The 144,179-nt window shown below is 44.6% G+C and overlaps 1 protein-coding gene across 5 annotated transcripts; it reads right to left on the bottom strand.

The window, feature by feature from the left end:
* Positions 1-39,831: 39,831 nt before the first annotated feature.
* BRD1 (bromodomain containing 1) lies at positions 39,832-114,050 on the bottom strand. 5 transcript variants are annotated; one of them, XM_001363036.4, is made up of 13 exons: positions 113,626-114,046; positions 109,242-110,622; positions 94,015-94,171; positions 81,056-81,187; positions 80,628-80,756; positions 79,487-79,799; positions 74,100-74,360; positions 66,050-66,154; positions 53,787-53,922; positions 53,138-53,259; positions 42,736-42,845; positions 42,297-42,451; positions 39,832-41,640 (listed from the first exon to the last, which is right to left on the bottom strand). In XM_001363036.4, the coding sequence occupies exons 2-13, from the start codon at positions 110,606-110,608 to the stop codon at positions 41,457-41,459; spliced, it is 3,171 nt and encodes a 1,056-aa protein (XP_001363073.1). In that variant the 5' UTR covers positions 110,609-110,622; positions 113,626-114,046; the 3' UTR covers positions 39,832-41,456. The 5 variants fall into 5 exon arrangements, 3 of the variants coding, with proteins under 3 accessions (XP_001363073.1, XP_007502579.1, XP_007502582.1); XM_007502517.3 differs by having other exon boundaries at positions 66,050-66,541; positions 113,626-114,043; XR_472209.3 differs by lacking the exons at positions 39,832-41,640; positions 42,297-42,451; positions 42,736-42,845; positions 53,138-53,259 and adding exons at positions 61,280-61,537; positions 61,782-62,506 and having other exon boundaries at positions 66,050-66,541; positions 113,626-114,050.
* Between the last annotated feature and the right edge of the window lie 30,129 nt (positions 114,051-144,179).

Raw genomic sequence — 144,179 nt, 5'->3', positions numbered from 1 at the left:
AGAGTAGGGAGAGTTTTGAGGCAACAAGTCCATTTATGGGGGTATTGAAATGATACAAGCAAGATTTGATGAGGGTGGCTAGCTGAGAAAAGGAAAGGGAAGAGAGTAGATGGGTGCGATCTTGTAGAGGTGGAAAGAGTAGTATTTTGCAGTTGGTTGGTTGAGGGAGGATAATGCCCGGGTGAAAAACCTGAGAGATGGGAAAGATGTTGGTGCGATTGCCTGAAATGGGAAAGTGGGTTGGACTAAATGATTTCTAAGGTCCCTTCCAGCCCTGGGATATAGAGAATTGAATTGAGTTGGTCTGGAGGATGACTACAATCCCAATGGCCGAAGAAGGGTATGATGATAGCTTGGAACTTGAGATTCTGAGTTTTTACCCACAGAGGGAGGGGCTCTCCCTGGGGCCCAGAGGCAAATGAAATATGTGCTTCATTAGCATGCGTAAGAAGACTGTAATGAAGTAAAGTAATATGGCTACATTAAAGTAATATGAGAAAATTAAAAACAAAAAAATCAGACCCCGTGACTTGATGAAGCATCTCCCGTACCAAAAAAGCAGGAGATCTAAGGCAGCTCTTTGTGTGTGTCAGTTTGCTTATTAAATGGTTCACGTTCACATTTGTCAGCAGCCTCCGGCTCCCTCTGCAGCTAAACCCTGGGGTAGATGGCAATTGATGCATAGAGATTAAGTCTTCAGAGGAAGAACTGGGAGAATTTTGCCTAGAGGAGATCCAAGCAAGGAGGGACAGAGCGCCCTAGACACTTAGGATGGTAAAAAGAACTTGCAGGCATGTGTGGAGAAGCCCAGTAGAGAATCTTTGAGGAATCATGGAAGAAAAGATGCCAAACGACTGGAGAAGTGCCGATGTACTCCCAACTTCCAAAAAAAATGGAAGAAATCAAATTCTAGAAGTTACAGAGCAAATCTAAAGGTGGTGTCAATCCCTCGCAAAAATCCCCAATGGATTATTAAGTAGTACAATAAGTACTGTACAATAAGTAGATGGCATGGAAACCCTTAGAGGAGAAAGAGGTGATTACTGTGAATGAACAGTCATGTACTAAGAGCTTGCGACAGCAAATGGAACCCATTTCTTTGAATTCCAAGCTTGCTAAACCGAGAGATTGTGAAAATACAAGGCACAGCATATCCACTCACTTAGCAAACATATAGTAAAGTGTAGATGGTGTACAAGCGTTCCATCTCCTCCTCCACCACAGCCACTCAAGGTTCACAGTTAGGATTGTATGGCATTACTGGGAACTGGCAGAAGAATGAGAGGAACTAGTCCTTGCCCAGAGCAAGGATACTCTCTCACTTATGGTTTTACCTGAAGTGGCCCCAAAGATTACAGAAGGGGAGGTGAAGAACATTGCCACAGCTACCTCCTCCAAACTAGGGCTAACCACCAATCTACACAGACACACACACACACACACACACACACACACGCACACCGTGGTCAGGACTGATACCCCCAAAACAAAACCCCCTTTAAGAGTAGGAAGAGGTTAAGAGCAACTAAGCAGCACAGTGGATAGAGCACCAGGCCTGGGGTCAAGAAGACCAGAATTAAAACCTGACCTCTGACACATGTGACACTGGCCAAGTTGCTTCGTTGTTTGCCTCAGTTTCCTCATCTGTACAAAAAGCTGGAGAAGAAAATGGCAAACCACTTCAGTTTTTCAGACCTCAGGCAGGTGTGATGGGTTTTCTAACACAGAGATCATAGGCAAGGAGATGTCACTTAGACATAAGTTTCCAGGCATAAAAAGAAATCTAGACGGGAGGGGTCAGGAGGGTCCAAAGAAGAGGTGGGGCAAAAGGGAAGGGGGTTCTGAGGCAAGAGATACAGGTAGGTGGGGAATGTTGGACAAAGAAATAGTCGATGGAAACAAAGTTGAGGGTTTCCCCCAAACCACAATATTGTGAAAACTTAACTGAGTATTATTCATAGGTATACTTTTTTTTTAACTTGGAAAATTTCTGCCAAGAAACCATTGATCCAACAACATAAGTCACCAAAATATTAGTATTCCATTGCTTCCTTATCAACACTGGTCTTTCATTCAAGGCAAACAACAAAGCAGAGCTCACTGGCCCTTCCCTAAATAATTAGCCTCCTGAAAACAGAATTCCACTGGAATGTGTATAACCTGCATGACAGACAGACAAGCAAGCAAAAAGAAAGACAGGCAGACAGACAGACAGAAAGAAAGGCAGAGCAGACAGAGAGCTAGACAGGCAGAAAGACAGAAGAGAAGCAGAGAGCTTGACAGACAAGCAGGCAGGGTCACAGTATCTGCCTCCAAAGGCCCCTGGGACTTGGGGCCCCAGATAGGACATCTAGGATGAGGATGAGCAAAGCTCTCGGTGTCAGCATTTCTTCCCCCTCTCCAGGAGTTTCCATCCTTCATTAGCGATGAGTTCCATGGTCAATGGAAACAACATTCATTTTCCGTCTTCTTCCAGCCCCCTCCCACCTGTCTTTCCAAGTGTGCTTTGCCTGAAACAGCTCTGCCTCCACACAGGGGAACAGGCTGCCCTTTTGGGGTGGTTATTTGGTCATTCATTTTGTATGTCTTGTTGAGAAAAAAATAGAGCATGAGGGACTGCAATAAGGCGGGGTCTGCAGGTCTTGATACAGTCAGTGATGGGAGAGGAATCCTGCATAATCATTAATTGATGGAGTCAGGCTAGACAGTGGCTCTACACCAGAGGGTCTGCAGTTATTAATGACCCCTCAGGCTACAGTAGTCCACACTCTCTCCTATGCTGGGAAGTGGAGGAGCAGGCATGGCTAGAAAACTGAGTCCCAAGCCTCCGGAGAGGTGAGAGTGTGTTAAGAGCCCAGAGTTTTGCATGTCAGTCATGGAAGGGGAAAGGACTTGGTGAGGGGAGATGGGAGGTGCTGGGTAGGGTGGAGGCTGATTGAGGATGCTCAGACTGACCTTCATCCATTCAGCCAGACAGAGAAACTAAGTATATGTAGAGTATCTCTGAGAAGTCCAGGAAGGCTCCATGTCTGTGCAATTTGGAAGATGGGTCCTGACCCGCCTCCTGGAATTTCAACATGTTTCTGTCTCAATTGATTCTCATAAGTGGACTGCAGCCTCCTAAAGCAGACTAAGTGGGCTTTAGCCAAAGGACTTAGGAAAACAAACAAGAAGTCCAGGCTCACCAAAAGGCCATCTCTTCCCTATAAGGAGATGAGGTCAGGAGATCCAGCAGGAAGTGAGCTTAGAGCCTTATCTCAACACTTGTCACCAAGTTCCCCTCTCTGACTACCAAGTCAGTCTCCCCATATGTAAAGTGAGAGAGTTGAACCAGAAAGTTCCAAGGGCATTATGAAATTCTATGACTGTGATTCCTGGGTCCTGGGTCCACCTGAACTTTGTGCCTACGGAGTCAGGGACTCATCAGATCATTAGGATAAGCCAAATGACATTTCCAAGGTCTCTGATCCAACTCCTCTTTTTATAGAGGGGGAGGCTCAAAATGTCGATGGTTTGTCCAGTGGCCCACATTTAAACCCAGGATAACGGACTCCAGCAAATCCCGCTCTCGTGCCCTTTCAACTCGGTTCTGTATCTATGATTTCTAAGGCACCAACCAGGAGAGCCCCAAAAGTAGAAGTCTCATTTTGAGGTTTTCAAACAGAGGCTTATAGAGATGCTCTCAATGGATTCTTGGTCTAGAAAACCTCTGAGACTTCTGTGGTCCATGGAAAAGTGATCTTGACTCCAGGAATCCTTCACTCCACAAAGCCCCAACTCTTCAGAATTTTCAGCAGCCCCCAACATGCTCTGAGCAAATTAAGCTTTACCTAGCCAGGCAGATGGCTGAGCAGCTCCTTTCTGATTAGATTAAGTGACTGTTTTACCAAGTTTCCTTGGCCAGTCTACATACAGGGAAATTTGTATGCCCAAGTTAAATGCTGTCTATATGTGGGTGCTTTGGGGGAAAGGAGCGCTTTTAGGAAGGAATTAAGCCATATGTTGGAGAGAGCTCAGCCCAGCTGTTGGCAGCTTCCCCTCCAAAGCTCCCAGGGCTTCAGGCTATTGCCAGTTGATGAAGCCCCTGCCACACAGAGAGGAAAACATCAGAACTCACTTCTTCCTTTGCCCACCCCCAATAAGGAAGCCACCCCTTGCTCATCATCATGGAGAGTCCTTCCAGAAGCTCAAGGTAGCTCCCATACCTGGAGGAGATGGCCCAGATCTTTAAAAGAGCCTCCCTGACCTTGTGAGGGAGGTGCTGCAAAGACTAAGTTGCCCCCATTTTACAGGCAAGAAAGCTTCTTCAGAGAGAGAAAGGGACTTGTGCAAGGTTTCCACAGCTGGTACCTGCGGGAGTCAGGACCCAGTCCCAGGGCTCCTGCTTTCAAGACCAAGACTCTTCCTGGGCCCAAACTGTCATTCAATAGCTTGGTCTTAGCTCTAATGGATTGAAAGAGCTGTCCTGTAAAGCAGGGATTAGCCTTGTTGCATTTAGCCTTCAAGGGTAGGACCAGGAACAACAGGGAAAAGTCATAGAAAAGGGGGTTTATGCTTAATGACAGAAAAAACACCCTAACTATTAATTAGAATAGCAACAAAATGGAATAGTCTGCTTTGGGAAGTAGGGAGCTCCTCATCCCTGAAGAACTTCAACCACTAAATTAGGATGTTGTAAGGGGGTCCCCACTCAATTACCAGCCACAATATTAGCAACTCTTTCTATGGCACTTTTTTTAACCCTTACATTTCATCTTAGAAGCAATACTGTTTATTGGTTCCAAGGAAGAAGAGCAGTAAGGGCTAGGCAATTAGGGTTAAGTGACTTTCCCAGGGTCACACAGCTAGGAAGTGTTTGAAGTCAGGTGTGAACATAGGAACTCCCATCTCTAGGCCTGGCTCTCAATCTCCTGAGCCACAAAGCTCTTCTTCTATGGCACTTTCTAAATATTTACAAAATGCAGTCTCCAATATAGACCTCTAAATTGTGTAGGGCATATCCTATTATTGTTGCTGGTTTTATATTATTATTTCTTATTATTGACAAGTGAGGAAACTGAGGCTTAGAGAGAAAGGATGTGCCCAAGGTCCCCTAAATGGGATACCTTTGAGGGCCCAATTGACTTTGAGTGTCTGTGATTCAGTGACTCCAATTCAGTACAACTGAATATGGGAGTTCTCTGTCCTTATTCTTTAGACAAATCACACTGGAAAAAAAATTGTTGGGTGTTCAACTCAGTTCCCATTTCAAAGTCATCATTATCTCCACCCTCTAATTTATTCTTTATTAAAAGGAAATCTTCAAATATGCTGTTATTGCAATAATGATACTCTGATCAGTGCTAATTGCCTTAATTGAGCTGTTTATACCTCATCTTAGCCATTATTGGATGGCTCTTGGAAGTGCACTTCGATATCCTAATTGCTGGGTAATTACAAGTCTTTTATTTGGCTCTCCTATTGTTGAACTCAACTAACAATGTCAAATGGGCAACATTCCCTTGTATGCCTCTGTGCTGGGCTAGGTTGTGGCTCAGGCCAAAGATATCCCTCTTCCAATTGTCCACCTTGCTAGAACCCAACTCATCCCCAACTAGTACGAGATCCTTCATAAGGATTTGGACCTCAATGCAATGACCCCTCCTACAATGAACACTCATCCCTGTGTCAGGAACATAACCCTATTCCATCCCTCCTCCCTTCTGTGCCATTCTTTAAAGACCAACTCAAATGCCACCTCTTCCACAAAGCCTTCCTAGGTTCCTCCAGTCAGAAATGATATGGTTCTCCCCATATTTCCCACAGCACCTTAGAACTTCTTTGTTGCATGTATCCTATTCTGCTATGCATTTACATTATTTCAACATCACAGGAAATCAGAATCACAGAATCCTGCAGCTGAGCAGGAATTTCCTCTATTATATCTCCTCAGATATTCATGAACGCCTGGGAGCACACTCTCCCTTTGGACCACCTTCATCCCTGGGGAGAGTGGGCTCAAACTTAAGGCAGTTTCTACATAGCAGTCATCTCACTGAGCTCACTGCTGAACATGGCATAGCTAAGGGCATCTGTGTCCCTGCAATCTTCTGGCTGCCTCCAATCCATGCTCAGTACAACTCTTACTTAAGATCACCCATGCCCATCTGACTTCCAGAAACACACACACACACACACACACACACACACACACACACACACACACACACACACACACATACACATTCCAGCTACAGATCTTTTGACATCACTTTCTTGGCCTTTTGTCAATCCCCAGGTCATCTCCAATATCCCTTCACCTAGAGGTGTGAAAAGATGGCTACAACAGAGGTGGAACCAACAGCAAGGAGCCATGCTCACCCAGCCTGGGCAGGGAAGTAAAGGACTAAGTCCTCATCTCCCATTCAGAGACCTACAGTCTTCCTTGCCCTCCACAATCTAATACAGCCTGGCAAAGAAGAGAAAGAACAGGGTACCTTGTGAATGTACCCAATTCTGGGGAGCTCAGCAACCAATCAGCAAACAGAACCAGTTATAGAATCTCTGCTCATACTGCAAGTCAGGTAGCAGGACTCTTCCATTGCACATCATTTTTCCAGAAGCACAAGCCCCAGCCTCTTCCACATGGGGAAGCCTCCACTAAGTACACCATGCAGCTCACCAGCCCACCATTACATGGGGAACGGACAAGGGATGGCAGAACATCAGACTGTTCAATATGTTGTCTGTCTCTTGCAGAAATTTTTTCCCCATCTTTATTATTTATTTTAAAGGCTGGCTTTCAGAGAAAGGGATGGGGAGGAAGATGCATTGGGAAGTGTAGATGCTATTCAAACAAAAGATAGTGACCAAAATCCATTTTGTAAAAAGAGATGAGCCTACAAAGATATCATGGCAATAGACTGTATTGGGTCTTGAATGCCAAGCTAAGGAGTTTAAACCCTTCAGAAAATAAGAGAAAGTTTATTTTTTAGCCATGGTCTGGGAGATGCATCAGAGGGGAAAGCAAGTGAAAGACCTGTGAGGAGGCTAGTGCTGTAGGAGAGGCAAGCAACTCATTGAGTCTATTACTATGTTTACTCCTTGTTTCTTTTCCCATCCTTGGCATTGACCCCAATTCTATCTCCTGCCTGTAAAGGTTCCATCTCAAGATTTGGTTCCTGGTCTTTGTCAGAGATTTATCCTGTTTTCTGCACTGTGGTCCTTGAGCAGTTCAATTGGGAAGGAGGTAAAATGTACCCTATAGCCACTGCTGGAAAGAAGGAAGGGAGGGAGGGAGGAAGGAAGGAAGGAAGGAAGGAAGGAAGGAAGGAAGGAAGGAAGGAAGGAAGGAAGGAAGGAAGGAAGGAAGGAAGGAAGGAAGGAAGGGAGGGAGGGAGGGAGGGAGGGAGGAAGGAAGGAAGGAAGGAAGGAAGGAAGGAAGGAAGGAAGGAAGGAAGGAAGGAAGGAAGGAAGGAAGGAAGGAAGGAAGGAAGGAAGGAAGGAAGGAAGGAAGGAAGGAAGGAAGGAAGGAAGGAAGGAAGGAAGGAAGGAAGGAAGGAAAGAAGGAAGGAAGGAAGGAAGGAAGGAAGGAAGGAAGGAAGGAAGGAAGGAAGGAAGGAAGGAAGGAAGGAAGGAAGGAAGGAAGGAAGGAAGGAAGGAAGGAAGGAAGGAAGGAAGGGAGGGAGGAAGGGAGGGAGGGAGGGAGGGAGGGAGGAAGGGAGGGAACCTCTTCCTCGTGGACTTGAAGATCCGAGCCCAGAGAGGGGAAGGGACTGGACCAAGCCGTGAGTGACAGGCTGCACCGTAGGTCTACTGACTCTACCTCAAGGGCCTCACTCGGTTGGTCTGGGGACATCCTGGGTTATCTGCAAGCCTTTGGCCAGTTGTACCCTTTACCCTACAGTATGCCAGCCTCCTCCTACCCCGTAACTTCCCAAACCACGCCCCCCCCCCCACCCGCGAGGGCAGGTGAAGGCGCTGGGAGCGGAGAGAGCACCTCCCTTCTCTGAGGGAGGGGCATTTCTGACGCACAGGTATCACTCCCACACACCCACCTCACCCCTCGACCCCCACCCTGCCCCTCCCCATGTACTACCAACTTGGAACAAGGAGGGCCGCGGGGAAGGGGGAGCGGACAGCCGGCCTGTCCGGTAACCCTCCACTGGGTCCTAAAAATAAGCCTCCATTCCTGCCATCATCCCTAGCCGTGGAAACTGCCTGAATCTTGGCTCTCCAGGTGAGCAAACAGGCTGGGGCCGTGCCTGGTCCTGTCGCGCCCCCGTGTGGCCAAGATGGGCAGCGCCGTCGGCAGCGCTGCTCGATGGGTCTCTCCCCTTCACCGCAGGAGCAGTGTTTGTGGGTCTGTGGGTGTCTGGGAGGGGTGGCAGCGAGAGAAGCTGCCCAGCTCGAGGAGGCAGTCTGACCAGAAGGAGACCCAGTGGGCTTCGGGACAACGGAGCCTCCATCATCCTGCCATACATTCAGTCTTTCACTCATTCCTTCAAACATTCATTCAATTATATCTTAAATGCCAACTGCATGCAGAGCCTTGAATTGGCCTTGGGAGGGAGAAGAAGGAGGGGAGAAGAGTCAATGTAGAGACCATCTGGAGTCTCTGCTCTGCTGGAGCCCTCATCCCTAAGAGCTGAAAGGCCCAAGGAACTCTCTGATAGCTTGATAACTGTAGGAGAAGGGTATTCCATCAGGGAAGGCTCCCTGGAAGAAGTGGTGATGAGGTGGGGTTTTAAAGGAGGAGGAGGTTTTTGCCTAATGAATAAGTTGAGGGAAGACAGTATAGGCATGGATACCAATATGAGTAAAGGCATAAAGTCTAGGCAGAGACATTAGAAACTTATTCAGGAGGTACTAGGAAGCCACTGAAGATGTTTGAGGAAAGGAGTGGCAAAGCCAGAAAGCCTGTTATCCTGCAAGGACGGATTGAAGAGAGAAATTGGAGGTAATTATCTGAATCAGTAGTAATGAGGGTCCAGCCCAGAGTGATAATAAAGAGAAAAAAGGGACAGGTGTCAGGATGACCTGTCACCCAAAAAAGAAATTGTCGCCTACCTGTGAGCTGAGTAATAAAATAAAATCTTACCCTTTTAAAATTAAATTTTCATTTATTTTTGGATCATTATATTTTCCTTCTCACCTCTTCCTCCACCTCCCCAATTTGAAATTCCTTAATATGAACTGGGCAGACCCTTTCCTTACCAAGCAAGTGGTCAGCAATCATAAAGATTATAGTCGGGGCTGGACTCACTCTCCACATCCTGGAGCCAGATGGAAGCTCAAATGGAAGGAGTTGCTCTGAGTGGCCCCCTCCTCCTACTGAACTCCTCACATGCATACCCCATCACTCTCTCTCTGTTCCAGTCAAACTGACTTCCTTGCTAATACCTAAGCATCACATTCTATCTCCTACCTCTCAGTCTTTACTTAGGCTGCCCACCATGCCAGGAAAGCCCTCCCACAACTCCATTTCTCGGAATCCTTAGTTTCCTTCCAGTCTTAGATCAGGTACAACATCTTCCAGGAAGCCTTTCCTGATTCCTTGCCCCTAAGGGTTAACATTCCTTCCCTCCTGAGATGACTACTTAATTTACTTACTTGAGTTCATGTTGCATCTCCCCAGGAGAATAAGTTCATTGAAGGAACCATATAAACAATAAGCTCCAAAAATTAAGATGAGGGAAACATGAACAGACATCAGCTATTCTGGGGACTTTAGTGGACCACAAGCCACAGCACATTGGGGACAGATTAGAAACTTAATAAATGTTTCTTTTTGTTTTCCTAAAAACCACCAGTTGATTTTAAGCACCATGAGATTTTGCTCTGACCCACTTGGGGTGGGACTCTTCTTAGGTGTGTCCCAGCCCTTGCTCCACCCCACTTGCTCAAAGGAGGCACCTGAAGTTATTTTGTCATTCCTTCCTGACTCAGAGTGCTCATTGTAGGAATTTGTGGATCTGTCAACTGTCTGATCAGTCCTGGAGTAGACAGAGCTCTGGAGTTGGAGTCAGACAGCATAAGTTCAAATTCTAGCTCTACTACTTATCACCTGTTCTTGGGGCTTCTGTTTCCTCTCCTCAATTCCTAACTGAGGGAATTAGGTACCCTCAGTAGTCCCCATTCTTCAACCTGCTGCCACTAGAAGGCCTCAGAGTTATTGCAAGCAAATTCATAAACAAGGAAACACACCTTCTGTAGGTTGAATAAACACAGTGTAAACTGAATAATCATTGATGTATTGCTGTTTCTCAGCTTTATGCAGCTGCGGGTGTTAGGAATCAAACAGACTCATTGAAAAGCACAGTTGAATTCATAACAGCTTTTTGTTATCATGTTATTCTTTAATCAGAGGATGCTGACAGCAGAACTGCTTTCTTCTGAGATCTGGGGAATTTATTGATGTTAAAAAAAAGGGCCCTTCATCTTGGAAAGGTCAGGGACCAATGGATGGAATGATCTCCAAGGTGTTTCTGAATCTAATTTTCTGTGACTGAGATTCTACTAGGCTATGATCAAATGAGACCCTCAGGGGCTACTAGGGCTTGAGGGCTGGGTACCACTGCTTTCTCTGTCCTTGTGACTTTTTTTATAGTTTTCTGTCTCTTCCTTCAATTTAAGAGTGCCAACTATCACTCCTGGCAGAGGTTACTGTCTTTGCCTCCAGCAGGATGACTCTCCCCAACATAATTTGCTACTCCTCAGCTGCAGTTGTGGTAATCATCAAACCAAGACTTTGTGAACTCCTCTGGAAGAACAGAAGGGCAGGAACCTCAAGGCAAGTAAGAGGAGTGGCTGGGGGGGGGGGGGGAGGGAGAGAACTAAAGAGGAAGGAATTACCTCTCCTATTGTGCTTCATGGTACCACATCTCAAACTGTACTACACAGCTACAGTCATCAAAATGAGTTGATTTTAAAATCTAGAAATCCATCACTAGAACAGATTTGGGCCACAATGTACAAAAACAAATGTACTCAGTAGCCTAATATTTAATAAAGCCAGAGACCTTAGAGAGTAGGATAAGTATTCACAATTTGACGAAACTGTTGGGGAAATTGGATGGCAGGCTGGCAGCAATTGAGTTTAGACCAGCATCTCACACCATATGCCAAGATAAGCTCAAGATGACTTTAGTCTGAAAAATCACATCAGAAACAAATTAGAGGGAAAAGAAAAACTAATAACTGTTCTGCTCTAGCACTGCAGAATTTACAAGTTATTTTCCTCTTTGTAACTCTAGAGGCTGGTAGTTCTGGTTGAATAATCTCTATTTTTTTAAAAAGTACATTGAGATTTAGAGAAGGAAAATAACTTACTCATAGTCACACAAGTGCCAGAGCTGAGAGTTCACCTCAAATCTCTTATCTCCAAGACCAGGACTCTTTCCCCCATATTCCTACTTAGCCTCAGTCATATTCTAAATTAGTGGAGCTACTAAATGGCTGAGTTCTAGATAAATGAGATAATGCCGAAAATTCAATTCAATAAACATTTACTATCTACTATGCCAGGTACTGTGCTAAGAGTTGGGAGTACAAAAAGGGACAAACAACAGTCCCTGCTCTCACCCACTTTCCCCTAAGGGGGCAACAACATATAAAGAAATATATGCCAAGCAAGCTATATTCAGGATTAAAAGGAACTAATTAAAAGAAGGAAAGCACTGAAATTAAGAGAAGTTGGGGGAGACTTCCCGTAGAGGTCATTTATATTTCAACACTTCCAAAGATCTATGGCTACATTAATGTAATAATTCTCTCCATCAATGCCATTTCAAAGTGAAGTAAGCCCCTCCCCCATCTCTGGAAATGGATCATTTTATATGGAGGGGATTGCTTGCTTTAGTATAGTTGAACTAGATCAACATTTCCCAATCTCCATGCTTTCATAAACAAGCTTCAGGAGTTTTTGTGGCCCCAAAATCCCAAGCTCTATTGATTGTTACTTGGGTAATCTTGTCCCCTTCTCCAAACCACCATTTCTTCATCTGTACAATGAGGGTGATGGATTCACTGACTTACAGTGGCTTCCAAGGTCCCATCTAGCTCTAAGTCTCTGAACCTTTGATCTTCTGGAGGCTTCCTAGCTTGGTAGGACCTTCTAACACCCTCATTTGGATGTACTCATCAAGAACCCAGGAGTCACCTCCCAAATTAAAAAAAAAAGGCCCAACTAAAAAGAGGAAAGAGGGAGGTCAGTCACACTTTTGGCATGTTCCTTACCCCTCTGAAATGTAAATGAGAAGCTTCACAGCTTTTTCTGAGAAAAGGCTGCAGGCAGGAGCAAGAAAGAGTCCTCATGGTAGTCTGAGGTGCTAGACACAAATAGAGGAGGCCCAATCCCTACTCTAGCTGTTTTACCAGAGGCCAGTCATATACAAAGCCAAGCTTCCCTCCCAGGGTAGGACCTAGAGCCAGAGAGGTAAATGAAGCTGACTCTGAAAGTCTCCCCACCTCCTCCTTGCCCCTCCCATAGCAGAAGGGGTCCCTAGCTACCACTAATCACTAAAAAGGAGCCGTCAGACATGCTAAGCCCTTATTCTGCCGATCAATAGCCAGGAATGGAGAAGATTAAATGTGATCAATGAACTATTCATCAGAGTAAATCCAGAGTCAAGGTGTTCAAAAACTTTCCAGAAGACATTTCTGCTTTGCTCCTTCACAAAGTCTGTGTCCTACCCTGGTATTTGAGACACCAATGATCAGGACCCAGGACAGTGACCACAGCTAGGCCTCTACATGTTTGCAGGTTATTCTGGCTTTCCCATCCCCTAGCGTTCCCATCTCATTTTCTCAGACCTATCTAAATCCTTCCCATCCTTCAATCCCCAGCTTTAATCTCACTCTGCCTCTGAGAATTAGAAAAACATGAGACCTAATCCTATTTTAGACACTGTGTGACCCTGGGCAAGTCACTTAACCCATTTGCTTCAGTTTTCTCATCTGTAAAAGAAGAGAATCTAAAATGTTCTCTAAATCTATGATCTTGTAACCTCCAGGTCAGATTTGTCAGGACCCCAGGATAGTCTGGTTTTCATGAGGGAGGAAATGAAAGCTCAAGAAAATCAAATTTGTCCAAAGTTATGCAGTCAATTAAGGGCAAACCTGATCCTCCAACCTGTCTCCAGACTATAAATCCAAAATCTTTCCAATGCACTAGGAATGTTTAGCATTGAGTGTGGAAGGTCTGATTGCACACACACACCCCCATTTGGGAAGGCATCAATATTTTGATAGAATTCTGAATGAGGTCGAAGCAGCAAAGTGTGTAAAGACACATTCTGGTCAAGGCAGAAACTGACTGCAACTTTGGGGGCAGTGAAGGGGTGAATAGTTGGGAAAGAACAAGGCATACCTCCAATGAATTCAATTGTTTTGCTCCATTTTACTTATTCATTTCAAGAGAGGACTCTATGGAATAGAGAAAATCATTGGGAAGGAACAATAATGGTTTTGGGGGGATTGTTTTGTTTTTCATTTTTAAAGCATCAATAAAATATTTATTAAACATTTTTAAATAAAAGAAAACCCATCGACTACAACAATGATCTTGGATGCTAAGAAATGGGGAATCAAATTCTAAGTAATGGGGAAAAACAAGAGAGAGGAAAGGAAAGAAGAAGAGAAGAGAGGAGGGGAGGGGAGGGGAGGATAGAAGAAGGGAGGAGAAGAGAAGTGGCTTTTTTATGAAGAGACAGGGGTAGGTTCCTTAACCTCTCAGTGCCTGTGAAATGATTCTCTAAGACTCAAAGCTGCAAGTCAGTTATGGGTCTATATCAGAAAAGGGAGTTTCTTTATGCAAAATTCCCTACACTAAGGAATACAACAATCTGCTTCCAAAAGATGAGACCCAACTTCCCTTCCCTCCTCTGGTGACCTCAACACCAGAGGACTTTCTGATAGGAATTTGCATCACCTTGGGAGAAAGTTAAAATGAGATCTTGGGGTGTAGGAGAAAGGCATTTGGTCTGATGAGAAGTAGGAAGAAGGCAAGAAGAGAGTCCAGCTTCAGGGAGTTTGCACCTAACCTTGCTGTCCAGCTTTTTTTCTGATTTCTGGCAACAAGAGCAGCCATCCCTTTGCACTATGCCCACCAAACTTCCTTCTCTTTCTCTGTTGGTCTAAGGGTCAGCACCACTCTGGTAGCTTCCTAACCTGGTCTTCTCCCCTTCCAAAGGAGTCATCAAAGAGCTATTTATTCCCTACCTTTCTCCTCTCTCTTCCCTTCTCTTCTCTTCTCTCTGTCTGTTCTCCCTCCCTCCTCTGGCTCTGGCTCTCTCCCCACAAGAGATGGCAAGTTAGAATCATGCCTTGTGTTTTGATGATGGATTCCATTTTCATATATCAGTCACTTTTGATAGATTTAGTTGGGTATCATGGAGCTAATAGTAACTGTGATGCCACATGCCAGTTCCTGACACTTCAACTAATAATGTTTGCATGTTATTGGGGTTATTTCGCAAACTTCTTTATGACAGTCCCCACTAAGTTAACCTCTTTAGTGACACTTTACATTGTCTCTTCAAAACTGAGCACACAGATAACACTTAAATCAGAGTCATTATTTTGTGGGTACTTTTTGACCAAAGTATAAGTATCCCAGGAATCATGCCTCTGGTAGACCTGGAAGAAGGCTTAATAAAAAGCTAGGGATCACACACACACACACACACACACACACACACACACATGCACACCCCTCTGACAGGTCAGTGAACCTGTGACTGTAATTATGAATGTGGGCACCTTAAAGTAGTGGTTAGCCTGAGTCCTCATTGTGTGCAATTCAAACATTGTGTGCAGGTTTTCAAAGGATGATGGGAATTTTCCAGTACTTATGCTTGGCAGGTCAAAATCAAAGAAAAGGGATCAGGCTTGAGTGAAGAGGACAGTGTAGAGCTGGATTGGTTGGTTCACCAAAGTCAAGATAGGAAAGAGAAAAGAGTACAGTCAGATGCTGGCTAGAAAAGAACTGAAGACTGAAGGACCCACAACAGAGTTGGGTTGCATATCTGGTCTTCAGTCTTTAGTATCCATCTATAAATGAAAAAGTAAAGGAGAGAGGAGTAATCAGATAGTTCTGATCACTCCTCTCTCCTTTGGTGGATCTTCACCCAGATTAAACCCATTAACTGTGGGTGTTTCCAAGTCTCTCCTAGACCCTCTTCTCTTCTTCCTCCATACTACTTCCCTTGTTGATCTCATCAGCTCTCCTGGATTTAATTATCATCTCTATGCTATTGGTACTCAGTTCTATTTATCCATTCCTAAAGTTCCTGCTGACCTCCAGTCTGACATCTCCAGTTGCCTATTAGACATCTTGAACCAGACATTCTGAAAGCATCTTAAACTCAACACATCCAAAATAAAACTCATTCTGTCCCCCAAAATTCTCTTCTCTTCTGAATTTCCCTATTGCTGTCAAGGGAACTTCCATCTTCCCAGTCACCAATCTGCCCCACTCCTACCTTTCCTTTCTTCTTTCACTTTACATTCTCTGCCCTCCCCACCTTCCAGGTAACTCTGTGATCCAGTGGCTCCTTGCTGACCCTCCTGCATGACATACTTCCAACCCTTTTGAATTTTCACTAGTTGTCCTCCATGCCTGGGGTGTTCTCCCTCCTCATCACCATCTTTTGGCTTTCTGGTTTCCTTCAAAACATAATTTAAAATCCATATTCTGCAAGAAGCCTTTCTTGGTCTTTCTTAATTCTAGTGTCTTCCCTCTGTTGATTATACCCAATTTATTCTGTCTATAGTTTGTTTGTACATAGTTGTTTACATATGGTCATATAAAGGGAAAAAGAAAAAGCTCCGTGAGGACAGGGACTGTCTTTTGCCTTAATTTATATTATCAGCACTTAGCACAGTACCTGGTACATAATAGGAACTTAATTAATAATTACAGACTGACATACAAATCAAATTCTAGAATCTAAGAGCTGAGAAAGATCTTAAAGACTCTACAGTTCTAGAGAAGGGAAGGGAAGGGACTAGACAGTACTCACATAGTAATTTAGTGGCAGAATACAGATTAGAACCAATCTGTTGATTCCAGATTTCCTAACATTTCCACAGATGAACTAACAACATATCTCCAGGCTGTCATTCCCTTTGAGGACAAGTCTTCAGGAGAGAATCATACATGTCCTTGTTTTAACAAATATTTCTTGCTCCCCTTCCCCAACCCTTGCCCCCTCAAAAATCCATAAAGGTTGGAACTGATTGAAAATTTGGAATTAATATGGCATACTCCATCAGCTCCCAGTCATTCCCATTAACAAGGTAGAAGGCCTCTGGAAAGAAAAAAGAACAAATTGATTATTCAACCTCAGAACTATTAATGCCGAAAGCAATGAATGAAGAAATTGACTTTAAGCCATTCTACCAATAAATGATGTTGTTTTCAAGTAAAGAAAAAACAATTAGGTTCTATTAAAAGAGACATATGATTTCATTATTCTCAGAAAATAGTTTGTCAGAGTCAAAGAAGGAGGAAAGGAAGGAATGAGTGAGTAAGTGAATAAGTGAATGAAGGCTAGAGTCTGACACAGAGAATGGGAGGAGGTAGCACAAGATGTCATGGAGGCAAAATAAACAATCAAAGAAATGCTCTTTGATTTAGAAGTGGCAAAATCCACCCCCTCACCCATCATGGATCCTCTGGTGCCTGGACTGAGTGGAAGTGAGTGCTTAGTAAATGTTTGCTAGATATATTAGTGAAAGATGAATGGATGAATGGATGGATGGATGGATGGATGGATGGATGGATGGATGGGTGAATAGATAGATAGATGAACACATGAATGAATTAACAGATAAATGAGTGGGTAGAAAAATAGATGAGAGAAGAGATGGATGAGTGAGTGGGTGAATAAATGAGTGATTGAGTCAACCAATGAAAGTCAATGAACTAATTGATAAATGAATGTGAGCAAATTAATATATAAATAGGATTGGTAGATGAATTCATCAAAGAAGGTGGAGGGGAGAGAAGGAAAGAGGAGAGGCAGGGAAAGGAAAGAAAAGGAGACGTGGAAAAGAAAGGGAAGAGGAGAAGAGGAGAAGTAAAGAAGGAGAGAAGAGAAGAGAGGAAGGGAAGAAAGGAAAAGGAAAGGTAGGAGGAGAGTAGAAGGAAAAGGAAGAGAAGAGAGGAAAGAAAAGAATGGAAAAAAGAAGATGGGAGGAGAGGAAAAGGAAGGAGGGGGAGGGGAAGAGAAGGAAAGGGAAGGAAAAGGAAAGGGAGAGGAGGGAAGGGGAGGGAAGAAAAAGGGGAAAGGGAAAGAGGAAATGGAAGAGAAGGAAGGGGAGAAAGGGAAAGAGGAAATGGAAAGGAAAAGGATGGGAAAGAATGGAAAGGAGGGAAAAGGAGAGGCGGAAGGGAAGAGAATGGAGGGGAGATGGGGAGAGGTGAGGGAAAGGAAGGGGAAGGGAGGGGAGGGAAGATAGCAGAATAGTTTCTGAGGAGAGAATTTCAGCCATCCTAGTTGATGTTTTTCCAAGGAATATCAGCAAACCTGGTTAGGGAAACAGGTTTGTTTAAAGGGAGAATAATGTTTCTTCTTAGGAACCCCAAGTTTCAATGTAGTGAAATGTAAAGATATAAACCAAGGTGTTGCTCCTCCTTCCAGAGATTATTCCTCTCCTGATGATTATCCCCATGGTTGTGAGTCCACACACCTTCCCTAATACCTCAGTCAGTCCACACTCAATTACTCAGCTCCCCAAGGCCCTTTGCTCTGCCCTTTGGCATCTGGTTTGCTTAGTACACCCTCTGCTATATCTTGGAATAAGTCTAATTATAGGACTTTCTGAAGAGCATCTCCTGAATCTCCCAAAGGGCTCAAACTTTACCAAGGCTCAGCCAAGAGCCGTGACTGTGCATAATGGTCACACACCATAAAGAGTAAGACATATGGGTTGGGTAATCATAATAACTTGGGTCAGGCACTATCCAGCAACGCAGAAGTGGAGCAGAGCAAAGCCTGAGCAGGATTATGACTGCTAAAGGGTCTTGAGTCCTGGGAGGAAAGCTTTCTAACACCAGCCATGGGCATAAGTCATTCCCACTTTCAGAATCTCCATTTCCTCAGATGAAAAGTAATCATACTAATACTTACACTATCTGGACCACAGGGAAGAACGAGTTCTGTAAACCTTAAATTGTTCCACAAATTTAAGTTCTCAATTAATCAACAAGCCCAAGTTTCATGTGTGCCGGGGACTGTACCAGGCCTGAAGGACAGACATATAAAGAATGGAAGAACCCCTATAACAACTGAACAGTCGAGTTTTCTTCCCTCCAAGTACCTCTGTTTAGGAAGCTTCTCTCAACTTCCTCCCAGCTCTGGGCATCCTCTCAGGTGTCCCTCATGCCTGCAATATACTCCCATCTAATATCATCATCCTGACTTCCTTCAGATTCCATCTCAAATCCCACTTTTGACAGGAAGTCTTTCCTGCCTGCCCTCCTCCCCCCCCCCCTTAATTCTAATGCCTTCCTTTTTTTTTTAGTGAGCTCCCATTTGGCCTGTCTATATCTTGCTTGTCTATAGCTGTTTGCATGTTGTTTCTGGACTGGACCATGAGTTTCTTGACAGCACAGGCTGTCTTCTGCCTCCTCTGTATCGCTAGTGCCTAGCACAGTGTCTGGCATATAGTTGATACTTAACAAATGCTTGTTGTCTGACTGATTGACCATATAAGCAGATACTGTATTGGCTTAAGTAACAGGTTCCTAATGTTTGACCCCAAGAGAATGAGGCCTTCATTACAGTCTCAATCTGAGAGGAGGAAGGCACTGTGGAGAAGAGTCAGAGCTGTGCCGAGTTGTTCTTTAGGATATACACATAAGGCAGCCCATTCCATGCTGGACAGCTCCTTGTTATCTTTACACCAAGCCACAGCACACCTCCCACAATGCTCCTAGCTCTGGCCTCTCAGGCCAGCCAAAGTCTCCTCTACTCCATTCACTTCAACCAATCCTCACAGGACAGTCCCCTCACCATCCATTCTGCTCTGCTCTGTCACTGTCCTTTCTAAAACACAGCCCCAAAATGACTTGCCAAAGATAATACAATAATACAGGTAAGAGATTGAGGTGAGGCTTAAACCCAAATTATGACTCCAAACCTTGTGCTTTTCCCCACTGTACTCCCTGAAAATCCCTCTTTCCCTAAGGCTCCTTCTCTTCTTTGTGTAGTCATTAGAGTGCTGGACTTGGAGCAAAGGACGTCTGGGTTCAGGTCTCACCTCCAACACTTAGTAGCAATCTGATCAGAGGCATGTCATTAAACCTTTTGGGTCCCATTTGCTTATCTGTAAAATGGGACGATACCTACACTACCCATTTCCCAGGGTATTTGGCGGGCTTAAATAAAGATATATATGTAAGACGCTTTGCAAAATAAGATATGCCAATTCTTATTAGAAACTATAATCTCTTGCTCTACCTCTATACACTCCAGATGCACAAATAGGCCTTTTGGCCAAGTTAAAAAACAAAGTATCAAAAATAATAGTAACAACAAGACTTGATAATAGTATCAACAATATTCATTTGGTCAGTACTATAATGAGGAGCAAATGATATACTGAATGACTTTTTAAAATACTTAGTAACCATCACCACCGCCAAAAAACATTTAAGTAAACACATGCATAAAAATTATGTGCAAACCCACAAACTCTACATTAACATATGTTTACAATATGTTTAAAACTGGGAAATTGTATTTGTGTGCTAATATAAACATACTCCGCTACTGTGTTCCCTTTGAAAAAATAAAACATGGCCCCAGAACCCAACATGGTGCTTCAGATGAGGTTGGTCCAGGGTGGGACTCTCATTGGCCTCCAATGTCGTCCTGTACCTTCCGTAACACAACCTTAGATTACTTTAGAGGAGCTTTTTTCTCCCTATTTCCACATGATCTTCTTTCTTCCCCCAAGCCCTACTCTGAGACCTCTAGACGTAACCTCAAAGTTTACCAGATTACTCTATGGCAGTCTCCCCTATGGGAAAGGCACTTCTTGCCCTGGTCCAACACATGAGCCCTACTCTATTTTGGGTAGAGCCCGACCCATCTTAAATCGATAATTTTATCCCTATGATTAGTTCTACCCAGTATTATGTAGTTCAATGTGATTCCACAGGGATAGTGGTTAGTTAGTTACTATTAACAAAGAGTCATCAGAAGTCGTTAGTCATACTTCCAGTTACAGTTCATGGTTTGATAATTGTTAGAAACAAAAGCCTTTTTCCCAGGAATTCTATATTAGACTTTCATTTAATCAAAGTGACTTGAAAGGAATTGACATGAGTAGAAGGGGAGCCTTCACTCAGCTGTCACAAATCTCAGTGGAAGAAAAGTCCTTCGGCCCAGTATTGCTTCCCTTCTGACCCTCATGAAGCAAGCTGGGCCACCTAAACAAGAAACTAAAGTGGGTCTGTTGATAAAGCAGGCTTGATGATAAAGTGGGTAGCACAAAGGTGGGGTGGATGAGCTGACTGCTCTGTTTGGTAGCTACGCGACCAGGGGGCTTACCAAGAGTTGGGAGTCCCTCGTTGATGCCTGGACTGACCAGGCACGAAAGGATGGGCCTGGGCACTGAAGGGAATAAAAGCTGTACTCTGGAGAAGGAAAAGAATCAGGAGGAAGATCTGAGATCCTATTCTTTGGAGGAGGCCAGGCCCCTCTAGGAATGGTCATTGGCTCAGACTTGGTGTATTTGTATTTAGTTTGTTAAACATTTCCCAATTACATTTTAATCTGTTTGAGAAGTTTTATTGATGCTGACTGCAACTACAAATTGGCCCTCTCTGGGACATCAGACTCTTGTCACAGGGAGGGGCAGGTCAAAGAGTTCCAGGACTGGGTGGAACTGGGGGCATGGCTGGGACTGGGACTGTGGTCATCTGTTGTGAGGGCCATGTTGAAGGGCAAAGCCTCTGCCAACTCTGGGAGTCCTTTCTCTCTCCTGGATCTCATCTGCCCCCTCCCCCAGCCCTCCCCGATGGTGAGCTGATGTTGGATTATAAAACTAAACTAACACAGTGATCAAATTCTGCTCAAGGTTAGACTTCCTATTTAAATAAAATTTATTTTCCACTAAAATGTGTGGTCACATCCGAGTGTGATATAAAATCAAAACAGGCCTATGAATAATAGCCAGCACTGGCCTCTAACACTTCCTAAATCAGCTCTGGAGTTAACATGTCCCTTAGTGTCCGCTCCTGCCAGTCAGACCCCTGAAATATCCCCCATCTGTATTCCGCTGCGTGAAACATCCTTCCTCACGGCCCTACCTAGAAAGCCAAGCTTCCTATTACCACTGATCTCCTCTTGCCAGCTCTCCCAAGCTCAGATTTCATGCCCAGCTCGCACCCCTCTTGGGTCATCTTTACCTGTGTCTGCCTCAGCAGCAGCCACCAACCATTGGGAAATGGGCAGGCTCGGGACCCACCTTGGGACTCCTCCTTCATCCCCCCTCCATCCACATCCACTGAAAGAAGCAGAAACATGTCCACACACTATGGGAACCCTGGAGGAATTTAGAGTATTCAGTTCAGTGCCTTCTTCATCTGACAGGGAGGACCATCCTGGGATGGCTAATGGAAAGAAGCCTGGACTTGTGGTCAAAGGGCACCTGGGTAAGAATTCCACTCCCACTGTGCAACCTGGGGCAAGTCACCCAGCGTCATCCCCAAGCCCTCCACTTCCTCATATGGAAAACGAGCAATAGTGCCATGTTGTCAGCCCCAAGAGGCCATGGACAACAGTCTTGTTTGCTTGTGTTGACGTGCCCAGGACAGCAAAGGGAATATACATTTATTAAGCATCTACTATGTGCCTGGCACTGTGCAAATACTGCCTCATTTGATCCTCACAATAATCCTGGGAGGTAGGTGCTATTATTATCCCCATTTTACAGTTCAGAAAAACCAAGGCAGAAAGAGGTGAAGTCACTTGTCCAGGGTCACAGAGTTAGGATGTGTCTGAGGCTGAATTTGAACTCAGATCTTCCTGACTCCAGGCTCTGTGCTCTAGCCACTAGCCCTTTTAAATGTTTTATCTACTTACCTTGTGGGAATGATGTGAGACTCCTGTAAGATAATTATATTAAAAAGATCTTCATAAATGTTGACTAATAGTGAGGGATAAATCAAGGTACAAAAGAGGGGAAAGGACTTGCCTAAAGTCATATAGCAAGTGATTGTGGTAGGACTAAGATTAAAACCCAAGTTGCCTGACTTCCAGTCCTGTGATGCTTCCATCAGGCTACTTCTCCCCCTGCATCATGGAGTAAGGGGAAGACCTGAGTTCTCTCTCTTACTGTCTCTGTTTCTGTCACACACACACACACACACACACACACACACACACACACACACACACACACACACACACACCACTTAAAGATGACCCTAAAGAAAAATAAATAAAATGAATTTTTAAAAAGACCCTGAACAATTTTACCAAGGAGGAAAATTGAAATCTAGAGAGGCCTCTGAGTGGCTTAGTAATGTCGGTCAGAAATATCTGAGTGTTGGGGACAACTGGGTGGCTCAGTGGATTGAGAGCCAGGCCTAGAGACAGAAGGTCCTGGGTTCAAATCTGGCCTCAGCACTTCCCAACTGTGTGACCCTAGGCAAGTAACTTAACTCCTATTGCCTAGCCCTTATTGCTCTTTTGCCTTGGAACCAATGCCAAATATTGATTCCAAGACAGAAGATAAGGCTTTAAAAAAATACCCAAGTATTGCCTCTGTCACTGTTGTTCTGGCAGCTGATCTGGTTGCTGAGGCCCCCATTAAAGGAAAGGAGTCAATCCCATCCCAAACACAGGCTGAAAGTGGGTAAGATCAGGTCTTCTTAGGTTTATTTATAGGTTTATTACTGAATAAGGGGAAAAAATCTTACTCTATGCCTCAGTTTCCCTAGCTAAAATACAAATACACTTGGGCAAAATGCTTTTTTTTTTCATTCAACTTGAGCTGGTTGAATAGGAATTAACTATAATACTGATTCCAAGGTAATTCCATCATTTCTGTGGGCTTGAAAATAGGAGCTCAAAAGTGTAAGGATGATATCAGAAAATAAGTATTGTTTTATTAGTTTAGAAATAAAAAGTAGAGTGCTGGCTTGAGAAAAGAACTGGAGTTTGAAGCAGAGCTGAGAGTGTGTTAATTTCAAATGTTGACAGTTACAACAGTTTTTCTGTCAGTTACTCTCTCTGGCAGTTGATAGAGACACACTCAGAGACTTGCTCTTAGGGTTGGAGGAGGCAACATCTTTGTCTCTCGCTGTCTGAGGGAAAGAGCTGAAGGAGCTTAGTGTTTTTCTTTCCCAACCTGGGAAACACTAGCGACTATCTATTGTGGCTTTATAGGTTAATTTAACTGAGAAGACCAAAGAAAAACCTGGTCTTTGGTTGGGATTCTAAGTCTTAACAGACTCAGAGTCCTAATATGCTTCTTGTTGAGACTTAACCAGCTAGCCTTTGCTATTTTATAATTTGAGGGTGAAGTTAAGAATTATAAGGATAATAGCAGTAGTTTTTATTTAGATAGTATAAATTTGGGTTAGTCAGATCAGGGAGGAGTAGTGTACTCTGTGAAACACAGGAGAAGCAGTTCCTTGTGGAGCCAGGGAGTTTATTTGGATGGATTTAGAATCCCTTCAAATTAGGAATCCTGGGGGCAGCTGGGTGGCTGAGTGGATTGAGAGTCAGGCCTAGAGATGGGAGGTCCTGGGTTCAAATCTGGCCTCAGCCACTTCCTAGCTGTGTGACCCTGGGCAAATCACTTGACCCCCATTGCCTAGCCCTTACCACTCTTCTGCCTTGGAGCCAATACACAGTATTGACTCTAAGACAGAAGGTAAGGGTTTAAAAAAAATTAGAAATCCTTCTTTATCCTTATATATTATAATAAATATTTTTAATAAGAGTCTCTTTAGCATCCTTGTGCCTGGCCCTGAAGGGAAGTTCACATTTGAGCTTCACTTCATCACTTAGGATACTTTTGATTACATCTATCAAAAGTATCCAAACAGTTTTGAACCTATATTGAACAGTTTTTCCATCTAAATATTTTATTTTTGTAACTCGCAATTCACATTTATTTTTTACAAAAGTCTTTGACAGCTTTTTTTCAAATATATAGAGAAAATAAAATAACATATATAGTCCTGGTAAAAATACTAGGGGACAGAAATAACAGCCAATTTATAGGCAATATTATTGCAATATTTTCCTGCCCAAACATAGGGAATAAGTAGAGATGTAATTTTCTGTACCTGCTTATTTGTGAAATTGCCATCCTTGGGGAAATAGGATCTGATGTGACAGATAGGTTTGATTTGAGAAGCAATGAGGCATCATGGTAAGTGAGCCTTAATCAGGAAGACCTGAGATGGAGGCTCATTTCTGATGCATATGAGGTATGTGACCTTGGGTAAGTCTCTTCATGTCTGAATTTTTCAGGCAGGTCTAAGACTCCAAGGTCAGATAAGCTTTGCATTGACAGAGGGATTTTAAACATCAAGAGTTCCACATTGACAATGAAATCACAATTTGGAGATAAGGGGAGAGAGACAGACACAGAGACAGAGAGGGTGAGAGAGAAAGAGACAGCAGACAGAGAGGGAGGGAAAGAGGCAGAGACAGGGAAAGGGAGAGAGACAGAGAGAAGGAGGGAGACAGAGAAAGGGGGAGAGAAAGAGAGAGAGATGGATGAATAGAGATATTGTGTAAATATGTATATATGTGTGCATGTGTATTTATATATGTTAAGTGTGCCTGGGCATGTATCTATACACATGTGTTTATGTATGTAAATATGTGTTGTGTGCACATGTATTTTATATAATTGATGAGATTACTACAAGCTGTTCTTAAAGTCTTAGTCACTAAGTTGTTGGTTTAACATTAAATGTTGGTTTAGCATTAAAGGCAAGTATCACTTAAAATTGTTAAAATTTCTTGTTGATTTTGAAAGGTAGCATTGGTTGCTTTGCCTCTAGCAGAGAGTGTGCAGAGCAGACATCTAGATAACTGATCTCCATCACCAATTTACTATGCCTTTGTACTTAATTAGGTTTCCAGAAATGCTTATCTTGGGCAGACTACTTTTTGGTTGTTCCTTTTTTCTTTTTTTCTGAGCAAGAGTTAGCAGAAATCTTAACCTCAGACTACACCAAGCAGGATTATCCCCAAACCTTTACTAATGGAAGCAAAACAAATAGGTATCAAACGGAACAGATCTGCCAACATCTCTGGAATGACCTCTCTTCTTCCTCAAGGGTAGTGGTTCTACCACATTTTAACTTGAACATCACAGGATCAAAAGCAGTATAAGAGGAAGAAGAAATATCACTTAGGAAGAGGAAGTTAGTAAGCACACAGTGGGCAGTGAGGGGAACTTGATCAACTATTTCCAAAAGAAAAACTCTTAGAGACAAAACAATATAAAAGATGCTCAGAGACAGGTTTCTCAAGCCAATACATAGTAGAGATTCCCCAGAGAATGGCAAAGAACATGGAAGCTTTGTCACAAATAGAGGGAAATCTTGAAGAAACCAGCAACGACAGCTCCATGTAGTCATAAAAAAAACTTTATGATGACCTGCATATCAAAACAAATGAGTTCATGAACCTTTCCCACCCCAGCCCTCCCCTCTATTATCACAATCTTGTTGTTCCTTTGTTCATTATATTTCTCATGTACTCCTTTCTATCCATCCACACTAGTTCAATTGATTTGGAAGCAGAGAAGGTGTTGGGGAGGCAGAGGGCAGCCTGTTTTCAGATACTGGAAGGGCTGTCCTGGAGAAAAGGGATGAGACTCCTTCTGCTCATCCCCAGGAGCTAAGAATGATGGGAGGAAGCTTCAGAAGTACTAATCTCTTTTTCCTCTTTAATATCTTTATCTGGGCTAATGAAATGGGCTTTATCTGGTCTCTCTGCCCCAAGTCAGTCACCATTACAGTCAACTTCTGTTCAGATTTTCTAAAGTCTAGATCAGACCATATCATCACTCCTTCCATCCCAAGATTCCATCCCCACCCCACTGAATGAGCTCCAGCTCCAAGGATTCCTATCTATTTCTCTGGTTGGTATTTAAAACTCTTCCTACCTTTCCAGCCTTCCTATATCTTCCTCCTCTCCTCACACCCTACAATCCAGTCACCCTGATCTATGGCATTTCCTAGGGGGGGGAAAAAAACCCTTCATCTCCCATCTCTGAGCCTTTGCAGTGGTTATGCCCAATGGCTAAAACGATCTCCTCATTCATCTCTTCCTCTCAGCTTCCCTAGCATCCTTCAAGACTCAACTCAAATCCCGCCTCCTGCAAATGCTTTTTCTGGTCTCTATTAGCTGCTAGTGCTTTTCCCTCTAAAATTACCTTTTATCTACACTGTATGTATGTTGCTATTATTCACTTTTTTTCAGTTGTGTCAAAACTCTTCACAATTCTGTTTGTTGGGGTTTTTTTGGCAAAGATACTGGAGTGGTTTGCCATTTCCTTCTCCAGTTCATTTTACAGATGAGAAAACTGAGGCAAACAGGGTTAAGTGGCTTGGCCAAGGTCACAGAGCTAGTATCTGAGACTGAATTTTAATTCATGAAGATGAGTCTTCCCAACTATCCACTGAACCACCTAGCTATCCTACTTGAAGTTCTAGGAATTGCTTAAATGGGAAATATACTGAAATTATCTGAAAAGCTGAATTTTGGTATGGCCACCATTTACTCGAGACTAATTGCATCACTAGCAAGAGTTTGTAGTTGAGGCAATTACCTGGTTAGTGAAAGAAGAATTTCTCATTCAATTTGAATACTGCTATTTCCTTAAGCTGAGCCATCGACTATAATCCTGGTGCTAACTGGTTAGTTCCTAACTCTGTATGTCTTTAACATTTTACCTTGAGAAAGCAGCTTCAGCTCCAGTGTTTGCTTATCAGTTTATTATTTTATCTGATTAGAATCTTCCCCCATCTATTCTACTCCCCCAAAGGAAAAGAAACCCAAGGGGCACTCTACCATTTGTTGATGTATAAATCTTTACCTTCTCCTTTTCCCTCTGCAAAATTCCACCAATATCCACCCTGCTGATATATTGAAGACTGTGGACAATGACTGGGCCTGTGTTTCAAGAATATAACCCACCGATTATTAAACTGTCTCTCGGTGTTAATAAGTGTGATTGGCAATAGTACATACCTGACAACAAATCCTTGGACACTTATGTCAGCAAGAATGATCTTTTGGAGGTGGAGTCAAGATGGCCTCATAGAAGGAGCAGAAGTTCAGACCTCTGAATACCCTTCCTTACCGATCACAAACTGAATGCTCCAAGGGGACTGAAAATCAAACCTAACAACAAGACAGAGCCAAGGAACCCTCCTGCTGGACTCAATTCAAAAGGTAGCCCTCCCCCAAGCCAGAATTCAAGAACACTCGGGTTTAAGGGGAAAGCAGAAGGAAGGTCCCAGGACCCATCACCCCCCCACCCCCGAGCACTGGGCCTCCAGTGACAGTGGGAACCTCTGGGCGGACAAAGGCGCTGGTCTGGAGGGTACCTTGCAGGCAGGGCAGTGCCAAGCTCGGAACGTCGAACACAGACAGTGGGGAAGGAGCTGGAGAGGGACCTGGCAGCCTGATCAGAGCCATGGAGATCTTCCATAATGCTTCAGCCTTCCAGGAGGTTTTTGACCCCAGAGCACACCTAGCTCAACCCAGCTAAACTTATTACCATCAAAAGTCTTCAGAACTCAGGGAATCCCAGGCTGCAACACTGATTGCTGGACTTTAATCCAATCAAAAGCCTCCAGAGGAAAGGGAAGGGCAAACTCCTCCCCCAGAGACTGCACTGAGAGATCTGACAAAGCTCCAAGAGGGAAGACTGACAGAACCAAACAAAACAAAACCAAAAAAATGAGAGGAGCAAGAGCACAGACAAATACAGGGAGCAAAGAAGGGGTAAATATGAGCAAACAACAGAAAAAGAAGAAAGAAATTACAATTGACAGCTTCTACGCAGGCAACAAACCAACAACAAACAATACACAGGAGGATGCAAGTAATAAAACAGAAATCCCAGCAAATTGGACACAGGCTTTGGAAGAATTCAAAATGCAATTCAATGCACAATTAAAAGAGGCTGAAGACAATTGGGACAAGAATTTAAAAACTAAGATAAGTCATCTGGAAACAGAAAATAGTGTTTTGAAAGCCAAAATCAACCAGCTTGAAAATGAGGCAAAGGAGATGAAAGATGAGGCAAAGAAGATGAAAGATGGGGCAAAGGAGATGAGAGATGAGGTAAAGAGAATGAAAGATAGCCTCCAAAGAAAATCAGACCAGAAGGAGAAGAATGACCAAAAAGCCAGGGATGAAATCCAGTCTTTAAGAACCAGAATACAACAACTAAAATCAAGTGACCTCACAAAGCAGCAGGACACTATAAAACAAAACCAAAAGAATGAAAAAAATTGAGGAAAATATGAAGTGTCTCATTCACAAAACAGAGGATTTAGAAAATCATTCGAGAGACAATTTAAGAATCATTGGTCTACCAGAAGAGCATGACAAAAGAAAAAGCCTGGACATAATACTACAGGAAATTATTCAAGAAAATTGCCCTGATATTCTGGAACAAGAGGGAAAAGTGGAGATTGAAAGAATCCACAGATCACCCCCTGTTCTTAACCCCCAACTGACAACACCCAGAAATGGTATAGCAAACCTCAAGAACTATCAGACCAAAGAAAAGTATTACAAGCTGCCAAAAAAAAGTCATTCAGATACCATGGAACCACAGTGAGGATCTGGCTGCATCCACACTGAAGGACTGAAAGGCATGGAATATGATATTCTGGAAAGCAAGGGAACTAGGTCTACAACCAAGAATCAACTACCCAGCAAAACTGACTATATTCTTACAGGGGACAGTATGGTCATTCAACAAAATAGAAGAATTCCAAGAATTTGTAAAGAAAAGACCAGCCAGACCTGAACAGAAAATTCAATGCCCAAACACAGAACTCAAGAGAATCATCAAAAGATAATTTTAAAAAGAGGGGAAAAAGAAAAACAAAACAAAACAAACAAAAAACCCTTTTTTTTTAAGAGACTCAATAAGTTAAAATGATATGTATCCCTATAAGAAAAGAGGTCATTGGTAACTCTTAAAAACTATGGTTATCACCTGGGCAGCTAGAATAATTACACTTAGAGGAAACAGTGACAAACTGTATAGGATGAAAGAACAAGACATAAATATGCATGCATAAATACATATACATATGTGTGTGTATATATATATACATATATATATGCAACTAGAGCTTTAAAAAGAGGTTAATACTAAAAGAAATGGGAAAAGAAACAAATGGGGATAAATTTACATATCACAAAGAAACTCATGGCAGGAGGGGGGAGAATATCAATACACTGGAAGGGTAAAGAGGGGGGAGAATATCAATACACTGGAGATAGGAAATACTCAACTCTTACATGCTTTGAAATTGATCCAAAGAGGGAAGAACAATCCAATCCATTGGGGCAGAGAATAGATTTGTGCTTTATAGGGAAGTAGAAGGGTAACAAATGGACTGGTGGGGAGGAAAGCAGTATAAGGGAGGGAGATGGTGGGGGGGTAGTTTTAGAAAGACTACAGGAAAAATAAGGGGGGAACTAGAAGGGAGGGGGGTTGAAAGGGAAGTAAAATAAGGGTGGGGACTAGGGAGACTGATTAAAAACAAACATTGCTGTAGAAGGAAATAGTGAAAGAAGAAACAGCAGGACCAGGAGTAGAAATCAAAATGCTGGGAAATACACAGCTAGTAATCATAACTCTGAATGTGAATGGAATGAACTCACTCATAAAACACAAGCGAATAGCAGAGTGGATTAGAATCCAAAACCCTACCATATGCTGTCTTCAAGAAACATACATGCAGGGGCAGCTGGTTTAGCTCAGTGGATTGAGAGTCAAGCCTAGAGGCGGGAGGTCCTAGGTTCAAATCTGACCTCAGACACTTCCTAGCTGTGTGACCCTCGGCAAGTCACTTGACCCCCATTGCCTAACCCTTACCACTCTTCTGCCTTGGAGCCAATACACAGTACTGACTCCAAGACAGAAGGTAAGGGTTTAAAAAAAAAAAAGAAACATACATGCAGAGTGAGAGGAGCAGAACCAGGAAAACACTGTACACAGAGACTGATACACTGTGGTACAATCAAATGTAATGGACTTCTCCATTAATGACAATGCAGTGATCCTGAACAACTCGGAGGAATCTACGAGAAAAACCACTATTCACATCCAGAGGAAACACTGTGGGAGTAGAAACACTGAAGAAAAACAACTGCTTGAATACATGGGTCAAAGGGATATGGTTGGGGATGTAGACTTTAAATGAACATCCTAATGCAAACAACAACATGAAAATAGGTTCTGATCAAGGACACAAGTCCTTGTGAATGAAATTGCACATTAGCTGTGGGAAGGGTAGGTGGAGGAGAGGGAGGGAAACAATGTGATTATTGTAACCAAGGAATAATGTTCTAAATTGACTAAATAAACTAATTCAAATAAAAATTAAAAAAAAGAATGATCTTTCCAGCTATCTTAGGAGTCAAAAGAGAGATAAATAGAAACTTCTCCCAAATAGAGTAAGAATACTTAAAAAGGGAAATTTTAAACTGAAGATTAACAGTCTGTGGGTCCAGGCAGGATTTACTTGGGAAAAACCTTCTCTCTGAATATTTACATTGCTATTCTAAAAGGGCCTCACTTGGGAATCCAAATTCAGAAATAAGGAAAATCTATGGATCCTTTCAAGAACGATGGATTGCGATGGATGGAGACTGGAAAGGAGGAAAAGACTCAGGATTTTCCAAGAGAAGCTCAAACAGACTGCAGCACCAGGAGTAGACTGAGCCTGGGCTTTGGACACAGGCTAGAATTAAGGGGGAAATATATTGGGAAAGCTTGAACCTACAGTGTTTAATTTCCCAAAACCCTCATTACATACCTATCCTTACCCATAAGGAAAAGGACAAGAGTCTGGAAGGGGCAACAAAAATGGAGCGGGTTATTTATATCAAGGCCTCCTCAGCTTGTAACAATATCCAGATCGGTTTGAGGTTCCACCTCACATCCATTGTAATAGAAATAGATACTGTTGGAGATATTTCTAGTAGTAATAAATGATATACTCTGGCTGACTAGAGAGATACTAGGGGAAACCTGTGGGTGCCTCGTAGTAATGGAGATAGAGATACTTCTGAGAGATAGAGAGATACTACTAGAGGGGATACTCTGGGATTGCCTAATGATGGCTGATGACTAATAGATCAAGATATTTCCTACCCTCCATCCTTCACCTCCCAGGTTTCCACCCACTCCCTCCTGCCTCCCTTCCCCTCCCCCCTGTTAGTCGGCCACCTTTCAACTCAAAGGTGAACTATGAGGGTTAGAGAAGATACTTTTTCCCTCTTTCTCAGGTAAGGAAGTTTATTGGGGAAAACAAGACAAGGATGGAAATTGAGGTAAGAGGGATAGGGTTGTCCCTAGTCTATAAGGAAGGTTAGGAGGATTTTGGGAAATGTCAGTCCTGTCACAACTGAGACACAAAAATCTGTCAGGGAGATGGGAGGATAACTGTTTAATCTTCTTTCTTCTTCCTTCAAACTCAAATCTCAAATATACCAATCAGTTCTTCACACTCTAAGCCACCAACAAAAGTTAATTTCTTCTCAGCCTAGCTCAAGAAGTCCCCCCAAGGGTCCTTCAGCCTAGGACAGAAGCTAACAGGGGACCAGTTCAGAGCTTCTTCCCTCTTCAGCCTGGTTTGACTCTCCAACTGTCTTTCCTGGGAACATTCTATTTGGAATGTTCTTTCTTGATTGACAGCTGAGGTCCTTTACTTTGTTTTGCATGCATGAAATTCTCTCTTCCTTCATGCCTCTTCCACACCACTGTATTACCAAAGTTAGCAAAAAGGGAAAATGACAAATGTGAGAGGGGCGCCAGGAAAATAGGTGCATGGATGCACTGTTGGTGGCTGTGAACTGATCCAACCATTCTTGGAGAACAATCTGGAAAGAGGCCCCAAAAGTCTAAACTAAACTGCATACCCTTTGTTCCAATGCCTAGAACCCCAAAGAAATCAAAGACAAAAGAAAAGAACTCACATATGAAAATAGTGAGAGCAGTTCTTTTTGAGGAACCAAGGGAACAGAAACCCAAGGGGCACTCAACCACTGAGGAATAAATGAACAAGCCTTGGTCTTTGAATGAGATGGAATGCTCTTATGTTGGAAGAAATGATGAAGGGGATGGTTTCAGAGAAACCTGGGAAAACGTGTAGGAACTGATGCAGAAGGAAGTGAGCAGAACCAAGAATACAGTTCATACAATTAACATCAATAATGGAAAGAGAAATCACCCTGCAGGACTTGAGAACTCTGATCAATGCCGAGACCAACCATAATTCCAAAGTCCCTTGTTGAGGAAATGTGCTATCAGCTTCCTGACAGAGAGGAGCTGGACTTGGGACAGAAGGAGATTTCATGTTTTTGGACATGGTCAGTGCAAAAATGTGTTTTGTCTGATGATCATAGTTGTTACAAGGGTTTTGGTTTTCTTTTTTTTTCTCCAGTGGTTCAGTGAACATTTCCGTTTGGTGAAAATAATTTTTAAAATTTTAATATCTAAGACTATCTCTGACACCTTTTGCTATTTGCCCATCTTCTGTGTATCCCAGAATCATAGGGTCATGGATTAATAGGGCAGCCTCCTCACCTGACCAGGCCAGGAGTCCCCTTGGTTTTGAAATGTGGTTCTCAATGAGTCAGAGGGACCAGATTGAGGGTGGTGGCTTTTTGTGTCTAAAAATGGTCACACCATAATTCCTCAATGGCATATTCCCAGCAATGCTTGCAATGGGAAATGCATCACCGTTGGACTAAGCCAAAGAACAGTTTGACGGAAGGATGCTGGCCTTAGGGTGCAACACTTGTCCAGTCTGACTGGTCAAGAAGCAGCAGCCAAGCCTCGTCCACCCCTTTTAGAGGTTTCCTTTGGATCTTGACTGACTCCTCTCCTTCCCAATGGGCCATGAAGCAGCTACATCCTGAAATGGCTCTTAGCTAGAGGACAAAGCAATTCAGGAGCCCCCGCCGCCCTCCACCCTCTAGGTGGTATCATGGGGAGAAAAACAGCTGTTTATGTTTTAGGATTAAAGGCAACAAAAAGCCTGACTCTAACCACAGTTACAGGCCAGGGCACTGAGAAGCACTGACTAGCCCAGAGGACTGCACAGATGCTAGTTGACTGACTTAGAAGAAGAATGATCAGAACTAACTACCTCTCTCACACCCTCTGTGTCTGTGTCTACGTCCTGTCAGACTTGGCTGATGGGGGTCCAACCGGACGCAAATGAGGCAGGGAGATGAGTAATATGGCAAAGCTTTATTGTGGGTAAGGAAGGGGGAGGAGGAGAGGAAGAGAGAGCAAGGGGGGAGCATGCAAATCTGCAGATGACAAGTGGAGAAGGGGGCAATCTTTTATAGGCTAGTGGTCTGGGATGAGGTAACTTGGGAGACTTGGATGAAGCTCATTAGACGGCCTTAAGTGGGGGTTGGGGAATACCAAGCTCTAGGGGTGGGAAGTTCTTAGGCCTGATGGTCAGTAATGCAGGAGGTCATTTGTCTAGGTCTAACAGGGATATCTTGGTGTCCTGCCAGGTTTCACTACTACTATTTACTATTACTATTTATACTATTAATATTATTTTCCTATTACTTTTACTATTATTTTACTATTACTAATACTATTACTTTACTATATCTATTACTATTTACTATTACTTTTACTATTATTTTACTATTACTATTACTTTTACTATTATTTTACTATTACTAATACTATTACTATTTACTATTACTTTTACTATTATTTTACTATTACTAATACTATTACTATTTACTATTACTTTTACTATTATTTTACTATTACTATTACTTTTACTATTATTTTACTATATCTATTACTATTTACTATTACTTTTATTTTACTATTACTATTACTTTTACTATTATTTTACTATTGCTATTATTTTACTATATCTATTACTATTTACTATTACTTTTACTATTATTTTAATATTACTATTACTTTTACTATTACTATAACTATTACTATTACTATTTACTATTACCTTTGTGCCAGATTCAGGCAGGTGCTGGGGGAAGGGAGAAGGGGAGGCTTTGGTCCCATGATCTGTCATGTCCCTCTGTCTGTCTTTCTCTGACTTTCCTTTTCCCTTCCCCAGGGGTTGGGAAGACCATATGGTTCCACCAAGTCTTAGGCAAGCATTCACTGTCTGAGCATCAAATGTGTTTAGGGCAAGTGCAGTATTTTCTTTTCATCACGATTCCCATTCTTGACACTCACCAGAGAGCTGCATTTCCCCAGTGGTCCATGTGCTTAACCTTTCCTGGTCTGCCATCTTTACTACTGCTTGAAGACTTCCTCTTTTGTCTATGGGCTGAGAGTTCCCCTTTATCCTTTCCCCTTTGGGGGCAAAACTGCCTCTTGCCCATGTGGAGTTGAGCGTTGCTGTCCAGTGGCCTCAAGGTTCCGGGTGCCATGTTTCCCAGTAGATTAACAGGCTCAAGAAGAGTTGGTCAAAGTGAGAGGTTTCCTCTTCTCTAGCAGCCTTATTCAGATGGGCCTGCCTGGGGATGGGGAAGGAGAAGATTGGCACAGGCGAAAGGAAAAAGGAACTAAGTGGAGGTGATAAGAGGAGTTGAGAGGGGAAAGCCCTGGCTCTGGAGTCAGAGATACAGTTTGAATTCAACTCCTACTCCCACTGCCCAGCCCCATCGTGTGCAAACCATTTCTCCGCCATGAGCTTTAGTCTCCAAATTGGAGGACTAATCTCTAAAATCTCTTCCAGCTCTAAATCCTGATATAGAAAATGGCCTGTGGTCTGGTACAACCCAGGAAAAAATCCTGAGGAAAAAGGGATTCCATAGCTGAGAAAATTGAGATTCAGAGAGTGGAGATGTCTCACTCAAGGGTCAATTCTCTCTGGGCATCACCTTCCTTACCTGGAAAATGGTCCTTTTCCAGTTCCAAAGCCAATAGTCAATAAACATTCATTAAGCACCTACTGTGTGTCAGGAACAATTAAGTTCTGGGAACACAAATCCAAAAACACAGAAAAAGAAAGGCAATCAGTCCCTGCTTCCAAAGTGCTTACCATCTAATGAGGGAAGGAGATATCCAAAAAAGAGGTTGGAAAGGGGCAAAAGGCATGTTGGAGAAAGCCAAATGGTGCAGAGCCAGGTGAGAAATGAAGAGAGGCCTGGCCTGTGGCCCCTCCTTATACAGAATGATGACTGCTGACAAAGAGAAGACTAGCGCCTGTGCCTCTGGCCTCCCACACACAGTCTCTTGTGCCCAGCTTCCATCTGACTATCTAACAGATAGAGCCAGTGCTTGGGAAACGGTTCATCTCCCGTTAGGAAACCAGGCTTCTTGATCCAGGACTTACTGGTCCTCAGGAATGATTTTAAAATGAAACTCAGTGTGAAGAAGGGCTGAGACCAACAGAGTCAAAGGGATCGCTCTTCAATACCCTCAGGGGTGATTGCTGTGCCCGTTTCATATTCAGGGAATCTGGGAGAGCCATGCAGAAATACTGGAGAAAACCCTGGGGCTGCACTGGGCACCGAGTTCTGAAGGTCGTCTGCAGAAGGTGCTATTCTATGAGCCCCTCTAAGCACTTAGATGCTTGTTGACGACCACAGAATCTCTGAGCTGGAAGGAAACTGTGACAGCCCTGGTAAGTGGCCACCCAGCATCTACTGCACTATCTTTGGGAATGAGAAACTCACTCCCCACGGAGGCAGTCCAATCCACCACTGGAAGGATCTGATTGTTCAGAAGTCCATCCATGTGTGCTTCTCGGCACGTACCCTTTGGCTGCTAGTTCTGCCCTGTGGGGCCAAACAAAGCAAGGTTCTTCCTCCTGATCTTCCAAGGCTGGGGGCCCTTCTGAAAACCTCTATGTTCAGATGGCCCTCAAGCAGGAGTTCAGGGAAGCCCAAGTCATTGGCAAGCTCCAAAAAACACTGACAAAGGTTTGATACACACTGGGGGAAGAGAGGTGAGACATTAAACCAGTGAGAAAGGGCCTTCTCCATTGTTAAGACAAGCCTGGGTCCAGCTTTCAGGCCCAGTGTCAGCAAAGGGCTGAGAAAACTGGGTAACCATCCAGCTGATTAGCTGAAGTCTTTTCCTCAAAGGAAGCACTAATCATGGGCTTTGGAAAGTCAGGACTATCAGTGACAGTTGACAAAAGCAATATCATTCCCCTAAACATTGAGTGCCAAGGTCAGTCAGACCCAAGTCCAATAGCAGCATAATGACTGCCTCAGAAGCCTCCTTCTTTGATGGATGGGCATCAAAGGACAAAAATTAAACCAACAGGCAAGCCCATGCAATGAGCAATAGGAGTTCTGATTAGAGAAATGCAAATCAAAATAACTGAGGTACCTAGTAAATTGGCCAATATGACAGGAAAGGAAAATTGGAGGGGATGTGGTAAAATTTAGACACTAATGCATTGCTGGTGGAGTTGTGAATTGATCCAACCATTCTGGAGGGCAATTTGGAACTATGCCCAAAGGGTGATAAAAGACTGTCTGCCCTTTGATCCAGCCATAGCCCTGCTGGGTTTGTACACCAAAGAGATAATAAGGAAAAAGACTCGTACAAGAATATTATAGCCATGCTCTTTGTGGTGGCAAAAAAAATTGGAAAATGAGGGGATGCCCTTCAATTGGGGAATGGCTGAACAAATTGTGGTATCTGTTGGTGATGGAATACTATGTGCTCAAAGGAATAATAAAGTGGAGGAATTCCATGGAGACTGGAACAACCTCCAGGAAGTGATGCAGAGCAAAAGGAGCAGAACCAGGAAATCATTGTACACAGAGACTGATACACTGTGGCACAATCAAATGTAATAGACGTCTCTACTAGCAGCAATGCAATGATCCAGGACAATTCTGAGGGACTTATGAAAAAGAACTGTGGGAGCAGAAACACAGAAGGAAAACATTTGATTGATCACTTGTTTATATGGATATTGGGTGTGGGGTTTTGGTTTTAAGATGACACTATTACAAAAATGAGTAATATGGAAATAGGTATTGAGTGATAACACATATATATCCCAGTGGAATCATTTGTCAGCTCTGGCAGGGGAAGAGGGAAAGGGGGAGGGAAAGATCACGAATCATGGAACCATGGAAAAATATTTAAATTTTAAAAATAATTTTAAAAAAATAATAAATATAAAAAAATTTAAAAAGGAGTGATGGTGTTGGAGGCCAAGTGCTCTGAAAATGACTCCACAACCTCAGGCAGCCGAGTCTTCCCCCCGACCCCCCAGCCCTGCTCTGTCTCTGTTATCTTCCTTGCCCCTCCCCATCCACCAACCCCCAAGATAGCCTCCCTGCCCACCCCAACTTTTGCCTCTCCAGATCTTTCCATCCGTCAGGGCCCAGCTCATTCCAGAAGTCTAGTCTAGCCTCTGTCCATGGCTCCCTTTTCTCTGACTCCTCCAGTGGCAGACAGCTCTGGCCCCCTGATCTGGGTCTTAGAACCCCTCTTCTAATCCTGTTGTCTTGTAAGTTTTCAGTTTAATTTTCCACATGGATAATCTGGGCCCACTCATTCTCTCAGGGCCAGTATGGACTGCTCCAGGCACCCCGGTGTTATGGGGAGTTTCATTCCATTTTGGGGAATAAATGGAGAAGGGTGAGAACTGTCTATCTGAAGAGCTCGGAAGAATTTCCAGGGGGCAAACTTGGGCCTCCAGACTCGGCCTTTGGACGCTGTCATGGACGTCCCTGCTGAAACTGTGATTCGGGGTGACCCACTGGCAGACATTAAATAAATTAAAGTCGGGGGCCTGGGCAGAGTGGGGAGGGGGGTCAGGAGCAGCGCTCTTCAGTCCAACACCACCATCTGGTGGCCAGACCTCTCTGCACTGGGCCCCACTGAAATGGAGGCCCCTAAGAGCCCTCCACCCAACCCGCTTGCCTCAAAAACGGGTCCTTTGCTCTTGGTCTGCCAAGAAGCGTCCCCTGCTTGCTCCTGCCCAAGCAGCCCTCAGACCAGACAGCTTCTAGTCTACCCCGTGCCTGACTAGGATTGGCCCTTGCATCGCCTTGGAGTGATGGGGAACTCACTCCTACATCTGAGTGACCGTGTGCAAGTGGATGTCTCTGAATCTGAGTGTGTGAATTGTGGGGGACGGGGGTGTCCCTCCCACACACTCACTGCATCGCCGAGTGAGGACAAGCCTCCCTCTTCTTGGCTTTTGCGCTTGGTCGAGTGGTCCCAGAGTGGACTCCGGCGGCACACAGTAGGCAATCAATGCCTGTGTCCACCTGTTGGGAATCTAGTATGGAGAAAGCCCTCTGAACAGAAATCAGGCCGGCGCACCCTCTGCTGCCCCCCAAAGCCCAGGGCTTGCCTCCCTCCACCCTCTCGCCCCCAAACCCTAAAGCAGCCAGTCCTGAAAAGCAGACACGATTGGGGGAAGGAGCTGCTCCTCTGATTAAGAATGCACCCCCCCCCTTTACCTTCTGTCTTAGGGTCGGTCCCAATTAGCGGGTGCGAGGCAGAAGGGCTGTGTCCGAGGCCGGACGGGAACCCAGGACCTCCCTTCTGCAGGTCTGGCTCTGGCCAGCTGCCCAACACTGACCTAGGAAAAGAAGAGCTGCGGCGTCCCTGCCCAGCCACAATGCGGACATCCCGTCTCCCCCCCGCGCTCTCGTTGACGGGAGGACGATGGAGGGGGCTCCAGCCGAAGCCCTCCTTTCGGAGGGCGCTTCAGAAACGGAGCTTTCTGGCCACTTGCCGCAGCGTTCAGGGCTCCTTTGGCGAAGGGGAGCCCTGGAGCCGGGGCAGAATGGGCCATTGCAGCCTCATGGCCTGATCGCCCCGAGCATTGGACAAAAACCAGGGGGCAGACAAAACGAAGACGGGCCCATCTCCCACCCCGCACCCGCCGCCCTTCCAAATCACTGGCGGCCCTCACGGAAGAGGGCTGGACGTTGGGGGGAGGCGCTGCCCGGTGGCGGGAGGATGAGGTCCTTGAAGACTCGGGCTGTCATTTGGCATTTTGTCCGCACGGCCCACGGTCGCCTCAGTTCAGACCCTTCCTGGCTGGGTGACACCGGACGAGGCGTTCTGCCTGGCTGCCTCGGTTTCCTCAGCTGTAAAGTGAGGATAACCACAGCACCCGTCTCCCAAGCTTCCTGTGGAATGCGTGGCATAGCGCCGGGCACATAGTAGGTGCTTAGGCAATGATTATTCCTCTCCCCCTGCCCCCACACCAAGACCAAACTAATATTCTGAAGAGGCAGCTTTCACTAGGTCACTGCAATGGCTCTCTATCACCTGGAGGATAACACGGTGCCTGGTCAGCCTGGCACCAAGAGCTCTCTCCAACCGGCACACAGCCTCATCTGTTCCTTCCTGAAGGGCAACCCCGTGTGGAGATGCTCTCCATGGCCTCAGGCCGCTGTGTGACCCATTTGCCCCCCCCCCAGCGCCTGGCACAGAGAAGGTGCCAGGGCCGTGGCGGCCCTCTAGCACCTCTCGGGTGGGTCCCGTGCCACGGGCACAGCCCACACGGCAGGTTTCTCACCCCAGGCCAGGGGGAGAGCATGTGGGAGACCAGAAGTGGCCCCACACAGCATCTGCTCGAGGCAAAACTGCCAAAGGGAAGACACAGGTGCGTAAAGAATTGGTTTTTATTTTCAAAGCTTCTAAGGGGGTATTACAAACAATGGAGAATTTAAAAAAGAAACATCAAAAGCTAGTTTTAAAGTAACTGAATGACCCTTTAAAATGAAAATCTGAGATTAACCAAGGTTGAGTGCGATCTTCTGAAGATGAAAAATACTCGCTCCCCGGATGGCGCCGAGGCTCTCCGCAGGCGTGTGTCGGCAGAGTGTGGCGGCGGCGGCAGGGGCGGCCACCTGGGCGCGGCGCAGGGAAGGCATTCCACCACGGGCCGCTCGCCCACCGCACTCCTGATGTCGTCCTTCCTTCCCACTGCTCTGAACTCCGCATGTCAGTGAACGTAAGAATAAAGTGGCCACAACAATCCAAATCCTGACTTTATTTTTTAATATAAAAAATGCAGTTCTGGAAACCCCCCCTCCTCTTTCCCTAACATAATGCTTTACCTCTGAAAAAGAAAAATAAAGTACTAATTCTATATACATCACATGTACCATACAAAAATGTATCCAAAGTTTCTATTGCTACCAAAGTGTTCTAAATTAAAACGAGTTACAGAAATCCCCTCATTGTAAACAAAAGATTACAAGTTACAAAAACCAAATTACACACAAGCCACCGGGTCCTTTTGACAACAATTGTGATACACGTTTCTCCCATAGCAAGTTGAACGCTCATGTGCCTGTATAAAAATGCCTTTTTTCAAATTTATTTTTCATTATAAAGCAAATTAATACTTTCTACAATAAATAAATCACAGGGAGGCACGCCTAGGAAAAAAATGAAGATGGATGGGAGGAGACTCTGGAGGGAGCTAGATGAGAAAAAGATTGGGGGGAAAGAACGGGCTTAGAGCCGCGTCCAACACAAGAGTAGAAAAGAACAGGAGGCTCCCGCGAGCCACAGTGGGCAGCAATGGAGTGTTTTTGGTGATTTGCAAGTGATGTACATAGCATAAATTGACTCTCCACCTCTTTCCACAGAGTAGCCTTCAAAATAAGGTCATTTTCTTAAAATACACTTTTTGTCATTGTAAATTTACATCAGTCTTATTAAATAAGCGGTACTCTGTGCAAAGAGGATGATTTACAAAAATTATTAAAACATTCAAAAGTCTTTAAAAAAAAGCCACAGACCCAGGAAAGTAAGAGAAGCAGCACCATATTGGAGACCAGAGGGTTGAAGCCGACAGACGCCTACGCCTGGGATGTCACCGGGTCCTCTCTCGGGTTTGGCGGGGCTGGAAAGTGGTGCTCGGGTACCCAGTTCAGGTAGAAAACATGGAAGTAAAACCACCCCACCCCACCCCTAGCTGGGGACAAAGAAAGAATGAAGGAACTCCTACTAAAAACCAGAATAAGTTAAGTTCTGAACAATATACACCTATGTACAGCGGTTTAGGGACACTATGGACAAGACACTCGGAGCAGGGTTGTGAAGGCTCCTCCCGGCAGCAACGCAATGATACAATCATTAATCAACGGGGCAATGGCGAGCAGAGAGCCGTGCTCGGCCACTGAATCCATCAATGATTACGGGCTAGATCTTCGATACATTCCTTTGGAAGAAGAGAGTCCAAGCCCCTGAGGCCTGCTCGGGGTCGCGGCTGGGCCGGGCGCCTAGTCAATGTCGCTGAAGTCACTGACCGGATCGCCGTGGACACGGCTCAGGTGGTTGGTGGCCCGATCGAAGGCGATCCTCACAGCTTTGCGGATGCTCGAGTTCCGGCCTTCCATCATCTTCAACTTGTCTATTGTCTCGTCGATTCCAAGGGGCACCATTTTGGACTTCGGAAGCCACTGCCTTTAAAAAGAAGGGGAGGGAGAGGACTCAGGCTGGGCCGGGACGGCTCTCTAACTAAAGGGCAGCTCTTGGCCATGTCCAAGGGCGGGCACAAGGAGGGCTCCGGCCGAAGACCTGGGCCTTCTGCGTCCCAACTACTCCCACTTCCAGGGAGATTTCACTTAACTTGCCCCATTCTGACGGGGCGGGGGCCTTCCACACGCCCCCGCCCCACAGCACACACATTTCTTTAAGACTACTGCCCCAAAGCATCTCGTGAATGCCTCCGTCCCCAAAGCACTTCCGTCTAGGCCAAAGTCCAACCGTCCATTTGGAAAGGGTTGCCTCTTTTTCATTAAATGGAAAAAAAAAAAGACTGAGGGTCTGACCAGACTACACCACAGCAGGGCACCTCCGCGGCTCACTGGACGGGAGGTCCCGGGTTCCAGTCTGGTCTCAGACACTTCCTTGTTATGTGTCTCTGGGCAAGTCCATTAACCCCAATTGCCTAGCCCTTACCTCTCTCTTGGAATCAATCCTTAGTACTGATCGTAAGATGGAAGGTGAAGGTTTGGGGAAAAAGACCGTACCCGGACCAGAGCTCCCTCCCAGCACCGGGCCCCGACAGCTCGCCCAGAGTGGCCAGGAATCCCCTGACCTTCCCCAGCGTAACTCACCAGCTCCTTTTATTGTCAAAAAATAAGACTAAGAAGAGCTTCTCATCGGCCTTGGTCTGCATCTGCTCTCCAACCTTGAGCACGTCCAGCGGAGGGGCCGGAATGGTGACGCCATTGTGATGGCCGGCCACGCGAGGCATCTGGGGGTCAATGATCTGCAAAGGGGGGAGGAGGAGGACAGGGCAGTGAGAGGGCCAAGGGCCAGCCCCTGCCACGGGGTGCGATCTTGCCCCCCCCCCGAGATGGGTGGGAACTGGGGGGCTGCTGGAGGTGCTGCGGTGAAGCACAAGGCGAGACAGGGAGAAAGGAGCGCGAAAGGAAGGGCGCGAGAGGCAGTCTGAGAGTGGGGCGAACCGCGACGCCTCTCACCAAGGCCTCCTGCCAAAGGACCCCAGCAGCAGGGCCACGCGGGCCTCCTCCGGGCAGGAGGCTCACTCACCAGGGCAGGGTAGGAGGGGTAGCCGCTGCATTTGGCCCACACCACCTTCAGAGGCTCCAGGACAGAGGCTGCCGCGTCGGTCGAGATCCACATGCTGTTCTGGCCGACTTCTAAGTGGGGAGAAGGAAAGGACCAAAAGGTCAGAGAAACACAAAGGGGGGAGCGCGGAGCCCTAAGCGCCGGGCCTGCAGAGGCCCCCGAGCCAATGGCCGTCTCCTTCTGGAGCCTCCTGGCCGACTCCGCAGCAAAGAACCCACTGTTTGAGCTCAATGCAAGGTCAGCCATTCCCCCGCAGGAGCCCCAAAAGGGGAGCACACACCCAGGCCCCAGGGCTCTGTCCTTCCTGGGTCTCCCACTGGCCCAGCACCCGAGGCAGCGCCCCCACACTCGACGGACTACAAAAAGGCAGGACGCAGCCATGCAAGGGAGAGATGGAGGGGCCACAGCCCTGGGGTGAGCCATGGAGGACACACCGCGTGGGGGCTCTCCTGGATCACAGTGTGTCACCTACAATATTTATGGTCAGGTCACTGAAGGGGACAGCTAGATGACTTGGCAGATCAAGAGTGGGAAGTCCTGGGTTCAAATCTGGCCACAGACACGTCCTAGCTGGGTGACCTTGGGCAAATCACTTGAGCCCCACCCCATGGGCTGTCCTTACTGCTCTTCTGCCTTAGAACCAATACACAGCGCTGATTCTAAGATGGAAGGGAAAGGTTTAAAGGAAAAAGAAAAGGTGGCTTTCTGCTACTTTATCTTTCCTGAAGAATTTTAATGTAAGAATGGATGAAGCCACATTGGAAAAGAGCCTTCAGGCAGGGCTTTACTCCCCTTATAATAGCAACATTCCCTGTGAGACCCACCTGGTCCCCCACGCCTCTCATCAAGAATGCTCCCCACACAGGAGGCAGCTGGGTGGCTCAGGGGATGGAGAGCCCGGCCCGCAGATAAGAGGTCCCGGGTTCAAATCTGCCTCACACCCTCCTCCCTAGCTGTGTGACCAAGTAGATACACGCTGGTGCTGGAATGCTACTGTGCTGTAGGAGGGTTTCAGAAAGAGCCAGAGAGACTTCTGTGAACGGAGCAGAGCCAGGGAAACCTCAGACACGGCGACAACAAGATTGTGGCATTATCGAATAAGACACTTTGCTCCCAACAGCACTACAGTGGAGCAGGGAGACAACTTAGACAGACAGGTAGGCATTTAAGAAGTGCTTCCTTCAAGAGAGGCGCAGACCCTGAAAGCCTGGCCGAGGGACTCTCCTAGCAAAGACGCACTATTTAGGAGGAGGATGTGAAAGAACTCTATGAAAAATAAGACTTCTAAGCAAAAAAAGTTAGATCATATACGCTCAGATAACTTATGTGGAAACTGGTTCAAAAAAGAAAAAAGAGCGCCCCCGCCACGTTGGGGAGGTTTGAGGTAGCCAGATGTCAGCAGAGGAGGCAGCCTGGCCATTGTTCTTCTGCCTCCTTCAGAGCATGGATTCCAGCAGGGACACGCAGGTCCCGGCCAGCGGCTGCCCCTCTTCCGTCTCACTTCACGCCATTCCTAGGTCCTCTCGAGGCTCCTGAGACCGTACGAGCAGCCACGTGGCCACCGTCCTGCCCGATGAGGATGGCGGTTGGCGACTTTCCCGAATGTCACGGGGACTCTGTTGCTCCTTCTTCTCTCTGGCTCCTCGACTCTCTCTGGTGTCCCACAAATAGGTGCCCTCAAGAGCTTTCCCTTCGTGCGACGGCAGGGGACGGGCACTTGCTGAGCTTGTAAATGAAAGCCTCCTCGTGTGGGCGGTGCACGATCTGCCGTTTCATTAACAGCTCGCTCAATGTGCCCAGATCGAGCCGGTCCAACGGCACATTCGGACTCTGCTTTCGATCTCATTTACTTTCTGCTCTAAGAAGCCATGCTGACAGCAGGAATGACTCCCACGTCCGCGGACGGCGCCCAGCGTCGCTGGAGGGACATCGGTTTCCACTGAAGTAAACGGACCCCCTGGAGAACATGCAGCTCCCTCTTCCATCCAGGCAGCAGGGGCCCCGAGAGCCTCAGCAGCGGCCCTTTGGCCACGCTTCTCCTGACAGCGCCTCTCAAGTCCAGCCAGAGCCAAAGGCCAACCTTCAACAGGCTTCGTGTCCACCTACAGGCTGTCCTCCCTAAGGAGCCTCTTGCCCACTTTGTCCATGAACCCCTCCTGGTCACATCACCTTCGCTCCCTCCCTGAAGTCACCTACTGTGCGTGGGGCGCAACGAAGGGGGGCTGCTGCTTCTCCACAGCAAGAATCGTCATCACCGTCCACAAGCATTCCCTGAGCACCTACCGTGGGCCAGGCATTGCCCCAAGTGCTCGACACACAAAGGCAAAGCAGGCACCTCTCACCCTCCGTCTGTCACGGGAGACGACACACCAACAACGACGCGCCTCGAGGCCGAGCAGGGAGGGTCAGGTGAGGGCATCAGAAAGGCTTCCTGCAGGACACGCAGGATCGGAGCCAAGCGGGGGAAACTGTCAGGGAAAGGCCAGAGGTCGGAGGGGAGTGTGAGCGGCAGGGAGCACCGCCATGCCCGTGGCCAAATCCCCCTTCAGGAATGGGTCACTGACTACATAGAGGGGCTTTCAAGCCAAACACAGTGGTTCACAGCGGATCCTGGAGGGAAGGAAGCCACAGAATTCCCCGAGTGGTCAGAGAACATACTTTGGTAAAGAGCGCAAGAGGAACTGAGCCAAAGGGACAAGCCAGCAGGAACGGTGAGAGTCCAAGCAGGAGGTCACGAGAGAGAAGTCGAGGATGCCGCGGAGATGCATTGTGGGCCTGGCAGCCTCCAAGAATGATGGCAACTGTCGGGAATAAGAAAGTGTGGAAGACCTTTTTGGACACCGTGAGATTCTTGGTTTGAAACGTCCAAGAGAAGAGGGGAGGCCAAGAAAGAGATAAACAGATCTGAGAACCATCTGCCCGGAGACAGCAGCCAAACGTATGGGACCTGAGGAGGTCCACAAGGCCGACAGCACAGAGGAAGAGAAGAGGACCCACCTTTGACAGGAACAGGCTGGCTTAAGACTGAGCAAAGGGCAGTCGTACATGGAAGAGAAGAGCCAGGAGAGAGCAGGGATGGGAAACCTGAAGAGGGAAGAGTCAAGGAGGCTAGAAGAGGCCACCAAACCTGGTCCATCATCATAAAGCCTTGGTAATTCCGGTTCAACTGAATGATGCGGTGCTAGTGGCACTGGAGATGCTGTCTCACAGCACATCACTACAAAAGGAAGGAGACATGTGCGATGATAAGGAGAAGTGATGGTCGCCTCAATAAGGGCTTTGAGGATGGTCAGACATGTTGGTAGGCAGCAGGGAAGCAGCCAGCAGATGGGGAAATACTAAAGATTCGGAGGCAGCTGGTGGTCCAAGAAGGTCCAACACTGGGCTTGGAATTCAAAGCCATCCTCAGATACTTACTAACTGTGTCAGCCCAGACAAGTCACCTAACCTCTGTGTGTTCCTAATCTGTAAATAGGGATAATACTAGCAAAGCCCTCCCAAAGGCTTTTACGGTTGCAAGCCCTAAAGTGCTGCTATTCTTTTTACTATTATTAAGGTTAGTGAGAGAATGGGAACGACAGAGTGAGCAATCTCCGTGGAAAGATAGCATGGAATGCTATCAAAGGCAGTGGTAGGAGATGATGAGAAGAGAAAAGGGAGCGCACAGCCAACAGCCTCCATTTTTCTCTGCCCATTCTGTTCAGGCAAGACTTCACATGCCTGGAGTTGCAGACCCTACTCCCAACAGGCTTGAGACCTATCGGGCTATCCTCAGTCCGCCTGCCAGCATCAGTGAGTCGGGTGAAAGGTGGACACCGAAGACGAATGAGCAGCTCCGAAAAGGGCATGGCAAAACCTCACACCGGAGGCCCCAGAAGCCCCACACACCTCAGAAAGCAGAGGGCGCCAGACAGGAAAGGGTCAGGATGAAACCGAGGGCAACACAGTTGGGACATCTTGGGGCTGGCTGGGAGTGAAGGGAGGTCCCTTGAGATCAAGTCCAACTCTGTGGCCCGTGAGAGCAAGAACCCATCTCTAGAAGGCAGGAGCAGGGGAAAGGTGCACTTGGAGGAGGCTGAACAGGAAGCAAGTACTGGCAATTCAAGATGGTTCTGATCTCATAATGGTCTTCCAGGCACTGAAGAAGGCTCTGAGACAAAGACAAAAGCCGCAAGAGTGGCCTGGGTCAGGAACTCTCTCCGCACACACAGGGAAAATTGCAAGGGTGAAGAGAGAAGTCACAGGCACACCTCAGGGCTAACAACAGGTTCCCTTTCCCAGAATAACGAGTGTCGTGACAGCAGGAAATATGCCAGAATATTCAGAGTGCTCAATACATGCACTGTCTAAATTACATGACTTCCTCTGAATCTTTGCTATGAAGAGGAACCATACTCAATGGGATCCATCAAAAGGCTTTCTATTCACCACAGGGACAGGCCATCCTGCCCCGGGGTCCACAACCTTGTTAATAGTCTGATAACTGTACACTGATGTAACCGGTTTCATGTGTAAGCCTGTGTACTGCATTTCTGAGGTTTGGAAACTACTTCATGGCCAAGGAGAACAAGACCCAGAAAAGGGCTCCCAACTAGGTTTGAGAAAAGGAGATGATAAAAACCAAGCATAGCCCCAATACACGGAGTGAGAGTAGAATGGCTGAGAGGACCCCCAAAGAGGGGAGAAGAAAAGGCGGCAGCTTTCCCTGCTGGTCTGCAGAGACGGGCAGGAGGGGAGGATGGACTTGGGTGTGAACACCACAAAAAGGGATGTCCCATTTCTTCAAAGGTTCATTTTACAGAACTGTTTTTTTTCTTTTCTCTTTTTCTATTCTGTTTTAAGGAATGCCTCCTAGGACAGAACAAGAGGAGGGATACACTGGGAAATTGAGCCAGGCAGGCAGCCAGGAAGTATTTAGGAAGCACCAGGGACACAAAGACAGACCAAAGCAATGGACCTGCCCTCAAGGAGCACAAGTCTAATGGGACCATGCACACGAGAGAGAGATCTTGTAAAAGGGATCTGAGAAGGAAGGGACAGCCAGTGAGCCCTCTCCCCAAGGGGGGGTCTGAGCAGCCCATGACACTAAGAAGCAACTCCAGGGATGGCGGACGGGCAAAAGTTCAGAGTTATGTCCAAGTGACAGCAAGAAGGGTCAACATCCCCGCAGCATAGCAGACATGGGGGAGAGGCAGGGTGAAAAAATGGATCAGATATGGGAGGCCAGGCAAGAACCATCTCTGGGCCAGGAGAAGCTCACCGTAGTTTAGAGACCTAAACCTGAGGGACCAAACAGAAGGCCACTGACTATACTAAAGGAGTGAAGAAGAGAGGCAATAAAGAAACAAGACATTATCAATAAAAACGTACTGAGAAAATCAGCACATTTGGGATTATGTGAAGGGTTATAAGGATGTGTTCATGTGTCAAGAAGGGATGTAGGGGGTGGATTTAGGTGGATGGGTGGATGGTCAACACATGGGATGCTTATAAAAGATGCAGCTTTGGAACCCAGCAGCCAACCAGGCCTACACAGCCAAGCCTTTTAAGAGGCAGCAGGCCAAGGTGGAATGAGCATCACCACCATGCTCTTGGCCAAATCCAAGCTGGGGAAGGCATCCCTCTGTTCTGCTTCATGCCTTGGGACAGCAGAACCAGTTCCCTGTACATTTGATGACTCCCAACAAGAATCAAGATTAAGTAACTTCAGAGAAGTGAATTCTATCAAGCTTCTCACCTGCCACCATTTGTCAGCATCCAACAGAGAAAGGAATGAAGATGTCAATTCTCACTAGAAGGAAGCTCAGAGGCCCTGAGATCTAACTCAACCATCACTCTGCCTGGAGTACACACAAAGGTTGGGATGATCCCAAAGTCTCTTGGTGGCTGGATCAGCACCAAGAGAACCAGGATCTCACAGGCAAAAGGAGTTGTCTAAATTGCCTTAGAGAGAAGATCCCTATTCCATTCCCTCTTAGGAGGTGCAGACAGAGGCTGCCTATTATTCAGCACCTGTCAAAGACCAGCACTAAGTAAAAGGTCTCATGAACTAATCATAAGCAAAGTTCTGTAGGTCTTCAGACAAAAAGCACTAGTTTCAGGGCAGCAAAATTATTCATGCCTTTTGGGTCACATCTATATCAAGGGCTTTTAAAGTGTGGAGGTCCTTCAGTACTTTTACTGAAAGGTCACCTTCATTGCCAGGTACCCATCTCTACAAGGTGGGAGATACGATTTCCTCTTCTCTGGGGACAAGCTTGACCACTGGAATGAGAGTTGCTCCTATTCCCACTGCATGAGGTCAGTGGCGATGCCATGTGTCTGCCTGGTTCATGTCATTTGGGTTGGCCCACCTGTCATCTTCCCAGGCGTCACCGTGTCTTCACTGTTTCATTGCTTCTACAAAAGGGGCTGTTTAACATGCTTTGCAGTAGATGGAATCTCCCTGATCTTCTGGGCACACACCTGGCAAGGGAAGCTCTGGGTCAAAAGGCTCATCATTTTCTGCTCTCTCACAGCGTCAATCCAAGTATTTCCACCACTGCATGCCCAGATTATCTCACAGCTCCACCCCCAGTTGGTGTTTCTGTTTTTCCACCACCGCCAAACACCTCGACTAATGTGTGGGATGTTCTCCTCATCTAGCCCTGTGCCCTATGCCCAACAGCCCCTACTCAAGAACAAACACTCCCATCTAGATGAAAGATGCTGCACACATCCAAAATACTACTGTCCTAAAGGGGCCGGAAAAGGAAGCCAGAGCAGCTGGCTGCTTTCAAAATAAACTCCAGCTCTATCCATTTGTCCTGGACACAGGTGCTCGCTCTCAGCTGCTCTTTGCACAGAAGTTGGTGTAAGAGCCAGCAATTTCTCTGATCCCAAGGAGGTGACAGTTGCTAGGCATGAAGGCAGCCCCGTCTGTGGCTACAGGGAAGAAGGGCTCAAAAATCAAACTTTGGGGACGGGGAAAATACTGAAAAGGAAATCCCCAAAGCCAAAAACTAAGTCTGAGAAAAAGCAATCCCCTCATAATTTGAAGGTTAATATTTGAAATTTTAAAATGGATGCAAAGTACAATCAATGCAGACATCAGGAAAAACAAGATTGGGGTGGGGGAGTGTTCAAGTAACTGATGAAATTTTGATATCCAAAATCTATAGTGGATTGACATAAATATATCAGATTATAAGCCATTCCCCAATAGACAAATGAACAAAGGATATTAAGTTTTCAAAAGAAGAAACATACCAAATTTGGCCTCAGACATTCCTGCTGTGTGACCCTGGGAAAGTCATTTATACTCAATTTCCTCAACTCTAAAGTGGGAATCATAACACCCACCTCCCAGAGTTGTTGTGAGAGTTTAATAAGAGAACATTTAGAAAATGCTTAGCAAATAGAAGAGAGTCAGACTGAAGACAGTCCATAGCAGATGCTATGTATTATGATTATCATTACTATTACATATAGAGAGGCTATCCTATGAAAGGAGAAGGGCCAGGGCAAACTAAGTGGTTCAATGGACAGAGCACCAGGATAGGGTTGGAAGGACCTGGGTTCAAATCTGACCTCAGACAAGCTGTGTGACTCTAGGCAGTCATATAGCCTGTTTGCCTAGCTCTTGCCCTTCTGTCTTAAGAATTGTTACTAAGGGCAGGCAGGCAGCTGGTTGGTTCAGTGGAGTGAGAGCTAGGCCTAGACACAGGAGGCCCTGGGTTCAAATCTGGAATCATGCTTTCTAGCTGTGTGACCCTGGGCAAGTCACTTGACCCCCATTGCCTACCACTCTTCTGCCTTGAAACCAATACACAGTATTGATTCTAAGATGGAAGGTAAGGGTTTGTTTGTTTTTTTAAATGTTACTAAGAAAGTAAGGGTTTCCATTTTAAAAAGAAGAAATTCAAACTACAAATTACCACCTGAAAAAACCTTCAAATGCATTTTTTAAATTTGCAAAGTGAGACAGAACAAAGGTTTGCAGTCTCACCTCCAGTCCATCAAGCTGAAGCAAGTGGTTCCATCTCTTTTCTTCATCAAAAAGAAAGGAAATTTGGGCACTATCAGCCCTTAGATACAGAGTCCTCTGGAATTATTTTTCACATTTCAAAATCATCAGTAATTTTCTTTGTGTTTATTTTGCATAAGCAAACCCAAGGGGGGGGGGGGGGGGGAACGACCACTAATAATTTCCTTGCTCCATATCAAAGTAATGACTGTTTAAAAAGGAACAGAAAGCCAAACTGCTCCAGCTCTGACCATGCTCAGGTTCCCGGCGCCTCAGGACCTAGGCATGCACCCTTACTATTTTTATAGTAACTCCCTCACCCTACAGCCCTGATAAGCCGTAGGGGCAAGCAGATCCTCTTAAACATAGGGGCAGGGGCAGCATCCAAAAATCACCCTTCCCATCATTCCCCTGACTCTGCAAAAGCGTCTTCTCTTCCACATCCACACCAAAAGCTCTCTTATCACCACAGAGAAGTCAGACTACTCCCCTATCCCCCACCCACCCAGGCCTCAGGATGCTTGATCGGCAGCTGCCATTCAGCCGCAATGTCCCTTCCCTGCTCTCCCTCCTCAAAGAGGCTGGGGGGGGGGGGGTCACCCCATGCAGACGCAGAAAAGGAAACCATCTGCTTTGTGCACCAGAGGCATGACACATCTTGCTTGTTTTCAGAGACAGTGATGGCTACAGCAGACACATGGGCATACTAGGCTCTAACTTCTCTACCCAAGAACTATGGACTCTGGACAAACAGGGAGAAGTGGGACACTCCTGTAGCAATGCCATTTCTCCTCAGGTGGCAACAAGGTCCAATGACTGCAAGAAAAACACAACTCTGAGCTCCTAAGCTATGAAAGAGAACCGTGGAGCTCCCCTTCTGGGAGGATAAGTGAGAAAGAGCGACTGTGCTCGAAGGGCCAGGCGAGAGACAGTGCTAGGCCAAAAAGAAACATCTGCGGGATCTCGGGCCAACATGCTGTTCTCAATGGGCCACAGAAGCCTGAGGAGGCACTGAAGTCCTGGTCCTCCAACGGTGAGGCAAAAGGAGCGCCCCTCAAAGGAAGAATGGAGGTTCACAAACAAATAGAATGTGACTAGGCCACAATGCAGTGAGCACAGACCAATCTCAAAGCAAGCTTCCTCTCTCAGATACTCGGTCCTGACCTTCCCTTCCCTGCTGCTGTTGAGGCTTCCTTGATTGGCTTTTTTATTATCAGGAACTGGATATACATAAACATTTCCCCATAAACTGGATATACATAAACATTTCCCCATAAACTGGATATACATAAACATTTCCCCAAAAGAAAGAGCAGAAAAGGAGGAGTGCACCATGAAGCCATAAATCACCACCACTGGCAGCTGAAGTTTCTTTGTTGGTGGTGGCCTGGGTCTGTCGTCCTTCTTGTTGTTTGGGGGCTTTGGGGGGGAATGGAGGTCAGTCCAGTTTAACACAGTCATTCCATCATTGCCTTGGGGGTCTGCGCCCTTCCACTGGATCCTCAAGATTCACTAACACTTTGTCCTCACTCCACTAAACCCTGCCTCTCAAGTCTTCCCCACCAATCCGAAACCAGGCAGATCTGGGAAGGCCCATCTCCTCCTGGCCATATCAGGAGGTGGGGAAGGGTGCCTGGACCATCGGCTCATTCAAGTCTTACCAGATTTCTGTGAAGCTGCTCCTGCCACCATTTCTTATAGCCCAAAGGATTCTGGCTGAGCAACTGCCAGTTCACACTTGGGCCAAAGTAGCAGAGAAAGGACTGTGCCACAAGGTGGTCGTTGGCTTTGCCCAAATGTGTCCGCCCTAGTTGTGTGAGAAGCACAGAGCCCAAAGCAGGTTGTGACTGATGAAAAGCCGCCCTAGACACCAAAAGGGTCGGCGTATCTTTCTGTAGTGGCAGAGATGATGCCAAGTGAAGGGGCAACAGCCAAAGAAACCGTGGTCTGGGAATGTGTGCTGGGAGAAATCCCGAGTCTGAGGACCACAGGGAAGTCCCTGAAGTAGCGACGCCCAGGAGAACAAACAACGCCACAAACAGAAACCACATACCGAAACAAATGCTCTGAATAGGTTTTGTCTGGCAAGACTAGACAAATAGCTGTGATTTGTTGCAAGGACTTTTGTGTGTGGTTAACTAGAAAAAATAGAAATAATTTATACATGACTTTGCCTAAGCTGAACCCAAAGGAGAACTTTGAAAAGGCTTTGCCCTCCCCCAGAGAGGGGGGAAGGGAGGGAAGGAAGGGAAGGAGAGGCAGAGACAGGGAAGTGGACACGGGGGTCAAGGAGCCATGATGCTCCTGCCCAAGCCTCGGCTCTAAAAGAACCCCCAAGGCCCAGGCCTGCTCACTGACCAGCTGCAATTCTTGCGGCTTTTGCATAGTTCCCATTTTCAATGCAAGAGATGAGCTCACTCCGATCTTCCAGCGTGTGTCTTCGGATCAGAGCCGGCTTGCCCTTGCCACACTTTGGTAAGCTGAAACAGGAAGAAATGACAATTAGAACCCAGATGCCCCCTGCTGCACGGAAATGTCAGCTCACGTGAAGCAATGCTAGAGTGGCCCACCCAGCCTGCACTTGGGGACGGGCACACACTCTCCTCCCTATGCTCCAGGCCAACCTGCAGGCTTCCAGGCGCCACACTGGACGAGAGGAGCTGTGGGGGTGCCAGGAAGGAGACTGAAGCAGCCACCCCCCTCATCATTGCCAGGAAAGCAAGGAGCAGGCACAGAGGGCCTGGGGGCATTTGCTAGTGCCGGTCCCTCAGCTCCTTGGAACACTCACAATACAAAAGGCTTGACAAGAGGCCAAAAAGTTTGGACATTCTGATCAGCCAACTCGGAGCAGCTTCCTGGCAAAGCTCGACCAGCCGGTATCAGACAGCAGGAGAAGGGCAAGGGCGGGTCAGGGGATGAACAGGATGAAACCTGAAGTCAGAGGTTCGGCCACTGCGCAGGCCAACACCGCAGGCCCTACCTCCTCCTGAGTGGCCGCCCTGCTCACCTGGAGTTACACAGCAGGCTATTACTGGAGGAGATGCTGGACTCTGACGCACAGCGGCGCCGAGGCTCCACTCTCCGTCCAGGGCCATCGTCTGGCTCTGGCTCCTTCACTTCACTTCCAAAGCCATTGGACAAACCTACAAGACAAACACAGAGCAACATGCCTAGCTGAGCATGGTGACCGTGGGCGCAGACGGGGGCAGCCACAGGGATGGGCAGTCTAGCTGAGCAGGGCAGCCATGGGGGTAAATGGCTAGCTGAGCACAGTGGCCATGGGGACCCATGGCCTCCCGAAGTCAAGAGTTACCCAGAGAAACCAAGGCAAACCCCCTCCTCCTCTGGCAATCCCCAAGAAGTCAACCTGGGCTCTATTTCAAGCATCCCAAAATCCCGGGATAGTGAAGAAAACTCTCCTTACAAGTTCACAAGGAGGCTGCCCAATGACAGCATTGATGCTAGATTCCCACATAAACTTAAAACAAGGGGGAAAAGTTTCAAATCCATTTCCAAGATGTTCTCGTTTTTCACATCCAGCTTTATTTGGAATGTACAGCCTCCAAGTTAAAATGAAACCTTGGGACGAAGAAGAAAGCTCAGTGGTCAAGAGGCAAACCCAGAGAGGAAATGTGAGGATGAGCTCACCCCTCTCTGCCAGCTAAGTCCCATCACACGGACCATGCCTTCATTTTCTTGCTTTCTAGAGTAGTCATAGCAATAGTTCATCTCCAGTGACCATAGAAAATCATCCCCCATCCCCCAACAGCTAGAGATCCCTCAGCAGTAGCCAGTGAAGGAGAGTCAAGAATAAATCTCCCATGGTCCACCAGTGACCAGCCTCTTCCTCCATTTCTACAGTCAGAGGTCAAGGGGAAAATGAAGGTATTTTCTTAATCTAAACCTAGAACACATACTAAACCAACCAGATTCCAAACTCGACATGCTTCACAGAAAATTAGAGACAAGCCAAAGTTGCTGCAACCCAAACCTCCATTTATAAAGTTGAGGCCCACTGTTCTTCCCTCCAGGCCTCCCTGGCCACTAACGGAAAATGGTAGTGGGAAACAACAATTTCTCTATTTCTTTCTTTCACTCATTCCCTCCTCTCCCAGCAATCCAGGAAAGTCAATCAGGCCCCAAGAGCTCCACCTGAAAAGGACACTTAGGGCACCTGCAAACAGGGCAGGGAATCAGAGCACCTGTTTCCCCAGCCAAGCTGGCCACTGGTTAGAAGGGAACTGAAGACCCTGAGTAGGTCCAAAGCATCGCTGGATGGCTGAGTTCATATATACTAAGGTGTTTAGTCATAAAGACAACAAAAAGAAAGAGTCTGAGATCATCTTAAGAGAATAAGCACAAAATCTAACTCTTCAAGAGCAGAATTCTTGCTCTTGAATGTGAAGCTGTCCTTTATCTCACTTTATTAACATCTAACATCATCCTCAAAGCAAAGTGGTCCTATTTCCAGGTTCCTATGTTATCGAGTTGCGGAAAAATTCTAACTCATCCTAAACAGAACTAGAAAAAAACAACTAATCTCAAATTTGCAAATATATTTTCATGGTTGTTCCACAGGTAAACCAAACTGAATTTTTAAAAATACTAAGGCAGAAACACAGGAGCCAAAATAAAACTAGCAGCTACCACAGAGCAGCCCATAAACCCAAACGGTACCTTCCTTAGTTCTACAGTCTCTCCATTCTCCCTTCCCACCTCTCTCCCCAGAACCCCAGTCCTGTTAGACCCCCCCAATCAGCTGGCCCCACTTCACAGTCATGCTGGTGCCCAGGGCCCTAGGGACAGATAGCCCCACATTCTCTTCATTTCTAAAACCCTTCCTGGCTCCAAGGTCTAAGAACTTGCTGTAGGGAGCAGACTGGCCAGAATACCCCCCCAGGGGAAGGAGCTATTAGCCTCTCACCAGCCTCTCACCACAACATGGGGGGTAGGGGGGGTGTCAGTCTCCCACAGGAAGATGTCCTCTTTTGGAAGGACAGACAGATTCCAGATCCATGGCAAAAGTCAGGTTTCTGAAACAACTGAAGATATGCAGGAGTGATGATGATAATAACAGTGATGATAATGATAATGACCCTAAGAAGCATTTTAGAGCACTTTAAAGATTGCAAAGCACTCTATACCTAAGATCTCATTTGATTCTCCAAGCACGTCAGCATCTCAGAGAGGAAGGATCTCCATTTTACAATTAAGGAAAGTGAGGGAAGTAAAGGTGAAGTGACTTGTCTAGAGTCACCTATTTGGTGTATGAAGCCAAATCTGAACTTGGGTCTTTGTCACCAAGTCCTCCCTCTGGCCTTACATTTATACTTCCATTCAACCCAGTTCCTCAGATGAGAGCCACAAGAGAGAAAAACTGGGTTGTGGGGGACCTTCCAAAGGTGTGAAAATTCTGTCATCCATGACACAGGACCCCCATTCTACAATCCCACCAGCCCACAAAACTCCCTACCATTATCAATGTGGGCAGCCAAAATATACTCTCTATCTTCCTCCGCAGATTCTGCCCACTCCTAAGCCTTGTTGGCAGCAGGAGGGGCATGGAGACGCCCACCTCCAGGTCAAGTAAGAGCTGAAACATCTCTCCCTCCTTCTACTTAGTTTTTTTGAAACAAGTGGCCTTCCCAATAGCACAAAGGGCAGAGCCACTTCCCACACACCATCAGCAAAACCTTACCCAAGGGGTGTTTAGATGACCCAATGGGAGCTCCTATGGAGGCGACAGTGGAAATCTTAAGCCTCTAATTAAAAGACCCACAGCTTTCTACCTCCCAATAAGGCAAGCTGAATCAATTTTACCAAGTGTGTGGTAACTCTTCGGAGGGATGGAGGAAGGGAAAGGCGCATCTGTCTTTGGTAGAGAAAGGCTTGCCCCAGCTTGCTGGTGTGCTCCAAAGAACACGACTTACTGTTGTTAGGTAGATGTTTTATTAACTCCCACCTTTTTCCAGCTCTAAATAAAGTAACAGAAGAGGAAACCGTAGCAGAATAAAGAAATGAAGTTGTTTACAATCAATGGCGAACAAAACATGTTGGTGCTGTCATCAAACCCAGGAAGCAGAATCGGGAAACCAGATTTGTCTAAAGAAGCTCTATCCCTTTGCTTGGCAGAGAGGTGGAGGACTACAGGTGCTCAATACTGCAGTTTCTGTCAGGATCTTTCACACGATTCCTGCTCTTTTAGGGGAAGGGAATTCTAACAGATGGTCCTGTTCTTTGTGTAAAGGACACAGAGGCATAAAACTTCAAAATAAAGAGCTATCGCCAGAAAGGCCTAAGACCCGAAAGAAAAGAAGTCAATGTTACTGATTCCACCCTACGCAAGGGGGATCTCCTGAGGGAGATCAGAGCCGCTCCAAATCCATGCCTCGGCCCTTTCTTGCAAGGGCCTCTCTGAGCCAAGGCTGGCTCTCCAGATCCACCTTCCAAGCTCCCCAGGAGAGCTGCCCCTTGGCCATTCCCCACCCAGGAAAAAAGAGACAAGAGTCTCTGGAGAGAGACGAGGGCCAAGAGGAAACCACCCTGCTGGTAGAGGATGACCCACAGGTTTATTCCTACAGGGACCCACCCTCCTCTCCCACCTCTGGAGTTCTTGTTTAAGATAGCTGGCCTCTGGGTCCCTCCCTTTCCCAAACCCTGTGCCTCTGGGTCCAGTGCTAGTGAGTTTAGGGTTAAGGGTCTATTTCCACCCACCACCTCTTCCATGAACCCCTCACCCAAAGTTTCCTCAGACCTCTGGACTGGGCCTCTCCTTTGGTGGCTCCAGGAACTAGAAGGGGCTGCATCAACACGTCCACGTCCCCGCAGTGCCTTTAGGGCCCCTCTCCTCAGTCCACCGCCCCCATCGGCTGGTAAAAGGCAAATCCACCTGGCATAAATCAAACACTAAGAGAAGCCAACTTCCCCAAATCAGGCCAACTTGATCCCACACTCCATTTCACATTCACCACGATGGGCTGGCAGCTCAGGACACAGGAGGCAATATTAAATGTTCCATCTTCAGAGATTCTGAGAACAGACTATCACCAACATGAGGCTGGCAGGGACCTCTCTGAAGACAACTAATCCAGCCCAGGTCAAAGGGCACAAATCTTGCTGAGAAAAACCTGGGCTCCACAGATCCTTCCAAGATAAAAGGAACCTAAGACCCCCAAGAAAGCCCAGGCTGCCTTTGGAGCCTTTAAAGTGATTCAAAACAGCTCCAGCAGGCTTACTAGATGTGTCCTCCAGGACCTTACACTCTGCCTGAGAACAGAACATGGAGACAGAGAAGCGAATTCAAGAAAGATGCCATGTCCAGGCAAGAAGTGCTGATGGCTGAGAGCGCCCAGAAGGGCTCCACAGAGAAGGGGGTGGCAACATGACATCTGAAGAGGTCTCCAGATAATTTTTACCACGACTGTGCCTACTCAATCCTTAGGGATCAAGCAAAGTGCCTCTCAAGCAACAGCTACCCTCCAACTCTGCTTCCACCCTGTTTCTCATCCTTAAGACAAGCATCCCCAGTTACCAACAGTCCCTAGAACCATCAGCAGTCTCTGGACACACACCAGCTTGTCCTTGGTTCTGAAGTGTGGAGTTCATACCTACAAGTGATGCTCTCTCTAGTCATGCCAAAGGATGCCTTGCCCCAGGGAGCAGCCGGGTCTGCACAGCCTCTCTGGCTGCCACACAAGACACAGACAGCACCTGCCACTCAAATCCCAGGACTGCTGTAATAACCTGTCTAAGACTTTTGTGAACCCTCTAGTCCCCAATGTGGTCAGCCCAGAAACAAGAGCACACCCTCAGTCCCCTATCCCAAGACACTGGAACCAAGGCCTGGCTGTGGCTGGCTGCCAGGGACTCGTTGGGGGCCCCACCAGGAGAAGTCATGGCAAGGATGAGAATTAGAGCAAAGGCTGCCTTATGCGGGCATCAGGGTCTCAAAAACAGGCCTTGCTTTTCCAATGGTCTTTCTCCAAAGAACTGAAGGCCGCCCACTCCTAAGCACTGGATGATATCAGAGTCAGCAATGTGGCAAAAAGAGGACTACTTGCTGATGGGAAGAAAAACTGATAAAGTGCCTTGAACTCAAGTCCTGTCAATAAACCTAAAGGGAAATACAAGCAGAAATGACTATCTTCGGTGCCAGGCATTAGGGTGGCCAAGCGGTGGGGGCATTGGGCAAACCACAACTCGTCATGAACCTCCAGGCAGATGTGAAGGGCCAAACCAGGAACCTATTATGACCCAAAGGGCGGTATTCAGAAAATGTGCTCAAGGGCAAAGCAGATGCCATCCCAAATTAACTCCAAGGACATGGATGCCCATGTGAAATCCCCTTTCCTACGCTGGTCTTAAGAGGCCCGATGTCCAACCTCGGTGAAGCGAATGAACAAGTAGAACTGTTCTGAATCCTGCAGAGTACAAACAAAACATAATCCAACTTCCCCCACTGGAGCGCCCTCCATGTTGAGCGAGGGCCCAGGCCAGCCGCATTCATTCCTCTCTGGCTCTGCTCCGATTCCGTACTTGGCCCACACCAAGCCCCTCTCCTAGGCTGTCTTGGGGGGGGGGAGACTGCAGGTGCTCTTGGTTGGCATTTCCACTGCCAGTCAGTCCTTATCAGAGGGCCTAGCACCTAGGAAGTGTTTCATGGCAGCTCACTTGACTTCTGGCCCTTTCTATGTACAGCATCGAAGCAAAGAATGGCAAGCAGAAGCTGACAGTCACATGGGAGAGCCGTTTCAAGGCTGGGCTCCTCTCCCAGCCTACACCATGGTATGCCATCAGGCATTTGGGAATGGCAGCTTGGTCCAGAAACAGTATTCGCTACAAAACATTATTTGTGAGCTAGCATTTGTTCTAAGCAGATGGCCAGGGCACTGTGCACAGTGGCCACAGCCGAAAAAAGAGCTTCTTGATCCCTGACTATGCCTAGAACACTCCTTAGACCTCTTGCCTCCTGGTCTCCTTAGCTGAAGGCAAGAGTTCGTGAGCTTGTGAATCTCTCGCCAGGAGCGCTCCCATGCCAGGCCCTGAAGACTGAAATCTGTATCAATTATGGAAGGAAAGAAGCAGAAACAAAGAGGAGGAGCACTCACAGCAAGCATTTTTTTCAAGATAAAGGGGAAAAAAGATGGCAGCAACTAGGCAGCCCTGGGGAGGAAGGGAGGGCAGAGCAGAAGCAATTCATTTGTTAATTCCGTCTTATTGAAACGGAAAGCTTGACCTTTGCCTTCTGCATCTGACCTTTCTGGGTAATGGTTCCTTTTATGATGGGTGGGGGAAATATCCAGAAATCCTCATACAAAAATGAATGGGTTATAGATGTATAGAGTGAAAACCTGAGCAGTCAATCACTAGCTCCCACTGGGTGGGTGGGGTGCCCTGGACCAATCACATTCATCGCCATCCCTGACTGATCAGAAGATTCTCAGCAAGCACCCTGTGGGCTCTCAGCCTATCAGTATCTGCTGCTGAGCTGGGCTGCCGAGAGGCTGTTTGGGACCTGAAACTCTTGATGGGTGGGTGGGGAGTGGGAGGTGGATGAGTGGAAAAGTGTACCTAAGTACTTTATACCTCACACCTAGATATTTTAGTCTCTCTATAGCAAGTATCCAGGTTCCAAATTCTAAAAACTTCACAAAATTCAGGAAATCCCGTATGGCTCCGAGTCCCATGACCACCATGATCTTTGTCAAGAGAACAACGGCTGACAGACTCAAACTCGCCACAGAACTATTACACCATGAATCTGGAAACTAAAAGCATGTGTGAAGTCACCAGCTGGGCCTGGGTTCTGAAGAAAAGAGTCTTCCCAATGAAGATAATTCCTTTAAATGTTTATAATGGTAAGTCCTGATCTACCACTGGTGCTGCTAAGCTCAACAGAATTTTGATGCTATGAACACATTCATTAGGAATCCATTTTTTTAAGAGAATATAAGGAAAAGGAAGGGGGTGAATCCAAATAGCAAGAAAAATGGCCACGCTAGATGTGCTCCATATTTATGATTCTGTTCTACAAGAAGAGAGATGCCCTACACTGTACAGCAGCTTGCAACTCAGTGGACTCAATGTTTGGTGATGAGACCAAAGAGAGGCTCTGGGTGGCAAATCTCAAGATCAGATCTGGGCCGCATGTTCTCTGGTACTGAAGGACCATGGATCTTCTCTTCTCTGGCATTTTCCCCAAGTCCACCATTTGTCAAATGCTTTTGTGACCATGAACGCACAGTAATAACCTTTGCCAGCCAATCACATTCTTTTTCAATATAGTGGAATTAGGCCGACCATTTAGTAAACAAACATCGCTACTATGCATATTGATATTTTTCAATGGCAGGGAGAATCTGACAGGTTACTGAAAACATTCCCAAATAGCCCTTACAAACAAATGAGGAGCTCTGTAAAAGCTTTGGGAACTGGAAAGATGGGAAGAGAAAAATGGACCAATGTCACAGAGAATTGCAATGTGTATGACTTTTAACTTACAGAGATGGGGAAATGTACTGAATGAAGAGCTTAGGTTCATAAATGTCAAAGATTTCCTCCAACAGTGTTCGTGTTTTGGATTTGTTTTAAGGATGGCTGGTGTCTCCAACATGATCCAGCATAAATACTTGAAAATGCAATGGTCTTTCTGCGTTCCAAAATGATCAGTTAATAGAATTCCAGTCCAAGTTGAGGATAATAGAAAATAATTAGGATCCAAAGAGATAAATACCCCGGCATATTAGTAAATATGAGAACCTGGAAAACAGTGAAAAAGTCATTTAGTCTGACTGAAACAAATGAACCAGCCATCTTCCCCCTGCAGTCCAAAGACACCAAAACATCGCTATAAAGCTTTCATAGCTAGAACCAGCTCACAAGAGTCTCACAAGAGAAAACATGAAAATGGAAGCTGAGCTGCTGGCTTAGTTGTTCACTTTTGATAAAGAAATAACTATTTATGAAAAAAAAAAAGAACAAGTTATTGAGAACACAATACAACCTTCTTCGAAGGTGCCATCCATCAAAACTAGGGTAATTCATAGTTTCCTAAATTGCATCCAATGAAGGATAAAAGAATGATGCTCACTCCGGCTGGAGGGATGTCACTACTTTCTTCCACATAAAAGCATATGGCTCTCCAAAGAGGTGACTTGTCAAATACACCCCAAACCCCAACAGGCAAGAAAAACACTCCACAGAGTTGCATGATTGAGTAAGTCTGAGTGAGCTTGAACAGGGTCTGACTCCATGACCCGAGGGCATTGTGGAACACTGGAAAGCATCCCTAAAGGCTCAGGGTGCCCTGATGAATCATGGACAAGATCACCAAGGTTCAGAATACTTCCAAGTCCTCAGAAAAAGGCAAAACTGGAGCAAGAAATCCCAGAGCTTGCGGAAGGTAACCAAAGGTTCAGGTGAGGACACGAATGGCTGACAGGAATTGAAAGTTTTCCAACTTTGCCCCCTGGTACTTTGGTGTGGATCAACAGCTCAAGAGAAGCAGAGAAAGCTCAGGATGAGCCCGGGGTATGTGGGAAGATTGTTCATTAAACAGACACGTCAAGCGCCAGGCTCCCTGGAGTTCCTGAATGATGGAATTTTGATTTAGTGGCAACGTTACTAAGTGCTCTTGGCAAAGTGTTGGATCATGCAAACTTCAGGTTAAGCATCTCTTTCAGAAGTGCTTAGGAACTCATCATGCATCCTCTGAAATCTATTGGCATTCTGGAATAAGAAAGCAGAAATCTCCATTTCAGTCAGGGTCAACTGTGCAAAAAATCTCTTCCTGGGGCTGGGCACTAGAAGTTCCCTCTTACTCAGAGCCAGGCCCAACTCCTTCTACCACAATACACCTTCACCACTGGAAAGCTGTAAAATAGTCGAGTAGTAAGCATCAAAAGAGAAATGGAGAAAAGGAGGGCTAAAGCTTATTTTCTGAAAGGAACATGTCAAGGGAGTCCCAAGAAAAATTCAACTACTCTAATGCAAAGGAAAGAATTAGTTAGTTGTTTCATCAGAGCATACCCACTGGAAAGATGGATAAATAAACAAAGGGGGAAAATGGCGAGTCAGTTTTGAGATCATTTAGCAAAAGGTGATTGAATTAATTGTTCTTTCCCAGGGCAGCAGGCATTAGCTACAGTAGCAAATCAAATTGGGGCCAAAAGATACTTAACACACACAAACAGAGAAATCATGACACACTGAGGACAGATCTACAAATAAGGAGTTTCTACTGGAAAACAGGAAAATTAACTGAATGGTCTTCATCTTGGCCTTTAACTCATCTTTCTGAGACATTATTATATAGTAAAATGCTACAGAAGATTGTTACATCAAATGCCCAATTATATCCTCAGTGTCAAATTACTGTTTCCACTGATGTGAATATCATGCATAAAATTTTCTGCCATTCTTCAAGCAAAAGAAATCTCTTCAGTGAAGAGATGTTGAAGCTACATACAGCAAGGAAAGCAAAGGATTTAAAACATTGGAAGAAACCCAACTTGTGCTAACTACTAGCCAAACATAAATAGTGATGCCTACCTTAGACTATCAATAATAACCATCCTGGGCAGAAGCCCAAAGCATTCCTTTTTTCCCTTCCTGATGATCACAACAGGAGATGAGATCATTTTCACAACTTACAGACTTTCCCTTAATGGCTGTTTTCTGTAACTATGACACACATGTAAACTTGAGTTCAAAGAAATATGGGAAAATGTAGCAAAATCACTACCCAATTGATTTTTCAATGGCAATGGGCTAAGAACAGTGAAGATATGTGGCTGCAAATGGCAAATAATTCTTTCATAATAAGACAATTTTCTTATTCAGCAAACTTTTCATAAATCTGTAGCTAAGTATTAGAAACCAATAAGCTTATGAACTTTTAAATACTTCTTTCTTGAGTTGACACAAGATGTTTGAAAGCTACAGAAATCTATCACAATACATATGAACTCTTCAAAGAGAGGGCTTGCAAATAGTCTGTTAATTACATAAAATACAAAATTTCTTGGATATACATAAGATTTCTTGACTCATCCTGTATTCATGTATTCTTCAACCCCAAAGTTTTCAAAATTAATTTACATTAAGTGTATCAAACTTTACCTATGTTACACATAAATTTAAAAGAAAATTACCCCCACTACAGCAGGACTGAAAACCTTGCAGGATGGTTTTTGGTTTTCTAAAGTAAACACCAAAAAAATGACAAGATGAGAGATTCTGAGCCAGAGGGGCGCTCAGAATCCAAATGCCTCATTTTACAGATGGAAATTGGGGCCCAGGGAGGCTATGTGCCTTCTGACAGATACAAAGGTATCCAGGACAGGGTGGAAGTCCAAGCCGAGGACTCTTTCTGTTTCTTCCTATTCAAAGAATGAAGATCTAACAAATGAGCCAGACTAGCCAAGCTGGTGAAGACACTGTTCAACCCTAATCAATCTGTCTGCCATCTTCTCAGTCATAAGCCAGAGCGCTGATCCCATCCTTACACCAGGGAAGAAGTCACCATGAGAGGGCTATGCTCTGGCAGGCTGGACCACAAGAACTTGGCATGACCCTCTAGCCTTGACCTCCTAAAGAAAAGCAAATAAAGGAGTCGCTTTTCCTGGCATGAACCCCAGGATCCTTACTGGCTAAAACCAACCCACCTGGAAACTAAGGCAACTAAGACCCACGTTTTACTGTAAAAGAGAGAAGCAAAAACAAAACCGAAGCTGCAGGACTCTGGGATACCTCATTAAACTGGAATCAGACACATTCAGAGAAGGGACCCCTAAAATGGTTTTACTCCATTATGCCTCCGGTCCACAGATCACCCTTGGCTCTGGGAGGTTAAACCAGCAGAAAGAATCAACTTGAGCAGGTTCTTCCACGACTTCAAGACCATTTCTGGTGACAAATTGGCTCATCTGGGGCAGGCTAGCCAATCAGCAGGGGATTCAAGTCTTTGGCCAAAGCAACTCACAAAATGAAGAATGACTTCAAGAGCCATCAGTCTTGTCCCCTCCGTCAGAAAGAGGAGAGACACACAGACTGGGTCCTGAGTCACCACTGATGTGCTCACCCGCTAGAAGACTGAGAAATGCCTCAGGAGCAGATGAAGAACCCCATGACAACATGAACTGAGAGGTTTCCTATTTTCCCCAATAAAATCCTTCCATGAAGGGCAGCCTCCAATCATGGATTTGGAAGAAGCCCCTGCACCCAAAGCTGGAACGGTCTATGAAGGAAAATGTGCTTTAGCAAAGGCCACTGGGAGAAAGGCTGGAAAACCCCTCGGGGCCTGTCTCCCTTCATCACATGCAAATAGTGGACAACCTGTAGCAAATGATGCTTGCTCAGCCCTGACTACCTCAAGGGAGCAGCCCCCATTTGTTTCTTCTAACACAAGGCCATAACTGTGCAAGCAGCCACCAACACACTCTCTTAGAGGGCAGGAAAACTACACATGTAAGGACATCTATGCTGCCAGCGGTGGTCTGTCCAGCTACCCTGAGGATGACCTCAGAAAGGATCGCAACCAATTTCTCGTTTGGCATTTTTTGCCCACTCAATTCCTCTTTGGTCATGACACCCCATGGAAAGCGTCAGCCATCTTGACATCCTGCACATGGCACAGATGCCCCCATTCTGTGCGTGCAGAGCAAAATCCAAAGAGTTCTAGAGGAAGCATGGCCAATTCTCCCCTTCTCAAAGGGATCCCGGCACATTTCGGTAGCATACAGCAAACTCAGGCCAAGCTAGGGGAAAAGGACTAAATGTCGAGACATACCCACTGGCCAACAGAGGGGCCTAGAGTTGAGCACTGGCTCGAACCTGTACCCCCACACCTGATTTAACGGCATCTGGGGAAGATGACCATTCTCTTCTCTCCTGGAAACCAAGAGAATGCTGGGTGATAAACAGCAGACACAAGGAAGGGTGGGAGACAAACTAGAACCCATCTCAGCACTCGCTCATGCTCTTAAGCTCCGAGGAAAAACTGGAAGGGGCCAAGGGCACAGGCTTGGGCAGGTAAACACTTGAATATTCACTAGAACTAATCAAACTGATGTTTTAGAGTTTGCTTTTCTTTGAATGAATCAAACTTGATTAATTAGGGGAAAAATAAATTCTGATTTAAAACTTACAATTAAAAAAATGTTTAAATCAAACTTGTAGCTACTAAATAATATATGATCTTTCTCTCTCAAACACACAGGTGTGCACATAACACACACACACCCTTGAGGCCAGCAGCCGCCCCACATTTACCTGTGTCCAGGCGCTTTCCTGGGGTCTCGTCATCAGCTTCGGAATCCGCACAGGCGCTCCGTGACCTTTTCCTTGGCTGCAGAAGTGACTCCAACCTTGGAAGGACTACAGACAAAAAGGTTTTGGTCCCTAGCTGTGGAGAAGTTGGCTGGGTTTCAGTGTTCTTGGCAGACTTGGGGGGGCTTACACTTTTCGATTTGCAGAAGAGAACAGAGGTACGTCTGTTTACATCGGTGGATGACTCAGCTACTGCAGAGACTGTCGAATCATTGAGATTACTGTCAGGTTTAGGTTCTGGAGTGTGTCCATTTACCATTTCTTTCTGAATGGAAGTGCTATATAATTCATTATCAAATTTTACTCTTTTGAATAGTTTACTCTGCTCTGGGTTGAGTTCTACTGGTTTGAGGGTTGGTGGTTCTGAATTAGTCTCCGAGTTTGAAGGAAGAGGTAATGCATCTGATGGTTCAAGTTTAGGGGGAGATTTATCTCCTGAAAAAATTATAAATAAAGGGTGATTTTTGAAAACTGATCATTAAAAAAATGTATTATAAAACTTATTATAAATGTGAAGTCCACCAAAATACTAAGTTCAGTTAAGGAAACAAAGCATAATATTTTAAATACAGAAATGTCCTAGTTAGTAGAGTCTAAATTTATCTTATGATTAGAGCATGGATGGCATAGAGAAGCTTAAAGCCAGTGTTAAGGTTCCGCCTGTCTGGTATTTTAGTCTAACAAGCAGAGGACTAAGCTGACCCTAGTCATTATGGTACAGGCTTCTGCGTTTATAAAATTCCTTTCTGTAAAAAAATTAGAAAAGATCATTTCACACATGCCACTATTAAATTCACCTTTAAATTCATGAACATGTCTCATCTGAATACTCAGCTTACCTGCAAGGGAATTCTTCACAAACTCTGACTTGAGGCAATTGATTTAAGGTATCATTTAAAGCCTCCTTCTACCATGGCACATCAAGCTGGACCAATGAAAAGGGGGCCCTCAACAGTGTATCTTGATTTTAATTAACTCAATTGAGACAAATAGCCCAAATTTCTACAGGAACTAACTCAAGAATCAAAGAACTTGGCCAGAGCTTCCTCATCTAGCATTCCAGACGATTTAATCCCAGAACCTAGGTGATAAGAACCCTGGTCACCAATTAGAATAAGCAAGCTCTTCTCCAAGCTCTGCCCCTTGACAAGCTCTCTAACAGAAGAGGTTCCAATGCACTGTGTCTATGAAGGCTTCCATGGCCAGGAGCATAAATGGCTTCTCACAAGACCTTGGAAAGCTTCCCTTAGAGAAATTATTGTGCCCCCCTCCCCAATTTTGCTTAAAACATCCCAAAATTATGTCTGTGATGTAGCACTGATGAAAAGTACATCCCCTGGAACTTTGGTCTTTTTCAAAGTCTTCCATTAGCCAACAAGCCCCTCTTGGGTAGTAGAAGACTCTTCTAACTGAAGAGTGAGCTCCAATACAATTCAAGGGAGACTGTTTAGGGCTTTCTGCATAACGCTGCCCGCCTCACCCCAAATATTCCTGAGGGGCAGAGAAAAAGTTAAGTCTAAAGCAAAATCCTCTGGCATTCCAAGTAGATGGAAGGGAAACCTGGAATTTTACAGATGATCATATAAGAAAACCCATATTCAACATGTTTCTGAGTCCACAGACAACCAAAGGCCATATGAATGAAGAAACAGAAGGGGAATTTGGTTCCTTTTAATCACTGATCCTAGAAGTATTGTGCCATTCCATCAAGTCTTGCAGTTGTTTTTAAATTATATTTTAATGAACATCAAAACTTTGCAAATGTGAAGTCTGAAGGCTGTGAGGTGTGCAAATGCAAAATATTGTTCCTTAATGATAATGATGGAGGTGACTATTACTATTGGAATATGTGACCCTAAATATTTTCTAACCTCCTTCTCCAGAGTTCAGATTTTGCAAACAGACTTTCACATTATTTTTCTAAATTACTCCTAGAACTTGTGGATCATTCACAATCTAAAATACCGTGTCTCTACCATCTCAAGATGCAATTTACACTGGGATTTCTTTGGGGTGGGAGAAGAAAGATCTGATTCATCATTACTCCAAACAGGAAAGGTTTGATATAAAATTGTCTTAAGGGGATTTGGAGAGGCAGAGGCAAGGAATAAGTCTCCATCAGGAGCTTATTTCGTGTCTACCACAGCACTAAGCTTTTATACAAATACTATTTCACATGATCCTCACATCAACCTGTAATTCCCCATTTAACAAATGAGGAAACTGAGGCAATAAGAGGTTACATGACTTGCCCAGGGTCACTCAGTTACTAAGGGTCTGAGATAAGATATGAACGCAGGCTGCCCAGACTCCAGGCTACTTCAATGCCTGTGGCTCTATTTCTGAACTTTAAAAATACATTCTTAAGACATTCGCATGTTAAATTAAAACAGTTATCTGAGTTCTCATAAATTGGTTAAAAACAACTTACTTCAAATGCTAAACTTAAAGAAAGGCTTTTTCAGGGCAAAGCCTCTAAAAACAAAGCCGAAATAGTCCTTGGACTCGCACACACACCAAAAAAAAGCACAACCAGATGATATCACAGTGGAGTTGGTTAGAGAGGCTAATACTCTAAAATGTCACTACTATTGGCTCTTTGGAGAGAATGGAGAAATTTTCCACCATCTTGAAAAATCAGTGGTGATTTTAATGCCCCCAGGGAGAGAGGTCTGAGGTCTTAGAAGAGTCTGCAAATATTGCCTCAATCCCTTAAAAGAAATCAGGAACATCAGAAAAAAAAGGGGGGTGGTAGCCTTTCCCCCAGCCTTCCATTAACCACTGACACCTGGGGTCAGGCCCAAAGACTAATTGCAAACAACATTCTATCTAGCCCCCAAGAGAGGGGTTGGCCTGGAGCCCCTTGGCCCTCATCTTGGGGGGCAGGCCTTCTGCTTCTGCTTTCTATGACAGATCAGACCCCAACTGCCTAAAGACCAGGCTTCCTTTACCAGCTACTTGAAATAGGGCTCTCCTTTGGAGAGGAGCAATTACAAACCGAACAGCAATTTTATATAAAAATATAAAATTGCTGTTCGATTTGTGTATATGTGTATATATATATACATATATATATATACACACACACACACACACACACACATATATGTATGTATATATATTTGTTTTAATTCCATTTTATTTTAACTTCAGGTTCAAATTCTTCCCCTCAACCACTCAGTAAGAAGACAAGAGGAAAAAACACCATTATGAATGTGAGTAGATATCACATTTCCTGCATTAGCCATGTTCAGAATTTTCTTCTAAGTAATAGAGGAATCAGAAAAATCGCAAACAGCAGCTTGTAAAGCTGGTGCTTATGGGGTGATAACGAGGGCCCCTAAGTCTCATTGAAGACTACCAGAACTGGCTAGCTAAGAAAAAAGTTCAGTGACTTTTTTGGCTGGTTTAATCTTCCCCCAAAAGCAAGAATAAATAAATGTCACTTTTCTTAAAGTTCAATTCTTTCTAAATCTTAGTCCCTATCCTGGGAATCACTAAATTAAATAGATTATTTTTTAATGTCCAAGCAACATGATACCTAAAGGCGACTATAGAAATACCTCCCAAATCTTAGGAAATAAGATTTGAAAGCGTGTTAATTTTAATACGAAGTATCAAAAATTAATGTAAGTTAAATACTTGAGTATAATAGCAAAGAAAAACATCTCTGGAGACCAAACCAAACTACTCCCCAGCTAGAATCTTGCCCTGGGTTCTTCTCCAGGATCTGAAGGTGACATGATGGCTAGGCATCCAGAGAGTGGGGGTGAGAAATCAGAGCAGCCAAGGAAGCCTGCCTTGAGGCCAGAAGCCCAGGAATGCCCTGAGCCCCCAAGACCATACATCCCCTTACCCCTCCAGACCTCTGCCCTGTCCATGGCCTGCTAGAAAATGTCTTTGATTCTTTAAGGCTCTTCTAAGGTCACACTGGGCGTCAAGATCCCAGACCAATATTGGGACTTTTATATGCTCCAGTGTGTTGAATAAAAGCAAACTATGAATCCACCTTTTGGGAAAATTCAAGATTCAAGTGTGGCCAAGCCAAGGGCTACAACCTTTGGCTTTCTTCGTGCATTCTGGCCGCTGTATTTCACTCTCATTGGAGTGGAGTCCTTATTTTATGAATTTACAAACAAGATTCTAAGAAGGGGTCCTTGGCTTCTCCAGAGGGTCCCAGAAGCCACAGAGAATCTCTAGGGTGAAGGGAAAGGCAAAAAGGTCAGAGAAGGCCCACAAAAAAATGGACAGTGATTGAGGCGTGGAAGGATGCCAATCAATACCTGGGCATGGCCCATGGGCAAGAACAATGGACTCTCCCCACTCCCCACCCCCATCTCCCTTCAGCTTTTAGCTGTTGTTTTAGTCATGACCCCATTAGGGGTTTTCTTGGCAAAGATCCTGGAATAGTTTGCCATTTCCTTCTCCAGCTCATTTTATAAATGAGGAACTGAGGCAAACAGAGTTAAGCAATGGCTGAGGCCAAATTTGAACTCAGAAGAGTCTTCCTGACCCCAGGCCCAGCACTCAGTACTGCCTTGCTGCCCTCCTCCATTAGCTACTTGAAGGGAATCAAAAGTGAAGGAAATCAGCAGTTATTAAGCTCCTACTATGTGCTAGGGACTGTAAGATGCTCATTTTAAAAACCCTGGGGATATGATTAGGGATGTAGACTCTAAGCGATCACCCCAGTGCAAATACTAATAATATGGAACTGTACTTCAGCTACAGGAGGGGGTGGGAGAAGGGGAGGGAAAGGATATGAATCATATAATCAAGGAAAAATATTCTAAACCAAACAAACAAACAAATAAATAAATGTTTTTTTGGGGGGGGGAACCCTGGGAAGAAGGTAAAAAGAGGCTGACAAAAGTGCCCAGGGTCCCACAAGTAAGAGTCTGAGGTCTCACTTGAACTCAGGTCTTGGGACTCTAGGCCCAGCCAGCAGCCTCAAAGGGAGACACTAATCCAAAGTCCATCAGAGCAGGCCCCTTGGGGGAGTTGACAGACTGCACTTCCCATGAAGTCTCCAGGAAAGCTGAAGAAATGATGCAGTGATGATTCAGTGATGGACTTTTCTCAGGGCTGTCTCCTCAGGCCAGTCCAGATCAAACAACACCCCCTACACTGTCCTACCAGGTCTGAAAAACTGTAAGAAGAGTCCACAGAATTAGCAGAACAAAGACTACATCCATTTCCCAATTCTTAGCATCTTTCTTGTTACTCAGTGAGGAGGTTGTCAAGAATGTAAATTTGTTTTAAACTCAAAATGCAAGTGAATTACAGTATGCATTTATTGATGTAATTAAGGCTTTTACAAAGTGCAGTGGGATTCTGGCCTGGAAAAATCTCTCTCCAACAAAAGACTGACTTTAGTTCCAAACAGTCCGACCCTCTACAGCCCCTTAAAATCAAGTTCCATCCAGGCGACTCACCCTCCAAAGTGGACCTCTACCTCTCCTACTCAGTTCAGTCAAGGTTTTCCTCAAGCAAATCCATTCTATAACCTCTCCTCTCTCCTTTCTCATCCACTAAGATAGAAGCTCAGTGTGTCTCTGCCAATCCCTCTCGTGGGGAAGAGGCAAGAAAGCCCAGTGGGACAGAAGGAAGCTGCCACGCTGCCTCAGGCACCCCAATTAGAAATCCCCAAACCAAAGAGGGAGGGTTTGGCTGGAGTGACCCCGACTGCTGCCATCTAGCTCCAGCAAGAGTCCGATGAGGAGGAAAGGGTTAAAGCTGCAGCAATCAGTCTGTAAGACCAGAGATGGTTTCGAACATCACCACACATTAATGCAGTGCCTGCAACCTAGTAAATGCTTAACAAATATTGATTGGCTGATGATAGGAGAAAATAACTTCTAAAGGGAAAGTCTCTTTTCCCAGACTATCATGGGTAAGCTGATTTCCGATAAGAAATCCTCATTCTCCACTTCTCTAGAGCCTGAGGCAGGACAGCGATAACCTCCCCAGGGGCAAAGGAGATAGGGGAGCCCACAGCAAGCCCCCAGAAGGGCTCTATGGCCTCTGTCCCGGGCAGGAGGTCTTGGTGGGGTTGGAAGCTCCCTCCCTCGTCAGTCAAGCCCTGCTCCTTCAGGGGATGCACAGAGAACAAGCACTCTGGCAATACTGCAGGAAGTCAAATGGGACAGGCACGTGGACCATAGGAGCCTTGGCCCCTCCCCCCTCTGGGATGTCAAGCCTCCCCCCAAACTCCTCCGGAGAGATACACTGCTCATGGGGCTTGGGAGCCTGTCCTTCTAGATTCATAGCAGAGATGCAAGGAGACCAGGCTCCCTGTTGGTTAGAGAGGCCAGGGAGCAACAGAGGGTGTGGGACCAATAGGGTCTAAGTGTTGATTTATTTTTGAGTATTTTCTCTTCTGGCTTTTTAAAGAAAACCTTTTTGCTTTTGGCATCCAAATTTTCTGGTGTGAGGGAGGGAGAGCCTACTCTGGGGGACAGGAGGGACTCTCATGAAGATATGAGTTCTCAAAGAAGGGCTCGTGGAAAGAAAAGGATGGAGGCTTTTTACATGGAGAAACTTCAGCTTTCCCTTCTGCTTACAGCCCATTCCCAGAGGTTCTTTTCCACCCAATAGAGGGTTGTTCAAGTGCTGACCTTCTCGCCAACCAAACAAATGCAAAGGAAGAAGCCAATCCAGGATCAGTGCAAACGAAAGGAGACGCAGAAAAAGAGGCCCATTCTCTGGCCTCTAAAAGCCAGTCAAGCCCTCACAGAGCCCCAAGGAAAAGCAGCCTCAGGACCCTGGGAATGCCAGTCCTCGCCGGAGTCTACACAGCGCCCAGAAATGCTGGTCCCTGGGCCACTCCACAGACAATGGGGCAGCAGCAGAGGGAACGAAGGGATCGTTTTAGAGATCTGTGGGCTCTTTCTTTGGCTGCGTGTTAGAGCTCCATCTGTGACTTTCTTCCAAATAAAACTCCTTTCATCGTATCCTCAGCGTTCCAAATGCGCTACCAGTATCAACGTGTCTGTCATCTACTATCCACACACACAACCACAATGCATGTGCAGATACACCCAGGTCCACTGCCAGACAGCAGCGTGTGCATGTGGGGAACTATAGCTATACACCCACACGTGTACATCCATGTGATACATGTGTGCACACACGCTTCTGTGTAGCCATGGACACGTGCATGTGCACACACCAGGAGGCTGGCCATGGTCAGAGCCCAGAGACAGCAAGAACTCCCTGTTCTGGGTCCGGCAGCACGACCTGCCTCCGGTACCTGCTCTCACAACTTTGATTCCACAGAGAAGGCGGCTTAAAATGTCTGAGATCAGCAGTCCCAGGGAAACGGAGATTCCACCTGGTCCTCCTGCCAGGTCCTGGGGACAAGCCTCCGGTGACATCCCCTTCTCCCCCCCCACCCGACAGCTAAGACTGTATGGGCTGTGGACCCTGTGGAGCATCCCCGATTCTCCTAAATCCAGCACCAGGACATCAGAGCTCTCAGGCCAAAGTTCCACCAGAATCAGCCTGACACCATCTTTCTCCGCTGTCCAATTCTGTGGAGAAAACCTAGCAGTTCCCATAGGCACAATGACCCGAATTAGGAAAACAAGGGAAAGGCAACCCTGGCTGGGGACAAGGAAGAAAAAGCATCTTCGCCAAGTCCTTTGCTTCTACCTCCTGAAACGGTCTCTTAAGATTTACCAGGGTTTATGCTTCCTTTGCTCACCTGTTAAGATTGTAATCAATTTTTAAAATTAGTCATTTACATGTAGATTTTATAAACATGATTTTTCAGACATCAAATGTAACTTATATACAAACTTAATTTCTAAAAGCAAAGACATTTTCATAGGAAGCCTTCTGATCAGAATTCTAGCTTTGGACAAAATGTCTCAATAATTAATGATCAAAATGTATTCAGTATCAAGATATGGGCTTTCCTCTAAAACAATACACACAATGGATAAACAAGCCCCAAACCCATGTTGGTTCTGGCGGGTTCTGCTCTCCTTACCTTCCTCTTCTGCTTCCTGTTCTAATGGCGCCCCTTCCTCTTCAAAGCTCCCAATACCTGACTCCAGTGGAGGGGGTTGGCTGTTTGGCTGACTTAGCTTGTTTCGAATAACAGCGATTTCTTTTTTTAACAACTTAGCTCGTTTACTTCTTGACCCACTGGATTTCATTGAGCATGTCAGATCCAGTTTGTCCAATAACTCTTTTAGTTGTTCTTCCAAGGACATGTGTGCTCGGTTAGCTGGATTGAGTAACCGATCCACTAAAAAAAAAAGGTTGAGGGTATTTTATTAACCATTGTTTGTGTACCAGTATCGTAAATAAGCACAAGAAATCACACACTCACACACTCACACTCACACTCACACACACACACTCACACACTCTCTCACACACACTCACACACACACACACACACTCACACACACACACACACACACACACACACACACACACACACACACACAGAGTTTTTCTGCTTTTGTACCAAATGGATAGGACAGCTGGGTGGCTCGGTGGACAGAGCCAGGCCTGAAGACAGGAGGTTCTGGGTTTAAATGTGACCTTGACACTTCCTAGCCATGTAACCCTGGCCAAGTCCCTTTACCCCCACTGCCTAGCCCTTATGGCTCTTTTGCTTTGGAATCGATACTTAGTAGTCATTCTAAGATAAGCAGGAAGGGGTTTCTTGTTTTGTTTTAGAGGAGGCTGTGTAGCCAAAGCTACCATAAGCCAATGAAGCAGCTACAAAATCACACGTATTCTACCACAATGACACATTGTGTACTCGTGTACGCACACAGAGTGAGTGTCTGCCCTCTAAGAACAGTAGTCAAGCTGTTAAAGCACTGCACTGCCTGGCACACGAGCCAACACAGAGAAGATACGACTCGTTAAAAGCTCAGCTCCATTTTTCTCCCTCTAAGGACTCGGGAAGACCATCAGATAAAGCTCTAGAACAGCTTACAGACTACGGGCAAAAGCCCAAAGAGAGGTCCGCACATAAAACAAAGATTCATTAGGGTCCGGTCTACAAATCAAATGTGAAAAATCAAGCTCTGCCAGCCACTACCCCAGCCTTAAACAGGAAAGCCAGGCCTATTGTCTCACATACACTCCAGAACCACGCTCTAAACACACGGGCCCCAAGTCAGTCTGCCCTTCGCCATTAACCTTCCTCTCCCATTTAGCGCTTGAGGAAATCAAGTCAAATCAGATGGGGGTGGGAGAAGACGCAACCACGGAGGCCGAGCCAGACAGCGACCCATCCTCAGAGGTCGGTCGGTCTATCAGAGGAAGGAGCGAGAGACTTCATCCCAAGTGACTGAGATGAGGGAGCAGAGCCAGGCAATACTCGCTTTGGGCCCTTCCACCAGGCCTGACTTTCCCAACGGAGACAAGATTCTATTTATCCAAATAGTTGACGATGCAAATTTGAGAAAAATAATTATTCAGCTTGTCTTCTCGTCCTGCAAAGCACCCGGGTTTCAGAAAGTAAAAAGCCATTGTTGACGGTGCTTCTGCAAAGTCCTCCAGCAGCCTCACTCTGTTCTCTGAGGCATGAGATGCAGTCAGGGCCTTCCCTGCTGTGGCCCAAACTCCAGGAACTCATACCCAAGCTAGGGTAGCCAAGGGGCCTTGCCTGAGGGCTTCCCCTCGGTCAGCAGGTCTGGCGGGTGTCCTGAATGTGGTCAGTACTTTGGGTTTGCTTAAAACGTGAATGCAGTATTTACTGGCAGTGAAATGAAGAGAGCACAGTCTGAACTGTAAGCTGGCTAGGTACGGAGTCACCCCAGAGGGACCAAGGAGGCAGCCAGAGGTGCAAACCAACAAGGGAGCCTAGAGTGGGAGGTCCGCGACGGCAGTTTTAGAAAAGAGAAGGCATTCCTGAGCAGTCAAATTTCAGACCATGGAGCCCAGGCTGCCTGGACAGGAGCCGAGAATCCGAGCGGAGGAAGGGCGATCCCCTCACCTCCGGGTTAGGAGCCAGACGTGTCCTGATCTCACCACCTCCCGGTGGGATGCCCCCAACAGAGCCTATCTGGCACTGATCTGTCTGCTACCCCTAATGAGCCCAAACCGGCCGGGCCGGGCCAGCCCGGAGGAGGGCACGTCCAGGCAGGCGCTGGCTGACAAAGCTCTCTCCCAGGGCTGGGTCAGGATGTACCTACATGGGTGGACCTCGGATCATTTTCGAAGCACCTTCGCAATCACCTGTTTCCAGGGCAAAGCAAGGTGAGTGGAGTTACTCTTCCACGTAAACCAGCTCTGCCAGCAATGGGAGGCCGGGCCCAGATCCTCGGCCTGGCTTTAGCTGCTTGGGGCAGTCATCTCTTTCCAAGCAATGGCGACTAACCCGCCGCCCAGCTCCCCCAGCCTCAGCCTCTCCAGGGCTTACCTTTCGGTTGGCGTCCTGTTAGGTTCAGCCCGGGATTCTAAGCTCTAGACATCCCCCTTCCCTGTCATCAGCCACGAAGATGGCTGTCGCCCAAGCCTCCAGGACTGCCCGGGGGGGGGGGGGCTGAATGGCCTCACCCAGCCCATTCCTCTCCTCTTGTCCAGCAGGGCAGCACCACAGACTTCTGGCAACGGCGCAGGGACCGTCCGTCTGCGGCCTGCCCACTGCCCAGGGGGACCAGGCCACGAAGCAAGTCCAAAAGCCAGAGCGGGAGGGAGCTGCTGGGGCTGCCGGCTTGGGATCATTCTTCCTCCGGTGCCCTTCCCATTTCTCCCAGCAATTGCGGCCAGACGTTCCCCAGCTCCGATTCTTCTTTCTTCCTCACCTATCACACCCAGCAGCCCCCTGGTCTGGGCTGGGCACCAAGGGCTCAGGAAGCGCTCGACTCCCCCGTGGCCTCAGACGCTCGGGAGCTGGGGGGCCCTGGGAAGTCACTTCACCTCTCCTGAGAGCACCTCTCCTGGGGTTGCCATGCAGTCCGACGAGAGAGTGGCTCTGCAGGGCTTCTCCCCAAGCCTGGCACCTCCAGAGCTCCAGGCATGGCAGCTGCTGCTGTCATTGCTCTTGCTCCATTCTTCATCGTTTCAAGGCTGCCCTTGTCAGAGAAGAGCACGATTCCTCTTGGTCATCACCAAGCCAAGAAGTCACTCTCGGCCCCTCTTGGAGCATCCCCTTGCTCTGAGCCCAGCTCACTCATGAGCGTCTTTCTGAAACCTCTTCGGGCTGATGAATGGTCTTGGGGACCCAGACTAGTCTTGAAGCCACTCCCCGTGTTTCTTCTGGCTCAGATCGTTTCCCCATCCATCTGAACTGTAAAAGATCCAGACTCTCGTCTCTGCACCCAAGGAAACGTGCTCTCTAGAGACGCCAGGGTCTGCTCAGATGGCCTCTCCTTTATCACATGACCCCATACCCCACACCCTTCCTCCGCCCCAAGAACCAGTCCTTCCGAGGGAACTAGAATCAGGTGCAGACGTTCATCACACGGGCCTTCATCGTGGGAGGCTATAAGGAGCTGACACCGGTGAAAAAGCTGAAATACTTGACCTAAATTCAAAACCCACCTCTGTCCTCAACAAGTGCCTGTGTCCTAGGGCAAGGGGCTTAACTCTGATGGCACTCAGTTCCCTTAACTGTCAAGAGAGGGTCAGACAAAGAGGCTGCAAAGGCCCCTATGAGGGATAAACGGTCCTACGGAATACTCTGTCTTTGCTGTTTCTAGTCTGGCAGTGGGTGAAGAGCTCCAACAAATGCCAGCCCGAGGAAGGTTTCCAATCACAACTCCACGCTGGGCCGGAGATCTGATCATCTGTTCTTGTCAAGGGCCACAGGAACTCTCTTGCAGACCCACTGTCTTGCCCCCCAAGTGCCCTCAACCACCCTTCTTCCCCTCAATTCCCGCACAGGAGCATACATCTCTTGAACATACACCTTTGGGCTATGGTCTCTCCTTGCAGATCCAGACTGCCGTCCCCATTACCAAGGAGGTCCGACTGGCAGTATGTGAAAGCCTAGAGGTCGTGTCCTTAGTACCCATGCCCTGGGGGACAACAAGGTTATGAGTTTTCTTGCTGATTCCTTTCCTGAATTTTTAGTTCCTTCTTAGTGTATCTGAAGGGATGGAGTTTAGCATCAGCAGTAAGTATTCATTCTCCCTATCCAATCCTTTTCACTGAAATGTCTCCTAGTTAAGAGTATTATATGTCAAAGACCGGCTTGGATTAAGATGGCCCTACCAGATCCCCTCTCTCAGGTAAATCAAAGCTCCTACATTCTCCTCAGAAACTCATAGTTCTCCTTTAGTTTGCTGAAATGGCATGAGGAACTCAACCTTCATGCACGATTCAAGTAACCATCCCCTAAATCAGCTACAACCTGGACCAAGAACCACACAATCAGATGTGCCAGGGGGCCAAAATAAACCTCCAATTAAAATGGTGGTGGTGGTCATTTATGTCCAATTCATAATCCCATTTCTTGGCAAAGATACTGGAACAGTTTGCTATTTCCTTCTCCAACTCATTTTACAGATCAGGAAACTGAGGCAAATAGGGTTAAGTGACATGCTTAGGGTCACACAGCTAGGAAGCATCTGAAGCAAGGTTTGAACTCAGAAAGATGAATCTTCCTAACTCCAAGCCTGGTACTCTAGCCACTGTCCCACCTACCTGCCCAATGGAAAAGGGACTACATCTTAAAACATTTTAAAAACAAAAATTAAAAAAAGCAAAAGGGAAAGTATCCTATAGGCATGGAATATAAATTAATTTGAATCCTAAAAGTCCAAATTAATATGTCCAGAGAGCCCTCAGCCCAATCCACATTTCATTAGGAATCCCTATTCTGATGGTCCCTTGTGGTTGTTCAGTCCCTGCTTAAAAACCTTCAACCACAAGAATTACAACTTAGCAAAGTCTGATGCATTACTGGGAAAAAAATCTGCATCTCTGTAACATCCACAATGCTCTTCCTTCTCTTCTCCCTGGGTGAGCCAAACAAGTCCACGTTCCCAAGGCCAGCCATTCAGATATCTAAGGCAGCAGCAATCACATCATCCCTTGCCCTTTAGTATTCACTTCTGGTCCCTCTTTTTCAGCCAAAATATTTCTAATTTCTTTAAGCAACCTTCACATAACTTGTTTTCAAATCCCTCCACTGAGTTACACTTGTCCAAATCCTTTCTAAAGCCAAATGCCCCTGCCCACCATGCTCCAGGTGTGATTTACTCATGGTCATGGGAAGGAAAACAGGGCCACCCCTTTGCTCATCCAGGACACAAGGCAGAGATCACCAATGGCACTCTGGGGCATCCATCATGAAATTTGCTGCATCCATTGAAGCTGGGCCCAGGCCTTTTCCTCTCGCTTCTACGAGTCTATCAAGTTTATGAGCTTGAAAAAAAAAATATTCAATCTGACATAAATTCTTACCATCTTCCCAAGAAAAGGGCCGAGGAGGCTCCAACTGTGGCCTTTCAGGTAAGTGCATTCCTGTTTCATAATCGAAACCAACCCCTTCAGCATCCCGTCGCGTCTGCCTCAGGACAAGCCCACCCTGGTCTCTCAGCCGCACGGCTGCTCTATAAAATATGGTATCCTTGGCATTGTACTTCATACAATTATCTATTATGAGATGAAAGTCTTCTTCAAATTCCTTGAGGTCTCTGTATCCTTGAGCATCAAGACGTTTCCTCATTGTGGCAAAGTCCATAGGATGCTTAATGTGATCCAAATAATCTGGAACCTGGAGTAGAGATTTAGAAAGGAAAAAAAAATAATAAAATCAGCTAAAACAAAAAACAAGGAGAAAGCAACATACAGGTTTTTCCCCTATAACAAAGAACATACATTAAGCCTCAAGTCAGTCACAGAATCAAGCAAAAAAAATAAATTTAAAGCTAAATGTATTGTCCAAGAAGCAGAAACTAAAAAAAAAAAATTTTTTAGGGTACAAATGATTTTAAGGAACAAATCACTCTCCAAGAAAGCTTTAATAAATATTAAAGATTTAAAAATAAGCCACTCAGAGAACCAAAGGGCAGAAACAACTCACAAAAAGGACCAACCAAAAATGAAAGTTTGGTTGGAATGTTTCAAAATACAAGCAACTTTAACCTATCCTCTGTGTAATTGGAATCTGCTCCCCAGCACTCAAAATCCCAGCTTCTCACGTTCCTTTCCACATCACATCCTTATGTTTTAGAGATAAAAGTTTGTGTGTAACCCTGTCCCTTGCTCTCTTTTCCCGAGAAGGTGGCTGGGAAAACTTTTCTGGACTCAGGTTTTTGCTTTTGTTCCTTTTATTCTTCTACTTCACGTGACTATTAATAAATATTATAAAATGTAATACCTGGAGTTAATGGATATTAATTTTAAATCTTATACCTCATGATGGAAAATCAGCAGGCAATTAACTACTTAGGCTTTTGAGCATTTTAACTGAAAGGATATGCAAAAGGAATTTAGAATTAAGACTGAAATTCTATCAACTGTGGCCAGTGGCCAACATCATTCTATGACAAGACTATCGGATGATGGGACAACAGAACAGGCAAGAAAGGCAGGTACACACCTCTTTCAGATTCACTGGCTGAGCAAAGATGCGTGCAGGGTCTTTCTCTTGCAGCTGGTCCAGGACTGATCGTAAAAGAACTGTGAACGGTGTCAGCTGCAGCTCCAAGGCGACTTGTTCCACCTTCACCTACAGGAGCAGAGGAGGGTCAAGAACAGAGACAGACCAGCCAAGCAAGCACGTAATGGTGAGCAGTAAGACTCCTCTCTGGTCGGCCCATAGAGGGTTTATATCTGATGGTTGAGAAATCTGATTGGCCATTGGTCTGTGCAAATGCCTGTGGGTCAGACGTCTGCCCAGGGAAGGGGAAAGGGTCCTCCCCCCAACCCATCAGGGAGGATGCTCAACAAGGCACCAGAAGAAAAGCCCTTGAGTCACCATTCTGGCTGTAGATTCTCAGGATTCCCAGAGAAACTACCCTTCCTCACCTGTTCTCGCTTCAATTTTTCCCGTTTCCGGATAAGCTCGACCAGCAGCCTTGCTCTCTCCAGATCATGTCGTAGCCTTTGCCAATACTTTAACTTCTCTTTCAAAGCTTGGATTTCTTCATCATCTTCTCTCTAAAGAAGCAAATGAAAAGTTTTTAATAGAAGACATAAAGCAGTCTGCCCCAAAATGCCACTCATCAAGTCCTCAGCTCTATTTCCTAAAGTGGCTACTGATGTAAAGGTCACAGTGTAAGAGTCACCAATGGAATCCTGGCATCTGGTGTGACTTGTCAGCATCTTTCACAAGAACTTTCCTAGGTTGTGTATAGTCTTTGACTGCACCTCTGGCGAACTAATAAGAAAGAGCCAAGAGGCTCAACTTGGGGAGATGTCCCACCTTCATCAGCTCCTTCACAAGGGCAACTATAATTGAGGAACTTCAAAAAACCCTAAAGTTTTTTTGAAAACCTGCTCTTCCAAAGCCTCCTGCCCCAGGTGCTCTTGACCTGCAGATCAACATGACAATACAGGGGAGGTGGGCTGGTAACGCCACTTTAAAAGCTAGCACTGGTATGCTCCAGAGAGGCCTTTCAATCTCTTCCCATCCTTCTTCCTCTCCTCTCTTTCTTTACACGTGTCCATAAAAATTTCTTTCTGAAGATGCAGAATAAAACAAAATCCATCCCATAAGGAGGTTTGCATTTCCACTTTGTTGCTTACTTAATTCGGATACTGAATGATGGTTATTTCTTGTTTTCCCTCCCCCTACACTCTGGTTCTCCCTCTTCCTGCCAAAGTTGGTGTAATACCTTTCAAATACCCCCATACACCTTTTCTAAGGGCAGCTGGCCCCACAAAGGCAGAAGCAGTCCCTGACAGGAGGTCTGGAAGACTGAGCTTCTGCACTCAATTCAAATGTCAGCAGCAACATTTATTCACCATGTGACCCTTGTTGAGGCCCATCAACCTCTCCTGGACCCAAAGCTTCCTTGGACTCTGATGCAAAGATCACCCACCTCCCCCCACAGTCACAAACAAAGAAAAGGAGGCTTCTTCAAAATTACCAGGGAAGTCTATTGGAGGCACAGAAAGCAGAAGACAGATCATGATGAAGCACATAAGGAAAGGGGCAAGAGGTGATGCCAAGTGAAATAAATAAGGTGTAACTACACATACACACTGACTGGGCCCATTTAAAAAGAAAACTCAAGAATGAGGCAACTAAGATCTGAAATAGAAAGGCTTCTGCCTAGACAACCTTAACGCACCGGAACAAGAAGGAAGCCGTCAAAATGGGGGAAGAGGGGATCTTTATATCATATTTCTCTGATAAGACTGAACATCCATCCCAGCTATATCATCAACATGGAAAAATAATAGAGCAAGTGGTCAAAGGATATAAACAAATGGTTTTCAAAAGAGGAATTGCAAACAATTCACCATCACATGAAAAAAATGCTCCAAATCCCCAAAACTAAAGAGAAATGCAAATCAAAACCACCCTGAGGTTTGCCTCATACCCTGCAAACTGGAAAAAAATAACCAAAAAATGGAAATAGTCAATGTTGGGAAGTTGTAGAAGGATAATAGGCCTATTAATACATTATCAGTGGAGCTGTAAAATGGTACAACCATTTTGGAAATCAATTAGGAATTATGCAAATAAAAATGACTAAAATACCCATAATCTCTGAACCACAGACTCCATTACTGAGCTTTTAACAAGGAATCCATCAAATAAGAAAAAAAAGTTCCTACATACTCCAAAACATTTATAGCAACACTTTTTGTGAGAGCAAAGAACTGGAAACAAAGTAGCTGCCCCTCAACTGGGGAATGACTAAACAACTTGTGGTCCATGAAGTGTGATAAGACTGCTACTACACTATGAGAAAAAATGTGGGTGGTGGAGTCAGAAAAGTCTGGTTAGAACTACATGAAGCGATACAGAGAAGTGAGCAGTCAAAAAAACACTACACACTGAGGACAACACACCAGAAAACCAGAAGGGAGTGGAACAAAATTATGAAGACCAAGCACGTCACAAACAGGGAGGAGAAGACAACCCCAACCCACCCTTCAGTAGAGACAGCTGGGAGGCCTGTAGGAAAGGGGAAGAAGGGCTGCTGCCTTTTTTTCCCTCCAAAATACACACTTTGTCCTATGAGATGGTACTCTGGGAAGGGATGGGGAAGGATAGATGGGACATTACACAGTGATTACACAAACTAAAAATATAATAAAAAACATTTTTTAGAAAAAAATAAAGAAGGAAATCAGGGCAGATTCAGACCTTCAGAAGAGGGCACAAAACAAGCTGAACTTTCATTTGCTAAGCTCTGCCAGGTCTGGCTTCTTAAGTGAGGGTTTTGTCTAAAACTTGGCCAGTCTTTTTTAAGTTTATTTGTGGTTTTCTTGATGACTATTAAAAAATATACTCTTAATCAACAGCATTTATACACAAAGAGAACCAGTCCATACTGTTGCTGAGATGTGAGAGTGCCATTAAGGTGGAAACTAAAGGCGAAGACTTGAAACTGGCAGGAACGTATGGGCAGCACTGACCTCCAGAACACCAGACCAGCCATCTTGCACAGGGGCTGCTATCCCCAAATATTCGGATGCCTCACACAATGTTTGAAATAAAGGCGGAAACATTTCAGTTTTGCTGAAATGAATTCTAACCATTGGGTAGATATTTCCAATCTAACCTACTTTTCAAAAGTTTTAATTTCTTCTCAAATGTTTCTATTCTGTGTAAGGAACACAAGCTATTGACTGTCCGGACTTAGAGGGTCCTTCCTGAACCACAGATTCCATTACTGGGCTTATAAGCTCAAACACTGGCTGTGTGACCCTGAACAAGTTATTTGCACCATTGCCTAGCCCTTAGTGCTCTTTTTCATTGGAATCAATACATGGTATTGACTCTAAAAAGATATGGGTTTTTATAAATAAAAAATTTTATAAAAATAGAGAGCTCCATGAATTGCTTTGGATCAAAAAGGATGAAAGAGCTCCCTTCCGGGGGGAGTGCAGCAAATTCTACCAGGCACAGCAACATGGGAGGCAGGAGGAATTCTGAGCAGTCTGATAATCACCCCTTCAGGTTTACCTTCTATACAGGAAGAAACAACATTAGTTGTGTGAGCAGGGAAGGGCTTGACTGGGTTTCCAGGGAAGAGTTTTAGCAGATCAAATAGAGTCAAGCATCAGCCAACGGCAAAGCTGAATGAAGCCCCAAGAGAAAGTCAAGATCGATGGACAAAGGAAACGATGGAGATCACTGAGAAAGAGGTCAAACCTTACTAGGCACACATTGCTGTCACAAGGATCTCTCCTTGACCTATTCCGATCAGGTTCAACAGCTCCAATGAGAAGGTTTTTGAGTCCCCTCCCTCACCCAATGAAAGCAAGAGGAATTCCTAGATAAATGAGATGGACAGGACTGGAACCCCTCTGGGAACCTCAAACAAACAGGTATGTGCATAGTTTAAGCTTAATTGTGCAGGCTCAAAGGGCATGGAACAGCAGGAGTACCTATGGTTGAATCAAAGTCAACTTTGGGCAAATTAGATCCATTTCCCTTTGCCAGATGACTCTAGAAAACTCCAAATAAATATGCAGTAACTAACTGTCTCTTGGAGTCACAGAACATCTTCTCTCCTGAGAGCAGCAGGATCCAAGCTCTCAATCAAAGCCATTTGCTACAACCAATTCCTGGCGCTCTCAGACAGGGGCCATCCTGAGGGCTCACCATCTAGTGTCCAAGTCTTGGCTAGCAAGTGAGTTCCAGTTCACAGATGGGAACCAGGAGGCCCCGTTTGAAAAGGAGAGAAAGCCAGAAGTCTTTCTCAAGGTCAAGCTGAGCCCAAAGTTGCTCCAGTCAGCAGACTGAGCGCTCTTTCCTCTCATTCAGTAGTCACTGAAAGCACAATATGAACCTGGAACCCAAACCTCCAGGCTTCCCCGGGAACCAGACAGAGTCTGGAGACATTTGCAATCTGGAGAGGGCCAGTATCAAACCAGTGAATGCCATCATCTAGTAAGAGTACCCAAGCTTTGACACAAGAGGACCAAAATCAGAGACTGGTTTCTCCACCTCTACTAACACAAAAGCTCAAAACTAACATGACAAGAAAAAGGCAAACCTGACAATGTTCTACTGCCCAGGGTAGGGCAGGAGCCCAGGCTCTGAAGCCCCTCCTGGGAGGTGGGCAAACCATTATTAGAGGGTGTAGACAAAGAGCCAAAGGCTGCTGAGATCTTCCAAGGACAGAAAGAGAACTGAGAGGCCCAGCTTGAATCTCCTTAATCCCTCCTTGAAGGCTGTCCTTCTCTCCCACCCTGAGGGTCGATCAGGGACACCTAAGACCCAGAGCCAGCCTTCTTGAGCACTCCTACAGATCTCCAGGAGGAAGGATCTCTTAGTACTCAAGCTTCATAAATTCTGAACTGAAGGCATCATGCAGTTTAACTCTCATGACTGACATCAAGTATCTGCCCAGGGAGGAGGAGGGGGGCCAGTGTTTCCCACTCCATCTCCACCTTCACAAACAATGAACAACGAGCCCCAAGTAGGTTACAAGTCCTGGGTCCAAGGCCATGGAGGCCAGGGTGAAGCCAGGACTCTGCACCCCTGATTGCTGAGGCAGGTCATATTCCGACCTTTAAACGACATGGCTTCCAATTAACACTACCATCCAAGGCAGGGCTGAGATTACAGCAATGACTTGACACAAGTCAATACTGGCCCATCAGAAACAATGGAAGCCAGTGTGAACTCTTGTTAAGAATTAGGACAGCATGAAGCTTCTTAAAAAGCCAAAAATAACAAGGTGAGCTGTATGAAAGAATGCTGCTCAACCTGCTGAACTTCAACGAGTGAAGTGAACACATAATTGAGCCCATTCTTTTGCCGAGATTTGTTCACGGCAAACTAGAAGGGTGGGCAACAAACACAGCAGCCCCTTTTCCTCCACTAAGATCTACCAGAAGAGCCCTGCTAGCTCCTGCCACTGTGACCTCTACCTCTCCCCTAACTACCAGGGTCAGAACAACTGTTCTGAATGCAGGGCGGCACGTGCACCCTAAGTGCTCGGCAGAAAGGAGGTCTTAAGACTGATCCTACATAAACACAAACATGATTTGGCCAAAGGCCTACAGACAAAGGACGGTGGCAGACCACTCCTGCTGATCCTTAATTAGTCAAGGCTAATCACCTGTTCTATTCACGACTCCAAACATTCCGGAGGCCACCTAGGAGGCACTGTCCCAGTTGTCTCACAACACAAAAAACAGGTAAAACAAGGCCCTACCCTATTCTAGAAGAGTTTACAATCTAGCAAAGGAAATGAGAAGTGTATACAAACATATACAAAGCAAAACAGCACATGGCTTGATGCACAGGGAGGCTCCAGTTGGGCATGGGCTGAGCAGGCTAGTGACCAGAGTAACATTCTCTATTAGTCCACTTAACCTAGCAAGGTGATGCTATAGAATGGTACGTCAACACTGCCTAGACCACTTTTTTTTACCAATGAGGCAACAGAGGCTGAAAGAGGATTGGCAACAGATTGAGCAATGTTCTCAAGCTGGCACACAGCAAGTCCACTGATCCTAACTAGATATGGAAGCACTGCCTGTGATACAATGACTTTTGGTGGGAAGGAAACAGAAACCTGTAGACATAGAAATTAGTTCAGGGACAGAACTGACAAGGAAAGAGAAGTGACCAAATATGGGAGGAAAGGCTAGGTCAGAGTCAAGATCGATTCTAGGGAAACCTGGGACAATGAGGGCACCTAGGAAGTCATGAAGGACAGAAGACTGCAGAGGAAAGACAATGAGTTCTGCTGGGGATAAGCTATAGGCTGGAAACCCAGAGTCCCAGGAAGTATTTGCAAATCCTTGCTTGTAATTCAGAAGGGATATCATTCCTATCATTCCTAGAGATTGGAATTCAGGAATTCTCCCCTCTGGAAGCAATGAGGTGGCATGAACAGATCTGGTGACAGCAATCCAAAAAGTGGATTGAGAAAGAGACCCAACTCTGAAGATTGCCCAAAGGGAAATCAAGCCTATTCCAGAGGTTAGGGTTTATCTCTTCAGTTCTCCATCATCCCCTAAAGCTTTGTTCCAGTTCCTACATTCCTGCCTTTGGTGAGCTCATCCAATTCCATAGATTTGTTCAAGTCCTCTTTTCTCTTCCAATATCTCCAAGAATAATGGAGGGAGCCCTAGTAATCTCTCAGATTCTTGCACTGCTGCACAGACAGCCCCTTCCTCCCCCAAAAGGTTCCTCTTCTTGCTTCCGCTCTATTCAGAGGTAAGGAAGGATCTCACCATCTCTCAGAAGCCCCAAAGGTTGCCCTGAGGCACCACAGTGGAGCAGACAGAGTAGACACTGGTTCTGGAGTCCTAAGACCTGTGTTCCAATTCCAATTCCAATTCCAATTTCTATCCTCTGAATGGCCATTGGACACACTCCTCAGCCTTAGGGTCCTGATCTCTAAAATAATGGCCTGTGAAGTCCTTTCTAGCTAAGATCAGTAATTCTGATTGGTCTCCTTTCCTTCCTTCTTTCTTTCCTTCCTTCTCCAGTCTGTCATCCACAAGGCTGCCATAATATATCTAAGGCCCAAGTCTGATCATGCCATTCCCCTGCTTATAGCTCCCTACAGATGAGAAATATAGTGAACAAGGAGGACAATGATAATAATCCCCCACCACCACAACCAACCACTTCCCTATCAACAATAACAACACCAGGCTAAGGAGTCTCTTAAACTGCTCCCCCCCAAATCTGGCTTTAATCTCTCTAATCTTGATTCCCACAACTTTACCACCCTCCCCACCTCCCCAAATTAGCAGAAACCATCCTCCCTCTCTTTAGCCCCCAATGTCATAATGACTGCTTTCTTTCCAGGCAGATCAAAAACCATCTCTACCAGGCTGCTCCAAATCCCTTTCTTACCTCACCTCGGCAGAATGAGATTCCTGAGGAGCAAGGTGGTTTGTTAAATTAAACTAAATGGAATTTTTTATCATGACCCTTGACTGTCACCTACAAAGATACACTAAAAGTCACGAATCTTCACCCCAAAAATCAAAACCTGGATATTATCATCACTTTTCTGGTTCCTAATCTCCCTTCTCAGATATTTTCCTCCATAAAAATAGTATAAATGTGAAGTATCATGCTCCAGTGCAGAGAGATATGATGTCAAATTGATACAAAAAATACAAAATGTTTAAACTCAGTATCAGTAACATTTAGAAAGTTAATGTGAAAAAAGAATAAAGATCTGAATTTCATAATATTCTTTGTGAAGGAAAAAAAGCAGTCAAAGACTGTGGCTATGTGGAATGATATGAGGCAAATGTAAAACAAAAAGATCAATCCCCTTCTAAAGTCTCTTCTATGAGAAATCAAAACTATCAATAATCACATGAAAGTGTTCTAAATCCCACCTAATTAGAGAAATGCAAATCAAAACAATTCTAGCAGAGTGGCCAATATGGCAGCAAAGGAAAGTAATAAATGTGGAGGGGATGTGGCAAAATCAGGACACTAATACATTGCTGGTAGAGTTGTGAATTGATCCAACCATTCTGGAAGGTAGTTTTGGATTATGCCCAAAGGGCTTTAAAAAATTGCATGCCCTTTGATCCACTACTGGGTTTGTATCCCAAAGAGATAGTAATGAAAAATATTTGTACAAAAATATTCATAGCTGTCCTCTTTGTAGTGGCAAAAAAATTGGAAAATGAAGGGAAGGGTTGTCCCTCGATTGGGGAATGGCTGAACAGATTGTTGTATATGATGGTGATGTGAATACTATCATGCTATAAGGAAGAACCTTAATGAACTGATGCAGCATAAAATGAGCAGATTGCTTTATAGCAAAAATGAATAATATGGAAATAGGTATCAAGGGATAATATTTGTACAATCCAGTGGAACTGCTTGTTGGCTTGGGGGGAGGGGGAGAGAAAATTAATCATGGAAACATGAAAAAAATCTTTTAAAAATTAAAAAAAATTTAAAGAAAAAAAACCAAAGTCTCTTCTGTGCCCATCAGCATGGGGCCATGGCCTGGCTCACCTAATCAGACCCTCTCATCTTTCAGATGAAGAAACTAACTCAACCAATTCCAGAGATTCCCTATCTTAACCTCTGGGATTAAATAGAAAATTTCTGATTGCCTCTAAAGTCCCTTCTCCTCCCTTCTCTGGTCTCTTTGCTTCTTCCTTCCCCTCCCACATTCTTCCATCCAGAGATAGATGGACCTCCTGGCCATTCCTCAAACACAATCTCTCCACTCCCTTACACCATCGTCACTGTCTGTCCCTTGATGCCAGGAATGCTCCATCATTTCTATCTCCTGATTTCCTCTAAGTGTCAGTTCCCATTCCATCTTCTGCAAGAAGTCTGTCCCATTTCTCACAGCCAGAACTGCTAGTGCCTTCCCTCTACAGAGATGATCTCTGCACTGTTTCTGTATTGCCTGCCCAGGCTGTCTACATGCCACCTCCTGCATTAGAATGGGAGCTCCTTGAGGACAAGGGCTGCTTTGGCCCTTTCTTTATATGCTCAGCACTTAACACAATCCTTGGTACACAGCAAATGCCTAAGAAATGTAACTTGTCCCAGGTCAGGGAGCAGAGCTGTAGTTTGAATGTTCAGCCTTATTTTAAACAAGTTCATCCTTCGTCCTACTGATGGAATAATCTTGCTGGTGGCCATCTTGCCACTGCTTCTCTAATTGGACAGTAAAGTCCCCCCTGCCTTTGCCCTGGGGGTCCCTTCTCAATGTACTTCAGGCCTCTCTCCTGCTCTGCCTCCCATTATCAATCTCAATTCCCCGAGCATGTCCTGAACCCTTGCTCCCTTTTGCTGACACCTCTCCCTTCCCTCAAAGGATTAACTCCATCCTTTCAAACTGACCTCGCTGCCACCTTCTCTAGGAAGCCTATGCAAAGCCCCCAAAGGGTTCCAAGACAGCCTATGCATATGGCACCTTGCTAACTTACCAAGCAATATTGGAAATGATCCAAGTCTGAGGTTCACTGTCAAAACCAAATTGTAACTTTAAGGGTAGAAACCACATCTTGGCTAAAATGAGTGTTTTCCTCAGTGCCTAGCACGAGGCTACACACACAGAAGTCATTTCTGACGTTATCAAGAAAAGCCTTTTGAAAACTAGACCTATCCAAAAATTAAATAGGCCAACTGTCAAGTAGTGAGGCTGCCAATACTGCCAATGTTCAAGCAGGGGATATGAATGATCTTTTAAACCAGTCACGGAGGCAAATCACTAGTTTCTGGTCTGTTTAATCTCTGACCCTGATCCAGGAATCTCCCTCATCACCTCCTCTTATGTCAACCATCCCATAGCAGACCCTCCAACATAGTAAGATTCTATTTATCTGCATGCAAATGAGAAAACACACGACCATCACCATGCCCCCATGCAGACTGAGATTTCCAACCTATTCTTTAATTTCTGAAATTAAATTAGCTGCCTGAAATCCAGGGCCATTGGCTAGTGTGACCAAGGCAGGAAAGTCAGAATGGTCCCAGAATACTCCACAAGTAGTACCAGGCCAGTCACTCTGACATGGATCCGCTCCTATGGTGAAAGCAGGAGCTACATTTCGAGTTAACTGGTTTCGGGGGGGGGGGGGGGGGTTGCCAGGATTGGCCTGGCAAACAGGTGCCACCTAACAACAAGCCAAGCTGAAGCCAAGTTCCTAACAACAAGCCAAGCTGGGGCGATAGTTTTCACAACAAATGACCCAACATGATCAGTTGAAGGGAGCCTTTTCATATTTTCAGGGTTTATTTCCATCTATAGTAGAAAAACAGACTGTCCCTGCAATTTTATTCTTAAAAACCAGGCAAACTGAATACTCCTAAAATCAATAGTTAGCTCCATCTCCATTTCCCACAGAACCTTTGGGGAGGGTCTTTTGCCCTCGGAGGTTCCTCATTCTAATATCACTGTATTCTCCAAAAGCAATAGAACCACAAACAATTAACATTCCTCTCCCAACAGACTGCTTCTCTCTATTATATCTCGTATTACACACACACACACACACAAGGAACCTCTTTTCACAAATGAGGAAACTGAAAAAAAGAAAAAAGAAAGCCACCAAAAGCAAGACATAAAGACAGCGCCAGCTTGGCTTCTCCTCTCTAGCTCACTAGCTCAAGATTAGATGCCACACTCCAGATACCCTCCTCCAGCTGGCCAGCCAATCTGGCTCAACCCCTTTCCCATTTCTAGTCCCCTTCTCTTCTTACTTTATCTTCAGCCCCTTCCCCCTTTAGCTCAGGGCATACCAACTCAATGAAGTCATAAGTTGCTATCAACTTTTTCACAAATTTCCAAGTTAGCAAAAATATTTTCAAATGCTTTCTAATCAAGTTACAATGCCCTCTTCCTGCTTTTCAAATACCTTAAAATGAATTAATAAAATTATAAGTTCCACTTCTACAGGCCTCTCAAGGTGATCACATACTGTCTCCCAAGAGCCCTCGAGGGAAGGAGTCTGCCAATATACTATCCCCTTGGGAGGTGAGGACCCAGAGTCAGCCCAACCCAGTGATTCTGCCATGGTCAAGGAGACAACAGTCAGGATTCCTAGTCTTTCCTGAGCCCTAGTCCAGGGCTATCTACCTACCAGGGCTACTGGAAGAAAAGCTAATGAAATGATGGGCAGAATGCCCTTTGTGGCACTGTCATTGATGCATCTTGCTGCCAAAGCCTTTACTTTGGCATTTTTTAATCATCATCTATTTTTAAATTTAATTTTAAATTTCTTTAATAATAAAAAAAATTAGCCACACTAGTATGAGTGTACAAAATGAGTTAAGTGAAAAGGATGCTTATGAGAGCGATATGCACAAGTTATCAGTGCAAAGGAAAAACACTGTGACAGGAGGTCATGGTGTTTGCAAAGCACTTTGCATGGGTTCCACTGATCAGAATTCTCATCTATTTCCACACTGGCAGAAAAGGCCATTAGGTCCATCTAGAAAGTGGCCTGGACGGCTACATTTGCAAAGCAGGCATGTGTATTCAAAATGTGCCCGCACCCCCCAGCTTCTCACCAGGATCCAAGTAAAGAAGGCTGCTTGAAACAGAGCGGAGGCCACACCATGACCTTCCCTTTCATGGCTGACGAAGCAGCACTGTCCTCACACTCGATGATACCGAGGGGAGTGGATAGAGGACTAGACAGGACTAAACCCTGACCTCTGCCACTTCTCAGGGCTGGGGGGCAAGGGGGAGATTTCATTTCGCTGCTCTAGGCCTTAGGAAATCACCACATCCTGATGACATCCCAGATCCCTTAGCCATAGTCTCCCAAGAGTCTTCCCAATAACCTTAACACAGAGATGGCATAAGGATAAGGAACAAGACTGTGAGGTAAGGTGACTGGGCCAAGGGACCTATGACTCAAAGACCCCTCATCCGGCTTCTTCCCCAAAGGCTGTATGGCCTCACTCGTTACTTTGTGTTGACAGATCCACAGGGTGATTAATGACACTCTGATGCACATACTAGACATGCAATGGGGCATGCCAGTGAAGGTAAAAAGAACAAATAGCACACCAAAAGGAGGCTTCCAGGATACAGAGAAAAAAACAACAAACATTTAAGCAGACCTTCAAAGAGAGACTTGGGCTCCTTGACACCAGGACTACTGCTAAGAGAAAAATAAGTGGGTCATGGGATCACCAGGGAGGAGGGAGAATCACTGAGCCCCAAAGGAGAACTCCTTGGGCAGTGCCTGGAAAGACCTGGGTGCCTTTCCCCCCATTAGGACTGATCCTCTCTTCAAACCCTGAACACATACAAAGCAGGTTATCAACAATGCAATGAAAAGGACAAGAGTGGGCTAAGCTACCAGATGCCTCCTGGGTGCCAGGCAGATGAAGCTTAACAGGCCCTGCCCTCAGGGAGGAGGCAACAACATGCCCCTCCATCCATCCATATATACAAAAGACATGTGAGGTCACAGGGTTATGGGGCAGAGGTCATCCAGAGTAAGAGCCAGGTGAGCAGTTTTGAACAAACCAAAAATCTCTCCTGAAAGCTCTGAAAATCTGCACTTGACCAAGAGGATTGCCTTTGACCTATCAAGCACAGCTTAATAGAAATACCCAGGACTGGTCTTATTGGGATGTTTGCTCTCTTTGGCCTCTGATCTTCACAATGACAAGACTCCTTGTCTACACTTTGTGCCCAGGGCTAGGAGGGACCCAAGGGATGAGGTCCTTCTCAACCAGTCCAGCTGAATTTGCAAGCCAACCCAGGGGGTTACCAGCAGGAATTATACCAAATCACTAACACAGAGGTTCTTATTCCCCTTTGCTTCCCTCCCTCTCATCTCTGAACTTCGGGCAGGAAATGTTCCATTAATGAAGCAGCAGACAAAGAGTGGGTTCAAAGAGGGCAACTTCTGAATGGAGTCTCCACGTATATAAAGGAAGACAACTTAGAGACCATTCAATCTAAGAGTCCACTGAATGCCAGGCCCCAACTGCTGCCCGGATTACACATCAGTTGACCAAAATGTTTCCCAATTTTTAACAAGCTCAGGTGACAACTTGGAAAAACAAACTATTTTCTACTCTTCCAATTCACTATTAAATGCAAGTTTCCAAATGACAGTATGCTTCTGTTCCCTTCAGGGCAGGGAGAAGACAATCACTTCCATGAAAAGTCTCAGTCTAAGACTGAACTTCATCTGAAGATGATGAGTGACAAGGTCAATCCCCAGAACCACCCCTAACATTAACCCTAAATTAAATCCTCTGCTCTTCAGGCTTCTTCTGTTTTATTATAACTGGGGGGAGGGGGAGGGGCCAGAAAAGACATTTTATAAACTGATGGACACGAAAGGATTTTTTTTTTTAATTAAAAGAAAGAAGCACCACATACCTGTTGTGTATTTCTTTGGGACTGTGAACTGGACTGCAGCCTCCTCAACAAGGGCACGCCATTCCTAGACAGCCTTTTTAGTAACCAGTAACTGTGAGCTCTCTCAACAAACTGCTTCTTCCGCTGAACGGCCACCTGAGTCATAATCTTATTTAATCTAAAATATGGAAAAACTCAAAGTTTAATTTTTGAAGTAACATATCAAAGAGAGGCTTTTGATTATGGAAATCAGGAAAAATCTTGTGGCAATATTCTATTTTTATTTCAAACTTAAAACCAAACTGGCAATGATACATCCCTCCCCATCATAATCACCACCACATTTGAATGCTGATTTTAAGTCATGATTTACAATTTACCTACAAAGCTGCCCATAACTATCTAAAATTTTTTTATGATTTGAAGAAAAGTAATGTTAGAACCTACATATAGCTTTATCATTTTTCACTTATGTCTTCTTTAAACAAGTTGACCTCAATCAAATGTAACATATCTTTTGTGCTAACAATTATTTTAAATTATGTACATTCACAGAAATTTAATAAAAGAAACAAGTCATTTAACTTTTTGAAAAATACCATTTTTTAAATAGTCTTTAAATCTGGCAAATACTCTGAAGTAACTCATTTCTCTTCAAATAAAGATGGTTAAATATATTCAAAATTCATAAAATGAGTCTTTTAAAAAAGTCTAAAAATTTCCTGGGACTAAAATTTATTCGTAGAGAAAGTTATAGCCTTGAAATAGTAGATCAAAAAGGCCTACACTTCTCTGCTGGTTGGCATCCTTGATATGTTGAACTAAAAAGGGATTGTTTTGCATATTTGCTTCTTATGGACATAGCAGAGTGATAACTACTTTGAAAAGTACACAAAAAGTATACAGATTTTTAAATTTCCCTTTTTTACTCACAGAAAAGTAAACATTTCTGAGATGCAGTTAAGAGAATTCTAGGTTCTGACCAGGTATGCTCTCACTCTTGCACTCTTCTTTCCCTCCCTCCCTCCCTCCATCTTTCACAAACTCATGCAAAGAACCAAAAGAGTAATCAGCTTCTCTCTTTAGCTGCTTCCTAGATCATCAGAGAATACAACCACACTGCTGTTCCATTCCACACAATTGATTTGTTTCTCCAACCAGACATACTTAGTTCCCACTTACTTTCCAAAGATCTCCTTTCCATCCAAGTCTCCCAAATAGTGTAGCACAGTGTAGGCATGGCCTGAAGCCAGAAGACCTAGGTTCAAATCCCACATCCTGGTTATGTGACCCTAGACAAGCCATGTAAATTGCAAGTACCCTAGACAGTTCTCTGAGATTGGCTACACTGCAGAGAGGAAGCCAAGCTGCACTGGAGGGAGTTGGTTCATCTGTGAGCTTCCTAAGCCAATGACATCACTCAGATTCAGACTCTCAGGTGGTTCTGATACAGCAACTCTTCCCCAAGAAATACTTTAAGTAGCTAAGTCAGATTCCCCAAAAAAGGCAAGGCATGCCAACCTGATCCCAGTGACTTTCCTGCCACCACTGGGCTCAGGGAAGTGTCAAGAACATAGGCCAAAATTTGGAACTATGCCCAAAGGGCGATAAAAGAATGTCTGCCCTTTGATCCAGCCATAGCACTGCTGGGTTTGAACCCCAAAGAGATAATAAGGAAAAAGACTTGTATAAGAATATTCATAGCTGCGCTCTTTGTGGTGGCCAAAAATTGAAAAATGAGGGGATGCCCTTCAATTGGGGAATGGCTGAACAAATTGTGGTATATGTTGGTGATGGAATACTACTGTGCTAAAAGGAATAATAAAGTGGAGGAATTCCATGGAGACTGGAACGACCTCCAGGAAGTGATGCAGAGTGAGAGGAGCAGAACCAGGAGAACATCGTGCACAGAGACTGACGCACTGTGGTACAATCAAATATATTGAATTTCTCCATTAATGGCAACGCAGTGATCCTGAACAACTTGGAGGGATCTATGAGAAAAAATATTATCCACATTCAGAGGAAAAACTGTGGGAGCAAAAACACAGAAGAAAAACAACTGCTTGATCATATGGGTCAATGGGGATAGGATTGGGGATGGAGACTCTAAATGATCATCCTAGTGCAAATATCAACAACATGGAAATAGGTTCTGATCAAGGATAAATGTAAAACCCAGAGTAGCACATCAGCTACAGGAAGGAGTGGGGGAAAGGAAGGGAGGTAAAGAATATGATTCTTGTAACCAAGGAATAATGTTCTAAATTGACTAAATAAAATTTCCCAATAAATAAATAAATAAATAAATGAAATTAACCCCCCCCCCCAAAAAAAATAGGTCAAGGTTTCCTAGAAGGCAGGATACATTGCAGTGAGATTGGAGGTCCTTGGGGTCCAGAGGGATGTCTTTTTAAATCTAGCGATCATAAGCTTTTCCCATCTAACGCCCAAGTTTTCCAGATATCACTGTATTCCTGATTAAACACTTAAATATCCTATTTCAAAGGGACAGAAGGAAGACCCCAGGAAAAGCAGAAGGGAGAATTATATAAATATTTCGGTTTAGAAATTTAAAAAGCAGTTTCTGAATTATTCAGGGGAAACAAAAGACAACCAGGACAAAGAAACCAAATAAAATGACTGATTATCAATAAGCCTTTTAAAACAGCCAGTTCTAGAAAAACCCAAGTCCCACTCCACAGGCTCAGAGCCCTCAACTCTCTTCCCTGGGCAGGTTGCAGGCCTAACTCAAAGGCCTGCTGGCTCCCCAATCCACAAAGGATGGGGTAACCAAAGAAGCCCCTAGTTCAAGAATCCAAAGCCCTGCTGGTTCTGTGGCTTCCTGGTGACTAAGTATCTTTATCTGTAAAATGGAGATGAATTTTACCCAGAGTTCCTGAAAGAAGAACAATCTATAAACCCTAATGTTAGCTCAAGCACTGGCCAAGAGGATTGGATGGATTTGGGCCTCCCTAAGGAAGGCCCAGGAAAACACAAACATGTGTGGCAATTGGTCACTAGAATGGTAAAATGAGCTCTGGTTTGCAACCCCATTACACCAGCACGTACTCAGAAGCACCAATTCATTTGCTTCCAAACTACTCACTCAGGAAGGGACTCTGTGCTGATTTTTGCCCCAGACCCATTTTATAAATCTTTTTGAACACCTGATGACCCAATACTTCTTCCTTCTCTAACCCAAGCACACACAACCCTCACACTTACAAGCAAGAAACATCCCTGATTTCCTAAGGAGCCCACTAGGACAGACTGCTGCTTGATTCTCTTTTCCAGTACGTAGAAATGGATGGCCAGATACCACCAAAGACACTGGCCTTGACAGAAAGCCATTTCTTTACATTATCCACTGGATAAGAAATAGAGAAAATGGGACACATGCCTGGCAAATTAAACTGTGGAACTTAAAAGCACAGCAATGTTTTAAAAATTATTTTCCTATCAATTTCATAACAGTTGATTTCTGAGATTTCGATATAAATATTTATCATGACCCTTAGGGCAGAGAGATGAAAAATAAGCCCAAGAGGCTCAGAGGTGCAGGTATTCCCCGAAGTGGCCAACACATATTCTGTCTGTGTGCACTTTTTGGAAGAAGTCACCAAGCTCTGTGGATATTCCTGGATTCTGCACTCCCAGGATTCTTGACCTACTCCCAGAACTCCCATAATAATCTCCAACCTCACTGCTCTCACTATCTCTAGGTCCCAATCCTTATCACCATAGAGATCTTCCAGAGAAATGGCCAGACAGAATAATATCTAATTTCTTAGCCTTCAAAGCAGCCTCCAAGGCCCCCCACAATCTGGCCAAGTTCGACCATCTCTCCTCATACACTGACGCTTTGGGCAGCAGGGCTCCCAAGGTCTTCTTGGGCTGTTCCATCTCACCATGGAAAATGTTGGTCTCCACCTTCAAGGCCAAGTTCAGGTTCCATCTCCTCCATAAAACCCTCCCTGACCCCTTCAGCTGAGAGTGGCCTCTCCTCATATTTTCCTAGAGTACAGAAGAAGTATACAAAAGTCACTACCACTGCTAAATTTAATATACGCCTTTTAACATTAAATTTCATACTGACATTCTAAGCTTGGTATACAATCTTCTTTGTATTCTTGTCTTTCTTGATAGATATTTAAGGCCAACATAAAAGACTTTTTTTTTTTAATTTGCCAGAAAGACTTGTACCAGATGGATTTGAAATGAGCTAAGATGCGTCTCCAAAACCTCACTGAAACACTCACTTCCATCATCTACAAGATATGGGTGCAAAGACTATGTACCTTGAGGCTTCCCTATAAGGCGGCTCAAATAAGATCATGCCCACAAAATGCAAGCTATAAATGTCAGCCATGATCTTTGAAAGGCGAATTTAGGGATTCAAAGCTCCTTTCCCTTGAGTCCTTGGGCTCCTGCTTTGTCCTATTTACATTCCTCTTTATTTTCAGACTAGCAAAGATCACCAGCTTTACCGTTTTCAGGGATGCCTAACAGAGAGGAGGAAGCACTTAATGCCTTGTGAACTGAGCTGTTCCATTCTTCAGAGAAAGGAGCAGGAATAAAAGCTCCTGATAAGCACCCCAAGTTTCATACTCTTCACAAGTGGCATCTATAACCAACCTCTAAGAAGAAAAGGAAGAAAATGGAAGGGAAATATCAGTGTCAGAACAGGGCAAAAGAAATCAGAGAGGAGCACTTCCATTACCGGCTGACCACACCTGCTCCGGTCCAGCCCAGAAGAGAGCTCTGCACCCATGGGTCACCTCAGGTACTGAGCATGGGGAAAGGGGGAGGAAGAGCCAAGAAAGAATGAAAGTCAAGCTGCTTTGCATACAAAAGCAACAGTCAACCCATCTGGATCTCTTCAGCAAAAAGAAGAGTCACATTGGCTGTTGAGCACACACTAATTTACTGCTTGTTGACTGGTCACAGGCACACCAAATGCTCATAAAAGATGTTTTTAAGTCCTATTATACCCCTTTAGGAGGTTACTAATGGGGTTACTAATGGGGGGGGGGGCTTCAAGAAGACCTGCGAAAGTCACTTAATAGCCTCGGTTTCTTCATCTGTAAAATGCAGATTAACTACAGCACCTACCTCACAGGCTTCTAAGCTAGACACCTCCAAGTGCATGGCAAATCTCACCAACATAACTGTTATTATTCACAGCAGCATGATTTATAAGAACAAAAAGCCACGGGTGAGGAGCGGGTGCCACAAGTGTGCTTTCTGCATGTGGCTGTCCCTCAATCCTGCCTCCTGGCTCCCTTCTAGTCCCAGCTACAATCCCGCCTTCTCATAGGAAGATTTTCCTGATCCCACTTAGTGCTTAGGGCCTTTCTTCTCTGCATTTTCTCCCATGCAGCCTCTCTCTATCTTCTCTGGACATAGTTATTTGCATAGTGTCTCCCCCATTAGATTGGTGGCTGCCAGAGGGCAGGGACTGTCTTCTGCCTTTATAGCCTCAGTACTTAACACAGTGCCTCACAAAAGGCTGTTGTTAGCTTGAAGTTAGCTTGAAAGCAATGACAATCATGAAGAAATGTGGAAAGATGATTCAAAGACAAAAAATGGCGTGCCCCTTGCAATTAGGTAAATAATGATGGGAACAAAATCAAGAAAACTACAGCTGAGTCTCAATTAGTGCGGATAATGAGGCCCCTGCAGTAGTCACATATATTCCAATTCCCAATTATAATTCAAAGTTATAATTACATAAAACATGGCAATTAGTCCCAGCCCAAAGGAAATAAGAAGTCTGACTTCAAATAATGAGACCACTTCAGGGGTGAGAGAGGCAACATTTAGAACAAGACACAGGAAACGAGGACATTTAGTGCTGAGCTTGTTCAACAAGTGAATAGGCACTTTTTTCCCACAAACTGAAGACTCAATTTTGAAGGTTCCACACACAATTTTTCTTTGCTCACTTGTGCATCTACATTTTTGATCATTAAGTTTAAATTTAAACAACTAAAACAGATCCTAATTGCTTTTTAACATCAACACCTTCCCAAATTCAGAACCATGGCACAACTGTATCCAGTCTCTGCTACTCTCCCTGAAGGCCCAAAGAGGAGGCTGCCACTTGCAACTTGAACCCAGAGCTCCCTGAGTCAGTGGCCGTACTGGGCTATTTCCTGCCTGTGTGACCTCTGACAGGGCCCAGTTTCCTCTCTAAACAAGATGAGTCTATCACCAAGAAGCCTTCCAGGCCTAACGCCTACAAACCAGGACACTGTGGGTGTCTTTTGGTTGGGAAACATCTGAATCATTTGTTGTCCACTAATGTAACTCAGTCATGAAGAATAGATATGATGATTTGAGAAGAGCTTAGGAAGATTTGTATAAAGTCAGTAGTGCCAGGCAAGCAGCTGAAATGCTGAATTTAGATTAACCACAACTACCAATCATGATCTCAGAAAAGAGTTGGAGAAATACATCTTTTGGGGGGAGAGTGGGGTCACTAGAGGTACAAAACGTTGACTGGCTTTGCTTAAATTTTGTCTTTGTTACAAGGGACAGACCTTAAGAAATTCCTAATGTAAACACACACCAAAAAAATAAACTTATTTTTTATATTAATCACATGGGAGCAGCTAGATAGTACAGTAGAGAGAGAACAAGTCCTGGAGTTGGGAAGTCCGGGGTTCAAATCTGGTCTTATTTCCTAGCTGTGCGGCTCTGGACAAGTCACTTAGCCCCAACTGCCTCCCCCTTACTTCTTTTCTGCCTTGGAATCAATTCTAAGGCAGAAGGTAAGCGTTTTTAAGAATAAATAAAACTACATAAAACTAATCATATGAACTAGGAGCACCTGTAGTGTCTTTAATATAATTTTTAGAATAACCAAATCAGTCTGAACAAAGTAACTTGATCACTAACAATATTCACCTAAACCCTCGATTAGAGTCCCAGACTTTTAAGATGTTTTCTCCCACCTGACAGACACGGTCCCTCACACATCAATCATACTTTCCAGACTGGGGGAGAGGGAGATCACCACCACCAAGGCAACACTTTCAGGCCCTGGGTCTTCAGCAAGACCTCAAACCATCCAACGTTGGCCAACTGTCCTCCTCTGTCATCACAGCCAAAAAGCACTGATCATCTCCTGGTGGTCAGGCCTCTGGCGACAACGCTCTGAACTCAGCTCAGTGACCAGTCCCTCCCGGGGCCCCACCCTCCCAGCCCTGTGCTCAGCCTTGGAAGCACTTGAAGAAATGGCAGTTACATGGAAGAGTAAACACGTGCACACATACACACACCCCATAGCAATGAGATACTACTACCGAACTAGTAAATGAGCAGCAAAATTCAGAACCATTTTCCTGTTTCCTAAACTATCTCAAGCTCATAATTCTACTTTAAAATTGATCATCTTAAAACACTACTGACCTGCAGAAAATACTCTGGCTAATGGGCTGGCTCCCATCTGGTACAGATCACTTTCCCAGTACTATTTTTATTCCTTGCAATTCTCTCTCTACCCAAACAAATCTGCTCACCAGATGTTTTTTATTCAACCTCAACTGGAGGAAATTCCTGGATGAAAATGACCACACTCCAGGATATGGAGTCAGGCCCTGAAAATGACAGAACACCCCTACTCCAACTCCCTTTTTCTGGTTAAATTTCTCAGCCCACATTCAATGGCAATGACCAAACAGCCATCAAGTCCCAAGACTTTCCTGCTCTGATGGGATGCCAAAGAAGGTCACTTCTTTTGATCCTGCAATGAGGCAGCAATTCTCTCCATCTCCCATCTGAAGACATCAGGCATTGTTCGATATTTGCATTTATGACAACATAGGCAGGTCTAGGTTTACCACCACCTCGATAAACTAATCCATCCATCCAAATGGCACATGAACCTCCCCCAAAACTACAAAGTTATCACTGTGCTCCTGAAAAATCGCCCTCTTTTATAGAATCTGTGTCGTAAGGTCCTAAGAAGAGGTAGAAAAGCAGCTGGAAAGGAAAGCTCATAAGCCCAAGAGAAGATCTGGGCAAGGTGATTTTGCCCAAAATATCCCGGCAGGTTTCTTCACTGCCTGAAATCTACTAGTGAAAAGAGATTCATTTGAGTTAATAAGCATCCTTTTCTCAAAATGCCTCTCTGGGGTAAAGGAGCCACTGGATCAAACATGGTGGGAATTAATTCCATCAGGTTGCTTTTTACCTAATACTTGATTGAGACTTGCTATACCAACAAGTCAAGAGTTCTGATTTGGAGGAAATGGAAAGCATCTGGGACCCTTGAATTCTCTGGAGGATCAGGAAGGGATGGCAGTGTAAAAAGATCCATGGAGAATTGATGACAGCATTAAGACACTGGTCATCTCTGGAGGATGGGGCAAGGGTATAGAAGGGGAGGTGAGAAAGTGTCCAAGACAAATTAACTCTTTTTCCAAGGCCAGGTCCTGCCTCCAATGGGAGACAACACATGTACATGGATAAGTATGTATAAGATATGTAACTACCACTTACAACACTGTTTCCATGGGGAAAAGGGATTCCAAGTTTCAAAGAGAGTTACAAATTAACTTTTGGAATGGCCCATCTCAAAAACTGGGGTCTACAAGTGGAGTTGTGAGGCCTTTTTTGAAGGTGGTTAACATCAGATGTCTCCGAATTTAATGCCTCCAAGAATGAAGCTGCTTCAGTTGACACAAAGCATTTTTTTTAATCCATAAAGCAGATAGCAGGATGAAGTGAACATTTTTATTTCCAAATAAAAATTCTTAAGATTTCTGCATCAACTTTAGTCCTAGTGTTAATTTCATTAAAGCTAAGAGTCTTTTAGTTTTAAAGACCTACTTGAATGATTCTATCTGTGGGTATTATCCTGTTCCACTGCCCTGACACCAAGTCCAAAGACATTCTGACTGGACACCTCCCCTTTTACAGATGTTTGTCTGACACCGAAGACCTCAGGAGAGCCCTGGCTCCACGTCTCATTTACTACATGAAAAAGCAGAGAGCCCAGTCATCTTCAGAAAAGGATTTCTGTGCCTGACACCCAAAGCAAACGCATACTCTTTCCCTTTGTCTCCCATAGGAAGGCAACTATTTCTCAGAGTTCACATTCATGCATTTTCATAAACTTCAAGGTAAACAAGCCCAGTTTATTCCTCCTCTAGGCAGAACGAGGACCCAGTCAATGAAAGTCTCCCTACCCCTCACCCCATGGGTCCCTGCTCGCTAGGCCCCCAGACTTCAAGTCTAGAAGTAGCATCAGAAGAAACTATAAGAAGAGCTGGAAAGGGGCATGGGGGAGGTTAAAGGATAAGCATTCCAATAATGAGCAGCTGGGAGGCAAAGACTGAGGGATATTCTGCTGGGAACAGCCTGGCTGACTGAAGGATCAATCTATGAGTTGTTTCAGATCTTGCTTCACTTGCTCCCCCATCCCCTTTCCCGTCCTTCACCATCCTTGGAAGCGGGCCTTACCCACTCTGACACAGAACATGGTCTCAAAAAGCCTCCCGATTCCTCAACTCAAGTTTGGGGCTTAATCTGGCACTTGGTGGGCCCTGCATGGCCTCTGGTCATACTATGAGGACTCTTGTCTCTGCTAACAATCCTGGAAAAACAAGTGCTTCTTAGACGATGTTAGAAGTGATGCACAATGACTGAAGTGACCCCTTAAGAACAAAGCCTCAGCCATAGCCATTCCCCAGTGGTCCATATGATACTCTCTGGCCTCAAGTGGCCTGCCATCCCCAGGGTAGAAGGCTACACACCTGGGTAGAGAGACCTGGAGGCACCTGAGCAAATGCAGATGGCCAGGGCAGGGTATTCCACAAGGCTTAAAAATCCTGCTCCACCCCGTATCAGTCTTCCTTCCCCATCTCCAAAGTAAAACCCCCAGAACCACAAGGACCAGCTGCTTGGCAACATCCAGGCCCCTTTTCTGGTTCTGTAGCCTCTTGGGCCCAAACACAAACCAGGAGGTACTAACGGGGCTCTGAGAGAGCCATGGTCCAGTGCGGCTGAGGAACCCTGACCAAAAACTAGCCATGTCAACAAATGGAACCTTGAGCTGGGGCGGTAAATGCAAATGCAGAGATACATCAAATCATGGTCTTAACCTCTCCCAACGACACACTCTCGTTACCTTCTAGTCTGTAAATATTGAGAAGACAACCTCAGAATTTCCTCCCAGGTTTCTGCCTCTAAGCTTGTTTTCTGCAGGAGGCTCAGGACAGAGACGAATGAACCTGTAAGAAATGTGCTTCCAAGAGAAAGAACTGTGACTGTCCCTACAAAGTGGACAGAAATTGCTTTGGTGGGGAACCAAGACTGCTAAGGGAAAAATAAAGTTGTCCATCATCCCAGTGGGAATGATTTTGTAGTAAATAGTCAAGTTTGGAGCATTACCAAAACCAACAAATTCAAGAACTCTCCACCTGTGCCCATATTTATAATGGCAGCTCACAAGAAGACAGAGCTTTTCAGTTTATAAAGAGCTTTACTCAGAGCACCCCAGGAGTCAACCACTGGCACTCCAGCAGAGACCTGAGGTCCCCAAAGTCCTTCACCTCCACATTAGCTCCTTTGTTCAGGCTGACTTGGTTACTCTAAAACTTATGCTCAAGATTTATTTCAGATGTTTATGATTCATATTATTAATTTTATTTATTTTAAAGGTTTTTTTTAATCCTTACCTTCTATCTTAGGATCAATACTAAGTATCGACTCCAAGGCAGAAGAGAGCTAAGGGGGAGGCAATTAGAGTTAAGTGACTTGCCCAGGGTCACACAGCTAGGAAGGGTCTGAGGCCAAATTTGAACCGAGGTCCTCCCAACTCCAGGCCTGGCTCTCTACCAGTGTTTTCATTTCTCAAGCCTGAAATCCTTTCCCTCTTCACTTTCCAGCTTCTCTGACTACTGAGATGCCACCCTCTACAGGAAGTTTTTTCCCCAACCTCCCTTAATAACGGAGCCCCTCATTGTCTGCTATTTCCTATTGTCCTGACTACTGCTTGCTTATATGCAGTGCTATGTTGCCTTTGCTTCTCAAGGGCAAGGGCATCTCTGGCCCCTCTTCCTATCCACTGACATGCCCAAACATTTATTACCTATTGGCTAATTAAAACAGGAAGGTCTCTGAAGTCATCTAAGACTTTGAGCCCTACTTGAATTAGGAATCCTCTGTCTATGACATCTCTGACAAGAGGTCAAACTGCCTCTGTTAAAATCACTCCAGTAACCGGGAATTCACCCCCTACAAAATCAATGCATTCCATTTATGGACGCCCACATGATTCGTTTCTTTATACAAGGTAAAACTTGCCTCCCTGCTACTTTCATCCAGATTCTGCCCTTCAAGAGGAAATGAACTCCACCTAATCCTTCCTCTCCAGAAGAGTACTTCAGATATTGGACTCTAGGGACTGCATCCCATTAAGTCCCTCCTCCTTCACCCCCTCCTCTTCCAAAAGGATCCTAGGATTACACAGAAAATCTTTGCTATCTTCCAGACCAACACAGACCTCAAGAACGAACCAAAGCCTCCAGCCTCCTTTGCTAAATCTGATCGTAAGCCAGCCAATTCCCAGCTCTAGGCCTCAGGTTGTTCATTTATCAAATAAGGGGGTCCAGGATCTTTGCTGCTGGACTGCTCTGTGGAGGATACCTCCTCCATCTGGGGCCCCCAAGACCCTCTGCAGGACAAGCAAGGTGCCCTGGCCTTTTATCCAAGCTCTCATCCCTCTGTCTGGCCTACCTGCAGCAGGTCTCCATCCACCAGACAGAGGACTTCACATTGCCACATCTCAGGCCTTCCTCGGCACCCCCCCTCTCCAATCACTGATACTTAGTCTAGGCTTGCTAGCATGCAGACCACATCCCAGTGATCCTGAACCCCAGGAGCTGTTCTGGAGTAGGCTCTCCCTCAAGCCTCCCCCCTTCATGTCCAACTCAAGATCTACCAGTCAAGGGATTGTGCCCTCTGGAATGCCTGCACCCAACCTGGCAAACCTCTCATCCTGGCCCTCTTTCTCTCTGGCTTTTCATTCTCTGACCCCAGCTTTCTACAATACAGAGAAAGTACACTCCATCTCCTACAGCCCTTCGAGACTCTCCCTCAATCACCTTTACCCAAGAACCACTATTCCCAACGAGGATCTATGTTCTCTGGAACTCACAGCCACAGACTCCATCCCTTCTCCAACTGGTGTAGAGCAGAACTGGAGAAAGTGACAGAATGAAGACTTCTGGGCCTCCACAATCTGATGTCCTCCCAGAAAGCAGTAAACCCAAGGATTTCTTCTGCCCCACTTCATTCCAAACCTCCTCTCCTCCACACCCTCCTCAACCTTCCCTCTTAGGAACGCAGTGACCTCACTTCCCAAACACAGGGAGCTCTTTCTCTCCCCTCCTCATCCTCATCCTCATCTACCATTCTCTTCACTCCAATCTCAGAAATAAGTGGCCCTATTCCCCCTGCCAAGGAGATTCCCCTCCCTATCAGGTGGGAGGTATAAATCCTTCAGTCACGCCTCATCTATTGGCTCCATGCCCATGTCTCTCTCTCCCTTGTCCTTAAAAACCCTTCATTTGATACCACAACCATCACTGCGTGTAATACCCTTTATCTTTAGACAGAGGAGTGGGTGGGGTCTGGAATCCAGCCATAGAAATGTCCTCACTGGGTGACCCTGGCCAAGTCCCTTCCCCACCGTCTGCCTCAGTTTATTTGTAAAATGAGATTATAAAAGCCCTTGTCTCATAGTTACCAGGAGACTCAGATGAGATGCAAACCACAGGTGTGCCAAACTCAAAGTGCACTGTAGTGATAGCTATTATCATTTCCATCTCTCCTCCCCTTCTCAGCTCAATTCCTGGAGAAAGCCATCTAGGTTTTCTTCTATACCCTGAGCCATCAGGCTAGTTCTGAGAAAGTAACCAGCCATCTCTTAATTCCTCATCTATCACCTCCTCCTTTTCCTAGAGTCTAAGTTTTCATGACAATACTGTCTAGGGCTTGCCATTGTCTGACCGTTGCCCCAAGCCTCCAGTCACATGCTTGAACCACAGTATCGCCCAAAGCTGAGACCTCTTTCTTTTCTCTATCTCACTCTGTCATTATCTCCAGGCAGATGATTCCCATCCTGGTCTCTTCTAAACTGCAATTGCCCAAGCACGATGTCCCTTGTACATCTCAAACTGGATGTCCCTAAAACAGGGTGCATGAACTTTTCCTCCAAACTCTCTCTCCTCCCTAACTTTCCCTAATCTAATCTTCCTTGGAGTTCACAATTTCAGTGTAATCTTCCCCCAGCCACACGCCCAATCCACATGTCCCCAAGCCCTTCTCTCCATGCCTATGGCCCCCTCCTCACTGGACTCCAGCAACAGACTTCGAAGTGGAAGTGGCTTCTGAGTCAAATTCTCTGGCTCCAAACCATCTCACATTCAGGGGCCACGATGATTTCTCTGTGTCTGACCATGGCAACACCTAGTTATCTCCTCTCTCCTCCCCTCAAGCCCAAACAAATACCTTCCTCCTTCTTTTCAAGTCTCCTAACACATGAAGCAGCTACATAAAACCAAGGGCACTTCCTCACCATCTCCAGCTCCTCATGCCTGCCAGGGATGCTCTCCAGTCTTCTCCCTGCCTTTAGTCTCAGCTCAAACCTCACCTTGGCCATGCTTTTCCTGGTTGTTGTCATTCCCCCAGATACAAATGCCTTCCCCTTTCAGACTATTTTCAGTATACTGTATTTATGTGTGTCTGTATCTTGCATGTTCTTTGATATTTCCATGTGGCTTCCCCTACTACTAGACTGTAACCTCTCTGAGACCTGGTATTTTAGTCTTTCTTTTCCTCATTTCAAATCTTTCAATTGTCTCCATGTTTTACTCTTAAAAATCCTTACAGCTAAAAGCAATCTGAGAAGCCACAAAGCAGTTTAATACATTGGGCGTGTGCAATTCTAAGACATTTAAAGAGCTTAGATTAATTTAGAGACTATCTCACACACACATAATAGGGTATCTCAGGAGGTGTGACTATTATTCCCATGTTACAGATGAGGAAAACACAGAACTGATACCAAGACAGAAGGTAAGGGTTAAAAAAAATTTTTTTAACACACACACAGAGGGGAAGTTAGGTGGCTCAATGGATAGAGAGCCAGGTCTAGAGATGAGAGGTCTTGGGTTCAACTGTAGCCCTAGATACTTCCTAGTTGTGTGACCCTGGGCAAGTCATTTAACCCCAAATGTCTATCTGGATAAAAGGGTATTAAAAAAAAATTTAGTGAATTCTCAAAGTTAGTGTCTACTCAGCCAATTTTCCCCAAAAATATGACTGCCATTAAAAGAGAGCAACAAAAAGTGATCAAAGCTACATTCTGCTGGGCTTTATTACTTAATTATTCTAAAGAGTCAGGAAAACCTCAAGTCTTGGGAATGTGTGACTTGTTTAACAGTCCGTGCAGTGCTGGGTAACCTTTACAGAAGAATCTACCTGGACCCTTCCCTTCCTTTTCACGTCACTTACCTTAGAATAAAAGGCAAAACTGGAAACAAAAAGGAAGGCATAGGATCCAAAAGGGGGGGGGGGGGTTAGGCACTAATTAATGTCAGTCACATTAATTAAATGGGCGCATGAGATATTTAATTATTACATCAAATGTGCTGCAGAGACCGAACATCAGGAAACAGCCTAGCAATCACATGGTCCCAATTTGCACATGTGTCTGCAGCAGCTCCCACTAGAACAATGACACCAATGACATCAGAAGAGCCTGATTTGGCATTAGAGACGTGGTTTTGAATCCAGCTTCTGCCAGTAACTACCTGAGTCTGAGAAAAGTCACTCAAGCTCTCTGAGTCCGTCTACTTTTCTGACACCCTCCAACCTCCCTTCCAGGTCTAAATCTATGACTTTAGGATCTCCCAGGAACCTAAACATATTATTTTGCTCTAACAGAACTTGGTTGCATTAAACACTACCAGAAAGAAAAGAAGAATCCTGGGTAAGCTGGGAGACCTTTGACTGTTGCATCTACTTTGTGCTAGAATAAATGTGGGGACCCTTCTTTGGCAGACTATTAGGTCCCCATAAAGAGCTCCACAAGCAAGTGCACAAGCCCAGGAGTGAGGAAGAGCCCTCTTCTGCATCTGGCTTGTGCTGAATGAGCAAAGATCCTACCCCCATCCACTTTCACATTTCCCCGGTAAAGATCTGCTCCTGTGCCATTCCTTAAGCTTGCTTACCTCTGAGGGGGAATATAAGGAGCGGACACTGTGGGCATAACTGTACAGGGCTCAGCCAAAGTTTTCTTAGCCTTTTTTGTTTTCTTCCTAACTTTGGACGTTGACCTGACAGTTTTGACAGCTCCCTCCTTCCGGCAAACCCCATTTTTCATCTCAACGTCCCCATAAATATTGAGAGGCCTGCGGATGCAGCCCGGAGGAGTGTGCGCATCACAGTAAGCAGTCTTTTTGACAGAGAAGGTGGTGCCACTGCCTGTCACCTCCTTCACAGGCTCCATTTTCATATAGAGGCCAGCCTTCTGGGCACATGTCACATGGAATGCTGTGTAGCAATTGGCTTTGTGGCACTGGATACAGGCACCGACCCCCTTCTGCTTACAGAGGTAGCATGTGAGTTTCCACCGGGCCGGGGGGATGTTCCGCACTCCATCAATGGGTTCAATGAAAACCGTGTTGGCAAATCCCACCTCCGGAATCCACAAGGCACAGACCACGTGGCCCCAGCGGTCATCGTCCGTCTTTTTGAAGGCCCCCCCCTTGTTGGGGCACAGCACACAGTCGACGGGCCGGGCGCGGGACTGCAGGCAGTGTCGGCAGAGCCACTGGCCCTCGGGGATGTAGGGCACCCCGTAACACTCCTGGTGAACAGCTAAGTTGCACAGGTCACAGAACAGAATGACATTGCTGTTCTGGCACTCCCCATCCATGCAAATGCAGCACACGGCGTCCTCGTCGATCAGAGACTGGGGGTCGCCCTGCTTCTGGTTCTCGCAGTAGGACTCCTTCTCAAAGCGGTCCATGAGGAACTCGAACATGTTCTGGGATACCACCGAAACACCATCAGCTTTCCGCCTCTCGTTCATGATCTCTAGCCAGGCGTAATCTTCCTCGTCCATGTCATACTCCACCTCATGGTCGAGCTCTTCAGCTGACTTCTCAATAAACTTGTAGTAGACTGGCGGCCGCCTCGGTGCCGAGGGCGGGCTGTATTCAACGATCCGCACGCGGGGCTCAGGAAGGGGGCTGGCGGCGGCTGGGGCACCGTGGGCGCCGGGGAGAGCATCATTCTTCTTCTTCACCTTGTTGTTCTTATGCCGCTTAGTTCGCAGACAGACCGGGGGCCTCTCACTGTTTTCTTTATTGCTGTTACATTCGCTCAGCTCCTGAGCTGTGAGGTCATCTTCTAAGATGATCTCCAAAGGGTCAAAAATACTGATCCTATGAAGGCGGCCTTCAATCTCTATCTCAACCATTCTCTGAGCTTGTGCATATGTCAGGGTCTCTCTAGTAGGGGAGTGCTTAATACTGCATGGGGAAGAAGAGGGCCTGGTCGAAGATACTCGATGACATCGTCCTTTCCTCCTCATTTGGCAATGATTACCTGAAATTACAAGCAAAGTTCAAGGTAAGGCTTTCCTGTGACAAAATGTTTGCAAAAAATCCAAGAGTCAACCCAGCTAAATCAAAACAAGACACACACGCAAACCACGTCCTAAGACAGCTGAGAGGCAGCCAATAGCACAGGCCTGAAGTCAGGACTTGTGAGTTCAAATCTTGCCTCAAATGCTTACTGGGCTGGGTGGGCAAATCACAAAATCTGTCTGCCTCAGCCTCCTCAAATGGAAAAGGGGAATAATGACAATGGCACCAACCTTGCCTGGTTGTATGCCTGGCATATGGTGGATACTATATTTAAATGCTTATTCCTAACCATTCCTAAGAAGCTAAGGTTTTGCAAATTCATTCAGCTCAGAAGATTAAGTCTCAAATTACTCCCAGGACCCATTGCTCTCTTCTCCACAGAAGAAATGAGATTTCTGAGTTGCTGAGGATGAGGCAAAACAGGAGGTACTAGGAAGAGGTGATAATGAAGGATAGTCTTACTTGAAACAGGAATATAATCAAATGAAGATAAAGGGTTTCTAACAAAAAGGGGAAGAGAGTCATAAAAATGTCAAAAAAGAGAGAATAAGTTTACAAGAAAGTTCAAAAGGGTATCCAGACAATAATGTCCTACATGAAAACAATTTTTAAAGCTATACATAAATCAATGTTTTATGTCTTTTTCATGTGTAAATATTTTTGTCCATTGACTATCAAGATCATAATAAAAGTATTTCATGTTTTCTAAAAGACTATGCAAAATTCATTGTCAATCAGTCATCCTCAGATAACAAGGTACACAACAGGAAAGCCTTGCTTGATTTGACTTTGTGTTTTAAAGGACTGATCTGTAGAAGGGATCCCCCTTTCCAACTCAAAATCTGATTCCATGGTGGCGAATGACATGACAGAGAGACAGAAAGCCATCTTGGGGGGAAGTAGGATCTAGTTCGTGCAGCCCATGTTATCATCATAATCACAACTAATGACTGTCCTTGGCCAAGTGCTTTTCCAGTTGCACCAACAAGGAAGCAACAGTGAGGACCTGCACCAATCAGTTTTGTTTGAGGTCTGAGCAAATTAACTTATTAACTTAACCAAGAGTCCCCTCCTACTCCAGTTCATCTTTTCCTTCTTTCCCCACCCCTGTGGCTTATGGTTAAGTCAACCAAAGCCCAGTCAGAAAGATTATTGTGAAAAGTCCCAGAGAAGAGGAGCCACACTGACAACCACTGTGTGAAAAGTTTCCCCAAGTTGCTTAGAGGAGAAAGGAAAGAGCAGGCAGGGCATCAGGGTAAACCAACCCAGAAAAGATGGAGAACAAAGTTTAAATAGACTCCCTCTTTTCCATGACAGATTCAACACTGTCAGTCTCTACGACAGGAATTAGTCTTCCTTTCCAGGACTTCATATACCCTAAAAGAATAATCATCTGCTAGGTTTGGGATTTGTGCCTGACCATTAACAGCAAGGACACTCTCCCCTGCACATCCTTTCTCTGCTGTAGCATCACACCCCTTGGGCTAAATGATTTCTTCTGGGTTTTTGTTTGTTTGATAGTTTTTCATTTCCTTACAAGCTTTAAAAAAGACATAGGATTGACACCAGGAAACTGCTAAGCATCTCTTTGCAAGATATGAAATCAGGGCAGGATTTGGTCACAAATAACAAGCTTTTGTACTCAGAAAACCCAATCCATGGATTTAACACCTCCTTGCCTCCCAGTAACAAACCCAGTAACCACAAGGAGCCAAGCTTTGAGGTGACTTCAGTAAACCTTGCTTCAAAGCATCACTGTCAGGTCAGTCTAATGACCAACAATCAACTCTAAATTCCTCTGATACAACCGACACTAGATATCCTGAGTCTTACAAAGGGACACACATGCCTGCCTCCATCTCTTCCTACCTGGGTCACCTCCCAAAAAGGAGTATTTTGCATCAGGCTATCAGTGCCAGGGATCCCCCCCCCAACAACCTGTCAGGGCAGGAGATCAGGTAGCTAACTCTAGGTCCGGTCCAACCTGAAGAATGACATCATTTTAGTGACAGGCATGGCAGCACCAACATTTCAACAAGCAAGTTGTAGGACTATTCCAAGTCCATGACAGAGTGGTGATGGCTGTGCTACCATTTTCAATGGACACTTGCCAACAAGGAAACAGGAGTACATAGTTAAAAGGCTGTGGTTTTCCTTTTAAATAAAGATGCTTCGCTGAATTTCCAATTATTGACCTGTCCCCCAAGACTTGGGTTTTTTTGGCTGAACCACTTATTTAGCCAGAACCAACAAAGCTCACAAGGCCCCATTTTACAACAGTGAGGCAGAGTGATTTGGAAATAATGATTTATGAACCAAAGTATTCCAAATGTGAACCCCAAAGTGCAGAATCGTCCTTGTCCTAGCTCTGCGACTTTCCTCGAGTCAATTAGGCAATGAGGGTTCTCAGCAATACTGTAAGAAAGCATCTCTCTGCAGTCTCGGGGCCAACAACTTTTCTAGGCGCTTCACTTCCTGGTCAGCCCCAGGGCTTTCGAGACGGGCCCAACTTGGGCCCCTCAGCCCTGGTTGTTGTGCCCATCCGGAGGGCCCCCCTTTCCCATGGTTTGCCCCTGCATTTGGTAAAGCGAAGGCTGCCAGGACGTTAAGCGAGGCTGTCGGAGGAACCGGGAAGCAGCGGGCGCGGCAGCCCCCTCCTCTCCTGGCCTGGCACAGGGGTCAAAGCCATGGCCGCAGCCTCTGACCCGGAGCCGCCCCCACCCCCTACTACACCCGGGATCCGCCGCTAATGCCCGCAGGCTCCTCCGCGATGAATAAGGCTCGGGGCCGCGGCGACAGGCAGGCTGACGGACAGACATCGGGGCCAGCGGCCTGGCCCGGCCTCCCGCCGCGCTGCCCGCGCCGCCCGGGCCGAGCGGACAAAGCTGCGGCCGCAAACATGGCGCCGCCGCCGCCGCCGCCCCGGCCGCCCCTCCCGGACCTCCCCCCGGCCTTCACCCACCTGGCTCCGGGGCTCGGACGGCTCCGGGGGCGGCGCTGGGGGCGCCAACGGCCGCGGCGGCCTCGGGGACGCGCGGGGCCCGGGCGGGGCCGGGCCGGGGCCGGAGCCGGGGCCTGCGCGGCGGGCCTGGCCCAGCGAAGGCGGCGGGGCGGCGGGGCGGCTCCTCACGCGAGGCCCCGGCTCGTGGGGGGGCCCGGGCCGGGCCGGCCGCGCTGCGGGGCGCCGCTCTCCAGGGCCAGAGCCGGGGCGGCGGGGGCAGCGGACTCGGCTAGGCTCGGCTCCGGCGCTCACTCGCTCGCTCGCTCCGCTCGGCTCCTGTCCGCTGTCCGCTCGCTGCTCGCTCCTCGCTCCTCGCTCCCTGCTCCGCGGCGCTCCTCCTCCGCTCGCTCGCTCGCTCCTCGCTCGCTCCCCCCCGTGAAACAAACAATGCGGCGGCGCTCCGCCCGGCCGCGCTGCGTGATGCCGCCACGCCCGGGCACGCCCCGACGCACCCGCCGTCACCCCTCCCCCGCGCGCCCCTCACATTGCGCCGACGCTGCCTCGCCCCGCCCCGCCCCTCGCGCAGGGGCTGCCGGGAGTCGCTGCCGAGAAGGCCGGGGGAGCCGGAGAGCTTATGAAGCTTCCCCGTGCGTTTCCCCGCCCCGAGCGCGCCCCCCGCCGTCTGATCCAGACCAACCCTCCCCGAAAGCATGAAGGAACACACACACAAACATACCATCACACCCCTCCGCCTCCCTAGATACTCAGCGCGCATGCGCCGCGCTGCCCTTCGCCTGGGCTTGTAGAAGACTCGAAGCCCCCCACGCCTCCCGCCCACTGAAACCCCGGGCGCCTCCATTCCAAGAGGGACTGCGCGGCCTTGATTAGCCCAGGAGGGTTGGAGGCAGAGAAAGCCTGGATGCCAAACCCTGGACACTGACCAAGGCCAAAGACCCTTGCCCTGGAATCTGCTCGTGGAGCTTCCCAGATGAGATGGGCATGTGGGACACGGACAGGAGAAGGGAGGGGGCGCGCAGCAGCAGCAGCAGCGACGGGATACATGGTTCAAGGCAGAAAACCCCCAAGTAGCAGCGGGAAGGACCTGGGGAGCATCCGACCTGGCAGCCCTGCAGCCAGTATCTGAGACCCGCAGGGGTCAAGGCCAGGATGAGCACCAGGAAGAGGCCCTTGCACTGGCCCAGGTCGTCAGAAACCCGGGGGGCAGGAGGGCCATGAGGAAAGCCGTCCAGAAAGCTTTTTCTGGAAGACAGAAAACATGCAGTCCTGTTTGTAGCAGGGGCGACAGGTTGCCCTAGTTAAAGGAGGGCATCAATGGGCCACCAAGGCTTCAGAGTAAAGGGAGATGGGGACACAAGTTGGGGAAAGGAAAGCCATGGGGAGTGGGGAATGGCACCTGCTCCGGGAGTATGGGACTTACTGGGAACAAACCTGCTCTCAAATTGCTGTCATCTGAGAGGAGAAACCTGGTCCTGTAGTCTGATGGTGGAGACCACATCTTGCCCTCCCATAGGGAGTTCATCACTACTCCCTCAGTGACCACAAATTGAGGAATATGATAGCCCTGCTTTTGGAGAGTCCCAATGTGATAGGAGAACATAACCCCTGCCCTTGAGAGTCATAATCTAATGAGAAAAAAACTTGGCTCCTCTCTTTGGGTGATCCCTCCAGGGCTGATGAGGAAGACATGGCTCTCTAGGGAAGTCCCAGTTTGATGGGATAAACAGAACAAAGAAATATTAACAGTACATAATAAGAATGCTTATGCTAGAATCATTTTTCTACAGAAAAGATATAAACAATTACTAATCTCTCCCCCTCTGCCCCCCCCCAAAAAAACCCTCACTAAATACCCAATGTGTCCAGATCTTTTTGTCACTTTTTCAAGTGATCTTTCTCCAAGGTCAAAAAAAGTTCTTTGTTACTAATACATGAAATTGCACAAAGACTAGGAAATCTTTTGCTTTAACTTCTATTTTCCTAGACAAAGAGTGACCTTTGGCCTGGAAATAAGGAATTAAAAAATGGTTAGGAGAAAATCAGCAAAAGGAGACAGTGAGAGCCTCAAGCAGCAAGAACTGTTTTTAAGAAATGTTGGTGAGTTGGTGAGAATTCACCATGTGACCTAGACCCAGAACTCCCATACTACCCTCCTGCCATCTTCATTCAGTGTTGCCAATTACCCTGCTTTGATGTCCCCCACTCCACTTTTCATCTCTGTCTTTGGAACACGTAATCAAGTCAACACAAATATTCCTTGGAAGGACCAACCAATCAATTGTTCCTTGGCTTCATTCAACATCAGGAAAAAAATCCTCCTCCTGCCACCACTCTAACTCAATACTGTCTTCCCTTAGTAGAATGTAAACTCCTTAAGGACAAGACCAGTCTTCCTTTTTGTAGTTTAATCCCCTACATTTCACCCCCAGCCTAGGGCTGGAATGGTCTAACAAATACTTTTTTCATTACTTGTTGAACCATTTTTGTTAGTGGAACAAAATTGTGGAGAGCATAATTCAATAATTGTGGAGAGCATGCAAGAGTGTGAAACAATGCAGATGACCGATTTTGTCTAATATACAGATCTTTTTCCTGATTTTTTCTTTCTCTTTTTTCTTTAAAATGCTTCTCCTGCTTTCTCTCCTCCTCTGGGAGGGGAAGGTTGCAGAGAAATTCAAACTATGTAAAAAATATATCAATAAAAATTTATCTTAAGTATTTTTTAAAAACCCTTACTGTGTATTGGCTCCAAGGCAGAAGAGTGGTAAGGGCTAGGCAATGGGGGTCAAGTGACTTGCCCAGGTTCACACAGCTGGGTATCTTAAGTAATTTTTAATCAATTTAAAACAGAAAGACTGGAGAATGGGAGAGGTGCAGCAGCACTAGGAAAGTCAAAAGGTTTGTTGCCAAAAAAAGGAAGAGAATAGATTCTGTAAACTATAGTCAATCAATAAGCATTTATTACTATTGTGTCCACTATGTTCTGTGTTAAATATAAATTCCAAGAGACTGAGTTCTGGGTAAGACAATTCACTTTATTGATTAGGCTAGCAATAGCCAATAAATTAACTGGTCCATGATCTCTCTGTTAGATCAAAGATGATTCATTCAGAGTCTTGATCATTTAAATACAATTTCGAAAGTTCATTATTCAGCCCACCCTTAGACAGCCCAAAACATCTCTAATTGGTAAATGCCTAATGAGAAGGTGGGCTAATATTTTCCAGTCCCTCTCTAATTCTCTAATGATGATGGGTGGGGTCACATGTCTGATCACAGAATTACAATATCCTTCCTGATTTAGATGGAGATATCAAATTATGTCCAGTTAGGTTTGACTTCCATCCTTCAACCTAATGGGGAAATCAAGGACATGGACATGTCCCACACTCGCTAATATACTTGGTTGGAGCAAGATTTGTTTCCTGGAAAAGATGAATCAAAGATTCTCTATCTTAATTATCCCAATTTTAGAGGATGCTCTGAAGAATGTAAGGTACATTCCTAGGTCTGTCAGGACAAAGGAATGAAGAAAGGATTTGAAAAATGCAATGGTAAAGAGCAGTATTAGAAATCAAAATGATACAAATTTAAGGACAAATCTCATTAAGAATAAATCTCAAATTTGGCCTCAGATTCTTCCTATCTGTGTGATCCTGGGAGCAAGTCACCACAACTCCAAGCCCCTAGCCCTTATCATTCTTCTGCCTTTAAACCAGCATCCTGGAGTTAACCAAACCTGGGGCACCATGCTCAATTCTAAATGCCTCTACAATGCCGTGTTCCTGAACAACCTGGAGGGATCTATGAGAAAGAACACTATCCACATTCAGAGGAAACACTGTGGGAGCAGAAACACAGAAGAAAAACAACTGCTTGAATACATGGGTTGCGGGCATGTGGTTGGGGATATAAACTCTAAATGAACATCCTAATGCAAACACCAACAATGTGGAAAAGGGTTCTGATCAAGGACACGCAATACCCAGTGGAATTGTGCATCAGCTACAGGAAGGGGAGGGGAGGGGAAGGAGCAATAGAATATGATTTTTGTAACCATGGAATAATGTTTGAAATTGACCAAATAAAAATTTTAAAAATAAAAAATAAATAAATGCCACTAATTGATAAGCAAGAGAGTATCCATAGGACAACTAGGATGACCTGACCAACTGCCTTAAGCTCATGTAAGGAAACAGAACCTTCGAGCCTGTAGAAGAGAAGCCTGAGGTAGAACAGGAGAGATGATTTGCAAGACTGTCATGTGGAAAATGTATTGGACTTGTTCTGCTGGCCCCAAAGGACAGAAATGGGAACAACGGGGGAAAGTTGCATTAAACGTAGACGATGTAAGGAACAACTTCCAAATCACTACGAAAAAATGGAGCTCTCCCTCATTTGAAGTCTTCAAGCAAAAGTTAAAGGCCCACATGCCAGGTAAGTTGTAGGGAGTTGTTTTTGCCAAGGTCAATTCCAACACAGGTCCTCTGTGAATCTTTGAAATGTTATAATGATAAATATCTTAGAATGAGGTGTCAGAGGCCCCGAGGTACATTCTATTCTTGTGTCTACCATTAATTTATAATTATGAATTGGGTGAAACTCCCAAGTCACAGTTTCTTCACCTCAAAAACCAAAGTGTTAAATTTCATTGCCTATGCCCATTCCAAGATGTTATGTCCATATTGTTAGTAATTCTCTTCAATCATATCCAACTCTTCATGATCCCATTTGGGGTTTTCTTGGCAGAGATACTGAAGTGGTTTGCCATTTCCTTCTCAAGCTCATATTAAAGATGGAGAGACTGAGGCAATCAGATTTAAGTGACTTGGCTAGAGTCATGCAGCTAGTAAGTGTATGAGATCAAATTTGAACTCAGAACTCTATCTACTGTGTCAAGGACGTTTATCCCCACCCCCTCCTGAGGAGCTTTACACGTCTATCAAACATTCCTGACATATCACAGTTTTGCATCCTTCTACTTACTGTGCGTCAATAAAGGTCAAGGTTTGGGGCTTCTGAGCTGGAGAATCAGGAGAGAATGGGGGAGATGGGAGAAGAGAACAGAGGAGGCAGGTGAGGGGAGGAAAGAGGAAAGAGACTGGCAGGCTAGGCACCACATGGTCAGGTTACTTATAGGAATGGTTGTCTACCATTTCCAATAAACTTTATAAAATATATATCTGGGTAGAACTATTATTTAATTCTTACACTACTGTGCCACCTACCTGCCCCATGTTATATCCTGTAAGGGGTAAATTTAGGGATTTTTTTACTAATATACTATGGTCACCAGGGATTTAATTCAATCCCAATAAAAATACTCAAGTCAGCTTGGGAATTTTATGGTGGTTTAATTAATATAGAGGGAAGGTATTAAGAAGAGAGAGAGAAAAGGGTATAGGATTTCTCCGGCCTAGCCTGAGCCAAGGGGAGTTCAGAGCCCTTCCAGTTGAGATGAGGGGCCTCCTAGGAGGATAGTGTTTTAGGAATGGTAAAGGGAAAAAAAGGTCTGAGAGAGCTCAGGGAAGACCCAGCCAACACCAAAACACTGCCACGAGCCACACCGATAGTCAAACCCAACATCTCTGAGAGAGAGAGAGAGAGAGAGAGAGAGAGAGAGAGAGAGATACCAAGCTCCATACTTCTGCCACCAAAAAAAAGAGAGACTCCATACAGATCTCACTAAACTGAAATTAGTTGTGCATTATTATTTGAGGAAGATATTTAGTCTTAATGAAAAAATTTCTGAGAATGGACTAAAAATAAGAAATACTGGTCTAAGCATATTAATTACATTTTTTTTTTAATCCTAGAAAGCACTCTGAAAGTTGTAAAGCTCTGATCTACCTTATCAAGACATATAGTTAAAAATTTTTTCTGACTTTTTTCTTCCTTTGACCTTATCTTCCTGTCCCCTTTCCCAAGCTCACCCCACATTAGGAGCAAGAAGATCCATGTCCTTGATGTATCTCTGCCAGTTATTTTAAGGTCATCATTGGGAGAATGGCTAGACAAATCATGGTACAGGAATACAATGGAATATTCCTCTGCTACAAAAAAGACATATGATATATTCAGAAAAGCATGGAAAGATTTATGTGAAGTGATGTAGAGTGAAATAAGTTGAGTTAGGGAAAGAATATATTCAAAAACCACAACAATGTAAATAGGAACAAATAATTCAAGGGAACATGGCTTATAATGAACATGACTCCAAAAAAGAGATATAAGAAGACACTTTGCCCAACTCCTCTGCAAGGATAGAGGGCCTAGAGCTGTGGAACTTTTTTGGATTACTAAAATGTTTTGGTGATGAAAAACATAATTTTATATATATATATATATATATATATATATATATATATATATATATACATACTTGTCTACTCTGGATAGTACCTTCTATCGTGTGGAAAGAGGAAGAAGGGATTGAGACCCTTGTGAATAAATTCTATCAATAGAAAAATTAGGTTATGAGGATTTTAAAAATATTTTTTAAATCCGTACCTTCTATCTTAGAATATATATATATATATATATATTAGTTTTTAAAACATTATTTTATTTGGTAATTTTCATACATTATTCATTGGAAACAAAGATCATTTTCTTTTCCTCCCCCCCTGCCACCCCCCCAACCGACGCACGATTCCTCTGGGTATCACATGTGTCCTTGCTCTGAACCCATTTCCTTGTTGTTGGTATTTGCATTAGAGTGTTCATTTAGAGTCTCTCCTCGATCATTTCCCCTCAACCTCTGTAGTCAAGCAAAGCAGTTGCTTTTCCTCAGTGTTTTTACTCCCTCAGTTTTTCCTCTGCTTGAGGATAGTTTTTTTTTTCTCATACATCCCTGCAGATTGTTCAGGGACATTATAAAGCCATTAATGGAGAAGCCCATTACGTTTGATTGTACCACAATGTATCGGTCTCTGTGTACAATGTTCTCCTGGTTCTGCTCCTCTCATTCTGCATCACTTCCTGGAGGTTGTTCCAGTCTCCATGGAATTCCTCCACTTTATTATTCCTTTGAGCACAATAGTATTCCATCACCAAAAGATACCACAATTTGTTCAGCCATTCTCCAATTGAAGGGCATCCCCTCATTTTCCAACTTTTGACCACCACAAAGAGTGCAGCTGTGAATATTCTTGTACAAGTCTTTTTCCTTATTATCTCTTTGGGGTACAAACCCAGCAGTGCTATGGCTGGATCAAAGGGCACACAGTCTTTTATCACCCTTTGGGCATAGTTCCAAATTGCCCTCCAGAATGGTTGGATCCATTCACAACTCCACCAGCAATGCATTAATGTCCGACTTTGCCACATCCCCTCCAGCATTCATTACTTTCCTTTGCTGTCATGTTGGCCAATCTGCTGGCTGTAAGATGATACCTCAGAGTTGTGTATACTGTGTATTGGTTCTAAGGCAGAAGAGTGATAAGGGCTAGGCAATGGGGATCAAATGATTACCCAAGGTCACACAGCAAGGAAGTTGTCTGAGACCAGATTTGAACCCAAATCTGGTCTTAGAAAACTCTCTGGGCCTAGCTCTCAATCCCCAGAGCCACCCAGCTGCCCCCTAAAAAAATGTTTTTTTAAGAATTCTTTGCTTTAGGGGTTGATTGAGAGCAGGGAGAAGGAGCAATACATGGAGAAATTTAGTAATATAAGAGCAAAAAAATAGATCAAAAACAGAGAAAGAAAATTACAGACCAATCTCCTTAATGAACATAGATGCAAAAATCTTAAATAGAATACTAGCAAAAAGACTCCAGCAAGTCATCACAAGGGTTATTCATTATGATCAGGTGGGATTTATACCAGGAATGCAAGGATGGTTCAATATCAGGAAAACCATCCACATAATTGACCATATCAACAAACAAACCTACAAAACTCACATGATTATCTCAATAGACGCAGAAAAAAGTCTTTGACAAAATACAATACCCATTCCTATTGAAAACACTAGAAAGTATAGGAATAGAAGGGCCTTTCCTAAAAATAATAAACAGCATATATCTAAAACCATCAGCAAACATCATCTGCAATGGGGATAAACTAGAAGCATTCCCAATAAGATCAGGAGTGAAACAAGGATGCCCATTATCACCTCTATTATTTAACATTGTATTAGAAACACTAGCTGTGGCAATTAGAGAAGAAAAAGAAATTGAAGGTATTAAAATTGGCAATGAGGAGGCCAAGCTATCACTCTTTGCAGATGATATGATGGTCTACTTAAAAGAATCCTAGAGAGAATCCACCAAAAAGCTAGTGGAAATAATCAACAACTTTAGCAAAGTTGCAGGATACAAAATAAACCCACACAAATCATCAGCATTTCAATATATTTCCAACTCATCCCAGCAGCAAGAGTTAGAAAGAGAAATTCCCTTTAAAATCACCCTAGACAATATAAAATAGGAATCTATCTGCCAAGACAAACACAGGAACTATATGAACACTACAAAACACTCTCTACACAATTAAAACTAGATCTAAACAATTGGAAAAACATTGATTGCTCATGGGTGGGATGAGCCAACATAATAAAAATGACAATAATAACCAAACTAATTTACTTATTTAGTGCCATACCCATCAAACTACCAAAAAAAAATTTTTACTGAATTAAAAAAAAAATAACAAAGTTTATTTGGAAAAACAAAAGATCAAGAATACCCAGGGAAATAATGGGAAAAAAAATGCAAAAGAAGGAGGCCTTGCAGTACCAGATCTTAAAATGTACTATAAAGCAGTGGTCATCAAAACAATATGGTACTGGCTAAGAGACAGAAAGGAGGATCAGTGGAATAGTATAGTGGTACTCTCTTGGTTACCGAGAATGACAATTGTCTTTGTGCATTATCATCTATTGATGTACCCTCATGTGGCTTTGAAATCAGTGGAATAGACTTAGATCAGTGGAATAGACTTAGAGTAAGTAACCTCAGCAAGACAGCCTATGATAAACCCAATGATCCCAGCTTTGGGAACAAAGATCCACTATTTGACAAAAACTTCTGAGAAAATTAGAAAACAGTATGGGAGAGATTAGGTCTAGATCAACATCTCACACCCTTCACCAAGATAAACTCAGAATTGGTGAATGGCTTGAATATAAAGAAGGAAACTATAAGTAAATTAGATGAACACAGAATAGTATACATGTCAGATCTTTGGGAAAGGAAAGATTTTAAGACCAGGCAAGAGTTAGAAAAAAATCACAAAATGTAAAATAAATAATTTTGATTACATTAAATAAAAATGTTTTTGTCCAAAAAATCCCAATGCAATCAAAATTATAAGGGAAGCAACAAATTGGGAAACAATCTTCAGAACAAAAACCTCTGACAAAAGTCTAATTACTCAAATTTGCAAAGAGCTAAATCAATTGAACACAAAAATCAAGCCATTCTCCAATTGATAAATGGGCAAGGGACATGAATAGGCAATTCTCAGACAAAGAAATCAAAACTATTAATAAGCACATGAAGAAGTGTTCTAAATCTCTTATAATCAGAGAGATGCAAATCAAAACAACTCTGAGGCATCACCTCACACCTAGCAGATTGGCTAACATGACAGCAAAGGAAAATAATGAATGTTGGAGGGATTGTGGCAAAATTGAGACATTAATGCATTGCTGGTAAAGTTGTGAATTGATCCAGCCATTCTGGAAGGCACTTTGGAACTATACCCAAAGGGCACTAAAAGACTGTCTGCCCTTTGATCCAGCCATAGCACTGCTGGGTTTGTACCCCAGAGATAAGGAAACAGACTTGTACAAGAATATTCATAGCTGTGCTCTTTGTGGTGGCAAAAAACAGGAAAATGAGGGGATGCCCTTCGATTGAGGAATGGTTGAGCAATTTGTGGTATCTGTTGGTGATGGAATACTATTGTGCTCAAAGGAATAATGAACTGGAGGAATTCCATTTAAACTGGGACAACCTCCAGGAATGGATGCAGAGTGAAAGGAGTAGAACCAGGAGAACATTGTACACAGAGACAGATACACTGTGGCACAATCGAATGTAATGGACTTCTCTACTAGCAGCAGTGCAATGATACAGGACAATTCTGAGGGACTTATGAGAAAGAACACTATCAACATTCAGAGAAAGAACTGTGGGAGTAGAAACACAGTAGAAAAACAACTGCTAGAATACATGGTTCGAGGGGATATGATTGGGGATGTAGGCTCTAAAGAATCACCCTAGTGCAAATAATAACATGGAAATAGGTCTTGATCAGTGATACATATTAAACTCAGTGGAATTGCACATCAGATATGGGAAAAGAATAAAGGGAGGGAAGTGAAAGAACATGAGTCTTGTAACCATGGAAAATTATTATAAATCATCTAATTAAATAAAAACTTTTTTTTAAAAGCAAAAAATAAAAGAAAAATGTTTTGTGTTTTTTTTAAAGGAAAAAATTAACAATAGGACCATACAGACAGTGCATAGGGAGTTTGTCTTAGAATCAAGAAGACAGTAGACCAGTTCAAGTTCTGCCTCTGACATCATTGGAAGGTGCTGACCTGAACTGGAAGGAGTTTCCTCATCTGAGAGTTCCCTATACCAATGAGCTGATATGTCCAAATGCTCTTTCCCTCTTTGAAATGACTTTCTGAGACCCCCTCTAAATTGCTCACTACCTGACTTTTCCATTTTCACAGTTTCCACAGCTAAAATGGACTCTCCATTCATTCCCTTTCTAGGACTCATAGTCAGAATCTCCTATCTCCTTCTACCTTGTTAATTATACTTCATCGTACAGGTGCTATATTTATTCTCCTTTATTCCTTTGCCCAACGTTTCTAGAATGCCCACTTTCCCGTCTCACCTCGGCTTTACAGACCCTTTAGACCAAGCAAGAGCCTTCTCTTCCTGGAGACCCATTTTCATCTCCCCAGCTGTTAATTCCCTGGGGATTCCCTCCCTCACAACTGCTTTGTCTTTTCTCTGTATGTGCAATCCCAACTTCAATAACCTCTCCCACGAAGACTACAGAAACTATTACTGTAACTTTAGGAGACTTTGGAACCTTGAACAGTTACAGTTTAACTGTCGGTTTTAAACTGCCCTTAACTAGAAGGAGTTTATGGGAGATTATGGGTTTGAGAAAAGAGGTTTCTCAAGTTTGTGAAATAATATTTGATAAGAGAAATAATATTTAATAATTAAACAATATAAACTTTAAAAACTTGATTTTCCCATAAGCAGTTCTCTCTCTTTCTCTTTTTCTCTTCTGTCTTTCCTTAAGACTTAAATAAATATCAATGCTTAGTTATTCAATTCTTAATAGGATAACAAGTAATAGGACAGACCAATAATTATTTGCAAAATTTTAGCTGTGAGAAAAATCAAGCCATCGACTTCTGTAGCCATTGCATTGCTCCTATTTTTGACTTCACTTCCAAAGCACAGTGTCACCATTCAGCTTTTCTGGTTAGCTTCCAAAGTCAAGAATCGTCTTTTTATTTATTCATATAATAAGAGTTAAACTCAGTTCTCTCTCCTCTTTCTCTAGCCATTGTCTTTCTCTAACGATACAGACATCTATCCAGTCAAATAAATAAAAGTATTTAATAAACTTGAGTAAGGGTCAGAGTTAATAACAAGCCAAGATTTGAACTCAGACTTTCTAAATCCAGGTCCAAGATCTTTCCATTAGATCAAGCTACCTTCTTTGCTTTCTTTTCCTTTTTTTAAGCAGCATTATTATGACCATCTTCCACCCCACACCCATATTGTTTTTAAACCCTTGCCTTCCATCTTAGAATCAATACTATATATTAGTCCTAAGGCAGAAGAGTGGTAAGAACTATGCAATGGGGGTTAAGTGACTTGCCCAGAGTCACACAGCTAGGAAGTGTCTGATTCCAGATTTGAACCTAGGATCTCCCACCTTTGGGCCTGACTTTCAATCCCCTGAGCCACCTAGCTGCCCCCAAAACCTCACGTCCATTTAACAAAAATAAAACCTCCCATAAATATATAAACCCAATCAAGCAAAACAAACCTACATTTTGGCCAAGTCTGAAAATGTCTCTAAGTCTACCCCCTTCTCTGCCCAAAGATTGTCAGGCGGCCACATGGATGATACTCAGGATTCATCATCAGACAGTGCATTGATGAGAGTTCTTAAGTCAAAGTTATGGGATTATGCAATGGAGTAGTTAATATCACCTCTTCTACAAGTATTTCTTAATCTCTGTGTCCTAGGCACCATACTTAGCACAGGGAATGTAAAGAAAAGTCAAAACACTGTCCCTGACTTCAGGGAGACCACAGGCAAAAGAGAAATGATTTGTAAATAACTATAGATATGCAAAAGACACAAAAGAGGCAGATATAGGTCATTTCAGAGGGAAGACACTGGGAAGTGTTTAGAAAGGAAAGACTTCTTGCATTAAGTGAGACTGAAGCTTAGTCTTTTTTTAAAAATATTTTATTTTTTCTCCTATTACGTATAAAAAAACACTTTTTAACATTCATTTTTTTTCAAGATTTGAGTTCCAAATTCTCTCCCATCTTCTTATCCTTCCTCCCTCACTCCCTCTGTACCCTTCCTCCTCCCTAAGTCATCTGATATAGATTTTAAGTGCAATCATGTAAAAACATTTTTCCATATTAGTAATTTTGTGGAAGAGATCTCAAATTTAAAAAAGAAGAAAGGAAATTAAATATAGTATGTTTTAATTCAGACTCCATCAGTTCTTTATCCAAGGACAGATAGAATTTTTCATCATGAATCTCTGGGATTGTCTTGGATCATTGTGTGGCTAAGAATAACTAGATCATTAGCAGTTGTTCATCAAGAAATATTGCTGTCATCAGTTGGGGAACGGCTAAACAAATTGTGGCATCTGTTGGGGATGGAATACTATTGTGCTCAAAGGAATGATGAACTGGAGGGATTCCGTGTAAACTGGAATGACCTCCAGGAATGGATGCAGAGTGAGAGGAGCAGAACCAGGAGAACATTGTGTACAGAGACTGATACGCTGTGGCACAATCGAATGTAATGGACTTCTCTACTAGCAGTAATACAATGATCCAGGACAATTCTGAGGGACTTATGAGAAAGAAGCTATCCACATCCAGAGAAAGAACTGTGGGAGCAGAAACACAGGAGAAAAACATTTGCTTGATCACATGGTTCAATGGGGGTATGATTGAGGATGTGGACTCTAAATGATTACTCTATTACAAATATTAATGATATGGAAATGGGTCTTACTCAATGAAACATATTGTAAGGATAATTTTAGCTTTGTGACTTAAAATCTAAATAATTGGTTGCCAGGAAAAATTCCCAAATAATAAAATACCCAAGTCAGCTGGGAATTATGGTGATTTTAATTAATATAGAGAAAAGGAATTAAGGAAGAGAGAGAGAGAGAGAGAGAGAGAGAGAGAGAGAGAGAGAGAGAGAGAGAGAGAGAGAGAGAGAGAGAGAGAGAGAGAGAATTTATTTAAACTGCTCTGGCTCAGGCTGAGCCAGGCAGTAGTTAAAGGCCTAGGCCAAAGTGGCCTCCCTGAACCTAAGGGAAAGGGAGTCAGTCTTATCACTCAGCACGAGACCATCTCCAAGGAAGCTGTCTGAGTGAGATCCTCCAGGCTGAGTTCCAGTCCTGAACTGAACTCCGAATTCAATTGCACTCCAAACTGAATTCAATTCCTGAATTGCCTGAACTGATTTTTTTTTAGCCTCAATTTTCACATTTACCAATCACAGTAGAGGCTTTTTCCAGGACTGCCTATTTTTTAGTTCTCACCTTCTTTGATTAGATTTTCTCCAGGACTATCCACTCTTTAGTCCTCACCTTCTCTAGTTAGATTATATCTTTTGAGTACTTCAAACTTCTTTGTTAAGCTTACCTTTTGTGAGTTACTTGACCTTTTTGTGATTAATTTAACCTTTGTAGGTACTTAACACCTTTTTGTATTAGATCTAAAAATAGACTTAGTTTAAATTTTAGCTTCACAAAAAGGTATGAGTTAAGTACCTTCATTGTTCAATCAGTAGTTTACAACTTTATCTTCACCTAAAGTATGTCTAATTAGGGTGGAGTAATTTTAAAATTCACAATATAAAACCCAGTGGAATTGCTTGTTGGCTACCGGAGGGAGGAGGGGGGAGAAGAGGGAAAGAATGTAACCATGGAAAAATATTCTTGATTAATTAAACAAATAAATTTAAAAAAAAAAAAAGAAATATTGCTGTCCATGTATACAGTGTTCTAGTTCTGCTCACTTCACTTTGCATCAGTTCATGTAAGTCTTTCCAGATTTTTCTGAAATTATCCTGTTAGTCATTTCTTATAGCACAATAGTATTCCATAACTATCATATACCACAACCTGTCCAAGGGCAACTAGGTAGCTCAGCGGATTGGTAGTCAGTCCTGGAGACAGAAGGTCCTGGGTTCAAACCTGACTTCAAATACTTCCTAATGGTGTGACCCTGGGCAAGTGACAACTTCTATCACTTAGCCTTTACCACTCCTTTGCCTTCGAACTGATGAGTAGTATCAATTCTAAGATGTAAAGAAAAAGTTAAAGAAAGAAAACTTAAAACTTGAAGAGTCTCCATGGAGATGGAAACTGAGAACTGCAGCCCTCTCATCTCTCAGCAACTCTGCCCTACTCCTCCTGGAGGGCAGGACCTTCATCTCTTCCAATAAGGAGAGTCCCATACCAGTGGGCTTTGGGACAGGGGCTCCATACAAGTGAATTTTCCTCTTCTCTCACATTGCCACCACTCTTATCACTCCACACCTGGCCTCTTGCCAGGTTGGTCTCCCTGTCTCATCTCTCCCAGTCCAGTTCAACCTCCATTCAGCTATCAAAGGGACCTTCTCTGATCAAAGTGATACAGGGTGGCCCAGCATCAGATCCAAAATCCTCTGTTTGGCTTCTAAATCCCCTCAAAATCAGGCTTCCTCTCACCTTTCCAGGTCTTCCATTATACACATTCCCACATGGTCTATGATTCAGTGACACTGGCCTTACTATTCCTCAAACAAGACATGGCATTTACTTTCTTTCTTTAAAAAAAATAAATAAAAAGTTATTACCTCCTAAATATCAATTATAAGACAGAAGAGCAATAAGAGCTCTACAGTCAGGGCTAAGTGACTTACCCAAGATCACACAACTAGGAAGTATCTAAGGGCAAATTTGAACTCAGGTCCTCCCAACTCCTGGCCTGGTGCTCTATCAATTGAGCCACCTAGCTGCCTCTAAGTTATGTCATTTTTACTGGCTGTTTCCTCTTCCCCAAATTCTCTGCCTCCTCATCTCCACATCTTGGCTTTCCTGGATTCCTTCAAGTTCTAGCTAAAATCTCACCTTCTACAGGAAGCCTTTCCTGAGTCCCTTTAGCTAGAACTTCCCCTTTGTGGATTATTTCTAACTTGTCCTATCTTTAGCTTGTTTGTACTTCATTGTTTACTTATTTCTCCACTAGACTGTGAGCTCCTTGACAGCAGAGATTTTTATTTATTTTGGCCTTCAGAGAATGCCTAGTATATTGTAGGTGCTTAATAAATGCTTCTTGGCCTGATCCTGGAGGTAATAAAAAGCCAGTGAAGTTTACTAAGTAGGAGGGATGACTTTTGGGAAGACCAATGGCCTGAACTGCAGAGAGTCTTGAGGCAGAAACTCCAATGAACAGCCTATTGCTACAGTAGAGGCATTAGGTGAGCAGGGCCTCATTCAGGGTGGCATCCGAGAGAAGGCAACATATGAGAGAGGTGTTGGGGACACAGAAAAAAAAGTATTGGTAACAGAGTGGCTATGTGCAATGAGGGAAAGTGAGAAGTTGAGGGTGAGCCTAAATTTGGAAGCCTGGAGGCCTGAAAGGAAGATGGAGGTGCCTTCAACGAAGAGACTGTTTGGGGGAAAAGAGAAGGAGATGTGGTTGACACATGGGGAGTTTAAGATGTCTAAAAGGCATATTCTAGCTTGAGAGAGAGAGAGAGAGAGGCAAGGGCTGGCTATATCAATATGGGAATCATCTCCATGCAGAGGATCACTGAAGCCATGGGAGCTGATGTGATATATAAGACAAAACAGCATGGAGGGAGAAGAGAAGAGAGCCTGGAACAGAGCCAAACTGAGGATGTTTATGTTTGATCTTGGAGTTGACTAGCATAAGGGGTGACCTGAACAGAACTGCACTTTCATTTAAGGTGTTTCTTTCCCATTCTTTGATTGATGGGGCAGCCTTTTACTTAGCAAGCCAGAACTGAATGGTAGGCAAAAAGCACAAACCAAAACTCACTCTTTATTGCCTCCCCTCAGCCTTCTCCCAACCCCCCAGCAGTGTTGTAGGGCCCTGGGTGGGGAGAGGCCATAGAGCCTCTCTTACCTGTGGTCAGAGGGCCAAGTCCCTGACTTCAGGGAGACCACATGCAAAAGAGAAATTAGGAAGGGATGGGGTGGGGGTGGTTGGGGAGGAGTTTGCCTTGGCAAGGAAAAAGGCCATTTCATCAGAGAAAGGAGAAAAAGAAGAAGTAGTAAGAGAAGACCTCTGAGTGATATGAGATGAGGAAAAGGGGAGAAAAAGGAACACCATGAAAATGGCTTCAATCTTTTCAATGAAGGACAATATCCTTAGCTGAGAAGGTATGGGGAGAAGGTGTAGTGAGAGTTTCCAGAAGGGATAAAAAATGTTTGGAATAACTGCAGCTGTGATCAGGATAGAGAAATTATTAGGGAGTGTAAAAAGGGTTGCCTTGCAACAGTGAGGACTCATTTGAGATTATGTGATATAACTTTGTAGTGGACCAGTCAGCAGGGCTTCGTGGGTATTTTCCTGCCTCTGTTCTATAGCATGTGACTAAGAGAGAAGGAGGCTGATTGTGGGAGTAGTCTGAGCCTGGGGCTAGCAAGGTATGAGCATTAATAGAGTCAGGGGGCAAGGAACCAAGAAGAGAGAATAGTGTAGGGGAGTATTAGGGGAGGGAGGACAGCGTAGCTAGTGCAGGAGGGACAGGCCTGGCAACAACAGAGGACTGAAGATTACACTGAGGAAGAAGGACCGGATGAGAGGCTGTAAAGTGCTAGGCTTAGTATGTGCAAGGCTGACCAGGGGGAATACAGCTAGAAAAGGTAGTTCCTGCTCTCAAAGAGCTCCTATTCTGGGAGAAACACCACATAAAAGGTGCTGAAAAGCAGAAAGTAAGGAGAGGAGGGTATTGAATTAAAGTCCAGAGAACAAGACTGATAGTTTAGCTCTTTCCTCAAGATGGAGGGACTCTCAATGAGAAAAGAGGGCCACGGGAGCAAAGAGGAGAGGCTGCTGACTCCTGGGTGCAAAGCCTCTATAGATGGTCTTCATGTCATTTCCACTTAATCAGTTTCCCGTACTGAGCCATTTGCCTTTGCCAAGGACTTTGTTGGCAAGAACTTTTGTTTTTTCTTCTGGGTCTTCAGTGGCTATGGCTGCAAGATCCACAAAGGTAGTGGCCAGGTTGCATCTCCAGGGAGGTTGCTTGCTGGAATTATTTCTTCAGAGACTAAGACGGAAGTAAGATCAAACACCTGGACCATGCTGCCACTTCCAGGCTCTTGGCTTTCTTTACCCAACAGTCAGTGGCATTGGTTAGCCTTTGGTTGTGAGTAATGTGGATTCTTTCTCCACAGTGATTGTTCCGTAACCCTAACCCTCCATGATGGCTGCAGAACCTGGGCTAGGAATAGATCTGGGAACTATTGCTGTTCTCAAGACTCCTCCGTGATGGCTGCAGAACCTGGGCTAGGAATAGATCTGGGAACTATTGCTGTTCTCAAGACTCCTCCGTGATGGCTGCAGAACCTGGGCTAGGAATAGATCTGGGAACTATTGCTGTTTTCAAGACTCCTCCATGATGGCTGCAGAACCTGGGCTAGGAATAGATCTGGGAACTATTGCTGTTCTCAAGACTCCTCCGTGATGGCTGCAGAACCTGGGCTAGGAATAGATCTGGGAACTATTGCTGTTCTCAAGACTCCTCCGTGATGGCTGCAGAACCTGGGCTAGGAATAGATCTGGGAACTATTGCTGTTCTCAAGACTCCTCCGTGATGGCTGCAGAACCTGGGCTAGGAATAGATCTGGGAACTATTGCTGTTCTCAAGACTCCTCCATGATGGCTGCAGAACCTGGGCTAGGAATAGATCTGGGAACTATTGCTATTCTCAAGACTCCTCTGTTCTAGGTTCTGGGCTATCTCCATTAGGGGCTGAGGGGAGGTGACTTGCCCAGGGTCACACAGCTAGGGAGAACCCCTTTAAATGTGAATTCATTCTTACCAGGAGCTGGTAGTAGGAGTCCTTCAACTCACCTCTTGCCCCCTTCTATATATCTTGATTATTAGATCTTTATGAAAGAAGCTTACTGCAAAGATTATTCACAGGATCACAGATTACAAGAGTTGAAAAGAATAGCGCCTTTTTTTTTTTGCCAGCTAACTCCTTTCTAATACTAACTGCATTGACTTTGTTTTTGCAGAAGACTTTCAATGTAATCAGAAAATTGGCCTTTTTTATTTCCTGCAAACTTCCCTTTGCTTGGTCAAGAACTGTTCCCCTGTCTATTTAGCTATGAATGACATCTCCTTTCCTGCTCCTCAAATTTGTTTAAGATGTAATTTTCTTTTTTTTTTGAGTTATAATTTACACCAGTGATATCACAGATTTATTTACATTTTGACAAATAAATACAACTGTTCTGAAGTGGGTTATATCAATACTATCTACTTATCAGTGTTGATAGTAATATATGAACTACATAAATCTTCACTCATAATTTCTAGAACCCAAATCTTTAAAAAATGCAAAAAAGCATGGGGCAAAAATAGACCTAAATAAAAGAGATGATAAGGGGAAAGGATATTTTCCTTAAAAATATCATAACCAATGAAACTTTTGCACACATGTATGTGTGAGTGCATACACACATACAACACAAATACAGCCAAAATGAGAAGAATAGCAAGAAACAGAAAATTTTTTACTATAATTTTCTCAATAAAGGTCTTATTCATAAAAATAAGAGCTATTCCCCAATTGAAAAGTGGTCAAAGAATATAAACAGGCAAATTTTTTTAAGCATTATTTTATTTGGTCATTTCCGAGCATTATTCATTGGAGACAAAGATCATTTTCTCCCCCCCCCCCCACCTATCCCATAGCCGATGCGCGATTCCACTGGGTATCACAAGTGTTCTTGATTTGAACCCATTTCCATGTTGTTGGTGTTTGCACCAGAGTGTTCATTTAGAGTCTCTCCTCAGTCATATCCCCTCAACCCCTGTAGTCAAGCAGTTGATTTTCCTCGGTGTTTTTACTTCCACAATTTGTCCCCTGCTTGTGGATAGTGTTTTTTAAGATGTAATTTTCTATATATAAGTCAAATATCCATTTGGAAGTTGTTGTGGGCAATCATGTAAGAAGTTGATCTACACATAGTTTATCCCTAGGCTGTTTTGCAGTTTTTACCAAAAAGTGAGTCTTGGGGGAAGCTGGGTGGCTTAGTAAATTTAGAGCCAGGCCTAGAGATGGGAGGTCCTAGGTTCAAATCTGGCCTCAGATACTTCTTAGCTGTGTGACCCTGGGCAAATCACTTAATCCCCATTGCCTATCACTTACCACTTTTCTGCCTTGAAACCAATACACAGTATTGATTCTAAAATGGAAGGTAATGGTTTAAAAAAAAAAAGTAAGTCTTGATTTCAGTAGTTGAAATCTTTGAGTTTATCAAAGGCTAGGCTGCTATGTTCATTTTTTAAATATGATGTGGTACCTAATGGCATTTTTAAATCAACTTTTCTATTTTCGAGCACTATCAAATTGTTTCGATAATTATGGATTTGTAGTATATTTGGAGTACTTGTACTACTAGGCTGCCTTCCCTGCCAATTTTTTTTTGTCATGTTCCCTTGGTATTCTTGAATTTTATTCATCCAGATGAATTTTGTTAGTTTTAGCTCAATTTCTAGCTCAAGTTTCTAGCTCAACAAAATAGCCCTTTCTTTGGCAGTTTGATTGGTGTGGCACTGGCACTGACATTTTTATCATATTGATATGATCCCTGTCCCAAAGCCCATTGGTATGTGGCTCTCTCCTTATTGCTAGAAATGTATGTCTTGTCCTTGGAGAAGGGAGGAATAAGATGAAGTAGAGCTGGAAAGAGGTGAGAAAAGTCCAGCCTTCCCTTTGGGATCCTTCAAGAACAGTCTGCCTTCAGGATTCTTCAAGCGTTGAGTCACTCTAGTTTCTATCTTTAAGAAGAAAAGTTATGGATGATTCCTTCAGGAAGCTGAAGGAAAACACACTCTAGGAGGACATGAGTTGGAGCTGGTCAACTGCCCCAGCTTGCTAGAGTTTGGTAGTTTTCTCCTTGGGCAAGATCCAGGACCCTTTCTCTTGGTAAAGCTGAGTTATCTCATTCCCAATAGGAGAGCTCCTTCTCTATAAGGGTTAAAATAGGGTTTTGACAAAGTGAGAGGAGCAGTTTAATAAAAAAAAAACTTTGTTTAATTTAAGAAGGAATTTTATACCCTAAAAATATACCTAAAATTCCTCATAACTACCTTTAACTGTCTTCTGAGGACAGCTTCTTCTTGCCTGGCAAATACCAGGCCTATCTAACTTACACTATCTATAAATGATTCACTAACTACCTAACTCCCTAAAATAGTGGACAGTCACCACTCACTCAGTTTTCTTCACTTCAATCAGTTTTCTATAGCTGCCCAACTGTCAGTAGCCAACTGATAACAGATCCTGGCCTATGAGACAGACCTCCAGCTCTCTAGAGATCCCAGAGGCAAAAAACCCTTTAAAGGCTAAAACCAAAAGCCCTCTCAGTAAGCTCAGGCCTGCCTTTATATTCCAGCAACTAAATGCCAGCCACAACATCAGCAATCAATCAATTTATATATACCTTCTCTGATTTCTGTTTTGCTATGATTTGGATAAATTATTTTTGGGGATATTTACTATATAAGTTCATTGTGGAACTGGTATTAGGTAGGAAATGGGGTCAAGCCTTAGATATAGAGCTTGGGGTCTTCTTCCCCAAAATGTCAAATTGATCAGAAGTCAGATGGAATCTGATCATATCACCTATATAAACAATATTTAAGGGAGCATATAGATATACTTCTAGACAAGCTTCCTCTGAGGAAAGCAGAATAAGGGTGTCTAGCCCCAGCCCCTTAAGAAGGGGAGGCAAAAAAAGAAGCTCGTTCTCTTTAAGCCACACAATGACAAGCTCTCGAAACATGTGGACATCTCCACATATGGGACCCACCACTCTTTGGCTACATTGGCATGGTCCATCCATGAGTAATTAATATTTTTAATTATTTAGGTCATTTTTTATCTCTGTAAAATATTTTGTAGTTGTGTTGATATAGGTCCTCTATGTTTCTTGATAGGTTTTAAAATATAGTCTAAAATGTATAATTATTTAGGATGGATTTTTCTCTACTGAGCTCTTCCTGCTGGATTTTATTGGCAATATCCCCCTTCCGCCCCCAAAACTACTCATTTTTGTAGGTTTAATTTATATCTCTGTTATTTTACTAAAGTTTTAAGTCATCCCATGATTAGACAAGGAGAGCAGAACTTTGTAAAGGATCTAGGGAAGATTTAAGGGGGACATTGCTTGAAGGAATGCCCACATTGATAAGATCTATAAAAACAGCTTCTAATATGCTTATTACTCACCATGCCAGGCGATCTCTAACTTGAGTTGCTGTGATGATTAAAATCGTACAAGGTTTTAGAGCTTTGTACTCTTATTCTATGGCTGATTGAAGACAAGTCAAAATACATTAGGTATCTACTATTCCTAGTATATAAGCTAATTTTAGTTCAATCTCTATCAGACCATCACAGGCCACTTACAGAAGTAATAACTGAGTTTCTCTTCTGCCTTTTCTTAGTTTCTCCATTTCCATGCCCGCCCCCAGCCTGCCTGCCCCCCACCCATTTTATTGCTAGAGCCAGTATTTCTGTTTTCTTTTTTCTAAAACCCTTACCTTCTGTCTTAATAACAACTCTAAGATAGATGGGCAAGGGCTAGGCAGTCAAGATTAAGTGACTTGCCCTGGGTCACAACACTAGGAAGTATCTGAGGCCACATTTGAACCCAGTTCCCCCAAACTCCAGGCCTGGCATTCTATCTACTCTGCTACCTAGCTGTCCTTATAGGCAGAATTTCTAACACTGTTTCAAATAATAGTGGTGATAATGAATATTCTTACTTTGTCCATAATCTTATTGTAACAGTCTTTAGCAATTCTGCATTGTATATAATGCTGACTCTTGGTTTTAGGGAGACATTATCAAATGAAGTAAGGATTGCTAGAGTTTTTAGGTTTTTTAACAAAAATGGATATTATATTTCATTAAATACTTTTTCTGTATATATTGATTTAATTGTCCAATTTAATTATTTTGTTATTAAAATGCTTTACCAACATTAGTAGTTTTCTTAATTCTTTATTGCTCTTTCCAGTATAGAATTTGTTAAATTCCATAGATTTTCAGAAGCAACTCACTCAATGAACATAAGGTATTCAGCTTTTTAATGTTAACAGCTTTAATTCAATTTAATTCAATAGCTCAGCCAGCATTTATTTTATTATATTTTTGAACCAGCATTTGCACCAGCAGAGTCTTCCACTAGAACGACCTCCAGGAATGGATGCAGAGTGAGAAGAGCAGAACCAGGAGAACATTGTACACAGAGACTGTGGCACAATCGAATGTAATGGACTTCTCTACTAGCAGCAATGCAGTGACCCAGGACAATTCTGAGGGACTGATGAGAAAGATGCTAACCATATCCAGAGGAAGAACTGTGGGAGCAGAAACACAGAAGAAAAACAACTGCTGGATCACATGGGTCGAGGGGGATAAGATTGGGGATATAGACTCTAAACGATCAACCCAGTGCAAATATCAATAATATGGAAATAGGTCTTGATCAATGATACATGTAAAACCCACTGGAATTGCGTGTTGGCTATAGGAGGGAGGTGGGAGGAGGGAAAGGAAAGAACATGAATCATGTAACCACAGAAAAATTTTCTTAATTAAATACAATTTTAAAATTAAAATTAAAAAAAGTCTTCCACCAGGCATTGTTCTAGGGGATGAAAAATATAAAGAAAAAGAGGTCCTTGACCTCAAAGAGCTTCTATTCTACTGGGAGGGGGAGAAATATACACAATTAAGCCAAGAGAAAATATCTATCCAATACACAAAGTAATTTGGTTGAGACAGTGAACACACACTCCTGGAGAAATCAGGAAAGGTTAATGATTGCTGGTGGCACCTGAGCCTTTCTAGAAGGAAACAGTCATAGGCGATCATCTCACACACACGCGCACATGGAGAGAGAAAGAGAGAAGAGAGAGAGAGAGAGAGAGAGAGAGAGGAGGGGAGGGGTGAGAGAGAGAGAGAGAGAGAGAAAGAGAGAGAGAGAGGAGGGGAGGGGTGAGAGAGAGAGAGAGAGAGAGAGAGAGAGAGAGAGAGAGAGAGAGAGAGAGAGAAAGAGAGAGAGAGAGAAAGAGAGAGAGAGAGAGAGAGAGAGAGAGAGAGAGAGAGAGAAAGAGAGAGAGAGAGAGAAAGAGAGAGAGAGAGAAAGAGAGAGAGAGAGAGAGAGAAAGAGAGAGAGAGAGAGAGAGAGAGAGAGAGAGAGAGAGAGAGAGAGAGAGAGAGAGAGAGAGAGAGAGAGAGAGAGGGAGGGAGGGAGGGAGAGCGCAATATGAGATTGAATCCAACCCCCTCATTTCAAAGTCAAGAAAGTAAAGTCCTAGAGAAGCGATTTCCTTAAGTGTCTACACCAAAGCTGGGACTCAAATACTGGTCCTCTGACTCCAGACCAGGGCTTCTAAAGCATCTAGTTGCCCTTGGAGATAGTTATTTTTCCTCTTCCTATGGCTGTAAATACACCTAAGAAGGCTCAGAATTATAGGGATGGCAAGGATCTATTTACAAAGCAACTAACCAGGGAAATGGACCTTTTTCTGAAAGAACTCTCAACTTTCCAGCCTTTGGGAGGGCAGGAAGTTTGGTGCTAGCACCAAGGCAAGACAACAGTTGCTAGGTTCTGTGTGTCCTTCCAGTCTTGAAGATACCGAGAATGGATTGTATGGAGTAGCCAGAGCATGATGGGAGATCAAGTAAGCTTAATTTTTTCTTATTCTAACCTAGAATTTCATGGGTGGCAGCTGAAGCAAAAGAAAGTAGTTAAGATCTCTGTACTTCTCTAGCTGGATGGCTGGGAGTCAGAATCACAAAAGCAAGGAAAACAAACTGATAAACTTTTCCCTATGGGGGAAAAAAATCCCCCAAATAAACCAAATAGCAGCTTCAATTCTGCATTAAACCAACCAGCAGAGATTCTACAAAGAGCAAGCACCTGAGCCAAACACCAGCAGATGGCAGCAGAGGGGCAAGAAGGGCTCACCAAAGGCCCCCAGCAATGTGCAACAGGAGATAAAGCCACTGCTATCACAGCACTGGTAGGTAGCCTTGGTGGCTCCAGGGGGAAATAAAGGACAGCATCCCATCCGAGGCAGAGGGCCTACAGCTGGACATCATCTTGGAGAGGGAGCTTCCTTATCTCCTTCCAGGTGTGATCCTTGCTTGTATCCTCTCCCATGCTATACACATGCGTTCCCTCTTCCAGCAGCAGTATGGGTAACCGGGTGTGGGTGAAGGGCTTTCTCTTGATATTTATTTTATTATGCAGTTTAGTTAAAAGTCTTTTAACAAGTAAATGGATATGGCCTCTGGAGGGTCTGATCAGGAAATATGGAGAGGGGGTTGTGGTTGCCAGTTGCATATTTTAGCCCTACAAAATTTACTAGCTTGAAGAATTTTTGCTAGTCCTCATATCCGGAATAGAAAGAGAGCTGAACTTGGAGTTAAATGTTTAGTAGTCCAGAGCAATGTGGCATAACAGAAAAAATGATGGAGTAGAAATCAGAGGACCTTGGGCTCAAATCCCAGTTCTGACTTTTAGTACACACTTGCCATCCCTGGGGCCTCAGTTTACTCATCTGTGAACTAGATTAAACCAGGTGATTCCTGTGTCCCTTTGAGCTCTGGCTCTAAGATCTTCTACTCTTAAAGGGATTGGGGATGGGAGGGAATAACATTTATATAGCACCTATTATATGCCAGGAACTATGCTACATGCTTAATAAACATTATCACACTGGATCCTCACAACAACTCTGGGAGGTAGGTGCTGCTATCCCCGATTTTACATGAGGAAACTGAGGCAAACAGAGGTTAAGTAACTTGCCCAGGGTCACACAAATAGTAAATATCTGAGACTAGATTTGAACTTGGGTTTTCCTTTCCACTGTGGAATTACCCAAGTGCTATACTTCAGCCTTTTCTTTTCCAAGCTGTTTCCTTCCTTTGATGCTCCAGTAGTACGATATGGTCTCCAGTGCTCTCCCCATCCTGCTCTACTTCTGGGAAAGCATTCCATTTTATCAATGTCTTTAGTCAGTCATTGTGCCCATAAAGGCCTCCAAATGTGGTTTGACTAGAGTAGAACCGTCTGATTCAACATAGGAATGATCTCTAGGGCTTACTGGACAGGTGGGTAATTCACATTTCTATCACTTCAATTGCAACCTAAGCATGTCTCCCTTGTGGATAGATGGGGGTGGAATCAACGTATGACAGTGAGCGTCACCATATTACATTAAAAAGGCGCATTTTCCATTTTAGTCAACATTCTCGTTATTGACTTACTGAATCAATAATACTGTGTAGGCAGAGTAGAACCCTGGAAGGGGCAAAGAATTTGGAATCAAAGATGCCAGAGTCAAATTCTGGCTCTGACCCTTCTTATCTTAAGCATAACCTTGCTGGTATGTGAAATAAACACAATTGTTGGGTATTTGCACATTCTTTGGCATGGCCCTTCTTTAGGACTGGGACATAAACTAATCATCTCCAATCCACTGGCCACGGTTGAATTTTCTGAATTTGCTGCATATCTAACAGCACCATCTTTTAGGATTTTAAATAGCTCAGCTGGAGTTCCATCATCCTCACTAGCCTTAATAGGGCCCATGGAGCTTCATTCTTCACAATGTTTGGCTCTAGATCAGTAACCATACCATTGTAGCTACCCGAGATGCTAAGATCTTTCTTGACCAGTTCTTTTGGGTATTCTTGCCACCTCTTTTTCATCTCTTTTGCTTTTGTTAAGTTTCTACCACTTTCATTAGGTTCATTATTCAATGAAATATATTCAAACAGAAGTCATTCCATCCAGATGTTTCCATCACAAGACCTTTTCCCCAGCTTCGCATACCCTAGTTCTGCCTTTACTAGCTGTGGGTTCTTGGGCAAGTCATGGAATTTCCCAGAGACATCAGTACTGCTTTTCCTCACCCTTTTATTCTTTCCCCCATAGTATGTGAAATGATCACCTGAATTAAATTCACCCATTTCCATCCATTTAGGTTCACTGATGCTCAAGATGTTGATGCTTAATCTTTCTGTCTCCCGTTGAACTACATCCAGCTTATCTTAGCTCATAGATCTTGCCTTCCAGGATTCTCTGCAATACTGATCTTCACAACAGCAGACTTCCTTTTGTCACCAGCCACATCCTCAGTTGAGGTTCCTTTGGACGTCAACCCAGCTGCTTCATTAGTCCTGGAGCTTCTCCGTAACTCTTCCCTAGTAGCATGTTGGACAAGACCCAAGGAGCTCATCTTCTGATGCCATCTCTTTTGTCATTTTAACACTGTCCCTGGGGTTTTCTTGGCAAAGACAGAGTGGTTTGCCATTGCCTTATCTTTAAGGGATTACCTTTTGTCAGGACTCTCTTCTACCTGTCCTTCTTGGGTAACCCTCTTCGGCATAGCTCACCTCTCCGCCATGATGGGGCAGTGGTCCAGGAGGGGTTCCAAGCACTTAATAAGTGCACATGACTTTTCAATACAGAGTAGAGGCCCAGTAAATTCTTCAACTCAACAAACATTTATTAAGCACCTACTATATGCTAGTTTGGGGGAATAGAATCATTTTCTTAAAAATGTCATTCCCCCCCCCCGAAAGGAACTTAGACTTCACTGGGAAAGATACATCCCTCAGGAGATGGATTTCTTGAGTTGCTATTATCCCAGCCTCCCCTTATTCTTTCCATCCCTCCTTGGACATTTTTCTGTTGAAGGGTATTTCTGTGCTTATCGAGACTTATCTTCTGGCAATGGATACTTAATCTGTCTACCGTTGGGCCCAGCTTCACACCTTGCCATTAGTTTCAAGTATTTTTCCTTATTATTTTCTTTGGGGTACAAACCTAGCAGTGGTATTGCTGGATTAAAGGGTATGCATTCTTTTAAAGCCCTTTGCTCATAATTCCAAATTGCCTTCCAGAATGGCTGGATTCATTCACAATTTCACCAACAATGCATTAGTGTCCCGATTTTGCCACAACCCCTCCAATATTTATCATTTTCCTTTACTGTCATATTGGCCAATCTGCTAGGTGTGAAGTGGTACCTCAGAGTTGTCAGTCAAGAGTCGTGCACTTTCCAGGTGTAAAGATTAAATTAGTTTCTCTACTAAAAGTATTATATTTTATGAGGTTTATTAAGATTATTAGAAATCAAGGAAATAAGAAAATACAAAATAAGAAAAGCACATGCCTAGGGCTGAATGGTCCATTCACAGCCACTTACATGCTGTAGAGGCACTTGCATGCCAGGTAGAGAGACACATGTGCTTAGAAGTGAAAGAAGAGAGGCTCTTGGGAGGCAAAGAGCCCTTTAAATACTAAATTGTGTTCTCACACTCAGGTGAGGACTCAGGTGAGATTATAGGGAATTCTGGGAAGTACTAAGGACTTCTGGGCATTGAAGTCTGGGGTTCAAATCTCCATTTCTACATGGGACACCAGGGGAGACCCAAGGAGGCTTCGTGGAGAGAGGACTTGAGTCACAGGAGAGCAATGTGGTGAGAGCTAGACTGTAGAAAGATCCCTTTGGCAGCTGCACCAGGGAGGAATGGGAGAGGAGAGACCTGGGGAAGGGGGCCAAGAGAGAGGCGATTGCAGTCGTTCAGGGAAGTGGAGCCCATTTTAAGGCCCTTTAAGTGGACAGGAGGTGATCCATGATAACTGAAGGAGAATGTGAGTGGAATATTATCAAGACTAAAATGACAGGTAAAAAAACAACCTGGGGTTTCCCCTATTTCAGGTTCTGAGTAGAAAGGGTAAGGCAGCAGGTCTCTTCTTTCCCCAGCCAGCTCCTGTAAGCAACAGAGATTTCTTGTTCTACTCCATTCCCAAGAGCGAAGCTTTTCCCTCAATCAGTTCAGCTCCCGGCAGCAGATATAAAGCTCGTCTTCCTTCAGTCTCTGCTTCCGCGACTTTTCTATGAACCACCTACCCAGCTGAGCATGTTGGAGCTTGGCTGCTCCAAGGAGAAGTGCATAGACTTAGTTCTTCCTCCTTCACTTGGCTTCTCTGGTCTTTTTCAGCTTCGCTCTTAGTCCTGCCTTCGTCCTGCAGGGTCTAAAGTAGGAAGTGACCTAGCTCTCTCTTTGGAGAGGAAACCACAAATTCATATTTCTGTCAGTCGTGCCACACACAGGCCATGTACAGTTGGCCCAGAATCACCGACAGGTTCTAGTTATCAGGTCTTCCCAGCTATCAACTTCTTAATAATCCTACTTACATGAGGGGCTCATAAAACAAACAAACCAAAAAGCCTAGCTAAAAAAGACAGCCTTGCCTTCAGGATGTGTTGGGTGTTTTGTTTTGTTTTGATCTAAGGGCTTCTTTCTTTCAGGCCCTCTCGAAGCTGTGTTTCTCCCAAGTACTTTTTTTTTTTCCTGAGTGGCTGCTCTCTTTGAGGTTCTTTCAGAGCTGCCTATATTTTTGGCCCCTTTCTCAAGTAAAATTGTCCCCATCCGAAAGGGGTACCATGTTATACTTATTTATTACAAGAGACAGCTTCTATGTGTAGTAAGAGAAAGGCACAAAAAGAAAAAAATGAAAGAAAATGATGTCAAGGGACCACTTAAAAATACAAGAGAGAGAGAGAGAGAGAGAGAGAGAGAGAGAGAGAGAGAGAGAGAGAGAGAGAGAGAGAGAGAGAGAGAGAGAGAGAGAGAGGGAGAGAGAGAGAGCAGAAGGTTTAGAAGGAGATATAGGCAAACAGTGCACTTTTATTACGAACAGCAATCCAGGGGGCAGCTAGGATGGAAAGTCAAGCCTAGAGATCGGATGGTTCTGGGTTCAAATCAGAACTCAGACATTTCCTAGCTGTGTGACCCTGGGCAAGTCATTTAACCCCCATTGCCTAGCCCTTATTGCTCTTCTGCCTTAGAACCAAGACACAGCATTGATTCTAAAACAGGTGGTAAGTTGTTTTTTTTTAAGAAATCCACAGATTCGTTCAATCATCTTTTCTGTATTTTGTGTGCTGAAATGTTTGATTGTGTTGCTGTTAATTCTGCTCAAAATTAACTATTTTAAAAAGAAGGAAATGGATAAGAGATGTGTGGAAATAAAATCAATATAACTTGGTAGCTGATTGGATATGAAGGGACAGGGAGAGGAAGAGCCTAGGATTGCCCTTAGGTTGGCAATATAGGAACTTAGATGGATGAAGGTGCCTTTTAGAGAAATAGGGACTTTTGGAAGAGAACTTTTAGGAAGAAAAATAATGGTGTTCTAATATTCTAGGTGAAACATTTTTTGGTCCTTGGATTCTTCTGAGCCCTTCTTTAAGTGACTGAATGCCCTACAATCCAGCTACTCACTACTGGGTTTGTACCTCAAAGAGATAATAATGAAAAATGTTTGTTCAAAAACCTTTATAGCTGCACATTTTGGGGTGGCAAAAATTGAAAAATGAGGGGGCCTCCCTCGATTGGGAAATGGCTGAACAAATTGTGGTATTTGATGGTGATGGAAATACTATTGTGCTATAAGGAATAGAAATCTGCTTGATTTCTATATGAACTGGAAGAACCTCCAAGAACTGATGCAGAGTGAAATGAGTAGAACCAGGGGAACGGTGTATACATTAACTGATACATTGTGGGATGATCAAATGTAATAGACTTTGCTACTAATAGCAATGCAAAGATCCAGGACAATTTCGAGGAACTTGTGAGAGAGAATGCTATCCACATCCAGAGGAAGAACTGTGGGAGTAGAAACACAGAAGAAAAACACATTATTTATCATGTGGTTCAATGGGCATATAATTGGGGTTTTGGTGTTAAAAATCACTATTACAAATAAGAAAAATATGGAAATAGGTTTTGAGCAATAATAAATGTATAACCTAGTGGAATTGCTCGTTAGCTCCGGGAGTGGGGAGGGAAGAGAGAAGGGGGAGAACAAGAATCATGTAATCATGGGAAAATAATCTAAAATTTAAAAATTAATTAACTAATTAAAGACAATATTCCTAATTAAAAAAAAAAGATTCTTTAGAGCCCTTGACACAAGGGTAAGGAGGATAGAAAATTGCATTGTCTGTGAT

The sequence above is a fragment of the Monodelphis domestica genome, chromosome 5 (genome assembly GCF_027887165.1).
Source record: "Monodelphis domestica isolate mMonDom1 chromosome 5, mMonDom1.pri, whole genome shotgun sequence".
Taxonomy (NCBI): Eukaryota; Metazoa; Chordata; class Mammalia; order Didelphimorphia; family Didelphidae; genus Monodelphis; species Monodelphis domestica.
This window is presented reverse-complemented; position numbering and strand designations above follow the sequence as displayed.

Bases quoted from the DNA above. Each gene is read 5' to 3' on its own strand.
- BRD1 (XM_007502517.3), bottom strand. From the start codon at position 110,608: ATGAGGAGGAAAGGACGATGTCATCGAGTATCTTCGACCAGGCCCTCT. The intron at 74,361-79,486 runs GTAAGAATTTAT...TTTTTTTTTTAG, and splicing joins GCCCTTTTCTTGGGAAGATG to TGGATCGGTTACTCAATCCA. The intron at 53,260-53,786 runs GTGAGCAGGGCG...TTCCTGTTTCAG, and splicing joins AGCCTGCTGTGTAACTCCAG to CTTACCAAAGTGTGGCAAGG.